At 33.7% G+C, this 144,179-nt stretch overlaps 5 protein-coding genes and 1 long non-coding RNA gene across 10 annotated transcripts in view; 3 read left to right on the forward strand and 3 right to left on the reverse strand.

Annotated features, from left to right (window-relative positions):
* Window positions 1–824: 824 nt before the first annotated feature.
* On the forward strand, window positions 825–8,311 carry Cenp-C (Centromeric protein-C). Its single transcript, XM_075288695.1, has 9 exons — window positions 825–1,002; window positions 1,152–1,623; window positions 1,695–3,710; window positions 3,768–3,818; window positions 6,264–6,870; window positions 6,923–7,621; window positions 7,683–7,825; window positions 7,885–7,975; window positions 8,041–8,311. The coding sequence occupies exons 1-9, from the start codon at window positions 992–994 to the stop codon at window positions 8,103–8,105; spliced, it is 4,155 nt and encodes a 1,384-aa protein (XP_075144810.1). The 5' UTR covers window positions 825–991; the 3' UTR covers window positions 8,106–8,311.
* Window positions 8,312–9,541: 1,230 nt separating this feature from the next.
* On the forward strand, window positions 9,542–100,255 carry 5-HT2B (5-hydroxytryptamine receptor 2B). The gene is made up of 8 exons (XM_075288696.1): window positions 9,542–10,102; window positions 36,865–37,731; window positions 85,573–85,805; window positions 86,695–86,917; window positions 88,070–88,214; window positions 88,282–88,716; window positions 94,981–96,411; window positions 98,310–100,255. The coding sequence occupies exons 2-7, from the start codon at window positions 37,239–37,241 to the stop codon at window positions 96,245–96,247; spliced, it is 2,796 nt and encodes a 931-aa protein (XP_075144811.1). The 5' UTR covers window positions 9,542–10,102; window positions 36,865–37,238; the 3' UTR covers window positions 96,248–96,411; window positions 98,310–100,255.
* Window positions 100,256–108,019: 7,764 nt separating this feature from the next.
* Window positions 108,020–113,519, reverse strand: Or85e (Odorant receptor 85e). 3 transcript variants are annotated; one of them, XM_075288699.1, is made up of 6 exons: window positions 111,473–111,512; window positions 110,919–111,407; window positions 110,658–110,857; window positions 108,726–109,008; window positions 108,387–108,647; window positions 108,020–108,298 (listed from the first exon to the last, which is right to left on the reverse strand). In XM_075288699.1, the coding sequence occupies exons 1-6, from the start codon at window positions 111,476–111,478 to the stop codon at window positions 108,236–108,238; spliced, it is 1,302 nt and encodes a 433-aa protein (XP_075144814.1). In that variant the 5' UTR covers window positions 111,479–111,512; the 3' UTR covers window positions 108,020–108,235. The 3 variants fall into 3 exon arrangements, with proteins under 3 accessions (XP_075144814.1, XP_075144813.1, XP_075144812.1); XM_075288698.1 differs by lacking the exons at window positions 110,658–110,857; window positions 110,919–111,407; window positions 111,473–111,512 and adding exons at window positions 112,663–112,862; window positions 112,926–113,519; XM_075288697.1 differs by having other exon boundaries at window positions 110,919–111,573.
* A 16,659-nt stretch (window positions 113,520–130,178) lies between these two features.
* Window positions 130,179–137,692, forward strand: Cyp313b1 (Cytochrome P450 313b1). Its single transcript, XM_075288701.1, has 7 exons — window positions 130,179–130,387; window positions 130,452–130,649; window positions 130,713–130,895; window positions 131,141–131,210; window positions 136,372–136,498; window positions 136,557–136,775; window positions 136,840–137,692. Exons 1-7 carry the CDS (start codon window positions 130,234–130,236, stop codon window positions 137,446–137,448), a joined length of 1,560 nt encoding a protein of 519 aa, XP_075144816.1. The 5' UTR covers window positions 130,179–130,233; the 3' UTR covers window positions 137,449–137,692.
* Window positions 137,693–139,657: 1,965 nt separating this feature from the next.
* On the reverse strand, window positions 139,658–142,766 carry Mkk4 (dual specificity mitogen-activated protein kinase kinase 4). Of its 3 annotated transcripts, none has more exons than XM_075288704.1 (6): window positions 142,434–142,766; window positions 142,262–142,380; window positions 141,466–142,205; window positions 141,262–141,402; window positions 141,125–141,201; window positions 139,658–140,260 (listed from the first exon to the last, which is right to left on the reverse strand). In XM_075288704.1, the coding sequence occupies exons 2-6, from the start codon at window positions 142,290–142,292 to the stop codon at window positions 140,086–140,088; spliced, it is 1,164 nt and encodes a 387-aa protein (XP_075144819.1). In that variant the 5' UTR covers window positions 142,293–142,380; window positions 142,434–142,766; the 3' UTR covers window positions 139,658–140,085. The 3 variants fall into 3 exon arrangements, with proteins under 3 accessions (XP_075144819.1, XP_075144818.1, XP_075144817.1); XM_075288703.1 differs by having other exon boundaries at window positions 142,262–142,554; window positions 142,606–142,765; XM_075288702.1 differs by having other exon boundaries at window positions 142,262–142,766.
* Window positions 142,767–143,475: 709 nt separating this feature from the next.
* The window catches only part of LOC142236980 (uncharacterized), a 791-nt gene continuing 87 nt past the window's right edge, over window positions 143,476–144,179 (reverse strand). Inside the window, exons 1-3 of the long non-coding RNA XR_012722290.1 lie at window positions 144,001–144,179; window positions 143,868–143,940; window positions 143,476–143,802 (exon numbers count right to left, since the gene is read on the reverse strand). The exon at window positions 144,001–144,179 is cut by the window's right edge and continues 87 nt beyond it. This is a non-coding gene — a long non-coding RNA (uncharacterized LOC142236980). The remainder of the gene's footprint in view (window positions 143,803–143,867; window positions 143,941–144,000) is intronic.

Raw genomic sequence — 144,179 nt, forward strand, 5'->3', positions numbered from 1 at the left:
TTTTGATTTGTCTCACATGTGAAAAATTATTGAGTAGCGATGCATTTCAATTTGAGGATTGCAATTGAGAAATTATTGTTGATGTGTTGAATTTTACTGTTGAGGGTAATGCCCGTTTTTTTTTTTTTTTGGAGAATGGGAAATCCTAAAGGCCTGTTTGCACATCTCGCGAAATTTTCGTTAGCAAACATTTATTTAAGTCTACAACAAAAAACGGGTTGTGTAGAGAAGCATAATGCACACAAATTTTAAACCAGCTAATCGCTTTTAAAAATTATTAATATTTGTTCCAAATATTCCTCAAATAAATTGTTGATTATTTACAGACCTCTTAAAACTTTTACACACACACAATGATTGTAATAAATTAAATGTTTGCTGCCATGAGTTATCAACATCTCTCCAAAATATGCCTTTGACAACCCGGTTATGAACAAAAATTTTCATTTGAGGTGCGTACCAGCTTACGAAATTGAACGTTACCGAAAATTTCGTTAGCATAAATAGCAATGCATTTCTTATGGGAACGAAATTTTTCGCTAGAGGTGCATACCGGCCTTAAATAGCAATTCATTTCTTATGGGAACGAAATTTTTCGCAAGAGGTGCATACCGGCCTTAATCCTTTGAAAAAAGGTTTGAAAATATTATTGAATTTTTGTATTTTTCAAACGTTTGTGTTTATTGGGTTGTATTGAAGATATTGAGTAGCGAGTACTCAAAAAATTAGTCAGTAACGAGTACTTGTAATCAAATACTCGTTGATGAAGGCGTTTATGTGACAAGGCTCTGACATACTATTTGAATTTCATCAGAAAAACTATGCTTCTTTACTTCTTCTTCTTCTTATTCAATTAGGTGAAATCGTAGTAGTGGAAAAATAAAAGCTTAAATTTTGCCGGAGCAGCAACCATAGAACGACTTAAATTAAATATTTGTATACATTAGAATTAGTAAATAACTCGGAAACTATTAAAAAAAACACACATTTTATGGCTGTCAAGTAAGTTTCATGTTTTCCACCAAAATAAGGGAATGTTTACATTGAGACCGTAGAAGTCGGTAGCGTGTTTTTGTTGGCGTCTCTTCAAACTGAGTTTTGTGTATACATCAGAGATTCAGTAAATTCTAAATTTGCATGAATTCTTTCAGATCTAAAGACAGCGATAGCTTGGAGCTGTCCAATTTTTTCGACAATGAAGATAGTGATGGCTATCGATTGGGCCAATTTTTACGGAAAAGGCATGGCTGCGGACAACGTCAAAATTTCTTATTCATGAACAGTGACCCAATTCGTCTAAGTTTGGACGTACAGTTGGAAAAAGTTGCAGAAAAACAAAATAAAAATGTTATAGAAAAACGAGTTGAGGAGCAAGTCGTTTCAAATGTTTCCGTGTCTCCTCCTAAGCCAAGTTCAAATTCTGGAAAAGGAGACGGAAATAAGTCGTTGGGAGAAAATCGAAATGTTAGTCCTAGGAAATCAAGCATTATGCGAAAACGTAGTGGTGTCTCTCCTGGGGATAATTTACGTCGCCTTAGTTTGAAACGTTTAACAAGACTCAGTGTTAATCATCGCAGATCTCTGATAAATGATTTTGAAAATACAATTTCGGACTGTGCATTTGTAAGTAGAATTCATTCGTACGTTCCGTACGTAGGTTTCCTTTTCTGCTACTAAGTACGTTTTTTTTGCAGACCCCAAATGTGTGTAGTACGCCATTGTCCCAGGAAAATAAAGGTAACAAAGATCCAAATCCAAACGAAAGTCAGCCAGTTTTGACCATTACATCTAGGCCCAACGAACAAACACCATGTACGGAGCATGTCGACTCCTTTAATAAAAACGTACAAAATAGGGACAACAGTCTGCAGGGTATGCTGGGACAGATATTGGAGACCACATTAAAAATGTCTCAAAATAAAGCAGCAGGTGACTCGGTGTCTTTACCGAGTTCTCCCATAAGAAGAACATATACTTTGGAGAGGGGACAGAAGCCTGGGCAAGTGCTTTTAACACCAGAACCAACATCAAAAACAATAGAAAACAGCACTCGTCGAGATCAACACATAATATCGAATAAAACCATTAATAGATCAGCTTCAATGTCACAACGATCTAGGATACCTCGAAGATCAGTAAATGATAGAGCTGTTTTATCGCAATTGGGGAATGTATCCATGGAAATAAGCGAAAGCATGCAGTCGCCTCTTAATTCCCCAAATATTTGTATACTCCAAAAAGAAAACGGTAGTGCCATGAACTTAACCCTTACATGCAATAGCGAGATTGGTGATGACAATAGAATTGCTATGCCACAATCAAATATAAGAGAAATGGAAATATCGATGGCCCCTAATGCCACCTTACATAATACCACCGTACCACAGTGTAGTAACCAATCACAATTTACAATCAGGCTTGGAAGTCCGAGTGTTTCTCAATCGCCACTGATTGATAATTTCCAAAAAAACAAATCTTACTGCACACCGACAAATGAAAATTCTCGTAATGTCTCTTATGATAATTGTGTGACTGTACGGACCTCAGAACTGCAAAATACCTGTGTTGTACATTCTCCTCAAAGAAGTCAATTTCAATCTCCCGGAAGAAGTCAACTTCATGTTACAAATATCAAATGTAGACCAATACAAGAATTAACACTAAATTCTTCCCACTGTCACAATCAAACTTTGTGGACATCAAGAGGTACAGACCGAAAAAGGTTATTGAGTAGTGATGATGAGATCCCAAACACACAGGAAGGTAATATTTCAAAAGGAACCGTACATAATAATGAAAATGTGCTTGTCCCCGAAACTCAGGAGATCAATGCTCGTGTCGATAACTCCATCATTATTGATTCCGGTACAAATGTTTTAGTTATACCAGTGAATCAAACTATCTGCAACCCAATACCGACAGTATCCAATAAAACTTCAACTTCGGATACAAATAGTCGTGGATTGGGGGTTTCGGTCGGAATCCCAGCAACGATAAGTGTCGAAAACAACCAAAATCAAAGCGCTCCAACAAATAGTGCTTATTTGGAAGAAGCAGATAACCTAAAGCTTACTGATATAATAACAGACGACGAAGAACCACCGGTAACAGCAACTTCCATGCAATCTGAGGGGAATAACAGCCAGGCACCACTAAATCTTGCAGCCAGTGCAAAGACGGTGCGGAACAAAAGACTGCGAAAGAGATCCATACCCAGACGCAGGCTACAAATGGAACACTCACAAATCATGAGCACAGAGACTGAAGCGGAAACGTTACCCATTAATTACCAAACTAGTCGTAAGCGTAGTTTAAGAAGAAATCATTTGCCTATGAACAAGGCTCCTGGCACTCCACTGAATGGAGAAAAATTTGCAATTGAATTGGCCCGAATGAGCAATTACGAAATCTTAGATTTGCGGAAGCGTAACTCGATGGGCCGTATATTTCCTGTTAATGGTCGTAAGTCATCACGTGCAAAGGAAGAAGCTTTAAAAAAACAGATACTATTGGGTGACGAAATAGCTCAAGAATTGATAAGAAGAAATATGGAGCCAACAGAAAGAGTTGATTTGGCGCCTCCCCAATCCACTGGTGATATAGAAATTTTCCCTCCAGTGCCAGAGGCATTTTCTGATACTACACCAGCGTCAAGCGAAAATGTACGAGAAATATTTGAGAATGAAAATTCTTTCGATCGAGTATCTTTTGTAAGTATATTGGTCAGTTAACGGCCGGAATACGATTAATGATATTTCGTATTACAGAGAAAATCAAATACCGCTACGAATAACAAAGGTGCACGCAAGAACAAAGTGGTAAGTTTTCAGTTGACTTTTCGAAGTAATATTGTAATATCTTATTAAAAAAAATATATATATACACACATGTTTCATATATTTATAAGCTCTTTAAAAAATGACAAAATAACGAACCCTATGGTGAGAAACACACATAACAATCCGAAGCTGTTCCCAATTTCTTTGTCCAATCGAACCCATTACCAATAAGAATAAACAATAAAACGAAGTTGCACTTTTAGAAGTGGACAATGTAAAAATTTTAGCAAATAAAATATTGACTGATATAACATATGGGTGGCAGATAATATCCCTATTGATTAGTGATCGGCACTGCATCTAATATTGGGACAACTGTGCCCAATTAGTGATAATTTAATGCCATTACCAAAAATATCGATAATACTAGTTTCCAAATTTTGTTTTTTATGTACAACTTATGTATTTTGATCTGCTGAATTTGAAAAAAAAAATAAAATTGTTTTTATGGAACAGTTTTTGAGATATCCCGTTATCACTAAACAAATTATATCTCGGGTTAGAAATGTCCGATTGTATCGTTGGTACTTAAATGAAAGGTATTAAGATGACGAATAATCGTTTATAATTGGATCTGTGATAAGTAAAGTGGTTCAAAAAATATCGATGCAAAAAGCCAAATTTTCAATAAAACTGTATTTTGCAATGGACCTTTTCCGCCAGAAAAGTATAAACCATTAAAATTTTTTTCTATACATGGTCGTATAGATGATACTCTAACGTAAGTAATAAGAAATTTTGCTTTTTCGCATCGATATTTTTTGAACCACTTAAATTATCACAGATCCAATTATACACGATTATTCATCTTAATACCTTCATATACGCATATGGTCAAAATAATAAGTACACGTTGGCATTTTTTCTTCTTTGTCCTAACTCTAACATATTTTTTAATTTGTTGTTGTAAATACGCCATGTAACTAAAGTTCAATATTGGCAGCACTGATTCAATAAAAAAACGCAAAAATGTCATTATTTTTGTTTTTGTACTCTTTGTGATAAAGCGCTTTATTTGGTTGGTAAAAAAAAATAAGTACATTGTGCGTTTTTATATGAAAATGTTTAAATTTTGCAAAAACATTGTTATTGTATTCTTAGTGGCGATGAATTGAATGCAAATAATAAGAAATTAATAACAATTAGTTGCTATATGAACCGAAAAAGTCATTGTAGTAGAAAAGAAAAAGACTAGTTTTAACTATAAGAATTGAGGGAAAATCTCTTTGAACGACCGTCAAATCTTTTAAGAGATCATTACTTTGTGTTCAAAAAGTCCTAAAGAAAATAAGTTATGCGCAAATACGCGGAAAACCAAGCAAGACACTTCGAAAAACAGATAATCTTTTTGTCACTCTCAAAAAAAGACCCTTTCAAATCATCCAGACAAATTTCTGCTTAAATAGGCAATTAGATATCTGGCGGCGATTAGGGCAGACCAAATTACCCGGCCGAACAGTCAGAAAAGTTCCTATGGTACGGAAAAAATTTTGTAAGATGAGACTATGCTTCGCCAGAAAACATTACAGGTGGTCAGGAACGGTAGGTGAGAGAAAATGGCGCAATATCCTGTGTAGCGATGAAACTAAAAAAAATATTACGAAATGGCCTAGGTCGAATTTATCGCATTACTTAAAAAGTGACCCTGTTCGAATATAGAAATATATTGGAGAACACAGTACTGCCGTACGCAGAAGAAAACATACCTACAAGGTGGTGTTTCAACAAGACAACGATCCTAAACACACTTCTCGCTCTTTAAAAATTGGTTCCAAGACAATGACATAACCCTTCTATATTGGCCTACTTAGTCACCAGACTCTAAACCCATTGAAAACCTTTGGGGAGAGTTAAAACACAGAATTGGGAATGAAACATCTAAAAGTAAACAACAATTTTGGAATTTTGTGCAGATTACATGGTATGAAAACTCAGATGAAACCGGTCGGAAGCTTGTAAGCAGCGAGTATAAAATGCTATCAAAATAAATTTGGATACACTGGTTATTGATAATGTAACAAAATTATGTTCAACTTAAACCAAAAAAAAAATTCAAGTAGACCTGTATGTTTTGTCCATTCATTTTTGACTCTTACTTTGCCTTATTTGGATTAGCTTTTGATATAACTTGTCTTTTCCAGAAAATTATTTACTTTTAAGTTAAATGTATGTCATTAATATGAATTATAGAGTATTTTTCTTTTCAATAAATATAAAAATAGCATGATATCTCAAAAACTGTTCCATAAAAACATTTTTTTCGAATTCAGCAGATCAAAATACATAAGAAAAGTCATCTCTCATCAAGTGTATATTTTCAGTGTAAACTAGTGTAATTAATACTAATTATTAAAAATTATTTGACTCGGCCTTCTTTCTTCCAATGCTAAATAGTTTGTCATTTACATTAATTATATATTTCAGCCGGATGTGTTGCAACATTACTTGGAGATTCCTGAAAAAATCAGAAGGAAGCAAAGAAAGAGCTTGTCGTTTCGTTCTTCCAATCCACGTCCTCTTTACACTAGTCGTATGTACGATTCTGATGACAACCAATTGAACAAAACTCCTAAAAGAGATTCTGTGGATAAAACAAATAAGCAAAGGAAGCGGGATTCTACAAACAAACAAAATTTACCATGTGTGCCCTCTCCTCCCAGATCAGATTTTATTAGTATTCCCTCCCCAAAAGCAGTTCCACCTCCATCGCCAATGTATTCGAATATGGAACCCAGACAATCTGCATCGAGTGAGACTCTGCAGACTCCAAGCCCAACCAATTCTGATTCTGGCGTTGATTCCAATGTTGCGTCTGTCGTGGGGAATGTATTAGTAGCCGATACAGTGCCAACTGTGTCCATCTCAAATACCGAGGATGTGTTTAAGAAGCCTTTCACGCCACCTTCTAAACAAAGGGGACGAAAGAAGAAACATCGGGATATTTCTGAAGCTGGTACATCAGATCAAAGCAATACAGCGTCACATGTTACTCACAATTCAATGGAGACTACAGATACATCAAATAGCAGTGGTAAGTAATAACAGTAAAAATGTTGTCTCCATACTTAATGTTTCATTTATAGATACACTTCGTAGATCGAAGCGTGTGCCAAAACAAAGTGCACCACCCTTATTCCAGGTGTTATTTCAAAAAGTTTTAACACAAAATTTAAAGAAAAAAGAAATAAAGTCCAAAAATAGATCTTATGTTGGCAAGAAACCCGAGGTGAAACAAAACAAAAAAGAGTTGGCGGAAAACATTCCAGATAATAATACAATTAATTACAGCAATGCAAAAACAAGCAAAACAATGTCTAAAACAATGGGTAAAACTATAAGTTTGCAAAGCAATGTAAAGCCATCCGAGAACGATTTGGAATGCAGTCATATAAAAATTCCACATCCACCGGATGTTGATCATTTCAACAATATTTTCGATCAATTGCGAAACACCAGTGGTGAGATGGCATCCAAAGGTGAAAACGTTCAGCCCAACAAACAATCAAACAAAGTAAAGAAATTAAGGGTTCGTGTCGCGAAAACAAAACACTCGAGTTTGGAAAAAACGAATACGATTGGAGGCTCGACTCCGTCAGTATCACAAAGAACTGATGTATCTCAAGTCGACATAAATAGATGCGAAACTCCCTCTGAATCTGGTTCAGTTTCGTCAAGCACCGACACAAATTCTTCTAATTTCGAACTAATATCTTGGCTTAAAAATATAACAGAAACGGAAAGTGTTGAACGGAGAGATGAAATTTTCAAAGAAATGAGAATTTGTGAGTACATTACAACAACATTATGCAGAATGCGCCTAATCTTAGTTCCTTAAAATTTCAGCCAGTGCATCCAGTCTTTGTTTTACCGAACTACAAGGTATTGAGTATGCTTTCTACGATACAGATGACAAGGCCAGTTTGGGTTATTTGAGGTTCAAACCAAGGCAAAAGAAGCCCAGAAAAAGAGCAAAGCAATTTCATTTGGTAAATACGCCCTTTGGTTTACAATTTGAGCAATAATCTTCAAATTCGTATTTTTCTAGCATTTCATAACGTTGGTGGGTAACTTTCGTATAACGGCCAATGACAAGGAGAGGCAAGTTGGTACCGGGGACATGGTGGCCATAGAAAAGTGTAAGTTTATGCAAAAATGTCTCAATATTTTGTCGCTAACACTTGTTTCTCTGTTTCCTTTACAGCTGTGTATTATGATATTGAAAATTTGTCCGATGATATCGGCATTCTTATGGTTGTTAAAAAATAGTACGTTTACAAAATAAATTTTTGGTATTTGATACATATACGGATTTAGTTGTTGTAAAATATGATGTTAAATAACGCATATTTTATATACTTTAGTTATGCTATGACTACAATTATATATTAATATGTTAATTGTTTCCATCAATTTTTTTCTTATATATATGTACGATAAGAATTTAAATAAAAATTATAACGTGGTACGTAGAATATGTATATTATTTATAATTTATATGTTTCCTTTTGGCATTGTCATGTGGTCTTTAATGTTAGATGCAGCAAGATAGTATGAGAGAAAAGAAAACAAAAAACGAAGTTTTGTCTCTGGTTTCAATCCTTCAAGGCTTGGGAAAAAAAAGCTTATTGTAGTTTCATTCTAGACGAACGATTCATTTGGGGCGATTTTGGGATTCATTAACAGGTAGTTACTATTAACTTATTTGTATGTCATTGGAATTTGACTAATATTTAGTTCATAAAATTTTTGAGTCCTACTTGGAATAAAGAAAACTTCGTTGGACTGGGGAAAACTTTTTACAAAATTTTAAAAACAAATTACAGTGCACTCGCGGTAACGTGAACACCGCTTTACGTGAACATGATTTTTCATACACTAACTACTCTGTAATGCTTCAAACATGAAATTTGACGTTACAGGTAGATTCACAATGCCAAGTACAATTTCAAATACACATACGGAATTTATTAGTGATCTAGTTTGACTTTTTTCATGAATTTTAATTATTTAAATTGCTTTATAACTCCATACCCACTGATATTTTTCCGATCTCTTTTTTTTATTTTTTCATGAAAATAAATTAAGTTTTTAATATTACTAATAACAAAAATAAAAGACTATAACGCTAGAACGTGTAAGCCTCCCGAATATGGCTATGTTTTGTTCGACGAAGTTCGCTAACGCCAACACTTGGTTTTAATTAGTTCACGTTACCGCGAGTGCACTGTAAATTTAATTTTAGCATCAGTTTTACAACTGGCTTTTTCTGTGCATACACCACAATTTTTGTCAATAAGAATTATTAGATAAATAAAAAAAGTAAAATTTAAGCGAATACAAACTATGTTAAATTTTTTATTAAGGTGGATAATTTTGTTACCATTTTCCCTATTCTTTGCGGTTTTGTTTGCGTTTGAATGTTTTGATGATGCACTTGTATATTTGTTTTGGTCTAACGAAAGCAACAGTTCTTTGATGCTGGAAGCTTTCCAAATAATGTGTCTCTCTTTGCGGGTCATGCGCAGTCTTCCTGGTGTAGCCACTCAATGAAATTACGATGAATATTCAACCCAGGAAAATGAGAGCACAATTTTGAAATCTGGTCACCCCTTGACACTTCATTGAGAACAATCACCCAGTTGGTCAAGGAAAACATATGTTTACGAGGCAGAGAGCATGTTTGTTTGTTTCTGCCAGCTCTTATCAGCCGTGTTGGCGCCGAATTGTTGCCATCACCACCTCAACGACCAGATGGATAAATGCAGTACCTCTGTACTTGACTGGAAGTTCCAGTTGTATTTATGACCAACGAATGTAAAGAACCTTCTTCCGGATTTCAGTTTCTCTTCGGCATTGAAAGCAAACGGTTCAAGTTCGCGTTTCTTTTTATTGTACATTCACAGTAAAGAGTGGTCGTTTAAAAGACATATGCAAGAAAACACGGCAAAAATTGCGTAAAGTCAAAGTATAAATGAAACGAAACGCAGTGCTACGCCATATTGTCCGCGGCAAGTGTTAGAATTCAGTGCCAGAAACGGAAATATAAAAATTGATGTGATCCACATTTAAAGGCTATCCATTCCACATTCAATCATATTGCTACGTGTAGTTCTGGATTAAATCGACATACAAATTTTCGATGGTGTTGTTGATTTATGAGAAATATTGCTAGATCGTTTGTGTCATCAGGTGGTGTTGTCGTTTTTATAAGACGTTCCATCCACTCCAGGATTGTAGGCCGGATTTATTTGAGAATATCTTGGGTAAGCATATTCATATTCTTATTTTGTAGACGAAAATAAGAAAATTTTAACTGAAATATTTTACTACACACAAAAAAATATTTTTTGTCTTTTATTAAGAAATTTATTGATCCAATTAATTTTTAATTGAAATGTCTTGAATCATAGAAATGAGTGTATCAATCACCAAAGCCAATTAAAAATTAATTGATACAACTATTTTTGTTCTTGATTTTTGTTTCAATCAAGACATTATTTTTAAAACTCAATTAAAATTTTAACAGGATAAATGTTCGTGATATTTTTTTCTGTGTAATTGCAACATGATACAAATAAGTTAATAATTTTTGTGAAATTGAGGAAAATTTGTTATTATTTTTCGGTTGTTTTGAAGGAAATCATTGGAGGTTAAAAATTTTAAATTGTCTTAAGCTCTGTATGGAGACAGTCACAATTAAAGAAAAATTGACTTATGAATGTAAATTGAGTAAACTTCACCCATTTTAGTAAATTGTGAACTATTTTCCAATTTACTAAAATTGCGTACTTCATTTGTATAAATGTTTTTCTTCTTCTTTTTTTTTAGTTCAAGTAATTTAAGTAAGCAAAAATAATTAAAATATAAAAAAAATGTAGAGGATGCTGATGAGGAATGTGGTAATTCCGAAACGTGCGTCCATCCAACCATCTTGCAGTCTATAGGGCTTTGCCCAAATAAATTTGACAAACATTATTTTCCTCTGTTGGTTAAGCTACACTTGTAGTTTAGTCAATGTATGGTTTTAAGCTGAAATCAAAAAAAAAAAAAAAAAACAACAACAATGATTAAACAAAAATCTCACTTTTTGCAAAATATAACTAAAATCAACTAATTTTCATAAACTAAAATAAAGTTAAAAATTTCCTTGACTTGTTCTGGGTGTAACTTAGCTAAGAAAATACCCTACATTTTTAAAGTTCAAATGATTTAGTAATGGACTTTCGAAATTGCAACGTTTTTGCAGAAAAGTATAATGCTTGCCCAACACAATGTCACAGTTTTTTTTATGAATAAAAAGGTACTTACAGCAAAAATAAAATTGTTGTTACAATAGTTTTTTATTAAAGTTTAAATCTTTAGAATAAATGCGCTAAAATTTTATAAAAAACAAGGATCTTTTCTGAGGAAGTTTTAGTTTTCTTTTGATGATAATTTTTTTTTTAAAGACAAATAAAAAAGAGTGGAAACAATCGTTGCATAGGTTTTCATATATTCGGATTTATTTGCTCTTAAAGAAAATAATTTTTAACAAAGGGAAATTTTGTTTGTCTAAAATTTCGTTCTGGAGGAAGGTATTTTTTCTTTGGGTGTTGTTGGCAGGCATATACGTTCCCCATTTGAAAAATTTTAAGGAAATGTGTTTAATTTTGATCCGTTAAAACCGAATAACAATTACAAAGAATTTAAACGGCCTATACTATACTCTCGTTCGCGTAATAGATGAGATAAGTTTACCAGTTAAGTTTGGCAATATTCAGGGTGTTTCAGCATTTCGAGTAGAGGAGAACACACAAACACCTATCGGATTTCTTTTATGCTCTAGTCATTTTTGGCAATTTTCTTGCCATGGAATTACTCAACTCATTGGAGGTCTGAGCTTTAAATAAGGATTATATTTGATTGTTATTTTTTGTGTCATTTCTTTAGTTAATGATTACATAAGGGTTTTGGTTATAGTTTGTCATGCGCCTAATTATATCTTTGCCAGCATCCTAAAAATGCCGTGTAGGACAAACTAAGCTCAAATTTTCCTTTTACATTCGATGACTTGTATTATTTGTCTTTTAGAGATATGTCAGAGAGATGAAATCCCTTGTGACAACTGGTTGAAAATTTAAGTCATCTGTCCCTTAAGATACGCACTCGCACGATTGATCAATAAAGACGTCTATACAAGTTATAGGAATTTTTTTTTATTAGCTACGGTTTGGTCAAATTAATTTTATAGCTTAATTCAAAAATCATATTGTCAAAAACTTTAATTTTTAAACTAAAATAGTAGTGTTTAAAAACTTTTAAAGATGAAAAGTTTACATTTCTGAATAAAACCCTGATTCTGAATAAAACCCAAGGCGGCATTATGTTATGTAGGCTTTCCATCAAAATACACTCAAAGGGTGTTCGTCTACAGAAGCCAGAAACATGCCTATATTCACGAACATAAACAAAAGAATTTTCGAGTTGAATTAATTTTTGCTACAAAGCTTGAATTCTTATTAATTTCATTCAGGCTTCAATGCAGCCGAGCAGTGTTGGCAGTATTAGAGATATTTCTCCAAATTGGGATATTTTCTTCATGGTTGGGAACATGGGTACTTGGTGGGGAATTTCCATAAATTTGGGGGCTTTTGTGGTGAGTTTCTCGAAATCCGTTGAGTATAATAAATCAGGTTTACATAAATATTTTTTTTTATTTTTGCATTAAGGTGGGTATTAAGTTCGAGTTTAGCCGCTAAGATCGAAATCAAATCTATAAAAGCAGAACGAAACTATAACTTTTTTGGCAAATGTTATTACAACTTAATGGGGAATGGTCTAAATCAACGATTGAAAACAGTCTATTCTCTTTCAAACGAATTATTAAAAATTGCCATTTTAGCACGATAATGTGAACCTAATACTCACATTTTTTTAGAAAAGAATGACAGTGAATTGTAAAATTTTCAATAAAAATTCGATTTTGATGAAATTTACTAAAAGTGGTTTATAAAAATAAAATTTCTACGAAACTTTCTATAAAAGATAATTTTTAAAAAATTGTTTATAAAGATACATTTTCTATAAAAATCAATTTTTTTGTAAAAAATACAATTTTGAACTTAAGGATTCTGTAAGGGTTTGTGACACTGACGTTTTGAGGGTTTCATCCTAATTTGGGAACTAGAGCCAGAAAAATACTAGCAACATTGCAGCTGAGTGTAAATATTTTGAACATTTCAACTGTGGTCGGGAATTACACTTGACCAAAGGCCACGTTAAATTTTAGTTTACACACTCATAGAAAAAGTCTGCTAAAAACAGCAGTCGATGTCTGCTGTTATATTTTTGTACTTCAGGACCTAATGAACAACAATTTATAAAATGCATAGGTTATATTTTTTCCCCCAAAGCATAATAAAGAACCAATTGTAGTTTTTGGTATATTTTTGCATTGTAATATACTTACAAGCTCCTAAATACGATCAGCAAACATTTTGTTTGCTGTTATGCCTCAATTCGATAAATATTCAGATTTTTGGTCAAATACTATAGATATTCATAAAATATTGTTTTAATTATGTTAGGATAGCTTCTAAGTTGACATTTTTATTTGTTTTAGCCAAAATAAAACATGTTTTAGTGTAATCGAGCTACAAAAATAGCAAGAAATGCTTGCTATTTCAGCAAACAGTGACTGCTGTCCGTTTTTCAGCAGACTTTCTGCTGTTTTAACAGACATTTCTGCTAACAAATTTCTTTGGGTGCATTTGTTTCTTGTTTGATGGAACGAAGCCGTTTTTCAAACACAAAATCCAAGGGCCTATAAGTACTATTTCCAATGTAAGATAGTTTTATTACTCTAAAAGTTCTATAATTCTTTGGAATAATTACTTTAAAATATGATCTACCCGCTTTTGTGTGCAATAAAACATACGAAAATGTATATTACTACACTCATAGAAAAAAGTCTGCTAAAAACAGCAGTCGATGTCTGCTGTTATATTTCTGTACTTCAGGGCCTAATGAACAACAATTTATAAAATTTTTAGGTTATAATTTTTTCCCCAAAGCATATTTAAGAACCAAAAGTAGTTTTTGGTGTATTTTTGCACTGTAATATACTTACAAGCTCCTAAATACGATCAGCAAACATTTTGTTTGCTGTTATGCCTCAATTTTATAAATATTCAGATTTTTGGTCAAATACTATAGATATTCATAAAATATTGTTTTAATTATGTTAGGATAGCTCCTAAGTTGACATTTTTATTTGTTTCAGCCAAAATAAAACATGTTTTAGAGTACTCGAGCTTCAAAAATAGCAGGAAATGTTTGCTATTTCAGCAAACAGTGACTGCTGTCCCTTTTTCAGCAGACTTTCTGCTGTTTTAGCAGACTTTTCTGCTGTCCCTACTAACAAATTTCTTTGGGTGTATAGATAGATATATCTACGTATACATTGAAGAAGGGTAGAGTACGTTTTAGTAGAATCAATTAAAGCTAAGACGTGACCCATCAAAATAAAAGAAAAAGTAAGGAGCTAAGGCTGGATAATATACTTTGTAAATCGACAATAAATGTTTTATGAGGAAATATATTTGGAGCATGAAAACCAACTCATTTATTCATGCGAACAATGTAGATTTTAAAAATATTTTCAATGGCATTTATAAATATTTATGGTTACAAAATATTGTTTAATCTCTCTTAATTGGAAAATTCTTTGGTGGATTTGTCTGTATTGGTGAATTGGATTCAGAATAATTACCATATGCATACATTTAATATGGTATATAAGTGAAAAGGACGATTCGAAGCTATAGTTAAAGAAAACTATTTTAAAACAGTCGTCTATTATTTATTTAAGGATCATTTAGACAATCATTTTTGCAGTCCGATTTTATATTTTGCTCAATGACAATGGTCCAAACGGTGTGTTAAATTACGTGCCGAACTGGAAGATGTAATGCATTATTGGAATAGCCAGTTATTTGACTCTAAAGTTCTAAAATGTCGTGAGTTTCGATGAATTAGGTTAAAAATTACTATGATTTCAGATATTTGTACTTTAAGCGCAAATTTTAAATTCACAATAAACGCGAAAAGGGAACTTTCATGCAAAATGAGTGAAACAGGCGCTTTTAAGGATATTATGAAAAAATTAGAATAATTAACATACTTAAGTAAACTCCAAAGTTTTAAAACATCGGTAGCTGCGGTATTAATTGGAAAATAGACTTTTAATATTCTAGACTTTAGTATGCAGATATTTTTCCTAAAATTTTAAACGAATAACGGAAGTTAGAAATCCTATATCGTATAGTTTTATGAAAAAAACTTTCCCTCCTGCTAAAATTTTCCTGTGATTTGAGGAGAAAAAATTAAAATTTGGAAAATTATTCCTTAACTTTATGTCCATAAGACATTCTTCTTTCCTCAAAATTTTGTTATTATTATCAAAGTAATATTTTTATGAATTCTCTCCAAAAACATATCTGCTCAGCACTATCAACAGTTTGTAGTCAGAAAGATGTTCAGGTGATCATGGTAGGGCGGGCGGCTGGAGGTCTGAGGGGATCTCTCACTAAATGGAATGTGTTGGTAATGATGTTTCTTTTTTTTTTGTACAAGCTATTTTATTGATGCGTCCCTAGGGCTAGGGCATTTGGGATGGGACCACTCCTGGGAGGCGACGGGGTTAGCCGGTGAGCCCTGAGCAGAATATCCTTAGCCACACAATAGGGCTAATATGTTAGAACATATTAACATATATGTCCCAAACATGTTATGTTAGTTTATGAACATTATATGCTTGCACTTAAAAATATTGTGTTAAAAATTTTGAGTTCCAAACATATAATTTTTACACCCAAAAACAGTCTTTTTCGTCCGTGTAGAGTTGACCGTTTGTTTTTGTTATTTGTTGTCAGATATTGATGTGTACATACAGTGTGAAACTGTATTGAAAATATGAAGTAAATATATATTTGTTAGACCTTACATTAAACTTGAGATCCGAGCTTTAATTTAAGTTATAATAAATTTATATGTACTTCATATTTTTCATATCCTTCCACATTTTATTTCAACTTGGTGTACAACTTTTTTTTTGCTCACTGTATATCTGTCCACAAATATGTTTGTAGATGTACATTAAGTTACACATTCATATATCGATATTGTGTCGATTGTTATCGCTTAAAAAAATACTGTAGTGTCATTTGAGTAAATTAACTCTGTTAATGTTTTTCTGATTGGTCCACTTTGCTCTTGTGCTCAAACCCTGTATTCCGAATGCGTTTGCAGATGTATGTCGTATGTGTGTGTGTGTTTACGTATTTTTGCCTTATGTCCTTAACATTCACAATCAACCACAGAGACCAAAGATTTTCTTCACTTTTGCTAACAGTGTGGAAGGTTCCCGTCTTAAACTGGTAAATCATTAATTACCAACTAAAAGGCTGTTCTTGGCCACATGACAATTGGAAACGCAAAATAAAAGTAATTTAACGTCAGTAAATAATATGGCCGCGATGATTTGTCTGCCATTGAATGATTTGGAATGCATGGTCTCACTCTCATCATATTTTGGGACAATATGAAGGACATATTTCTTTAAAATAAAGAAATTTTAATAAAAAGTAAGTTTATAATCATTTTTTTCCATTGAATTTAGGACATTTGTATACCTGCATTATAGTGGTATGAATTTGAGGCAAGGCAAATTTTTCTTAACATAAAGAAAATTATTTTCTGAAAACTTAAGTGACGTGTTGAATGTCTGAATTAAAGATAAATAAAATTCAAATGTATTTTAAGGATATCGTATCTTTGGTGTTTTTGTTTAATTAAGAAAACATTTGTTATTTATAATTCGGTTTTTTAAAATGACATTTTATTCTAAGAGAATAGTTATTCTTAATATATCGCAACAACGAATGACAATTCGATGAATCAGCTCGGTATCCTAATTTTTATTATACCCTCCACCATAGAATGGTGACGGGGGTATAATAAGTTTGTAATTCCGTTTGTAACACATCGAATTATCGATTTCCGACTATATAAAGTATATATATTCTTGATCAGGGAGAAATTCTAAGACTATATATGTCCGTCTGCATGTCTGTCTGTCTGTTGTAATTACGCTACAGCCTTCAATAATGACGCTATCGTCGTGAAATTTGTCACAGATTCGTGTTTCGTTTGCAGGCAGGTCAAGTTCGAATATGGGCTATATCGGTTCAAGTTTTGATATAGTCCCCATATAAACCGACCTCCCGATTTGGGGTCTTGTGCTTTTAAACCCCGTATTTGTTATCCGATTTGCCTGAAATTGGAAAACTAGAGGTGTTTTAGGACCATCAAAGAATGTGCCGAAAATTGTGCCTATCGGTCCATGTTTTGGTATAGCCCCCATATAGATTGATTTCCGGATTTTGCTTCATGGGCGTCCAGAAACTGTATTTTTTATCCAATTTGCCCGAAATCGAAAATCTAGAGGTATTTTAGGACCAGAAATAGGTGTGACGAAAATGGGATGTATCGGTCCATGTTTTGGTATAGTCCCATATAGACCGATCTCCCGATATTATTTCTTGGGCGTCTAGAAACTGTATTTACAAACCGATTTGCCTGAAATTGGAAATCTAGAGGTGTTTTGGGACCATAAAGAGGTGTGTCGAAAATGGTTCGTATCGGTCCATGTTTTCGTAAGCCCCCTTATAGACTGATCGCCCGATTTTAGATTTCGCAGTTTTTACCCAATTTGTCTGAAATTGGAATTCTAGAGGTATTTGAGGAACATTAAGCGGTGTGTCGAAAATTTTGAGTATTGAAAATGTAAATATACTGGTATTTTAGGCCCTCAAAAATGTGTATCGCATTTATTTCTACCGGTCCATTATGTAAGACATTGATTGATCGGCTGATATCACTTCTTGAGAGTATAGCAGGAGCACTGATCATATAAATTGCTGGAAACTAAAAGTAAAATTTCCAGATTTTACTCCTCGTTATCATTTAAATAGTGGCGGATTTAAGATTTCAAATCAATGCTTTTTTCATCATTTACACGATATGTTTATGATTTCTCTAAAATTCAAACAAAATCGATTCTCATAAATCCAGAATCTGATCTAGTCTTCATAGGTAGAATCTTTAAATTTATCTTCGGGAAGTGTACTGGTTGAATTGATCTGCTTGGGAGAATATCTGTCATCAAACCCCCATAAATCCTACATATATTATCAAGATAGCCGACGAAGAGTTTTCAAAGGAAACTATTATATTTGATTTATAGTGGTGGGTATTTAAGATTCGGCCCGGCCGAACTTACTACTGTATATAAAGGGTGATTCTTTTGAGGTTAGGATTTTCATGCATTAGTATTTGACAGATCACGTGGGATTTCAGACATGGTGTCAAAGAGAAAGATGCTCAGTATGCTTTGACATTTCATCATGAATAGACTTACTAACGAGCAACGCTTGCAAATCATTGAATTTTATTACCAAAATCAGTGGCAGAAAATCCGCTTTTTTATCGACAAATTTTGTTCAGCGATGAGGCTCATTTCTGGTTGAATGGCTACGTAAATAAGCAAAATTGCCGCATTTGGAGTGAAGAGCAACCAGAAGCCGTTCAAGAACTGCCCATGCATCCCGAAAAATGCACTGTTTGGTGTGGTTTGTACGCTGGTGGAATCATTGGACCGTATTTTTTCAAAGATGCTGTTGGACGCAACGTTACGGTGAATGGCGATCGCTATCGTTCGATGCTAACAAACTTTTTGTTGCCAAAAATGGAAGAACTGAACTTGGTTAACATGTGGTTTCAACAAAATGGCGCTACATGCCACATAGCTCGCGATTCTATGGCCATTTTGAGGGAAAACTTCGGAGAACAATTCATCTCAAGAAATGGACCGGTAAGTTGGCCACCAAGATTATGCGATTTGACGCCTTTAGACTATTTTTTGTGGGGCTACGTCAAGTCTAAAGTCTACAGAAATAAGCCAGCAACTATTCCAGCTTTGGAAGACAACATTTCCGAAGAAATTCGGGCTATTCCGGCCGAAATGCTCGAAAAAGTTGCCCAAAATTGGACTTTCCGAATGGACCACCTAAGACGCAGCCGCGGTCAACATTTAAATGAAATTATCTTCAAAAAGTAAATGTCATGGACCAATCTAACGTTTCAAATAAAGAACCGATGAGATTTTGCAAATTTTATGCGTTTTTTTTTTTAAAAAAAGTTATCAAGCTCTTAACAAATCACCCTTTACTTGTTTTATTTTATAGAGACTATATTTAAAGCTAAACAAATTCTTTATTTAAAAGAAGTCTCGGATCTTTGGCTCGGATTCAATACTAAAACACTTAAGGGAAAGTCAACATTTTTGGAACCAAATAGCCTTTTGTTTGAATATAATATGAAAAACGTTTATAAGAAAATGTATTAGTACAATTGAATTTTTAAATTATTTTTATATATTTCAATGTGATATAGATGAATTTAATTTACATAAATACCCAGCAAAAAAATTTGGAAGTTCTTCCCAATGCACAACTTTAAAAGAACTTCCAAAAATGTTCTTCCAAAGATGTTATTTATTTTAACTACACAGGAAGTTCATTTGAGCCACTTTCTTTATAACTCGCTTTTTTCATATTTTTAATGGGAAATTTATTTGTTTTTTTTTTCAAATAGGTTAAAAACAGATTATGAATTAATAAAATGGTACAAATTATATAAATTTAGTCGAAAAAAATGCTAAATCCTTTGTAGAAAAATTTCGAATTTTTGAAAATATTTGATCACAAAAGTTCCAGACAAGCGTTATAATGCATTAAAAATAATAAAAATTTTTAAAAATTATTTATTTGTCAAAATATCACAAAATTTCTTAACTCACATCCAAAACACTGAATTCGCCTCACACCTTAAGAAGTGATGCAAATTCAGTGCAGCGTCTGTTGAAATGGTGGACATCCGTCCTGTGACAAGCCCATGTTAAATTCATCGCTTCTGCGTCAATTTGGCACCACTTCCGGATCCAAAAAGAACATTTTCACTACTTTTTTGGCGACGCGTTTTTTGCTGGGAAACACAGGTATTATTCATCTAATATAATTACTGCAATCAAAAAATGAGGCTCTAATGCTAACTTAACTTTTTTTAGTTAAATTTTGCCCAATGTGAGTAAATGCTCCTTATTTGAATAATTGTTTGCTTAGTTTAATGACGTGAACTAAAAATGAGAAAAATTTGTATACAAATATAGTATACAATTTGATTACACAGTTCATATTTTCCTAAAATGGGAAAATTTTTCTTAAATTTTCGAAGTTTTTCCCTCAACACATGAACAACAGAAAAAATATTTATTAACTTAGTTAAGTTAAAATTTTCTAAAATAAACCTACATTTTCTTTCATGGTGGATTCACTTTTTTTGGGTGTGAAAGAAATGTTGTCTAGTCCTTAAAATGCGTGTTTTGGTTAACATAGAAGATGTATTTCGCTAATACAAAGAGTTTCTCCTTGATCAAAAGTCGACAATTTTTTCTATGTAGGCGTTTTTCTCTTGGAGTAAGGAAATTTGTTTTTGAAATGTTAGGTTAAGTATAGTGGCAGCTCGATAATTCAGGCTCGCTTAGACTATTCAGTCCATCACCTCTAATTTGTGCTAAGATACTAATTTTAAAAAGTTTTCATTCATATCCGAAAAATTAAACTCTATGTAGTAGATGAACTAAAGTGCTGTTAAAAATTTGTGTTAATTATGATTTAGTGTTTATTTATTTTATGTTTATGTTTATTTTATTTTATTTTATTTTATTTCAAACAAACTTTTCTTTTTGATGTTTCCTTTCTTACATTTTGAAATTTGTCTCCATTCTCGAAGAAAGTTTTGTACATACATCTTTCACTTTTTACAGGAAAATTTTGAAGGAATATAGTTAATAGCATCCAACAAAAAGAAAACTACTTTTTGGATATCGCCATTATACTTATTTTCTACTACGCTTAATAACCGATGTAATGGTTATGAAATGTAATATCCTAACGAGTGCTTAAATACTGTGTACATTGTCGCTTTCTCGTGTGAACATTTCAACAAGAAAAACATGATATCCTTTGTGCAAATGGATTATACTTTGGTGGCCGATGCATTTGGCATATGAACTATGAATGAAATGCATTTGTAAAGACATGCCTAGGAATAGGCGACGAGAGCATTGCGTGTAGACACGCTGCCATTGGGGGGTGGGCGTTTCTAAGGCCCCCGCTCTAGCTACTTAAGTCGGAATTCACATTGCAATGAACAATGTCGTTTCGTTTGGGACAAGGACAATTTCTCCAAGTCTGTATCTAATTTCAGCACTCTTTGTCTGACATTGTTCAGGGCATAAAGTTTTACCTTTTCATAGTGCACCATTATCCATGTAGGTAGGTCCTTATGTGTACATACTTTATAGTCTTGTTGTGGGGAAAAATAAGCCATTTTTATTATGCATACACGTACAATAGGGTGGGTACAAATTAGATTCCATTATATAAAGGATTCAAATTTGTTTTGTTTTCCTGAGCTGTTTTCAAATGTAGACTATTTTGAAGAAAGTACATTGTGGTGTGCCTATAATTGAATGAAGGATACATTTATATGGAACAGCAACATGGAATAGCGCAGAGGGTCATGGTTAGATTGTCATGAAAAGTGCTGTAATTGATACATACAGTAAAACGATGAAAACGCCCAAAGCATTACCAGTAAATGTTCAAACTTACAATAACAAAGTTATAATAACCTATTGGAGAATCAAAGGCTATGACATTGGGAAAAGGTGAATGTTGTGATGCCAAAAGAGCGTTCGTCACCAAACTTCAACTATTCCAATAATTTCCAAAGTTACCAATATGAAATTAAAAAAAAAATTAAAACTCTCAATGTGTATAATTTTCCATTCATTTGTACTGAAAGCAAGATAATTTTTCAAGTTTACTTCCATTAATTTTTAAATAAAACTTCTCACAAAATCAAAATTTCTTTTCCCGGAATCGAGATTTCAGACATGTGAAGTTTTCTTTTGTTGCGAAAGTTTTTTCTTTGAGGCCAAACAAAGTTCGTTGCAACTGGTACCATAAATAAAGAAAATTAAATTTCAATTCTAAAGAAAGCAGTAGGTGGCAGCCATGGGGAAAGATTCTCTAATGTCATGCAGGTTTTGTCTGCGTTCGTCTCAAAGGATTTAGAAACTACTTTGTAATAACAAATGAAGAAAAAAACGTTTGTAAAACGTGTACCGAAAACGTTTTTCTTTTGTTAGAGTTTTTTTTTTTTGAATTACTTCGAAATTTTTAGACTTTTATCACCAAAAAAATCGTTTGTTAAAATTTTTTGTTCTTTTTGTTCTTTTCTGACTTTAAGTATTTAATAAGACACATTTTATAGTTCATAGTAAAAATTTAATATAGTAGTAGGTAATGTTGAACATCTTTTCGGAATCTTCCGAACATATCTGGAATATATGTAAAAAAGCAGGTCGAAGCAGGGATCGAACCCACGACCCTTGGCATGCAAGGTGGACGTAGCTACCACTGCTCTACGGTGCCCAACTATATGTATGTTTCTGTTAAATAAAGTTTGTTTGTTTTATAGCAAGCTATGCTATATAAATATAACTTATATGGATAATTGTCTATTGATGACAATAACAGCAACATAGCTCAGTGGATAGTGTGTTGGCTTACAAATTGCATGGTCCGCGGTTCGATTCTCCGTCCAGGCGAAAGGTAAAATTTAAAAAATTTATAATATCGAATAATTTCTTCTACATTGTTTGTATTAAAGAAAAAGATGCTAAGAACTAAAAACCTCGTGGAAGTGAGAAAGATGTGAGGGAAAATGCAATTAGTCAGAGAGGATTTTTTTGAGTTAGTCTTTATGAAATTGTTTTTACATCCTGGAAAAGAATAAACGTTTATCACAAAAAGAATATACTTTTCAAATGAGAAAGAAACTTTGTTTGTCTAAATTTCGTTTGGGAGGACAGAATTATTTTTTTTTTGCGTGTTTATAACCAATTTATCAAAACAGCGATTCGAACGCATCTCCGGTAATACCAAAACGTTGCAGGCGTTGTGCGACATCTATACGGTTGACATTTGTTTTCTTTGCAGAAGAGTCCTTTTCGTCCTCATTTATTTCCTACTTTCTGGTTGTGCTGATACCATGGTTTTCAATCTCAGGATAAATGGGTTAACAAAATCACATTCATACATCTAACTATTGAATAGTAGCGGAAATATTTGGTGCGCTTTTAATCCGATTTTAAATTTCATGCAAGTGATGCCCATACGGAAAGTCGTTAAGGCGGAAGATTCGTCGTTATATATGGTCTATATCAAAGTATTGAAGGCGTTTCGACATCTATTTCAAGGGAACAGTGTGTATACAGTGAAACCTCCTAGAGGTGGACACCCATAATGGCCTTAATTTTGTTCACATTTGGAAGGTATCCAGCTATGATAGGTTTATAGTAACGTGGGTGGACAGTATGGGAGATACTTTTCATCCAAACAAACTTTTTTATTGCATCATCATAGAATAGAAACCCTTTCGGTACACATTTTTAGATTTTTCAAAAGTGAGCCGTCTATCACCCTAAGGAGGGCGGAGTTAATTATGCTCTTTGACTATTGTTACAACACATCGAAGATTTTTTGTCACAAAATTCGGATGTCACTCATTTAGGGATAGTGTAGGGTATCATTTAATCAGCTTTGTTGGATTTTAGCTCTTTCTTACTACTTAATAAATAGCAAATAGTATGTCTATTAATACCCTACGAAATACCAAGTTAATCTCTTCGTATAGCTTTCGATTATCTGATGGCAATTGGCCAAATTATTGTCATTAGTTCGGGTCATAACACTCACATGGCGCACTTCTTTCCAATAAGAACACATTAGGATTTGATTGTAATATTAACTAATCGTGTCAGTCCCCATTGAAAGCAGTTGTGATTGATGGCGACCTTCTTAAGGGACGACGACAATAAAATTGTTCAATTTTTGTCTAAGTGCCATTGGTAACTACACAGAAGAAAAAATCGAATATTATTTATGTGGGCAGAATGCTACACCCAGAAAAAATAATTTGAAGAAGGTTGAACTTCGTATAGCGCCAAAGACATGTTTATTTGTTTGAACGAAGTGAAATTAGGAAGAATTCATTCTATATTTTAGTTAATATTTTCCTATATTTATGTACCACTATACTACGGAATAAAAAATTTTAGGTTAATTGAATTCTTATATGGAAAGATAAGAATGATGAAATATCCAAAAATTTATAAAATTTAACTAGAAACATATAAAATTTTTGCAATAAAAATAAGTTAAATTTATCGCTAGTTTAACTGCGGTTTTTTTTATTTTTCAGTGTACAATTGATATCTTCTTAAGAGCTTTAAAGTATTTTTTTTTCTTAAATAATAATTCTAATTTTTTCCTTGTGTCCAAATATAGACGTGACGTTGTATTTGTGTTATTTATTTTATGGTTTGGAATACAATAAGTTTTTATAGATTACGATTATGATAATCATAAGTAAGGGAGCATATTGAGAATATTTCCCTACTTGTATGTAAAGAATGATGAAATATCCAAAAATTTATAAAATTTAACTAGAAACATATAAAATTTTTGCAATAAAAATAAGTTAAATTTATCGCTAGTTTAACTACGGTCTTTTTTTCAGTGTACAATTGATATATTCTTAAGAGCTTTAAAGTATTTTTTTTTTTTAAATAATAATTCTAATTTTTTCCTTGTGTCCAAATATCGATGTGACGCTGTATTTGTGTTATTTATTTTATGGTTTGGAATACAATAAGTTTTTATAGATTACGATTATGATAATCATAAGTAAGGGAGCATATTGAGAATATTTCCCTACTTGTATGTAAATGGAAGGTCGGTTATTTTTTGCTATAATATGAAATAAATCAATAAGGTTTTCTTTGGGAAAAACTCATTCAAGCATACACACCAATGCACACACACACATACATGCACATGGATTTACTGTTGTGTGGGTTTTTTGATACGGCATCATTGTAATATCCTTGTTCTCCTGGGATTACATTATCAAATTAAGAATGTCTACATGCCAGTGTTCGGGCACCTCATTCACACATCAACATCATGAGCAGGGTTGTGATTTAGGTCTCTGTCCGTCTATCATTCCAATAACGATTAAGGCATGCTTATTAGGATTTGCTTTTATTTATTGCACTCGCATTAGTTCGATGTGACTACACTGTGACAAACGTTTGTTCTTTGTTCTGATTATGACATATTGCTGACATAGCATAACATGACATAGGGTGTGATCATACGTAGTATATGACCAAATATTTGACCAAAATGAGTGTCAAACTTTTTTCCAGGAGCATTTTTGAAATATCGGGATAAAGTTTTTTGAAAATACTTCTGTCGTGATGATAAATATTCAATATGAGCCAAATATGTTGACTTTTGTGAATTCTGTCAAATATTTGCCCAGTGTGACCGTACCGAGCAGGATTAATTTCTAAGAACATTTAGCGATGTCTTTCATGAAGTTGGAATATAAAATGTTTTATTAGCTTAACTTCTTTTTTATTTTATTTGTTGGGCCCCTAAAAAGCGTATATTTTGATAAATGTAAATTTGTATTTAATTGAATAGTTGAATACACAGAGAGATTTTAAGGTGTAGGACTCGATGTTTCAAATCCAAATGTATTTGAATCTATTTGCGTGGATGCGTGAGTAAAATGTTTGGTTATCCACACTCAGGAAACATTCGTGCATAAATTATAGTCCTGACAAATTGAAATCCTTGCTTACGAAGAAATTCACAATAAAATATTCACACTCAGGAAACATTCGTGCGTAAACTTTGGTCCTGAAAAATGGAAATCCTTGCTTACGAAGAAATTCACAATATGCTAATTTCATTTTTAAATATTTTTTTTTTTGATTTTCTCCCCAAAATATTTTGGGGAGACTTTGAAGTATGGTCAAAATCCAGGGATCCAAGTTAACTTTGATATATGTTTATTTTTTGTGTGGAATTGCCACACAAAGATACACTCGAAAAAGTGGAGCCAACCGGAAAGAAAATGGTTTATTTTAGAATAAACGTAATGAAATATTATTCGACACATTCAAGAAAATTTAATATACATAATTAATTTTTTGCATTAATTAAGAATAATTAATTTTTTCGTTAATGAAGACAAATTGGAGTCCGAATTTGTAACAATATCTTTAGAACTATATGAGGTTCATGTGGACACATCCTTCAAAAAATTTGCAAATTTTAGGAAGTTCTGAAGTACTTTTGTGCGTAATTCTAATTTAGAAAAAAATTACGCATAAGTTGTATATATTTTGTTCTCTGTTTAGCTCAGTAATAAATAATTAAAGTGGAAGCAAGCCATAAATAATTAAAGTGAAGGAAACATTTTCATATTGAGGTAGGTTTTACTAAAACAAATTGAATTAAAATAAAGTTAAAGTGGTCCCCTGTTTTAAGCAAATAAAAATCAAATATTAAAATAATATAGTCATTAGCTGAAAATCCTCATAACTTCTCTTATACTGTTATTCGTTTCGGTTTATATATGCATAATAAATCCGGAATATCGTTATCTAAAACATTTAGGTTTTCGATCAATAATCATGGCCGTTCATGCTTAACATAATAAAAATCTGTAAAAACAAACTCCTCTTCACATTTGGATTCCGATTTTTTTCAATGTATATTTGAGATACGTACCTTTTTTTATAATGCCTATTGTAAATCTCAATTGTTAAGCGGTTATTTTTATGTTGAGTACCGTATCTTTATGAGCTCTTCATTGCTTTGTTTCAGTTTTGCTTTCATTCGTACGCGTGTCCTATGAGTGGGGGTATACTGTGATTTGGCCACGTTATATTACAAAATGAATTTCACAAATTTGGTTGGTGGTAGTTGAGTATGCGTTAGTGTCGTACAATTGTGCGGAAGTGTGACAATGCAGTGTTTCCGGTCACGGATTAGTAAAATCCAGAGAATGCTTTAGAGCCACCATATTTGCATCATTGTCGGGTTTCCAGCCATTCCAAAAGAGAGTCATAAAATAATCAAAATCAACAAGAATGGTTAACCATGAACATTTGACATAGTGTTGAGTGAACGTTTATATCCAAGTTTTTGAGTTTTCATTTCAAATTGATGTGTAACAATCACATGAGAGCAACTTATTTTCAAAAAATTAATAAAATACCAGAAGACTTCAATGTTCTGAGCCGTAATATTTTTAGTCAAACTTGAAATAGTGGGATATATCTGATCCATCCTATTTGTATCGTACATTGGTTAATTAAAAAAAAAATAGATTGCTTTTAGAAATTTTAAAAAACCATTAAATATTTTTCGACAAATTCAAGAAAATTTGTTAAGGTGAGTACTAAGTTCGAGTTTAGACAAAGTACAGCGTATGGCGTGCTTGTGTATCTCAGGCGCACTCAGCAAGACAGGAACAAATTCCCTTAATGCCATGCTGCATCTATTGCCTTTAGACATTTTGGCCAAACAGTCAGCTGCAACAACGGCTGTGCGGTTGCGCGAGTTACGGTCACAGTTCGGTCCTCAAAATAATGCCAGATGTGCCTAACGTAGTGGATTATACTTTGGCAACACCACTTTTCGACAAAAAGTTTGAAACTCTAATTCCCAACAGTGAGGCGTGGTGCACACAGGACCCGGGGAATAAACGATATATAGATTTCTGCACTGATGGCTCCAAATTGGATGGACAAGTGGGTTGGCACTAATATTTCAGCCTGAAAAACACTACAGTGATTAGGTAATCTATTCGCTATTCGAAGTTCCAGATCTTTACACCCAGAAAAAAGTGCCTTCGAAACTAAAGGAAAAATTTTTCATCAACATAGTTTATCCATTTTATTTCCATTAAGGTAAATTTTTGTGAGAAATAATAAAATTTACTCGTTTCAGTAAAAAAATCCTAAACTGTAAGCAGTTAGGAATAGTTCATTAACTAGAATAAGGCATGGAATTTTACTCATACTGTTTTCTTCGCTGGGTATAAGAATTTCCTACTGAACAAGAAAATTTTATTCACCGATAACAAAGCATTCGTAAAAATAAACAAAAAACGAACTAAAACCAAGTTTCCTCAAAATTAGTAAAATTTCTTATAAAATGATAATTGCGACTTCCTTTATAATAGAAACTTTTCATATATACGAACAACACTTGGCTTAGAAAAATATTTTAGTTCATTCGTATTAAGAAGTTTGCAATCCTTTCAAAACGTAAGGAAAAAAACTTGTTAGAATATAGGAAATTTTCCTATATTTCTATTGTCTACCTGTAATCGATACCTGTAATCGATGTGTTTGCGCTTGGGTGTAATCGATATGTTTGCGCGTGGTTTGTTTTTTAGTTGGAATCGCGTTGTTGTGGTATACGGAGAGATTGTTAAAAAATAATATGGTAAAATAATATAATAAATAGCAATTAAAATATATACAATATTTGTTATTTTAAATTAGTGAAAAAAATTTTCGTTTTTTGAAAATAAATCTATCAATGTCGTGATGGTGTATAAAGGTAAGTACTATGTTCGCTTTTCGAGTTTGTAACAAACATGTTTTATCATTTTTTATATTTGTAGGTATTGAAATTGTAAAAGGAGGACAAAATCGTTAGGAAGCAACTTATTAAAAGTGAAAAGTGCAAGAAGAAGATGAAAAAGTGCGTTTTACAGTTGATAATATCACATGGAAATTGGAAATAGTGGAATAATAAACTAATATTTCAAGGACAGTCGATGCTGTTGATTCTTAATAAATATATTCAATATATTAATAAAACATGTCTTTTATTGAAGATAAAATTGCTTTTATAAATAAATAAAATTGTATTTAAAAACGAAGGCAAGCAGTTCTAATTATGAAGTAAAAGTTTTACCACAAATATGTAAGATTTGTCCAAATGAATGAAAAAATTTCAATAAAAACATTCCATATATGAATTCAAATCAGTTAAATTTTTTCATTCTGTAGTATAGTGGTACATAAATATAGGAAAATGTTAACTAATATATGGAATGCATTATACCTAATTTCTACGAAAATCACATCGTTCAAACAAATAAAAATGTCTTTGGCGCTATACGAAGTTCAACTTTCTTTACAATGAGTTCATTTTAACTTAAAGAAGTGGTCACTTTTTTTTGGGTGTAGAATATACTCCTAGTGATTAGGTAATCTATTCGCTATTCGAAGTTCCAGATCTTTAGAATATACTCCTAGTATATTCTAAAGATCTGGAACTTCGAATAGCGAATAGATTACCTAATCACTGTAGTGTTTTTCAGGCTGAAATATTAGCAATAAGAGAGGTGGCGAATTGGCTGAGAAGAATGTCTGTTAGTACCATACGAAATTCAAGACGGACTCATTTAGGGTAACATTCACAATTTTAAAGATATAATGAACTATTTTGTGAGAAGTACGAATTTATTAAATCTTTATGCTTTATTTGTGTATAATTTTTTTTTTTGACGTAAATTTAACTAACGTACGTAAAAAATTATTAGAGTAAAGGAAACTTTCTCTAAACATAATAATTTCATGAACTAAAATAAAGTTAAATTGGCTTTAGTGAAATAGAGGGTTCACTTTTTTTGAGTGTACTGTCGTTCAAAATTCTTAGAAGCAATAATAATTCATAAAGAATGCATGAAATTTATATGACTGTCATCTCATTGCAAAAATAAGTGACAAAGTATATCCTTCAAATGAAAGTCCTATTTATCCACGAGACTTATGACCTGAATATATAATGTTCGGTTGTTTTTGATAATTCACCCTTTTCATCTTTCCAAATTAGTAAAAAGGAAATTTTTTCCCTTGACTCTCTTTTATTTAGATACACGTGATTCCCATAAACAGTATCCTAAATCGGAAATGGATTTTCACATCACTTGCACATTAAGAGATAATACTTTCCACGACCTTTGATGGCAGAGATTCACTTTTCCCCAGTGTAATTAGTTTAGTGGCTAACGAGTTTTATTCCAATTTCCATTATGATTTCCACAATTCCACTTTTTATTAAAGTTTTAAAATGGACACATTTATGCAGTCGAACTGAGCCAGGAGCTAACAACTGAAGCCACCAACCAACCATTTCTGGCCAACTCTCTCTGGTCCTGGCCCCTTTTTGTCAAGTGTGCATGGATTGAGTGCTAAAGCAATGTTGGATGTCAACAGTGTCACCATCATAGACCTCTGTGTTTCATGTCATTTTTAATTAAATTAAAAATGTAAAAATGCCTTGATCCGCATCTCAATTAATGGTGTCGCCGTGGGCAGAGTAGCCTTTGGGTAACAACTAAAATCAAGTGTTTGCTTAGACTACCATGTAGCAAATCTATATTTATGTGAATTAAATGCAATATTTGCATGTTTGATAGCAGTGCACTCCTCCATGCGGATTGTAGGGCACACCAACTGTTGATGAATTTTTGTATATCAAGTACTGGCCTCAACAATGCTGTTACTTATCACTTGTTACATAAGACAGCATGTTTTGATGATAGGTAAAATAGAATTTTGTAGAAACAAAAGGTTTCAGAGCAGAGAAAGAGGATGAAGTAGATGTTTGACAATATTAATCAATGTTCCGACTCACTTCAACATAAATACACTCAAATATATTTGTAGTAGATATGAGATCGCGAGCAACTTTTATGCGAAACCTTCACCCAGAAAAAAAGTGACCCCTTCTTTAAGTTAAAATGAACTCATTGTGAAGAAAGTTGAACTTCGTATAGCGCCAAAGACATTTTTATTTGTTTGAACGATATGATTTTCGTTGAAATTAGGTAGAATGCATTCCATATATTAGTTAACATTTTCTTATATTTATGTACCACTTTACTACAGAATGAAAAAATTAAACTGAATTGAATTCATATATGGAATGATTTTATTGAACTTTTTTCATTCATTTGGACAAATCTTACATATTTGTGGTAAACCTTTTACTTCAAAATTAGAACTGCTTACCTTCGTTTTTAAATACAATTTTATGTATTTATATAAGCAATTTTTTCTTCAATAAAAGACATGTTTTATTAATATATTAAATATATTTATTTAGAATCAACAGCATCGACTGGCCTTGAAATATTAAAACACATTTTTTTCTTCTTCTAGTACCTTTCAATTTTTGTCCACCTTTTACAATTTCAATACTTACAAATATAAACAAAAAACCCTAAACCAATTTTTCACAAAAGGTTAGCGTCACTGAATATTACCTGATAATTGAAGATTCCAAAATGAAGTCGAATGAAGGAGTTGTTATTCTGCTGGTGTTTTCTTTTTTATAAACCAATTTTCAAAAAAAAAAAAAAAAAAGAAAATTGTTCTCACTAATTTAAAGTGACAAATATTTTATATATTTTATTTGTTTTTTATTATATTATTTTACTATATTATTTTTTAACAATCTCTCCGTATACCATAACAACGCGATTCCAACTAAAAAAACAACCCACGCGCAAACATATCGATGACAGGTATCGATTAAAGGTAGATAAAAGAAATGTAGGAAATTTTCCTATATTCTAACAAGTGTGTTTCCTTAAGTTCTGAAAGGATTGAATACTTCTTAGTACGAATGAACTAAAATATTTTTCTATGCCAAGTGTTATTCGTATGTATGATAAGCTTTCTATAATAAAGGAAGTCAGAATTATCATTTTATAAGAAATTTTACTAAATTTCAGGAAACTTGGTTTTAGTTCGGTTTTTGTTTATTTTTACGAATGCTTTGTTATCAGTGAATAAAATGTTCTTGTTCAGTAGTAAATTCTTATACCCAGCGAAGAAAACAGTATTAGTAAAATGCCATGCCTTATTCTAGTTAATGAACTATTCCTAACTGCTTTCAGTTAGGATTTTTTTACTGAAACAAGTAAATTTTATTATTTCACACAAAAATTTAACTGAATGGAAATAAAATGGCTAAACTAAATTGATGAACATTTTTTCCTTTAGTTTCGAAGACACTTTTTTCTGGGTGTTGGTTGTATCAATATTCTCGAATGCCAGTTCATAGAAATCGCCAAAATTTGTGAAAATCAATAAAAAATTCGGATTAAATTTAAATAAATACGTTATTGAAGATACTTAATAAATATGTAATGATATGATCACTCCAGATGAGTAGTGTTATAATTTTAGTCTTGAAGCAATATTCAGGGTTCCTATAATCATTTCGACAGAGGTATACCAAACTTTGCACTTGTGGGTATGCTCCCTGCGATATTTAAAGAATTGCGTTAGATGGAAATAGAGTTAAGAATGTTGATACGGTCCTATTTCAAAAGTTATGTTTTTTTTACATAAATCTTTACTTTTTCTTTATTATTGCTGTTTTATTCTTCAATCATTATTGTTGTCTTGATTTCAGCTTAAAACCATGTATTGACTAAACTACAAGAGTAGCTTAACTAACAGTAATACCAACCCTAAACCGAAAAAATATGCATCTAGGTGGTCCAATCACAAATGCGAAATCTTTCAAATATCTTAACAAATATAGGAAAACTAACGCTCTTAATGATAAAATGATGTACATTGAAGCAGTAAAAGAGTATAAGTGCATATGTCGTGAGAGAAAACTTGAATACTCAAAAGAGCTGCAGCTCTTTATCACTCGTACCACTAATACGAAAGTATGGTGGCGATTGGCAAACCAAATAAGAGGACAAGACAGTCAGATAGGCAACATATCTGCCTCTGAATTCAAAAATTATTTTGATCAGTTATTATATCAACCACAAATGGCGAATAGTATACATTACGCTCCCATGTATATAAAACATGAAGAACTGGATAAATATATAGATTTACAAGATATTCAAATCATAGCTAGAACTAAGCCTAATAAAGCACCGGGAATGGATAGAATAACCTATGAATTTCTCAAAAATGCTACCAATGAATTTCTTACCGAGTTAGCAGCTATTTACAAAACCATTTTTAGCACCGGGGAAATAGACAGCACACTAGAAGAAACTGTCATATTTCATATACATAAAAAGGGCAATGTCTATATTCCCTAGAACTATAGAGGAATATCGTTCATGAACTCGATGGCAAAAGTTCTAATGGGAATAATTAACTCTAGGTTGACCAAGTGGGTGAATGAAAAAAAGATTCTTAATGAATGTCAAGCTGGTTTCAGAGCAGGATATTCTACTGTGGATAATATCTACAACCTCTCAGCAATTGTCAATATCAAATTAAATGACAAGAAAAAAAAGTATATGCATTTTTCGCCGGCTTTTGATATGATATTACGAAATCTACTTATGTACAAATTACATACCCTGGGAGTGTATACAAAGGTATTGAATCTAATCAGATCTTTATATGAAAAGACCAAATCAGTGGTCTGCACAGGAGAAGAAATGTCCGAACATTTCAATACTACTACTATTTACTCTCTACATCAATGGCATATGCGATTGTTTGGATGGAGGAATAATGGTGGACGAATTAAATATACGTGTGTTATTGTACGCTGACGATATCGTCCTATTGGCAGAAGACAAACGGTGTTACAAGAAATGATTTACAATCTAGAAAAGTACTGTAATCAATGGAATATGGTGGTAAACTTAGAAAAATCAAAGATAATGGTTTTCAGAAACGGAGAACGCATATCCAAAGAGGAAAACTGGGCATTTTTGAACCGAAATATTGGGGTGGTTAATGAGTTTTGTTACTTGGGAGTAACACTAACACCAAAATTGTCTTTTACCAAACATGTTGAAAAACGCAATTCAGCATCAAAGGTATGCATAAATGCCACTTGGCAAGGTCTAATAAACAAACCACATATATCTCTTTTGTCCAAATGGAAAAAGTGTGTGTAGATCAACACAGTCATATGCAGCATAAGTATGGGGGTTCTCTTGGTTTGACGAAGTTGATAAACTCCAGAGACACTATCTGAAGAAAGTTCTAAAACAACCAAACTTTATACCTAACTATATCTTGTCACTAGAAACGGATACCATAGACAACCATTTTTATACCTTAAAACTCCATACAAATTATATATTTGATACAATATTCAAATATGAAACCACGAGATTATATTGTCGAATAAATTCTGGACAAAAAGAACTTTTGGGCCTCAGCCATGAACTCATTTGCACAGGAGGTTAACGTTTATGTAAATGAAAATATAATTCATAACGCAGACGTTTGGAAAACAACAGTGAGCTCGATAGATCAATTACTCAAATGCGCCAGTTATGCTGAAAAACGAGCAAAGGGCCTGTCATCAGATGGAAGATATTATCGACTCCTGAATCCTGAAGTTGGAGTGGATTATATGAAAGACATAGGAAATCTAGATAAAATATCTGTTATTAAGAGAACTAGGGCCGATGTATTCCCATTAAATGGAAACAAATATCCGAAAATAGAGAATGCACACTTTGTAATACAAGAGAAGTAGAAAATCTGAAGCACTTTATAGGCTCGTGTCCAATACTAAGAGAAATAAGGATATTGTACTTTGGTAATTCTTACTTAGAAGAAAATGAAACGATTAGAATATTAAACGGAGAATTTGAAAATGGATGGGAAAGATTGTACATGCATGTAAGCAGTGCATTAAGGTATAGATCGCACATAATAAATTATAACTTAAAAAAAAGTATGTAATATAATGCTATTAATCTATTATTGAATTAATTATATTAATTAGTAAAACAATTCGAAGTGACAGACGACATAATGTTATTGTCATATAAATTGAAAATTTCTGTCCTAACTTTAGTAATTGTATACAATACATTGTTAAATTGAGATACATAAAAAGAGAACGAAATGAAACTAACGGCCATTTTCATGTAGCTCCGTTAGGCTTTAACTGGCAGTTAACAGAAATTAAATTGCAAATATCTTATCTCCGGTCAACTTTAACTGAAAAATTTTCAGCAGACAGATATGTTCATAATGCGGTTCAAAAGTTCGTTAGCTAACGTAGCACTAACGGAGCTTCATGAAAATGGTGGTAAAACTAACTTAACTAACAGAGGAAAAGTATGCTTGTCAAATATATTTGGGAAAAACCCTGTAGACTGCAAGATGGTTGGTTGGACAGCCGTTTCGGAATTATAACACATTCCTCATCAGCGTCCCCTACTTTTTCAGAAGAGTTTTTGCTGTGTTTATTTGTACTGATTTTGATATATATAGTTCCCATCGGATTATGAGAAAATGACAGCAATGCGCTTATTTTTATTTGTCTATAAGCTAATCTAAGTGAATGCTGTATCGAAAAAGAGTTCTTGAATAGGGGCCTTAATGAGCGAACACCAACTTCAATTCACCACTAGATCTGGTCCCCAAGTGCCACTAGATTGCATTGCTCAAACATGTCGACACATTTTACTTGCATCAACACGCATTCCTCAAGATAAATCTGCCAATCAACTTCAGATGGGGTCTGTTCGTCTAGGCGAGACTTTATTCATTTCCAGTCGCCAACAAGACAAGCGAACATGGCTTTCTTTGTGCACGAAAAGACCGGTAAAGAATAAAATAATGGAGCATTCGATGTTGTTGGAGATGTAGTTTTTTTTTGTAGTATATTAACGAAAAATTGAAATCAAATTTCAAATTTTAGTCTAAGACGAGGAAGTACGGTCAATATTATTGCCCACACTGTCAAAAAACTACAACACTTTGATGTGAGAGAACTTTGCCTTTGGTGGACCTACAATGGACTTGTAGTCAATAGGAGTTAACAGATGACCCCCCTTACCTAATATGTATAATGCCCTAATTCTGATCTACTTACATTTTCACATGCCAAAAAGAGTGTCATTTTGAAAGGGATCAAACGAACTATACAGGTTTTGCTCATTTAAATCCCAGTTCAGTGTTAGTTTAAGGCTGAACATGGATGGCATCAAAGGCACAGCATGATATATATATGAAAGATGCCCAGGAATGGATTTGGTATTGGTAGCAACAATGCTCTCGGCTTCAAGAACGACGAAAAGGAACGTCCAAATGGAAAAGGTAATGATGAAAACAAATCTAAATGTAGTATTCTGCACAAAAGCCATTAGTCATATTAATCCCAGCAGAGTCATTAAGTCGTAAAATAACAAATATGAATAAAGGTAAAGGCAAGGACAAGGCCGAGGGAAGGGCAAAGGTAACAAAGTTAAATCAACCTTTGCCATGTCTATGAATTGAGATTTCACCATTGGCCAAATAAGGTCTATGCTTGGGCTACCGACCTTAAGGAAGAGACCCTCAGACATGTATATACTCAAAGGATGATTCAACAATATCGAAGATCAAGATACGAATGGGCAAAGGAAATAACCCACCAATCTCTCCACCTGCTCTGAAGAGCAAATAGTCGTGCGCTAATGAAAAATTAAAATCAAAGTACACATTTACGAGTGGATAATCGCCAATGAATGAATTGTTATTTCTTTCCTTCATCATCAAAATGTTTATTTACAGATAAAAGTCATCTTTGCTAGCGCCATCAACGGCATGGGGCCACCAAGAGCAGTGCAAAGTGTGCTGGTATGCTTATGAGCTGGCATCCATCAACGAACGAACGAACCATTATATGTAAAAAATAAACTTTACGGAATGTGGGTAGTAACTCTTTTTTCGGTGCCCTTCTGCCAAGAGTGGTTGCTTTAATTTTTCTTTGAACATTTTTTTTTGGTGGGAGGTAGGTAGAAAGGTCAAAAGAACTCCAAACACTGGCGCATATTTATGGGGGGTTTTTGTGTATACACCAATGAGTGATTACATTTTCCAGTTGAGTTTGTGTGGATGTGGGAGCCGATGTTTGTGTTCCTAGTATTTAATTCCATTTTACTTGGGTTTTTTGTTTTGCTTCTTTCATTTCAGGTTGACTGTGGCCAAACTGGAGGTTAAATGAGATGAGAGCTGTGCTTAGATTGAAGTTTGGAGAGCTGCTTGCACAACCACACAACCCCGCGCATTGCACAGGACCCAGAAATGTTGAAAAGGAATTATAAGGGCTCTGTTGGAAAACTATTGCTGACGCAGTGTTCATGCCATTGCAGGAAATCAAAAAGGTTAATTACGGGAAAATTACCGGAGCGATTATAAGTCAACAGCCGTAACATGAGCTCACTACTTTAAGCAGCTCCCTGCTGAGCAGTGTGGTAACGATGGTGGAATTGATGAAGGTAATGGCTGCACAAGCACGCAGCTCGTGAGACTTTACCAAAGGAACAAACAAAACACCCAAATATACCATGGAAGACCATTTCAAATACCAAACCAGCCAAGAAGTCTATTTCATCTACAACAACACCAATAACCTATGGCATTCAAATTCACTCACGAATTTCAATGAGGAATCTCCAAATGGCAGACAATTTAATACCAATGCTACTGAAACCTTTTTCGATTTAGACTACGACTCTTATTACAAAGAAACAGATTCGATAGGGACATTGGTAACATCGAATTCGCCGCCACCTGCCACGGGTTTCATAGCGGATGCTCTCGATAGTGATAGCACAAGAAATGGTTTGGCCTCCAGTGGGCATTTGAATAATTATTGGGCCTTATTGGCTTTGATTCTTGTAATTGGAACTGCTGCTGGTAATATTTTAGTGTGTCTAGCCATAGCCTGGGAACGTCGTCTGCAAAATGTCACCAATTACTTCCTTATGTCGCTGGCCATAACGGATCTAATGGTAGCTGTCTTGGTTATGCCTCTCGGCATATTGACCTTGGTCAAAGGTGAGTTATGTAAACAATTATGCTAAAACGTGAAATTAAAATAATAATTTTAAATAAACTAATTCCTCTAGCTGACCTTCTTAAAGTTAGTCGGCCATAAACGTTCCAACGTATAAATATAATTTTATGTAAGAAAAATATATTTTATAAGAAAATGATGAACACTACTTCGTTTGTTGTAACAATAACAAGGAATATTGTTTAATGTCGCCTTAAGTATTTATTTATCAGTAGTATCACGGTTCGCATATGTAACGTATTAGTGCATAAGGTACAGAAATTTACCAGTAAAAATGCTATTTAGACCTAATGTGGAGAGAAATTCAGCTATAATTCCGGAGTATGAGTTAACAGCCTTTTCAAGACCAAATGATTATGGCCCGGGTTATGATTTCGATTTAGTGACACGTTTAGAATAATAAAAGGAAAGTTGGGTTGTCTGGGATGACTATATTGCATATGTGATGTCCAGAATTACCCTTGCTGTTGGAATTTTGCGCAATTTTAGGAAAATACTTGACTAACGAACTAAACATTTGTATTATCAAGCCATTTCTGTAGTTTATGCGTACAGAGGAGTGTGGATTTAAAAATTCTGCAAACAATGCAGAATAGAGCGTTGAAAGCAATGAGAAATTTGCACATAGGACTCTCTATGCTTACGATCAGCGTTGCCAGAATTGTTTCACCAAAAACCGCTAGATTTGCTAAAAAAAAAAATAGCTAAAAAATGCTAAAAAAGCTAGAACAAAAGCTAAATTTTTTTGTATCAAAAGTCACATTTTTGATTGAAATTTAACAAACTTAAAGGCTTTATTTCACTTACAATGCATATTATTTTCATTTTAATTCCACTTCTGTGAGACTGTAACAATATCTAAGGCATATTAGCTCTGTTTGCGTATTCGATACATTTTGATTACTATCACAAATTTTTTACTGGAAGTCCTTCGTTTTGTGGGAGCTACCTTCCCAACACCTCTATTTTATTTACTTGTTATTTTAAAATATTAAATGATCTAAGCATGCTTTGGATTTGGTAAAAAAATGATTTCTCATTTTTTTAAATAAAATTTTAGTTTGGATTTAAAATTGTGAAAAATTCGAAATACATTACTTTTATTTAAATTGTAGAAAATACCTATAGTTTACATTTCCCAGTAAAAACATTTTCCTTTCATGAGCTTCAAAGTGCTTTAAAAACGTGCTAACGCCAACTTAAATTTCCAAATTCAGACTCGACTTCAAGTAGAAATTATTGTATATATACGTTTTTAAAATAAAGTGTTGAAAAACATCTTCTATTTTTGAACGCTATTTTGGTTTGTGGTTAAGATGCAAAAACTCCTCACATTTAAAGACTATTTCATTAATTCTTCCTTCTTTCATGAAAGCATACCCATTTTTAAGTTGAATCACTTAATTATAAGGACAAAACGACTTTATCGTCTTTTGGACAAGGAAAACAGTTTATATAAAATATGTTATTATAACCAAAATTCGCGTTCGTATTTTAAGGAGACGACAATATTTTTTCAGTGCACAAAGCTATTCACATCTACTATTTTAATTTAGTAATATCGTAATAACTTTAGAATATTATAATAACATAAAAAGGATAAACAAGTCAAATGATAATATTCCCAATAATTTACTGACAGTTTATCTAACAAATTTGTATGGTAATAGTAGATTTAAAGTTTACGATAACTTTTATGTATATAATGAAAAAACTTTACAACAAGGTGTATTTGCTACAAAAATGCCCGCATAATGGCTGGACTCATTATTAATGTTTCAACTGAGCTTTGAAATATGTGGAAACCCTTATACTTGCAGCAAGGCTTAGATAAAAACGCCGATTTATCCATATTTCAATAGAAACATGTCGAAAATAAAAAAAGCCAAAAATAGCTAAAAGGGTCATGAAAAAAAGCCAGAAAAAAAGCTAAAAGCTAAATGCATTTTTTTCCCGCTAAACGTCTTCAAAAAAGCCAAATCTAGCGGGAAAAAAACTAAATTGGCAACGCTGCTTACGATACATAAGGATGTTTTATAAATTATTTTACAAATTCATGGAACTTATATACAAATGTTTGCATCAAATAGGATACCATATAATTTCTTTCTTTTGCAATCCTCATAATAATAATCAATTATTCCGCAGCGAAATTGTAAATAGTGTGTCAACGTAATTGTAAGTAATTTAAACGGCTAATACGACGTAAAAACGTCATTTTTCTATTTGATATTAGCTCCGTTCGAGAACCCTACTATTTTTGACAATTATCACAAATTTTTAGTGGAAGTCGTTCGTTTACATCAAAAAACCAGCAAAAGAAAGCCGGAGAGACTACATTTGACAGCTATCAGATAGAGAAATTGCAAGTTTTTGCTAGAGATTTTTCCCCAGTAAAATCTTGCAAACCATACCATCATAGACTAAGGAAGGTATAGACAACGAAAGTGAATTCACAGCGATGTAGTTTGTCTGCACACCGTATATGGCTCTTTTTCGTCTGCAATTGAGTGATTTTTTAATTTGGTTTTAATTTGTTTTCTTTCCTTTGTTTTCTTGATGAAACACCAAATATTGTAAAAGCATATAAAATTCTATACATCCACACCTTTTTTTGACTGATTTGTACGGTAATTCTCGTTTTCCAAAAAGAAATTAAGTCACTTGACTGCGCAATTGAGTGGAATGACTGCGCACTCCAAATAAACAAAACCATAAGAAACAAACCACCACTACAATGTACATGTTCCGCAACTACAATTGGAAAATTCAAAAAAGAAAAAAAAACAGGATTCGTTTTTAATGTTTTAGAAGCTGACATTTTGAATGCGCAAATAGTTACTGGATGCCGTTTGCGTACTTTTCAGTAATTTTAAACAATGACAGTAAAATACTCTCTTACTCTCTTTCTAGTTTTTATTGGAAAAGTACGCGAACAGACTTATTGTTATATTGGCCTTACACAAAACATATGTTCGTGAGTGAAAATACATAGTAAACATAACATACTTGTATACAACGGTTTTTCTCAGTCTTGTCCCATACTATCTTATTACTTTTAATAGCTCCTATTAATTTTTTCTTCATCATTATGTTTAAGTGTTACATGACCAGCTGACTGTCATTTTTCGGATGCATTTTTTTCCCACCAGGCTATTTTTTCGCACGAATTTTGACAATGTTGATCACGTTTTTCTTGTTGAACTCAGTACTATTTGAGCCAAACTAAACCGCAATAATTTCGCAAATATATTTTATTAATACAATTTCGTGTGGAAACGTGATCGTAGTACTGGGCTGTATACAGAAGCGAACTAAGCAGTTTGAAATATAATCACTTGCCCGGTCAACTAAAGTCTATTTCAAGTATTTATTATACCCTCCACCATAGGATGGGGGGTATATTAACTTTGTCATTCCGTTTGTAACACATCGAAATATTGCTCTAAGACCCCATAAAGTCGGATGGTATTGCAAATGGGCCATATCGGTCCACTTTTACGTATAGCCCCCATATAAACGGACCCCCAAATTTGGCTTGCGAGGCCTCTAAGAGAAGCAAATTTCATCCGATCCGGCTGAAATTTGGTACATGGTGTTAGTATATGTCTCTAACAACCATGCAAAAATTGGTCCACATCGGTCCATAATTATATATAGCCCCCATATAAACCGATCCCCCGATTTGGCTTGCGAGGCCTCTAAGAGAAGCAAATTTCATCCGATCCGGCTGAAATTTGGTACATGGTGTAAGTATATGGTCTCTAACAACCATGCAAAAATTGGTCCATATGGGTCCATAATTATATATAGCACCCATATAAACCGATCCCCCGATTTGGCTTGCGAGGCCTCTAAGAGAAGCAAATTTCATCCGATCCGGCTGAAATTTAGTACATGGTGTTAGTATATGTTCTCTAACAACCATGCAAAAATTGGTCCACATCGGTCCATAATTATATATAGCCCCCATATAAACCGATCACCAGATTTGACCTCCGGAGCCTGTTGGAAGACCAAAATTCATCTGATTAAGTTGAAATTTGGTACGTGGTGTTAATATATGGCCTCAAACTCCCATGCAAAAATTGGTCGAAATCGGTCCATAATTATATATAGCCCCCATATAAACCGATCCCCAGATTTGACCTCCAGAGCCCTTTGGAAGAGCAAAATTCATCCGATTCGTTTGAAATTTGGTACGTGATGTTAGTATATGGTATCCAACAACCATGCAGGAATTGGTTCATATCAGTCCATAATTATATATAGCACCCATATAAACCGATCCCCAGATTTGACCTCCGGTGCCTTTTGGAGAAGCAAAATTCATCCGATCTGGTTGAATTTTTTTTTTTCATTTTCATTTCATTTATTTATTTTCGTATAATCTGTAAGCCTATTGTGGCCAAATCGATCATAAGCATCAACATGAGAGACCATAAGTACAATATTAAGATATTAATACTTAATAGACAAATAGATAACTTAATAATAAAGCTACAAATAAAAATTACAAGTTTATAATTATGAAATTTTGTACGTGGTGGTAGTATATGATATTTAACAACCATGCCAAAAGTGGTCTATATCAGTCCATAATCATATATAGGCCCCATATAAACCGAACCCGATATTTGGTTTTGGAGCCACTTGGAGGAGGAAATTTCATCCGAGTCAGTTGAAATTTAGTACATTGTGCTAGTATATGGCCGTTAACAACCCTGCCTAACTAGGTCCATATCGGTGTATAGTTATATATAGCCCTCAGATATGGACAAAAATTGGTCCATATCAAGTTCATAATTGTATATAGCCCACATATAAGCGACCCCCATATTTCAATTCTGGCTCCCTACGTACCGTGCAAAAGTCCATATCGATTCGTAATTATTTGTAGACTTACCTACACATACTTTTTTTGTCTAATGTATACCACGTACCATGGACTAACTCACAATTTAGAAAACGATTTAAAATACCACAACCCAAGTAATTCGATTGTGGATGACAGTCTTTCGTAGAAGTTTCTACGCAATCCATGGTGGAGGGTACATAAGATTCGGCCTGGCCGAACTTACGGCCGTTTATACTTGTTTTTTATATATATCATAATGTATTACTTTATGTTAATTAATATGTGACCAACGAGCCTTAAGGGAACTGAGACTATAAACTATAATGAAAAAAAATATTTTAAAGAAAAACTGAGAGAATAAAAAGACAAGAGAACGAAACTGTGAAGCGAAACTGCGTCAGTAGGTGGCAGTCATGAGGTATATTTCTCTAATATCATGCAATTTTTGTCGGCGCTTCTCTTAAGTTTGCGTCGGCGTCATCCAGTTCAGTTCTCTGCCGGCTTTACGAAACGTAAGGAAAATAGGATTTAGAACCTACTTTGTAATAACAAATGTACTTTTATATAAATCTTTTCATTCTATTAACATTTTTGAAATTATAACTGCCGATGCCTTTATAAACAATTTATCAAAACAGCGCTGCGACCGCAACGTCGGTAATACCAACGCTGCAGGCATTGTGCGATATCTATACGGTTGTCATTTGTTGTTTTTGTAGAAAAGACATTTTCGTCCTCTTGGTTCTTATTCTCTCTGAGGAAAAAATCAGCATTGTTACCAACTAACTTTTTTGGTACATGGTGTTAGTATATGGTCTCCAACAACCATGCAAAAATTGGTCCACATCGGTTCATAATGATATATAGCCCCCATATAAACCGATCCCCCGATTTGGCTTGCGGAGCCTCTAAGAGAAGCAAATTTCATCCGATCCGGCTGAAATTTGGTACATCTGATTCAGTTAAAATTTGGTACGTGGTGTTAGTATATGGCCTCAAACACTCATGCACAAATTGGTCGATATCGGTGCATAATTATATAGGGCCCCCATATAAACCGATCCCCAGATTTAACCTCCGAAGCCCCCTTGTAAGAGCAAAATTAATCGGATTCGGTTGAAATTTGGTACGTGATGTTAATATATGGTATCCAACAACTATGCAGGAATTGGTTCATATCAGTCCATAATTATATATAGCCCCCATATAAACTGATCCCCTGATTTGAACTCCGGTGCCTTTTGGAGAAGCAAAATTCTTCCGATCTGGTTGAGATTTGGTACGTGGTGGTAGTATATGATATTTAACAACCATGCCAAAAGTGGTCTATATCAGTCCATAATCATATATAGGCCCCATATAAACCGAACCCGATATTTGGTTTTGGAGCCACTTGGAGGAGGAAATTTCATCCGAGTCAGTTGAAATTTAGTACATTGTGCTAGTATATGGCCGTTAACAACCCTGCCTAACTAGGTCCATATCGGTGTATAGTTATATATAGTGAAAAAATGATAAATCGATCCCCAATCAAAAAAAAAAATTGGTCCATATCAAGTTCATAATTGCATATAGCCCCCATATAAGCGACCCCCATATTTCAATTCTGGCTCTCTACGTACCGTGCAAAAGTCCATATCGATTCGTAATTATTTGTAGACTTACCTATACATACCTTTTTTGTATAATATATACCACGTATGGACTAACTCAAAATTTAGAAAACGATGTTAAGAAGTTTTAAGATACCACAACCCAAGTAATTCGATTGTGGATGACAGTCTTTCGTAGAAGTTTCTACGCAATCCATGGTGGAGGGTACATAAGATTCGGCCTGACCGAACTTACGGCCGTATATATTTGTTTCAAATAAATATTGCCACCTCAAAGGAAAAACATTTTTAAAGTTATTTTCACATCCCTATGTTTTTCAAAGCCTTTGTTTATTCTTTTTTTCTATGAAATTTATTTGAATAATTTGACATATATTTTGAAAAGAGTATATTTAGTCAGAGCCTATTCCAAATTATGGTGGCTCTAAAATTGACTTGTTTTTGAAAAAGCTTGTGTGTTGAACTTGATTTGTTGAATGGGGGAAAACGACTCGTTTTGAAATGTTTATAAGGGTAAACAATTCAAACCCCAAAACATGGTTGGGGTTCAAACCCCAAATCACCGTATAAACGTCATTAAGGTTTATTCGTTTCAAAATGACGGTTGGGCTTAATGGCAATGGTTAAAAAATATTCTTCAAATGTTATATGTTCCATCTAAATGTACTAAATTATGAAATCTTCCGGTTTAACAGGAATTTAAAATTATTGAAGTTTAGAGAATAGAGCATTACCTTTCTTATATAGTTGGACACTACCTCTCTTATTATTTTTATAGGTTTATCCGAAAATTCACTTTTTATTTATTTATAATATATAACCATAATAAATTATTAAAATAAATAAAAATCAAGGAAAAATAGTGTAAGACACTAATATTTTATAGTTTTATTGTATAAAATGAACATTTCCTTGTAATTAAATGAACACTCAAAACAAACACTCAAAGTTAAATTAACTAACGCTGAGTACTATGTTCAGTTTTAAAGCTGAAACCAACTTTTTTCACGGTTACTTTTTTTTTAATTAATTAATTAAGAAATATAAAATTTTTAGCAATCAATTCCTTGGATCATTTCCATCCATTATTTGGCAAGACTTGATCAAAATATAATCGTCTTCATACATATATTTGTACTTTAATTTAGTGTTTTGGTGAAAAGAACCGAACATAGTACACACCTTAACACAGGAAAAATTATATACAAATGAAGGTTAGTTAGGTTAAAGTGGCAGCCCAATTTAGTTTCAGGCTCACTTAGACTATCGGCGTGACATCTGCGTTTCTTATACAGTTAAGTTAAAATTTTCTAAAATTAATATATTTTTTCTAAAATTAAATAAAATTTTCTTTCTTGTTGGGTTCACTGTTTTTTCAGTGTATACTAAGAAGTAATTCATGGTGTAGTTTCGGTTTAGTATTTTACACAAAACCAGGCTGAAGTGTTCACTTTGTAAAATATTTCTTTCAAAATTAATATTGAACTTACCACTTACAAATACAAGAAAAGTGAAACCCATTGAATTAAATACACCGTGAAGAACCCAATATAAATTTCATTGATATGTAGAAATTGTTTTGTCTATTGGAAAACAGATCATCCGAAGTGAAGAAACCGGTTATTGCGGTTAACAGAAAATTACATTTTTTCACTATTAGATTTCGGATTTTGTTACTGAAACCGGTTAAACGATGTCGGTTTGGGTCACCCTCATTGTTACTCCTACACGCAAAGAAAAAAAAAACGTTTGGAAAACGTGTACCGAAAACGTTTTTCTTTTGTTAGAGTTTGTTGAATTGCTTCGAAAATTTTAAACTTTTATCACCAAAAAAATTCGTTTGTTACAAAATTTTTATTTTTTCAATAAAAAAAGTTATTTTTGAAACAACAACACAGTCCATTTCGTTTATATCAAACACTGTTCTTTTCTGACTTTAGGTCTTTAATAAGACACATTTTACAGTTCAAAATTTAATATAGTACAATGTAATGTTGAAAATTTTTTCGGAATCTTCCGAGCATATCTGGAATATATGTAAAAAAACAAAAAAAAACTTTGGTCGAAGCAGGGATCGAACCCACGATTCTTGGCATGCAAGTCGGACGTAGCAACCACTGCTCCACGGTGCCAAACTAAATGTTTGTTTCTGTTAAATAAACTTTGTTTATTCGGTTCGTGGGCGCCGCAAGCTATACTATATAAATATAACTTATATGGATAATTATCTATTGATGACCATAACAGGTACATAGCTCAGTGGTTAGTGTGTTAGCTTACAAAGTGTATGGTCCGCGGTTCGATTCTCCGTCCAGGCGAAAGGTAAAAAAATTTTAAAAATTTATAAAATCGTATAATCGTAACATTGTTGGTATTACAGGAAAAGGTGTTAAGAACTAAAAAACTTTGTGGATGTGAGAAAGATGTGAGGGAAAATGCAATTAGCAAGAAAACAATGTTTTGTTTTGAGATAGTCTTTTTGAAATTGTTTTTACATCCTGGAAAAGAATAAACGTTTATCACAAAAAGTATATACTTTTCTTCCAAATACACTTCCTTACAACGAAAAGCAAATGAGAAACGAAATTTGTTTGTCTAAAATTTCGTTTGGGAGGAAAGAATTATTTTTTGCGTGTATTTATATCGTAAATGGTGAAGAAACCGTACCACAATGCTATGTGAAATATAAACGTATACGACAACTTCAACCATGATCAGAAGAGAGTTTGTTCGGAGAAATATTCATAAGTTGAAGTTCTTCTTCAGAAGGGAAATGCACTTTTCATTATTGCTTGAGATTTTAATACATGTAATTTTGTATTTTCCATAAGTAGGGCCACGTACCATTGGTAATTGTTATAAGAAGGAGGCCTCTCATAGCTGACCTATAACTAAAATCCGTTACTGTACTATGAAATGAACAAAAAAAAAAATTGTTGGACATATAATAAATGGCATATAATTTACCTAAGGCGTATTTCGCCTTTTCTTGCATTTTAGTAAATCGGCTTACCCAAACAAGTCCTTTTATAGGTTCTTCATTTCATATGCTTTCAATGGTCTCCGATAACTCATTAAGATAGTTCCGTCCATTTTTAATGTGTTTTCCTTTGATTGGACTTTTTCTCTTTAAATTGGGTTTTCTTTATGCCCCAGGAAAGTGCTTGGAATAGCTTTCTAGGAAACAATAGTTTCCTAAGTATGAGAACGTAAAATGTAAGTAATCATGTTGCCCTTACATTCGATTCATCTTCATTTCACTTTCTATCGTTCTTCCTTTTATCTTCTGTTAAAAATGGACAATGCATGAACAAAAAGAGTCACTTTTATTTTTGGGAGAATAGATTTTGCCCCCATTTTCAAGGGTGCAAACCCATTTTTAATATCCGAAGAGATCAGCCATTGGACGACAAAGGGTCATCATTGCTCTTTCTAATCTTGGTTGGTTTTTTCTCAGACTTTTTGTAATTTGTTTGCTTTGCAGTAATTACAACTGAAAGAAAGTGGACAAATAATAACGACTTATACGGATGGGCCACTTCAAGTTAAGACGAGCAAGTCAATATTTTGACATGGCTCAATTTGTTATAACAACTGTTTGTACGTCACCCCTTGCGTCAAGGAATGCGGCGGGGTATAATGGCCATTTGACGAAGGATTTGTTGACCAAATGAAAGGATTACCAAAGTGAATGGGCAAGCAAGTACGTGTTTTTACCGATATATAAACATGCACACATACACGCACGCACATAACCCTTAGATTTGAAGTTCGGTTTGACGTGAATGCTGGCATTGGTCTTTTGCTTTTCAGAATACCAGAGCAAGACACGGAAAAGAGCATAAATTCTGTTGATATGTGGTTGTGGATTCCAAACAAAAGCCAACCATATATCAAATATTAACAAAAGAACATAAGCATCTTACATGAAGCTGAACATGAGAACGCAATGCTGGGAAACGTGTCGCTTGCGAGAAGCATAAAAAATACAAATATCACTCATACGTCACTTTAATTTCCAAAAACAGTCCCTCAAAATCCTTCAATTGTTGGCATGCTTTTCTCCTATTTTCTATTATGAATGGAGGCCTAAAAGTGAGCAAGTAAGCGAGGTTCCTTTTTATGTCGTGTCTTCTATTCAGACTTCCATAAATCATTGAGACGATTGTTTTGCGTGTGTGTATTGTGCGTGGCAGAGACATTCATTCTTTGGATTCTTCTGTTTTCTTCATTTCTGGTTGAAAGCGAAGCCAACACGGGAAACCCTTTTGTTAAAATTTGAGATTTGCGCAGTTGTCCCATTTCACTCCCTCACAAGATGTACGATTGACAGCAAAGTGGAAAAACATCGAAGCGTTGTGCTTGCTTTAATGTCTTCTTGGGCGAAACGCTACAATGCATTCGTCTTGGCAAAGTCATCAATTATGTTGGTAAAGTCGATTCTTCCATAGTGTTTTGGCATCAAGCTCAACCCCCTCTTACTCCCTTACCTTTTGCGGGCAGGGTAGTCGTTTCCAAAAAAATCCTCCCGTTAGATAAATCTGGTTGCTAAGCTTTTCGTTGGAGTTGTCGTTTGTATCGAAGTAAATAAAAACGTCAATTTGAATTGGCCATAGTCAATCATTTCTGTGTGTAGCCATAGATGAAGACGAATGGATAGATAAAATGGTGCTGGCAGAATTCTATCACATTTTTATGTCTCTGCACATCGTTTTATTCTCTGAGAAAAGATTTCCCATTCCCCCATGCAATGTGAAAGAAGGCATTTAAAGATCTAAGTATGGAAAAAAGTATTTAATTAGATTTAAACGAGTTAAAGTTATACAATATCGGTTATTGTTGGTAAAATACAGTTTGTTATTGAACTCGACAGATACTAAAGTAAATCGTTTTAAATGTGAAAGTTATAAAAAACTCATCCGTAATATCAGCGATTCACAATCACATTTTGGGCGAAATTATTGGACAAAAGAAATATTTCGTTTCCCAAAAAACAAATCAAAATTTTTCGTGTAGTAGAAATTCAAAAAAATTGATAAGCGATGGCAACACTATTACATTTTCTGCCATGGAATTATAATAGATTTTATACCCCATTCACACTAGGCTCGAAATCTACTAAAAGTAGATTTGAAGTCCCTTTTTTATAAGACAAAAACAGTTGAAATCTACTTAAAGTGGATTTTGGAAGTGTAATGTGTAATGCATCCATGGCGTCTTAGAGATTGTCAAAGTACAAGTGATGTTTCTTATTATTATTAGTTTATTTAAAATTTTAATAAATTATGAAAATAAATACAACAAGTACACGGTTGAAAAAGACTGTTTTTCATATGTATGGCTATAAACATTATATGTTTGGAACACAAATTTTTAAACACAATATTTTTGAGTGCAAGCATATAGTGTTCATAAACTAGCATAACATGTTTTGGACATATATGTTAATATGTTAGAACATATTATGTTTGGGACATAAAATGTTTGTAAATATAATATGCTTGGATGCAAACATATATTTATTTAGAAATAGCCTATAAACATATATGTGTTTAGTAGCTTGGAACGCTATTTAACAGGGAGCGATATTGAATTAAGTTGGTGGTTGTTGCTTGTTATTACAAAATTAACATTTTATTTTTCCTTGGGCAATTGATCAGCTACTTCTTTGATCCTTACAAACTGTGTGGTCCGCTGTTCGAATCCCCGTTCGGCAAAAGGTAAAATTAAATGAATCCCCGTCCGGCAAAAGGTAAAATTAAAATAAAAAAATCATAAAATTGAATAATTTCTTCTACAATGTTTGTATTACAGAAAAAGGTGCTAAGAACTAAAAAATCTCGTGGAAGTGAGAAAGATGTCGGGGAATATACAATTGGGCAGAAACAAAATTTTGAGCATTCAGGTCGAAAACCTATGTTGTTAGCACCTATATTACCTGTTTAATTTCATAATTCATTATGATTGTAAATATATAAATAAATAAATAAAATTTTGAGCACAATATTGTTTGGGAGAATTTTTTTAAGCATATAATATTTTTGGGTGCAAAATGCTTCCAAACATATTATATGTTCACATAATTACATATTGTTTTTTGGAAGACAACATTATTGAATTTGGATGCAAAAATACAAAATGTTTGGAAATTGACTACCCAAACATATATTGTTTAGACCAATATGCTTTCAAACATATTATATATTGGAAGAGATCAAACATATAAATGTTTGGGCAATAGCCAAAAATGTATATGCTTGAAGCAAAATATGTTTGGGAGTATATGTTACAGAAGCGATTTTTTGTGAGCGTGTATATACAGCAGTAAGTTCGGCCGGGCCGAATCTTAAATACCCACCACCATGAACCAAATATTAGGATTTCCTTTGAAATTTCAGGAGGGCTTGAGGACTTGAGGACACTTCCCGAAGATACATTTAAAGATTTCACCTATGAGGACTATATCAGATTCTGGATTTATAAGAACCATGTTTGTTTGAGTTTTAGAGGAATCATTAACATCTCTTGTAAGTGTGCAAGAAAATTATAAAATAACGTCTTGATTTGAAATTTTAAATCTGTAGATTTTCACCCGAAAAATAAAATCTGGAAATTTTACATTGAGTTTCAAGCAATTTTCAGGATCAGTGCGCCTTCTATACTCACAAGAAGTGAAATTGGTCTATATGGAGGCATTACCAAATGGACCGATAAAAACTTAATCCGATACACGTTTTTGTGAGCCTTAAATACGAGAATATTTACAATTTCAGGCAAATCGGATAAAAACTACGGTTTCTAGAAACCTAAGGAGTTAAATCGGGAAATCGTTCTTATGTGGGCTATACTAAAATACCGACCGATACTAACCGTTTTCGGCACACCTCTTTATGGCCCAAAAATACCTCTAGATTTCCAAATTCAGGCAAATTGGATAAAAACTACGGTTTCTATAAGCCCAAGAAGTAAAATCGGGAGATCGGTTTATATGGGGGCTATACCAAAACATGGACCGACACTCACCATTTTTGGCACACCTCTTCAAGGTCCCAAAATATCTCTAGATTTTCAATTTCGCGCAAATTGGATGAAAACTACGGTTTCTATAAGCGAAAGACCCCAAATCGGGAGGTCGGTTTATATGGGGGCTATACCAAACCATGGACCGACACTCACCATTTTTGGCACACCTCTTCAAGGTCCCAAAATACCTCTAGATTTTCAATTTCGCGCAAATTGGATGAAAACTACGGTTTCTATAAGCGAAAGACCCCAAATCGGGAGGTCGGTTTATATGGGGGCTATACCAAAACATGGCCCGATATAGCCCATCTTCGAACTTGACCTGCGCGCAGACAAAAGACGATTCTGTGCCAAATTTCAGGACGATAGCTCCATTATTGAATGCTGTAGCGTGATTACAACAGACAGCCAGACAGACAGACAGACAGACAGACAGACGGACAGACGGACGGACGGACATGCTTATATCGTCTTAGAATTTCTCCCTGATCAAGAATATATATACTTTATATAGTTGGAAATCGATATTTCGATGCGTTACAAACGGAATGACAAACTTATTATACCCCGTCACCATTCTATGGTGGTGGGTATAAAAAAGGCACTAACAACTAAGGTTTTCGTCATAGTGCTTCTTATATTTTTCATGTGCTTTAAAATGTTTTAATTAAAAAAAATAGTTTTTGTGAAAAAAGAAAAATTATTTTTCAGTGTATGCTTGCATAGAAATACTTTTGAAGATGAGAACTAATTCTTCCAAACAACCATTGATTACCATTTGCTTTTCTTAGTATGGTAATTTGTTTGGAACGAAGTGCAAACTTTTTGTAACAAAAGATGCAGAATTTACAGGATGTAGAAGCTATTTAATAAAAACTAAATAAAATGTTTTTAAGTAATTCATTTTTTCATTTAATTTTATTGAGTACCTAGACAACAAGATTAAAATCTTATAATTACTGCGGAGGATTACAAATGCCATATTAAATAAGTCGGTATATAATAAATTATACTACCAACTTGTATTGTATATCACTTACTTTCACATGATTTTCTTAACTCTCACCACTTTTTCTGTGATACAAACAAATAAGAGAGAATATTCGATATAATTTTTTTTTTTAATTTTCCCTTTCATCCTGATGGAGAACCGCGGAGTCACTATCCATTGGGCCAAGTAGCTTTTATTGAAATCAACACACAATTACCTCCATCAATGCACAAGCAACACATACAATGAAGCAGTTCTATTTATAGACCAAATGTTTGCATACGCAAATCGATTTGAAGAAACTTTATTCAAAGAAAACATACCACTTTAGCGATTCCATTCTTACGAACCACACTAAAAAAAATATTGACCGAATATGGAAGATTATGCAACTTAAATTTTAGTACTCGCGATTTACGGAGTGTTAAGGACAAAATTCTTTAAAATAATGACATCTTAATTAAAAGAGAGTTTATAATCTTTGCTTTAAAATTTTTTTTTTTCATTAAAATGAGGACACAAATTTTGCTTCCCTCTGTAAAAGTTGTAGATCTTTAAAGTAAGGCAAATTTTCTTTAAAGTAAATAAAATCATTTTTAAATCGTTTTTAACTTAACTAACATATTGAATTTGAAGATAAAAACGCTTAAAATATAGGCTAAGACTTATTTTAAGGATTTGCTTCTTTGGTTCAAAGTATTCTTAGAATTAAGAAAACTGTTTTTACTTTGATCTGGGCTAATTTGGATTTAGAAACTGGAATTTGTTTGTACATGAATACCTTTATTAATATATCGCAAAAAGAGAATAAAAAATTCGATGAATGAGATCTGTATCCAATTTTAATTTTATTGATCCTAGATTTAAAGCCAGGGAGGCGGAATCAATACCAAAATCCTTAAGGGAAGGTCAAAATCTTTGGATCCAAGTAACCTTTTTGTTGAGTGCGTGTACCAAATATCTCATTTTTCATTTATTCTAATTTTTCGCTAGTAGTACTATAATTACTGCTAGTACCAGTACTATAAAACGAGTGCTTAATATAAACCAAATAAAAAGTTTGTCATAACAAATTTTTTGGCGATAAAATACATTTTTCAAAAGTTGTTTCTTTGCCTGTGGTTACAGGATTTTGGATGGAAAGATAACCTTCTTCAGAGCTTATTTAAAATGCCATCAATGAAATAAAGTTTAATATGTATTCCTTTTTTAAAATCGATATTCGAATTCTTGGACATTGATGTTCGACTGATAACCAGCAAAAAATAACCAATATAAACGCGCGCGGCAAAAACAAAAATATAATACGACACTACAACATGGTACCACGGCATAAAAACTCAATAGTCAATATCCTTCACACATACACGCAGAACGCAATGGATTCGAGGATGGGTTTTTCATTCTTGCATAAAATATTCAATATTCCTCGGTTGGCGTATATGAAAATAAAAATTAATCGAAATTGACTTTATCTGCGTAAACATGTGATTAATGATTATCTGCATACAACAATTATCGGAGGAGGAGTGCTATTCGAATCTCTCTTTACATTCACGGGGAAGGCAAAGCAAAAGTCTATTGTGAATGATGAAGAATTTTCAGAGCTCCGCACTCACACCCTCATTTGCCACCAAACCAGTAGGACAAGTTCACCCCACCCCCAACGTTTATTATTTTATTACCATTATTCAGAATGTTTACGTTCAACTTACACAAATAACCTAGTATTTGTGTTTGTGTGTTCACATTTACAATATAATCGCATATAAGTGCACACAAATACTCCCGTGGACACATGTGTTTGTGGGGCGTGTGGGGTTGAGGGGTCTCTGAACAATTGTTACCATTCATTCATTGCTTCGATATACAAAAATGGTGATTGTGGTGGAATGGTAGGTCGATGAGATGCCAGTCGATATGTTCCAGTATTGTAAGGTGTAATTTAACAACGTTTGTTGGTTGTTATTCCAAGGTGAAGGCGACTTCACAGTGTTTGATTATTTGGTGCTAAAGCCATTTGCCTTCATGTATTGTGCTATGAGTTAGGGGTTCCAAGACCCACACACATGCATGGGTTGTGAGTAGAGCATAGGGAGCAGTTACTTGCGGTGAGAATGTATACGAACTTGGTTATCGTACACTTTAAGAAGAAGGACATGCATGCAAGTGCATTCAAAATCAAGGTCATTGCAATTATATGAATATCGATTGTACTCAGTGTGACCGGTAGGCCCTTCCGCTGAGGAGCTTAGTTAGCGGACATTAACAAGGGTAGCCCCCGTTAATCCGTCATGAACTTGATAATGGGTTTTTGTTTGTTTGCTCAAGTGTGAATGACGTTACGAGATTGGGCGAGATAAAACATGCATTTATTCTATTGACACGCTGGCAACCATGACTATTTATGTAATTCCTCTTTGGAGTGTGTTGTTTCCGCTATACTGACAGCCAGGATGATAAATGGGGTTGATCAATATGACACCCTCAAATCTTTGTTTTATTTTAAGTTACGAGATGGCGTATATTAGAGTGTTTATTCGGTTGACTTGTATTGGATTTAATGTGGCCAATACTAAAATCTAACTGATCCTCTTCAAATTTGGTACAATGAATTAAAGTTCACAACGATCTTTTAAAGCTTGCCAGCAGTTATTCTTTAAAGATATAGCTCCCATTCATGAATATTGCACGATATTTTCATCTTTATTCTTATTAGAGTCATCAAAATACCAGGTTTTCTCTGTTTTAAAAATCCGGACCGATCTACCGAAGGTGGGATCTTCACAACAAACCGGTCTACTGATTATTATCCACAATAATTCTCACATATTAATCGATATTCCTAACACTGCATTACATTACAATATCGCTGCAGTATACTCTGGAAATCAGATACATCGTCTCAGATTTATATGTTGCAGAGAGTATAAAAAAACAAGAGAACGAAACTGTCAAGCGAAACTGCGTCGGTAGGTGACAGTCATGAGGAAAATTTCTTTAATATCATGCAGTTTTTGTCGACACTTCTCTCAAATATCATACATAAATATAAATACTTTCATTCTATAAAATTTTTTGGCAGACAATTTAAAATTATAACTGCCGATGCCTATATAAACAATTTATCAAAAGAGCGCTTCGACCGCAACGTCGGTAATACCAAAGCTGCAGGCATTGTGCGACATCTATACGGTTGACATTTGTTGTTTTTGTAGAAGAGAAATTTTCGTCCTCTTGTATTTTTATACTCTCTGGATGTTGATCCTATATTTGGCCAGATTTTCACAAAAATTGCTATGTTTTTCACATTTGATATTTCACTAATTTAGCACATAACAAATATAAATGTACACCCAGAGAAGGAATATGATCACCTCAAACATGTTTTAAGAGCAAAATGTTATTTTTGGGTGGTGACCATGTAACATGGTTTTCGCAACCATGTTATTTTCTCGGAAATCATGTATCTGATTTCGGCAAGCAGGTTATATTTGACGAGAAAATAACATTTTAGTGACAAACATGTTACATGGTCACCATACAAAAATAACATTTTGCTCTTGAAACATGTTTGAGGTGATCATATTCCTTCTCTGCGTGTATATTTACACCACATGGACAGCACAACCTTTTTCATATCGATGACTCTCCTTTAATAGGCTAGTATGAATGTCGACATAATATCTGTTGCGCCCGATGCAATATAAAACCGGCCTATACAATATTTGGCATATCATATTTCCTAAAAACCCATATGGAACATTTCATAAGAATCTGTTCCGATTTAGACACAGTTTCAATAAACCCAGAATATGCAGCTGATGGGAATGAAAATTACAGATATATGTATCTATATTGAATTTCATATTTAAGATTTTCATTACTACTCTTAGAATAAATCTTTTCCAATTATTCGTTCCAGATGACACCAAGTACAACATTTTCTCTAAGTACAGTCGAAGCTCTGTTTAACAAATACCCCATTTAGCGAAAATCCAATTTAACGAACGTCCAAATTCTTAACATTGAGTATTCTAAATAACGAACGGTTGAACAAAATTTACGTTCGATTTAACGAAAATTCTTCTAATCTTAAGAAAATAAACAAGAAAAAATCAGCAATATTTGACGATTATGAGAATGGTTTAAGTCCTTCGGAAACGTCCACAAAGTGCGGCATTCCCATGATATTTAGATCGAATCAAGTGTTTGGAAACACATATTCAATGGCCGTATACCTAGGTAGGTAGGTAGGATAGATAGAGTGGCATCTCCGCTACGGGAAATCGATCTACCCCAGAACCGGTACAGGACTACTGTGTTGATGGACCAGAACCAGAAGGGAACGAACACCGTAACACAGGCTTGCCGAGGTAAATTGAACTCATTTCAAAGGACATGACCTGGGAGAACAGGTTCTCATGAACCTGTCTGGGACAAACTCTTAGGGTCCATTTTTTTTAGCCCAATTCCAATCGCATCAGAAAGGAATCACTTTTGGATTCTGTTGATCTAATAAGATTTTAAAATCAAGAAAGTATAGAAATCGATAAATTAGCACTTGAGCACTATTAATAGTCCTGTGATAGGTTCGTTAGTGGCAGTATGCACCAAGTTTCCGTTGGATCTCTATTTGGACAAAATAGTCTAAGGAGTCTAAGACTATTGTGATACCAAAAGGCCGGCACTCTGTTCGGTTTTCGCGTTGAAACTCCATACAAAACCAAAAAATGCGAAAAATTTGCGAAATTTTTTCCATCTGTGATACTTTGTTTTTTCGTGTTGAAAAACTGACGTTTATAGCACGGCGCCATTTGCAATGTGAATTAAGAAATAATTTATTTATTAAAAACTATTTGTGCGGGTTTATAAATCAAACACGGACCATATTTTTGTTCCGAAACTATACAAAGGATCAAAGGAATAGCAGATCAATTGCCCAAGGAAAAATAAAATGTTATTTTTTAAAAACAAGCAACAACCACCAACTTAATCCAATATCGCTCCCTGTAAAATAGCGCTCCAAGCTACCTAAAAAAACGCCGCTTTCTATGTGCGAAATAATGGTTTCCATAAAATTTTTTCGCAAGAATGAACATAGTACCGGCCTAAATGTGGTGAACTTCTCTCGTATTAATGAGAGCTACGCGATTCTATATTTAGCACAATGAACAGGAACCTTCTTCCTACAACAGAGGAGAAACTATGAAATGCACATGAATGTCAGCATCATTACTGAGAGGGATAAACTACCGTTGAAAAAAAAAACTACCGGGAATTTAATCTATGCGGCACAGGAATCTGTGAACAATGGTGTAACATATAGGACATGTTAGGATGTTACTATGAACTCTAACTTTGCTTGGCCCAGCTTGAAACCGGGCATATATCAAGGCGAATATTGACATGGGTGTATATAGGCCCTTACCTATTCTAGATATATCAAATTCAACAGTTTATTTTTTAAGTGCCTCTGTAAAACTTATGAAATTGAAATTGCAAATGCTTATGAAATTTTTATCATATTGTAAAAAAAAACTACGATTTACAATAAAAGTTAACATTTTAAATTCCCGTTCGATTTAACGAATTTTTCTAAATAACGAAAGGGCCTGACAATATATCGTTCGTAAAACCGAGCTTCGACTGTACTCATACGCATCTTTATTCTCCTATTTTCGAAAGAATCATCAAAGAACACAACGAGGGAAAAATAGATAGCCTTACTTGACCACATTCTCATTCCAATTAGAGTTAAATGCAATGGAAAATGATTATGTTGGGATTGGTGACCCACGGTGGTCCGTGGCATTCACTCAATATTAGCAATCTCTATTAATACCTAATGTCGATTTAATGAGAACAGATGCCGAATGATAACTCAATGGAATTATTTCAAATGTCTTCACAAGCTGTCAGTTCCATATTCCACTCACATAGTATGAACATTCCAAGGATAGAATGACACTTAATAATCAGTGGATTTGTAACGTAAATACCCCAACAAGCTCTATCTCTGTTATTGACAGAGGCTTATCTTACGACACTTTCGAAAACAAAGGTCCCCATTGTAGAATGGCCCATCGAATTTGATATTGGTGCTTCTGGTTCGGGTGTAAGGTATTTGTCCTGAATGGATGTCACACGAGATGTATGTAATTTTGTCTCCATTAAACGAGCTAAAGACCCACCTGTTAGATCATTGCTTATTCGTGGCGCACCGTTTCCAGCATCAAAATCACTATACGCCTCACTGTGTGATGTGGTACGATTTGTGCCATGGGAATAAGGAAAGTGGTCGTGGTTACGGGGGGAAGTAATAAAATAATTTTTTAATTGTTCGTTGGTATTACTCTAGTTGACGAAGAAGGAATCAAAACGGAGCTGGAGCAATTTAATATGATACCCGTCGCTCGACAGTTCGTTCCTTTGTTTCCATAAAGGCATATTACCTTCCGTACATGAGGATAGAGTGTAGATGAGTGAATTAAACAGTGACGCAGTATCCCAATTGGTAACTTCTACGGGGGAAGATATGAAATTAAAGTGAATGTTGATAAAATAGGAGCTTTGCACAAAACTGAGCTTCTTCTCAAATGGAATTTGAATAATGTCTGGTATTCATTTCGGGCCGACTAAACCAAGAAGGGGGTCTTCTTTTTTGATGAGATAGCAAATGGGTAGGAAAACGATGTACACATGCTTGGCTGAAAATAGCAAAAGCTATGAGCTAAACACCCCACTGAGCTTGCCATCATGGCCATTACCTTCTCCCTTGTCGCCATCGTCACCACTATAGTCGTGATGGCACGGTCCACAGCAAACGGCAATGACAGCATATGGCTGTTTCGGAGCTATACTCGATGTACTACTTAGGGGCTTCCTTTTGAGTTGTAAAGAGAATTTCACCCTTAAAAAATGCTTAAGTGACAGGATATTAAATGATAACGACGAAGATGAAATAACGCAGGACATCATCACCCATTCCATTCGTCAATCCATCCCCCTATTTGCGTAGTCCCTTTTAAGCCTGCTAAAGAGATTCCCTTTGGCAGGAGACAGTCCCCAAAGAGTCTAAGATGAGTTATTGTTACTGTTACAGATGCCAACCCCTCCCTTGAACAAGAAAGTTGGCCATGCATTGGGGTAAATTTCCATAAAGTTCGAAATAAAAAAATGTCTTTTTTCTATCAAAGGAGCAAAATCAGACAGGTGCCACCATTTGCGATCCAATGGCAATTGACGAACATTTTCGTTGAGTTAATTCGATATAAGGAGGACATGCATGGCATGGCAAAACTTGCACCTGTCTTCAAAGTCACTGAAACTAAAATGCCTGAGACTGAGTTTTGGGCCTTTTTCATTGGGGACGTGGGGCTGTGCAAATGTATTCACTCTTAGCCATGGTATTCGCCACAATTATTCATTGGGTAGCATTGTGAGTGACATTGCTTTAAAAATAGACAAATGAATGTCATGTCTGGCATTTGTGGAACATTGCATGTCACTTGAGATGTTTCTTGTAAAGATTCCCCTTTCGCCACTTGATTTATGTTTGTTTGTGTTATTGCGAAAGATGATATTCATGACATGTATTGAACCACTTTGCCTTTTGGCCGTGTTTGGAATTCGTAAGGATTCTAAATGGGACCAATATTACAGAGCCAAGGAAATATTTTGTTTGATTAGTTTATAATAGGATTTCAGCTTTCTTTGTATCTAGACTGATATGTGATGTTCATTTGCGTATGTATTGAGAAGAGAAGAGTTTTATCGAAGAGGGAGTTTTAGTTGGTGACCGATCTTGGATCTTAAAATAATTTGAAATTCTACATCTAAATTTGATGCAGCATTCGATGTGTTTGTAGAGAGAAAGAAAATAGGCTTGTGAAAAGTGGTTTGTCGAATGAATGCGTCGTACATTTATCCATTTATTTCTAATATTTCACAGGTTTAAACTCCACAGGTTTCTTACTGTCAAGGTACAGCTTTCTTTAAAACAATTGATGATGGATTTTATAAGGGGAATTTAGTCAAATCAGTATAAAGATCATCACAACTTTCTTTGCACTCGTTTTCCTGGAACATCTCAAGAATATACCATCTTGCTCCTACGACCGCATCCAGACATTTTTATCTCAATAACAGGGAAGATTTTCTTATGGTCGATTCTGAGAGGTTTGCCACCCAATATTTGGCACCATTTAGAGAAATTTTATAAGGCTAAAATACTGAGTACAATATTGAGCTCCAATGTGTTTAACACTAACTGGAAACATGCGAATTTCCATTGCAATTTTTCGTTCCCATCGATAGTTTTGGGGGAAATCATGCTCAGAAAAATGTCTGAATTTTTCTGAGCATTTATCATCTGTGATGCACATGCGAGACAATTTTTTGTAAGAAGTACACATATTGTACTGTAGTAGGATGTTGAACCAGTATATGTTGGCACCATGAATTGTAATATGAAAGAGATTTAGGATACGGAAAGATGATCTTTCCCACGTGTGTTAAATCCTGGGCATTAGTATATATCAGTACCATAAGTTGGTCAAATTATATAAATGTAGTCGTTGAGCAAAATTATTATACGCTTGGAGCTTAACATGCTCTAAAGATAATATGATATGCAGAACAAAATAACCCGTTCTTCATGGATAAATTCGTATATGCACGAACTAAATTTGTTTGTATCAGAAAGTACTGATTCTGGTTTACATTCAAAAGGAAGTCCAAGAAGTAATGAATGGGGAATAATATTAACTAATAGTTTAAGGACATATGATTTTATTAAGAATCGAACGAGCGAGTTCTACGATGATAAAATATGCAATTTTTTCCGACTGAACTGAGAATGGTTGGCAATGTGAAGTATGGTAATTCGCACGAATTGTAATAGTAATATTTTTTATTTTAATTCCACCTTTTCGAAGTTATAATTTGTTATTTATATAATATTGTTATAATAATTTTGATTATTTTCCATGTGACAGTGAAAACTATCGTAAACTTTTTCCATATGTCTCTAAAATTATTAATTTTCCTGAATTATTTCAAATTTAATAAATAACATTTACGTGGAGGTCTTTTATTTATTGCTCGCAATACGTAGACGTCATGTCGCATGATAGTAACTGGTTCTTTGAAGGAATCTTCTTTAGTTTGGTTTTTTTCCCATGGAAGTAGACTATGCTTGTATGAGTTTTAGGTTTATTTTTAGTCATGACTTGAATAGACAGTGCTTCCATCCATTGAGGAACTCACATTGCTCAAACAAGTAAACGAAACAGGACATAGCTTCCCATACTACGTTTTGATTAATTAGCTACATGTCGAGTTCACGCGAAATAATCTTCATATAACAAAAAATACACATACAATATACATTCATAACCGAACATTAGGGTGTTCTTCACTTGATGCAATACGTTTGGATTGAATATAATGACATAACACATTCGACTGTGTTTGAATTTCGTCAATTAAATTATATATGGTATTGTCTTTATATCTCCTTTTGATGGGCGATTGAAAAAAGAGACAAATTCGTCGTCACCGAGAATCTGTATATTGAGCATGTTTTGAGAATAGACCCCTTCATGAAATTCCTTTTGTGTTGAAAATGTCGATGTGAAATTACTTGGCTTCAGCTTCATCTCATTAAATGTGTTAGATAATATTCTCTATAATCCGATAAAATCAATACACCCTAATATTTTTTGTAACTTAAGCGAAGTTTGACCAACTTAGAAAGCTTATAACTGCACGAAATTATCACAACTATAGAAAAGAAATTGTTTGATATGGAGATTATACAATTGGAAAAATTAGACCATTTTGCTTTGAATAAACGTTGTCATGGATAAATAATTAATAATTCAAATTTCTCACTTTTGTTAATTATGTCTTGCATGCAGGGTTGGATAATAGTCCCTTGGATTCCTGAAATTCCATTTTGTTCGCTTGGCTTTTGTATGTATGAATTGATTATAGGATACGAATAACAGCACACTGTGATGGCCAGCCGAATATTACAAAAGTCGGTCTACCGTATACTTATTGCGTTGACAAATTTGTATGCATGTCACATACAGATAGATTCACTCACACACTTCCACAAACATTCGGTATAATACTCATACGCACTGACGCATAACATCATATTACGTATGATTAATATTTGGAAAGGAATTAATCATACGTCACGTGTGTAGGGGGCGACACGCAACGACAAAATAACTGGTACCTATAACTCAGTCAACCGTACACCACTAACCTAACCTAACCTAACCACACATACACACACAATAAATCGCATGTTTTACATGTGTACATACTTATCTGCATTCGGTGACACATCAAAATTTAAACGCTTGGATATTTTTATTCATTGCGCCATAGACTCTTCGTTTCTATTTTTACCATTCGAATGTTACGACGAGCGTTTCCATAGCCCCCCCCCTTGTTTACGGAAACATTAGTCCAATGTACTGGAAAAATTCAATTTTATAAGAACTCATTATAAAAGTAAATAAATTCGTATTTAAATGTTCATATGAGTTTATGCAGGCATAAATGCTCTACCAACACATGTGTATGCGTGTGTGACAACGAAATGTTAACATCTACACACACACACATGCATTTTCTCATTTACTCATGTTTGTGTGTGCGCAATTAAAATAAAAAAGTTTTCAACTCAAATAAACGAAACCGTGATTAGCCTCCAGTATTATTTCCATGTTGTTTTGCTTTAGAGACAATTTGCATACTAAAGAAAGAGAGGGAGGGAGAGAGGAACTGTTAAAACATCCAAAGCAGCAAAGCAGCAGCAATGATAGTATTTCAACGCAAGTGCCTATTCATCCATCTGACAGCTGTGAACGTGAGTTATGACGTCGTTTTATAATATCACTTTAAATTAATACCGGACCACATGCACTCAACATATTTATTGTGGCCACTCATGGACTTTGGCTCGTATTAGATTTGTACGAGTGGGTAGGTGGACAATTCACACGAATTACTTTAGCCATAACTGCCATGGCTACATGGATCTGTTGACTATTGCTGTCACAGCAAAGGATTTCGTTAGATATTCATTTGCTCCCATTAAATTACCGGCAGCATACCGAGGCAACATATTTCCATTTTCGCTGACGTGGTTGGGGATATAATGGATTCCCAGTAAATATTCAGCATGCTAAAGAGCAACCGCATCTGATGGTGGAGACATCCAGATGACAATGAGTGTGTAAAACTGTGCAAAAGGCGACAGCTAGTCTTTCACTTGGCTACCGAGAAGTCTCTGCTCTCCGATAGAAAAATGAAATACCGCACAACGAATGTCGTAGGCTGTGCTGTATGGTGAGTGTTTGTAAGTGACCCTGTTGACTGGACAGCCATCCAGCCAGCCCATTACAGTGTGACAGTAAGCCAGCTGTTGGCCACCTTTGTTGATACTCGGTGTTGCAAGAGATCCTGGGATGAAATGTAGTCCTCCCACCGACACCTTTAAATTCCAGATGGATGTCACGCAATTCTTTTCATTTTATTTTTGAATTTCGACAAATTAAAATAAAAGCCCTGAATTACGAGCGTAGAACATTCTTGATAGAGATATGAGTTTGTCATAAAAAATTCTTAATGGAGGCTATGACGTGACTCCATGTCAAGTACGCGTTTGAATGTAATGTCAATTGTTAAGCAGTTAGCATATTGGACATTACCGTCATGACTGGCAACGTGAAAAAGTGAAATTCCAATGCAACGTCAATGTTGGAAATCTGTTTCATCGTCTATTGATTATTGATGTACTATAAATTTCACACTCTTCAAATTTAGTATCTTTGACAATCGATTGGATTGGAGGAGGCCTTTAAAAAGCTTCAAATGAGATGATAATCTAGTCAAACAATAAATGATTATTTAAACTTTTGTTTTATTTGGGTGGGTATTTTTGTGTATACGGCAATTAAAAATAATACAAATAAAAATTCTCAGTACACTAAAAAACTATGTTTATTTAATTATATAACTATAAGTAATTTTGTCAATCCATTTTTAAGGCATCGAAATATTGATCGCAGACCTCAACTTTAGTTGAGTCGTTGAAATCGCGCGAATGGATCAGTTATTGCTTTGAAACTTGTTAGAAGTAGTTGTTATTGTCACTTATGAGGCGAAATGTCGTTTAATTCACATGAAGACTTTGGCTAATAGGCGTTGTATAATATTCATTTATAAACTTATGTCTGGTGACATTGATTGTCCGAGATTACTTGAAAATATGCACATGGGGGTTGTATTTCCATAGACTTAAATAAATAATTTGTATTCCGAATTTAAATTCTACTTATACCCTCAGACGAAAGTTTTTGCATAGCTCATAAATAAAATAAATCTAAATATATCGATAAGTACCTTGTGGCTTATGTCTCAGTCTCACTATTCGGTCTAGCTGAACTTTTGGTCGGGTTTTCAAACGAGTTCAACTTTTATGGAGCTTTAAATTAAACGCTTCTTAGTGCCATGAACTATAACACAGTTAACATTTATTGTAAATGAAATATTATTTGTTTTTCGCTAATTATTTATTTTTCAGTATGGCATATGTCACTCCTTGACTGAATTACTTGTTGCTTCTTTGATATTTCTTTGTTAGCTCGAAATCAATATTACAATGTTTAAACGGAAGTAAGTATCTTTAGGGAGATGCCAACCAACAACAACATGTTTGCTCAAAAGAATTCTTTGTATATTTTTATTTATGTTAAATGAGATGAATTTCGAAACAAAATTTTTGGAATGCTTTATTTTAAAACAATTCCGAGAATTCAATTGAATTAAATTACTTGAATAAGTATTTGACGTTATCTCCCAAACTATTTGTTTTATTTCAAATTTATTTTATTTAATGTGTCATAAACCGCGTGACTTAACTCTGTCCAATAGCTCCCGGAAGCAATCCCATCCCGTTATGTCTCTGTGACGATGGGAAAGGGAAGGAGTTTATTTTCCTTTTAACCAAATCTCATCATTCACCCATACAAAAGGGCTGTAAGTACTTCCATAGAAAATTTATCTCACTCGAGGCCATTTGGTAATGTGTTTCTGCATTGTTAACTGGGCCAAGTTGTTGTCTGTCAAAGTTTGATTTGATTCCGCGAAAGTTCATCATGCCTCCAAGAAATTGATGATTTTGCTTCGTTTAAACAAGGGCGAAGATTAAGTATGATTTGGTTAAGGAATGATGCAAACATAGCAAGGAAATTGAAATCATCTTTAAATCAAATAATGTTAGGCGTTCCCTACTAAAAAGTACCTAGCCATACAAAAATCAGATTTGGATTGAGTGAAAAAATACTGTACGTTGTGATTCTGCAAAAGCTATAATACTTTGTCTATGAATGATGGGAAGCATGATTGACATTGTTATATTTGTTTTTTAGGTTGAAAGGAAAATTTTCATAGAAAAATGTAGAATTGTACAAAGATTTCATACGGAAATAAAGTTATTAATGAAAAATTGATCAATACGGGGGAGTCTAAGAATAACATGACGATTTTAAATTTATGTGAAGTAGGAAGAAAGCTGCAACTACTCACTATGTGTTATATTTGAGAAATGACTTTCAGGCTCTCAAGAAGTAATTTAAAGAAATCGAAATATATGGAGACTATTGCAGCAGAAATTAAAAGTTGTTTATACCAAATGAAACATTGAGTATAGATTATATTCAAAATATTACTTAACATAAACAGTCACCGTCAGCAATTAATAATTATATATTAAGGGGTTGTCTATTAAACATACATTTACCAAATTTAAGTAAACTTTTTATATTTTTTATATTTTGAGAATTATATCCTTGTAGCCCCTTGCTAAGCTATTTCAAAGAAATAACATAATGCAATCAGAAAGTGAAAAGAACCCCAAACACGGAAAATGAAATAAATCGCCCAGAAATGAAATGACACTTTAATGTTTTATGAAATAAATACACCGAAGAGAATTTTCTTCGTGAATTGCACGAATTTGTTTTTTCATAAAACAACTAACAATTTCGTTAAAAGAACGTAAAATTTCGTATTTTTATTGAAAAGTTCCTTGGGTTGCACAACAAAGCCACATTTCGTTCTCAATTCTTTCGGTGAATTGAGAAAAATTATTGCTGTAAAATTATAATAAATAAATGAAGTTAGTTCCGTATTAGAAAATACGCTATATGGAAATTTATCTTAAGAAGTATTTATGAGCCATTTAGTATTTAGCCAATAATATTTCTGTCTAATCTACCACTTATCAACAGTTATGGGTAGCTGTCAACCTTTGCCCGAATTAAGATGTTCTTCTATGAACAGCATCAGTAGTGGATCAAGGAGATTACATTTCTAGTCTTTTTAATATTTTTTGAAAAATGTAAAGTGTTTTTTTTTTTTTATTTATTAGTTTAATTTGAGGGCCATGACACATAAATGAAATAAACCCCCAAATATTTGAGAAATGTTTTTGTTATCTCCATTCTTTGTGAAGGAAATATCATTTCTCTTATTCCTGCAACCACAACGTGAGAGAATTTTGCTTAATAAGCTGATTACGGTGAGTGTGAATTTGATGTCATTAGAAATATCCTAGATTGTTATCACAATGGACTGAATAGTATAAGTGAGCCTGCAACTTAATCGGGCTGTCACTTTAACCTAACCTTAACCTAACCTAGTTTTTTTCTAACATAAGTGCAAAGTTCTTAAACCCCCTTACATCAGCTAATGTACGTAAATGATCGATTTACCATGGAACGTTCAATCATTATTTTTCATTAGCAATAAACAATAATGCATACAATATACATATGTATGTAAATCGAATGCTACTTATCCTTTTATATCCTGTAGGAAATTGAGGTGACTTTAAGTTAATAAATTGTTAGTCATAACAGAGTCACAGGTGACCCAAAACCTAACTCATTTCCCATGTAAAATCCTATTCAGTTTTAACACGTGTTGTCATTGGAACGAGTCAGTCCTCACTCAACCCTGCATAAGCTTCAGCTAACCAAAAGTTAGCTCAAAGTGAGTTAGCTTTATGCTGATAATATATGAGCATACTATGAGTTAGCTTCTAAGTGATTAATTTATGGTGAGTTCTTTGTGGATAATAAAATATTTTGTTTTTGTTTTATTATTTTTGATTCATTATTTTTTTTTTATTTTGAATTAATTAAAAAATAATAACAATTCAGTTTTTTAAAATTATTTTACAATAAGCAAAATATAACGTAAGTAAAAATTCGAGTAATATTAGTTGAGTTCATCTTGTCTTGAGTTTGAGTGTTGTCTTAATTTTCTCGTTTAACTCAGAGGGAGTTGTGCATACTTTTCAGGGAAGTCCAAAAGGCTTAAGTGTATTTCCCAATGTCTTTCTCCTCAAACAGACATTTAATACTTTTATTCGAAGTTTTCATTTATTCTGTCACTGATAATGATGGGTTCTAGTGGAAAAAATAAAGTTTAATTATTAAATTGCGTTTGAATTATGCATTTATATGTTACTTACCGCTATACGTGACAAAAAATTACAAAAGTTCTCTGAAATTACAAGCTAAATTGAAACAAATATAAAAAGCCACATCCAAATTGACAGTTATAGAAGACAATACATATTTTTTGTTTGTTTATTTGAATTGTTTCCATGACTTTACTTCACTTAAATATGCATCAGCTTAGAGTGAGCGAAAAGGTAACTCTTTGCCGATCGAGAAAAAATGAGTTTGGGAAAAATTCAACTGACTCAAGACTGCGTAAATATTCAGTTAGCTAAAGGTCGCCTCAAATTAGTAAAAAGTTAGTTTGATTTTGAGTGAGTTCGAGAAATTCCTACAGGGTATTTATAATCACAAACACACACACACATATACCCTTATATCCCAACATAGTCAATGGACTGATGACCAGTACTTAAATGTGTCACATGGACGGATCTGTCGCTTATCAATTTCATTATTTTCATTAACACATTGTGTGCTTTAGTATGAGAAAGGTAAGCGATTATCGTGTAAACGGTAAGGACATTGTTATGGCGTCAATTACAATTACACACTAATACAAATGCAAAACACAATCCCATTGAAAAAGGCACACATCCCCATGTATTGTCACACAAATAGGCGGTGATGTTTACAGTACGTCTGTAGATGGAATTACCCAGGACATGCATGGAAAAATGTCAGAAGGGTATTAAACGTCTTCGTTGAACTATAGGACACACATTCATTCATGGGTGGGAAAGCTGTAACCTTTCTCAATATGTATGTTCGTTTATCCAAACCAACAATCACATAAAATTTCATGTAGGTCTTTCGAAATGTTTAAAATCTGCCTACAGGACGAAAACATATGTAAATATGTTGTGTGCGTTTTGATGAAAGACTGTGTCGGTCTGCTTGTATACTACACACTTACACCCTAAAATTCCATTCGTGGGGAAGACTAGTGCATTCATTGTGTATGTGGGAACTGAGTTTTAAACTCTTTGAATGTGATGTGTTGAGATGGATGAAGGATGGATTGAAGATACATGTATGTATTGGGATGCGTAATATGTCTGTGTATCATAAACAAGAAATTCTTTTCTACCATACGAAATCTTGCACTACTATCTTAATGTAAAAGGTTAACTAAAGAACTTTAAGTCAAGTCAATATAAAGACCTTATATACACCGAAAGAATTTCCTTCGTAAAAAGAACGAAAAGTTTCGTTAAAAGTACGAAATTTGTCATTGTTTTACAACCAAAGAAAATTTTCATTAAAAGTACGAAATAACTTCGTACTTTTTATGAAAAAGCTTCATACTTTTTATGAAACTATTTCATTCTTTTTATGAAAGTATTTCGTACTTCTTATGAAATTGTTACGTACTTTTAATGAAACAATTTCGTACTTTTTATGAAAAACTTTCGTACTTTTTGTGAAATATGTTCGAACTTTTAGAAACAATTTTTAAAGTCCAAAGTGCATTTGGTTGTAGTAAGAATTTTGAAAAATTTCATCACTCTTTACATCTAAAGTTTTTGAATTATTTTCAGTTTGGTTGCCTCATTCTTATTCATAACATCCTATCACCAAAATGAGAAGTAGCATAGACATGTATCAGGACATAATCAAAGACAATTTTATGTCGCAAACGGAAATTTTTACAACTTCAATGAAACTTCTTCTTTATTTCAAAGAAAATGTTTCGTCCTTTTTATGAAGAAATTTTAATGCAGAATGTTTCGTAAAATATTCATAAATTCGTAAAAACTTCTTCACAAAAGTCACGAACTTTTTACGGAGAAAAGTTAATGTAGAATATTTCGTAGGTGTTTCATATATTCGTAAAATGTTCTTAGTAAAATTTACGAAAATGAATGAAAATTTCGTTGTTTTAATGAAGAATGTACGAAGAATAGTTAATGAAGAATTCTTCTTATAATTAACCAAGAGAATTCTTTCGGTGTACGTATAAAATGTTTGTTATTAAATTCTATTACACAATTTTATAAAGGACGCCCCACAATCTTTAGGAATTTATTTGGGGCGATTCGACATAAGTATTGTAACATACGACTAAAATAGAAATACTTATATTTAATATTAATTTATATAATTATTCTTCATTAAATAAAATTGCCAAGCATATTCTTATACCATTAGCAAAATTATTTTCAAATGCTTCTACTTGTTAAGGAACTACCATGGTACAATGGTTGCATGTCCGTCTTGCATACAGTTTCGACCGAACACCAAAAATATTTTCAACGGTGGTTTCGCCCCACACAGTAATGCTGGTGACACTTTTGAGTTTTTCAAAACTTCTCTAAGTGGCTTCACCGTAATGTGAAATGACGACATCGTTTTACATCTCTCACGTTAAAAGCATAGCGGGTATTAACAGTAATTAGGCTTTCTCAATGGATAACCAATTTCATCTGATATGATCCATGGTATGGGAAAGGTTATTTTATACACATCCTCATGTAGAGATGTCGTGAAAAACATTCTATAAAGGTTAGGTGGCAGCCCGATGTATCAGGCTCACTTAGGCTCCTCAGTCCATTGTGATACCACATTGGTGGAATTCTCTCTTATCACTAAGTGCTGCCCGATTCCATGTTGAGCTCAATGACCATGGACCTACTTTTTATAGCCGAGTCCGAACGGCATTCCACATTGCAGTGAAGCTGCTTAGAGAAGCTTTGAAACACTCAGAAATGTCACCAGCATTACTGAGGTGGGATAATCCACCGCTGAAAAACTTTTTGGTGTTCGGTCGAAGCAGGAATCGAACCCACGACCACGGTAGCTCCCATCCTATAAAGATTTTCTCACATTTGGAGAAGTTCGCCTCATTCTTTGAAGAGAGGTGGCGGCACTATTCTAAGTATTATACTTAATCTAACGTAGATAGTAAAAGTTTTTAATACTTCCAATTTATTAAAAAAAGTGCAATTTGTTGCTCAATCTGTATGGCTTTTTCATAATTTTTTGATTTGGGATTCCTCATAATATTATGAATTAGCAATAACTTTAAAATTTCACAATGATTTGGACGGAAGGACAAGGAGGAAAAATTGTGTAACACTATTAAAACCTTTTTACAGAAACGAAATCGTCATTAGTCTTTTTTGTATCAATCCTCAGTATCTTAAGAAATTAATTTTTTATTTGGGATCTTAATATGAAGAGAGCAAAGGTTCATAGTAGCAAACAAATTATTCTATACATTTATGAAATGTCCATATATCCTTCTGTGTATCGTGGACAAATCTGTGCTTCTTGTGTTATGGATGTAGGTTCGATTCCATCCGCTTGCTATAATCTTGTGTTTGCTTTTAATTTATTATATGATCTATTGAAATAAAGTATTATATAGTCAAGTCTTAGTCTTAATTAATTACACACAAAACTTTGTAAACTTGACGACCCATTATGACTTGTGCTCAGAGAAATAAAAGTATCTTAATGAGGTTATGCAACGACCACAATGATGTTATTTTAACAATGACGAAAACGAGAATTCATTCAAATATCAAGAGATGCTATGCTTGCTTTACAAGCAGAATTTCGTATTCATCCACTATAAGATGGGTTAGGGTCTTTGATGCAGTTTTTGCCAGTGCTGAACATCAAAGAACAATGGAAGAAATATGGCGGGCATTTGATATTCACATTCATAGTAACCACATTCTCTGGTTGAGGCACTCTACTGTTCTTGTAGAACCATCCACACACACAGTATGTGGGTGGCTTCCCACAAATTGTTCCAGATTGCCAGTTGGATGAAAATCTTTTGATTTCGTTCGTTTTGGTTTCATGAACCACATGAAGACACTCAGAGTTTCCAACCATTTTATTTGAAAGAATTCTGTTTCCACCGAAAACAAATAAAATAAGCGTCCCCTAAACCCCCGTAAAGGAACTTTACGTTCTAATGATAATAGCATCTGGACAATGTATTGGAATTGTGCAATGTATCGATAATCGGATATTTCAAATTAAAGCTCAAAATTTACGAATTGTATTTGGGAATGGTTAAATGGAGTAGACCAAATGCCTCTTTTGCCTCACCATACCATCACTCAACAGCCACATGCTGTGCTTACCATCATGTGTAAATCCTGTCAAAACGAAAAGCAAACATTCAATTTCTGCCAGCAGGATATGTGGGAGCAGCATCAGCATCAGCACGTGCAATATTTCACACACACAGCCACCTTAGACGGAAAAGTGAATGCGTACCCGTATTGTATCGTACAGACGTCGATGGACGAGTCAGTCTGATGAGCTTGGTAACAGTATGTTCGATGTCCCTTGTTGTATGGGCTCCTGCGGTCCTATTTGCTAAGAGTAATACATAATTCATATGTTTGGTGGCATCCATTCAACGTGTTGCCGCATCACACATTCATCGGTCGTCGTAGTGAGTGAATTGATGAATGGAGCATCATGCAAACAAGTAGAGTTGAGACTCTTTTTAATCTACTGGGACGCATTGTTCACATTCTCCTGCAATGTTATCATTCATTCAGCTCTGAGAGTAGTGACACGCCTAAGGACATGAGCTTGCCTAGAGAGTATGTCCTCCGTATGCATAAACTAGCGCATTGCTACACATATTCTTCTCGGTCGCCACAAAGCCTACGTGTCAATAAATTCCTCCATGGAATTACCACTACAAATTATAATCATCGAAATTTCCCTCCTGTAACTGCCCCAGCTATTTTCTATAGCTATGTAATTTTGTAATACGTACGTGTGAATGCGTATATATGTGTGTGTTTCTCAAAAGAGGAGAACTAAAACAACCAAATATTGCTTCAAATGATTAAAAGGAGCCAATTAAAATTAAATGACAAAAGCTTAAGGCAAGTTCTTTGTTCGTCCTTTCGAAAGCTACTCGTCCTAGTGCTCAAACAAAACAGAAATATTCATTGCGATTTTATGACTAACAGTTTTGATACAATGTAAACGGTTTTACTCGAAAGCCCATTTTTGTCCTTTTTTGAGAAAGTTTCTGGGGTTTAAATACAGATAGGCAGTTGTGGCAGCAATCAAATGGGATCAAAAAGTTTTGTCAAAAGCGATATTTTTTTCTCGTAGAACAGTTAAAGATGGGTGAAATATTTGAAATATCTCCAGACATTATTAAGAGCAAAAATTGTTGTCGAGACAAACAAAATGTAAAATTGATATAAAGTACAACTTAAACTTTCTAATTTACGTGCAATCTACGTTATTTTAATATTTTGGTTTTGTAACTTTTGCAAAAAGATGTATTTGAATGCATTTGAAAAATGTATTATCAAGATGCAATTTTTAATCAACTATAACATATATACACACTTTGTTTCCCTTGTGTAATTACAAACATCTCTCATATTAAGGTTTCATCCATATCCACTTTTGAGATCCTTTCTTATGGCAGACACCAAATAGTTACGCCACAACATCTTTGATCTGCATGCAAAAATGGTTATTGCTTACACCCTCAAAAAAAATCGCTTCTTTAACATATGTTCCAAACATATTTTGCAGGAAGCACATATATTATTGCATACTGCCGAAACATTAATATGTTTGTTTTATGTGAACATATTATATGTTTGGAAGCATTTTGAGCCAAAAATATTATATGCTTGGAAGAATTTTTCCCAAACACGATTGTGCTCATTCCCTAACATACTCGTAATTTTCACTTCCACGAAATTTTTTAGTTATTGGAACCTTTCTCTGTAATACAAATAATGTTGAAGAAATTATTCACTTTTATAAATTTTTTAAATTTTACCTTTCGCCTGCACGGAGAATCGAACCGAGGACCATACAGTTTGTAAGCCAACACACTATCCACTGGGCTACGTAGCTGTTATAGTCACCAGTAGATAAGTATTGTTTTAAGTTACATTTATATAGCATAGTTTGCAGCGCCCACGAGCCCATGCAAACATAACATTATTTAACAGAAACAGACATTTGTTTGCCACGTGGAGCAGTGGTTAGCATGTCTGCCTTGCATGCAAAGGGTCGTGGGTTCAATCCCTGCTCCGACCGAACATTTTTTTTGTTTTATTTATTATTATTTTTTTTTTTAATTTACACATTTATATTTATACTATATTAATTTATTTTAAATGAAACTTCGAAATGTGCGTTATTAAAGATTTATAGTCAGTAACAGTGCTTGATATAAACGAAATTGACTGATTTTTGGATAAAATATTATTTTTTATTGCAAAAATAACAATCTTGTAATAAAAAACTGTTTTTGTACAAAACTTTAAAATTTGGAAGGAATTCAAAAACTAACAAAAGAAGAACGTGGAACGAGTATAAACATACATACATAATTTTATAATATAAACATAAATTTATTTAGGAGTGAACAGTTTTTTACTAGCATTTAACACCATCGCTCTAAAATTCCTTTTATTTTTCTTTAATAATTCATTTTAAAGAAAATAAACTTTTTAAATTGTTTTAGCTGTAAAACTCGAACTTAATGCCCGCTTTTATATTTGATGGTGTCCGTCAACTCCTCGTGGACTACTTTTTAATAAAGAGGAACTAAAGTTTGTTTTTTTACATTTTACTGTGTAATTTTTCACTATTTCCTCCTTATTTCATTTTACTGTCCCAACTCTAAAAAGAGTATAGTGCCCTTTCGTTATTTTTATGAAGACCCCTGATTTCTTTTAACGAACCAAGAATAAAATTGTGCCCATAATGCCAAAATGATAAACAAAACACATGTCCACACATAAAATGCTGCTCTCAAGGCGAAAACATAAGCTGTTTGTTTTTCAAATGTCTATTCTCTTGGTTCCGAATGTCCATTCTCTTTATTCAAATTAAATAATATTTAGACTTAAACATATCAAATTTTTGGCCTTATCATAAAACAGTTTTCCGAAACAACATACAAGCGGTTTCACAGAAATTGTTCTCTTTTGACTCTTTTGCTGTGTTATATTGATATCTTTCGTCAACTCTCCCGGTTTCCATCTCTATTTCTCTCTATACTCTCTCTGTCGCTTTGAATAAAATATCACAACATATGTATGTTTAGTCGAAATTTGTAAATTTATATATGTTTGTATTCACACATATGGTTTTTATGAAACATTGATGCCCCAAACATAATATATTCTAACATATTAACATAGATGTCCCAAACATTTAGTGTTAGTTTAGGAACATTACATGTTCGCACTTAAATATATTGTGGTTTAAAATCGTGCCCGAAACACATTTTGTTTATATCGGAACATATGAGAAACATATTTTTCTAACAGTGTATATACCCAGTGAAAGTTCTTTTCAAGTCATTCCTTTTTAAATACATCTAAAAATACGCTGTTGTGATACGCTTAATTTTCGCTTCACAAGATATTCTTTTGAATTGAATCTAAAAACCATTTGTTTAACGCTATTTAAGTAATAAATTTAAAATTTCTGAAATTCCGATTGGCGATGATTTCGGAACTTCTACACTCCTAATCAGCAACAAACTCAATTAAAATGAAACTCCAAACGTCCCTTTCCACCACTTAAAAAAGAAATATCTTTGCCAAAGTATAATCATTGACTTTCTTATTTTTTTTCCAAATAAATCCCAAATATTAAGGTTAAAGTGGCCGCCCGATTAGGTTTCAGGCTCACTTAGACTATTCAGTTCATATACCCCAAATATTGGCATAGCTTCACATCTGATGCTACCTCACAATGAATGTTGCAATAGTGTACTGGTTACTAAGCGATATGATTAAAAATGTTCTTAAATAAAACATCAACAATTTGAAAATTTTGTTTTCCCGTTTGCTACGACAAATTCTTTGTTGGCAAATAAAGAACAAATTTCCATACGGAGAATACTTATTGATGTAATGCATTGGTATACTCTCTCTCTCTCTTCGGACCTCTTCGATAAGGACATAAACATTAGCCAACAACTTAAACACTACTCGGAGAAAATTGCAACAAATCAATGATGTTGTGAAATATTTTTTTCAGTGTATATGATAACATTTTTTTTATATTGTAATTATTGGTTGTATTTATCAAATCATTGTATATAATCATTTTCCAATTCTTATCAGATGTTCCCTCGACAGATTGTAGGAACAAGAATTGGGTGTGGGTAAGCGATTTGCGAATTGTTGGTTCATAATTCCCATTCTTATATGGTATCAACATAAACAGCATTTAGACAACATCACTGAGAGGTGCCAGACTTAGACAAACAAAAACATGCATTTTCGGTGATTATGCCCAAAGACAATAAACTTGAGGAAGATAGGAAATTGCCTTGCGTCATACCAAATGTTGCATTTACCATGTTAGTTCCATACATGTTTGTAATTTTTTTATTTTTTTATTTGTTTTTCGTTTTTAGTTTTTAAATGAAAATCTTAATTTTCTTATTGAAACAATGTTAAATTTCAGGCAACAACAAAAAAATTACATTTTCCCTTTTAAGGAAATTTATTTCGTGCACTTAATTTCTTTTTATTTGCATTTTAATGTTATGTAAATACTTGTCGTATACGCGTTTGGTTCGAGTATGAAACTAACACGGTAAATGGTTTGATCTCCTCAGTAGCTAATTTCCTATCTTCCTAGAGTTTATTGTCTTTGATTATGCCGTTATGGAATTTGTGGTGTTGTGACGATGTTTGCATTGGCGCGCATTTGTAATTGTGGTTAATTCCAATCCCCAGCGTTGCCATGAGTGAGTTTATAAATGTTTAGGTGCCAACATTCGTGTTGGCAATACAATTACAACAACATTACACATGTACTTACAAAAGTCGACGGGGGTGTGGTGTGGGTGTGTGCGTGTTCGTGTATGCTTGTGGATGCGACTAATTTAGAGCGCAATTACATAGGCATGTGTGTAAATGTTACAAATGCTCCCAGTGGGCCACAAAATCATCATTAAAGCAGCCACATGTTGCGAGCAATTCAAATCACTTTTCAAAAAATAAAAGCGAAAGTTTGCCGCACAGTGGCTCTCTTAAATGTAAAACGGATTTAAGGTAGTCTCGAGGTTTTACTATAGAACATTTGGCTTCATAAAAGCTTTCTCGCAGAAACGAGATTTGAAGATTGGTTATGCGAATAAGTGTAATAGAAAATGTACCCAATAAAGAGAACTGGTGAGAATACACAGAAAAAAATGTCACCAAAATATATCCAATTAAAAAGTTAATTGAAGTTGAAAATTTTTTCAATTAATAAATTAATTTATAAAATTAACTTTTTAATCATGATAGAAACATTAAGCTAATTAAGTCAATGATAGAAAATTTTAAAATTTTTAATTAAAAAATTAATTGATACAATTAACGTTTTAAACAAATTCGGAAGACTAATTCAGTTAAAAAAACGTGATGAGACTTTTTTTAAATTTTTAATTAAAAATGTTTTTCAAACAATCAATTGTTAATCTAAATAAGAACTCTAATTCTATTCAGAAAGTAATTGAAAATAGTTACCTTTTTCAATTAATAAATTAATTGAGTTTTGCAATCAACATCAATTAAATTTTTAATTGAATCAATTAAAAATTTAGTTGAAATTTGCTAATGAAATCAATTAATTTTTTAATCAAGAATTTTTTTATGCCCAATTAAAACTGTGGTTGATACTATCATTTTCGTGATTGAAGACATTTCAATTAAAAAATTAATTGGATCAATTAATTTCGTGATTGAATCAAAAAAAAAAAAAATTTTTTGTGTGTACGAACATATTTCAATAACATCACAAAACGGCAGTACTGATAGGCTAATAGATAAAACGGTATGTTTTTCTTCGACATTTTGTAATAAAGATCTTTGAGTGCACCATTTAAAAACGAAACCAAGGGTATGGTCACACTGGGCAATTATTTGGCCAAAATGAGTATCAAACTTTTTTCCAGAAGCGTTTTCGAAATATCTGGATACCGATTTTGGAAAATACTTCTAATGTGATGTTATATATCCAATATGAGCTAAAAATATTTGCTGATTACACTGTTTTCATTAAAAAGTAGCTTTTTTGTGGGAGGTAAATACATTTAATCGTTAGTATAATGAAGCAATAAATTTCATACAACATAAATTTCATGGAAGAATGCCTGACGCGAATACATTAGCGTAAATAAAGTATTTATGTTGTTTTTTCCAACAGTTGTAAACTTCAAATTAAACTAATCGGTCTTTCATGTTTTGGATAACCGGCATAAATGAAAATAAATCTTGGCCGAAATAATCTAATTGCCTATTAATGATAGCCAAAATAAACAGATGGCAAAAGTGTTGTTCTTCTTGCAAACGATGCATGAAAAATAAGATTTAAAAAAATTATGTCCCCCATTTTTAAAGAATTTTTTACATTTCCTTGGAATTGAAATATAATTTTTTGTTGAACTTAAATTGATACCGATCTATATCGTGATCAGAATTAAATATGTAAACACACACACAAACTGCCATGCCTTTAAAGGGAGTTTAGAGGGGTGGTTATTTTATTTAGGAATGCATATGGACAACTAGTAACCACTGTGCTTCGTGGATTACGCTTTTATCGCCAAAATAACACTTAGATACACGGCAAACAGTCATAAAAAGTGTGTTTGTCGGTTAATCGATGGCGATGGTGGAATGGGGTTGATTGTACTGCGAAGCAATGAAAGGATGTGATTTTATTGAGAATACCCGGAGGCACGTTTCCAATGGATTTTAATATTATGAGCATTGGGGGATTTGAAGGATTTGATTTACTCAAATGGCGAAATTGATTCAAGCCGTTTTCAAAAAAGCATCTCAATACTTTGAGATTATGATATTTTAGGGACTTTATTTGCGCAGGCATTGGAGATTTTTCGTTAAAGAATTGTTCGTATTGTATGTGCGCTTCTTAATATGATTGAAACATATCGTTGTGATTTTGACAACACAATTGGGAAATATGTATTTTAAAGAGGAAAATATCTGGAATATAGTAACACATTTTTATAAATACTCAACCATATAATAATCAAATTGAAGATTTTTTGTTTGGAGAAAACAACATGACATTTAAATGGAGAACTTTTGTATTTTTGGTGTCACTCTCAAAAAAAAATCGCTCTAACATATGTTCCAAACGTATTTTGCAGGAAGCGTATATATTATTGGATACTGCCGAAACATTAATATGTTTGTTTTATGTGAACATATTATATGTTTGGAAGCATTTTGAGCCAAAAAATTTTATATGCTTGGAAGAGTTTTCTCCAAAGAAGATTGTGCTCATTCCCTCACAAAATTTTCACTTCCACGAATTTTTTTTGTTCTTGACACCTTTTTCTGTAATACAAATAATGTTGAAGAAAATCTACAATTTTATAAATTTTTTAAATTTTACCTTTCGCCTGGTCGGGGAATCGAACCGAGGACCATACAGTTTGTAAGCTAACACACTATCCACTGGGCTACGTAGCTGCTATAGTCACCAGTAGACAATTATCGTTATAAGTTACATTTATATAGCATTTTATAATATACACATAAATTTATTTAGGCGTGAACAGTTTTATACTATCATTTAACACCATTTTAAATGCATTTAAAACTTATCGTGTTTTGTACTTAATTTCATTTACCTTTGACTTGTACTTAATTTCATTTACCTTTGACTTACTCCTCGTACGTTCCGATTTTTTTTTAACGAACCAAGAAAAAAATTGTGCCCATAATGCTAAAATGATAAACACCACACATATATAAAATGCTGCTCTCAAGGCGAAAATACATGCTGTGTTTTTTCAAATATCTATTCTCTTGGTCCCGAATGTCTATTCTCTTTACTCCGAATACTCATTCTAATATTCAAATTAAAAAATATTTAGACTTAAGCATATCAATTTTTTGGCCTTATCATAAAACAGTTTTCCGAAACAACATACAAGCGGTTTCACAGAAATTGCTCTCTTTTGATTCTGTCGCTGTGTTATGTTGATATCTTTCGTCAACCCTCCCGGTTTCCTTCTCTATTTCTTTCTCTATACTCTCTCTGTCGCTCTCTGAATAAAATATCACAACATATATATGTTTACTCGAGATTTGTAAATTTATATATGTTTACATACACACATATTATTTTTATGAAACATTCATGCCCCAAACATAATATATTCTATACACATATTAACATATGTGTCCCAAACATTTAGTGTTAGTTTAGGAACATTACATGTTTGCACTTAAATATATTGTGTTTAAAAATTGTGCCCGAAACACATTTTGTTTATATCGGAACATATGAAAAACATATTTTTCTAACAGTTTAGGTTGAAAGAAATACGGTCTCTTTAGACTAGAAAGAAAACATCAGAAAACCAAGTCCGAAATAGGAATAGTAATCAAAGCTAAACCTTTGGGAATATAATAGAGAAAAGCCTTACAAAAACGATGATTAAAGTATAAAAACGAATCTCAAAAATTCGTTGAAATAAATTTGGATATAAAATTCAATGGTCGTACAGATAAGTTCAAAGTAAACTAAGGCAGAACAAAATGTTCTTAGGTTTCTCAAAAATAGTACCAATGAAATACAGCATTGTTAAAATAGTCATGATTAGGCGCCACCGATTTTGTTCTCCCTTAATTTTTTATTGTAGAAGATGGTGTAATAAGGTAAATGGTAGTTAAAACCCGTACCAGGTTTAAAACCCGTATAGGTTTATCTGGCCATGACCATGTCGTATATTGTAAACTTTTTTGGTGCTATCTTTAAACTAAGAAAGAATTACTACAGCATTGTCTTACAAATCATATCTCTGATGGAGGGTTTATGAACTTCGACCCGAGCAAACTCAATGTCGACATTACTTCTTTACGTCTATTTTCTTTTTCACTAAAATTCACATATTTAAAAGGGCAAGGTTTTTGGGTATGTCCAGAGAGTGGAATAACAAGATTTTGTAAATGCGTTTATTTATCTGTGGTCACAAGCCACAACAGCGCAAATACTTATGTAAAGGATTTCCACATGCGGATTTACTGTTTGTGGCTTATGGATCCCAGATACACTTTTTCTTTGCTGGTTAAAGGACAAAACAAAAAAATACACTCACAAAATGAGAATATGATGTTCAACCACAACCACAAAAAATCCCATTAGGAAGTTGCAGTTGTATGCATAAATGATTTTCATTTCCCTTCAACCGAGTGATCCATCAAGCAATCGATGCATTTCAATGATTGCAACATTTTTTATTTAATTTTGTCCGATAGTGTGAAAAACTCATGGCCAAAGATATTCACGGTAACTTCATTCGACATTTGGCCAGAAGACCGAGCATTGGGTAAGTGTGCGGCTCCATGTCTCGCACGGTGTTTAAAGGGATTTGCGGGGTATTGTGACCGTAGGACAGGATATCGAATACTCATAAAAGTAATACAAAAGTTTAATGGAGAAAAGAAGCGAAAGGAAAAAGTTTGCGATTGTAATACCATCGTCCACTATTGTTTTGATGCATGAAGGTCCTTTTGTAGCAGCAGGTGCTGCATATATTCATATCACTTTTTGTTCTCTCCTCCAAACCCAGTTGCCATGGTCGATTCGCGTGGTTAGCATCAGGTAGCCAGCTGGTGAAAACCACCCAAGCATCTGACCACCAATCATATTAGTTTTGCATTTACTCTGTTTGTTTTGGAACAATAGAATTTTAGGAGCTAGTCGAACAAGTTTTTTGTTTTGTTGTGAGGGCTCTTACTTTTGTTTGGCCAGAGTTCTGGCCAATTTCGATTTTGCCCAGTATAAGAAAAATGTTGAATTACCTGCAGGACACGCAGCAAATAACTTTTGTCATAGGACAATGATAGTGGCAATGTTCTTTCTTTTGTGACTGTTCACTCTACTTTGCGCTCCTTCTCTTGGGGACGCTTTTAGAAATCAATGTTTGCGGGCAAGTACTTTTGGAAAAGTTGAAGTAATGTAATTATATTTGTAGTTTACGTAAATTCCAACAGAATTTAGGAATTTTATTGTTTTTTTTTTTTATTACAGACATGCTTTTAGCTTTTTTAGTACTATTGTTGTTAGTTCAAATTGTATGATCTCTTCTGTGACCAATAAATAAAAAAGTTTATTGAATAATGTTCGGTACCTCCATTTGCTGAATTTTATATCAGAAGGAGGGCCGTTGATTTTTATGAATGTGGGCAATAACTTATAATTGATGAAGGGTTTATGTACCATTAACCATGTTTCATTAAAGCTGCGATGTAGAACTCCCTCGCACACACCTTACAATTTGCATTAAAATCAGTGGTCAACTATATTTCTAATAGATAGGTGGGGTAGTGCTAATTGATCTATTAACTTTTTAATTGGTTGAATTAATAATTGATTAGTTCAAGTCATTTCTAACTTGAAGAAACAAATACTTTTTTCTGCACTGAAAAAAAGCATGCCCGGTTCCAAAGATTTTGTCTTTACTTTAAAAATTTTGGTATTGATTTCGAGCCAAAGAAGCGGAGAATACAAGTAAGGATACTTTTAAGACACAATTCTCTTTTAAATTTGGGTTTTGTGTACTTGCTTCAAGGAAGCAAATTTTAATTTTTCGCTTTTTTTTCTTCATATGCTATCAAAGTCCTTTAAAAACGAGTTAACGACAACTTTATTTTTCACATTAAGACTCGACTTCCAGTATTAATTATGATATGTTTCAAGTAAAAAACGTCTTTAAAATAAATTGTTGAAAAACATGTCCTATATTTGAACGAATTTTTGCTTTGGAGTCAAGATGCAAAAAGACAACAAATTTAAAGACAATTTCATTAAATTTAAAGAAATTTTCTGAATTATTAAATTCAAGTGGACCGTAGCCCAAATATTTTTTTTTCATGTTATAATACCCATTTTTAAGTGAAATCACTTAATTATAAGGACAACCATTAGCGTAGCTAGACAATTTTCCTAGGGGGGCTATAGCCCCTCCGCTAAAAATTTATAGACTGAACTTATAGGTTCAATTACTGTTTTATTTCATAATAAAATATAATAAAGTAACTAAAAGTAGTTCCACACTTTTCCCAGCAAAAAATTGGGATTTGTTTTAAAGGCACAACTTTGAAAGCACGTCCAAAAATGTCCTCACAAAGAAGTTAATTATATTAACTACACAGGAAGTTTTTTACTTCAGTTTTTTTTCATATTTTAATGCGTAATTTTTGTTTTCTTTTTTCAAATAGTTTAAAAAAAGAGTAAGAATAAATAAAATGGTAAAAATTATACAAATTTTGCCACAAAAATGCTAAATCCATTATAGAAAAATCGATAATTTTTGAAAATGTTCAAACAAGCGTTAGAATGCATTAAAAATCATAAAAAATATAAAAATTATTATAAATTAATGTTTCTTGAAGCTCGAGGTCTTTATAAATATTTATATAATTCTAACAAAAGGTCAACCAAAAAACAAATAAAAAAACGAATAAATAAAAATTATTTATTTGGGAAAATATCACACAATTTTTTAATTCACATTCAAAACTCTGAATTCGGATCACACCGTAAGAAGTGATGCAAATTTATTGCAACGGCTGTTGAAACGGTGGACATTCGTTCTATGACGAGTTCCTATTGCATTCATCGCTTCTCCGCAAATTTTCCACCGCTTCCGGACCCAAAAAGAACATTTTCACTTCTTTTTTGGCGATGCTTTTTTTGCAACATTATTAAGATATTAATTTATGAAAGAATAGTTTTAATACCAATTACTATTTTTTACTTAAGATGACTAAACCAGACCAAACAATATAATAAAGGAGCTTTACAGCCTGTTTCTGTATATCGAATGAGCTCTGTCGATCGACTAAAATGGAAACAAACAGCTGAATTTATAACCAAAAAACAGCTGTTTCTATGCATTTCAGTCGATCGATTGAACTCGTTCGACATACAGAAACAGGCTGTTAGTTATTCAAATAAACCATAAGTTCAATCACAGCTCTATTTCATAAATATCAGACTTCAAACATTGCCATCGGCAACTGCTACCACAACCCAAGTAATTCGATTGTGCATGAAAGTCTTTAGCGGAACTTTGTGCGGTTGTATATACTTGTTTAATTTTTATAAAAATGTAAAATCAAATTCTGGGGGGGGGGGGCTAAATTTTTTCTGGGGGTCTAAGCCCCCTCCCCAGAGGCCTTCCTACGCTTATGAGGACAACACGACTTCATTGAAAAATTTATCGACTTTTGGACAAGGAAAAAAACTTTATATTAGAGAAATGCGTCTTCTATGCTAAGAAAATTTTCCATTCGTATTTTAAAGACATGAAATCTTTGATCTCACGACAATATTTTTTTCAGTGTGTGTACGTCATACAGTTTGATCTTTGCCACCATCATCACTGAGAGGTCATTGAGTTTTACTTATTCATGTCAAATGCCCATTGCTGAATGTCCCACAAAATACCCATGAAGATAACCCTAAAATGTGTGCAGAAACATTTCGTTTGGATTCAATTACTAAATTGCTTGATCCAATCAATTTTCTAACAGAAATTGTCTCGATCATGAAATTGCTAGTATGAATAACCAATTTCAATGCAATTGGAATTTTTTTTGGACTAATTAATTCAACCATTTTAGTTTTTAATTAAAAGTGTCATAAATCCATTTACATTTAATTGAATCAATTAATTTGTTAATTGCCTACGTCGCAAAATTGTCTATCATTTGTCTAATTGGAATACATTTCCAAAGTCATTAAATGTTTTTTTTTTTCAGTGTATCAATTAAATTTGGAATTGAATTCGTTTTCGGCTTTAACTAAATGTTTGCTGCAGAATTCTGTGTAAGCTATCAGCAGGTGTATTGCTAAATTTTCCGCAAAAAAGGTAGTGAACTCCCTTACTCCTGTTAAAGCCGATAAGCGCGTTTATGAATATTTTTCATTTCTCATTTCCGTTGTGCATTTCATGTCCGCGCTAGTGACAACTACTACTGGAGTTTACCTCATTTATGTCACTAACGGAAATAACTTTTTCACGTTCGATGTTGGCTTAGTTCATAGTGTTTTAGTATCATAGTTTTAGGTAGGAAATACATTTTCATCATGAGAGGAAATTATCTGAAGCTTAATTAATTACAAAAAACAATAATAACTTTTTCAAATAAATCAAGAGTGTTAGTGCGTGTTTAGTCCCATGTTAAGGGAAAATATACATTTTCCGGGTAGTGCATAAACGTATGCATCGTACAAATTGTACCCCATTTTAAGAGGAAAGAAAGTATAAGGTCCTTAACGACAAAAAACCTCAGCTTGACCATGTATTTGTGGTTCGCAGACCACTATTTTTAACAGATCACTATTATTAACCGATTTTGATGAAAGTTGGTACAGTGTTGATAGAAGAATGTGGGAATATAGGTACAAATAAAAAATAGTAGTCCCTTCATTGTTTAGACTGCTTGATGCTGTTATTAAAAACAAAGAAATGCCCAAAACGTACTAAATGTAACAAAAAACTAATTTAAAACTACCTCTGCCAATAATTTTCTTCCTCAAAACATGTGTTTTTTTTACTTTTTATAATTTAAATACTTAAAGAACAATTTTTTTTAAATAACAAATGATCTAGATGCTTAATGTAGGTACAATTCAAATTAAAATATTTTTAATTTAAAATAGATTTATATCACATCTAACATGTGGTTTTTAAACAAAATTGTTTGGTGTGTCAATACGTATGTGTGTCACTGTATTTAATAATACAACTATCTTATATCTTTTCGTTTCAGGTTATTTCCCTCTCGGTTCGGAGCATTGCCTAACTTGGATTTGTTTGGATGTCCTGTTTTGTACGGCGAGTATTATGCACTTATGTACAATATCGGTGGATCGATATTTGTCCTTGCGTTATCCGATGCGTTTTGGTCGCAATAAAACACGCCGTCGCGTCACTCTCAAGATAGTATTTGTGTGGTTGCTTTCCATTGCGATGAGTCTGCCATTGAGTTTGATGTATTCCAAGGTAAGTTTGCCAGTAAAGAAGTGGAAATTATTTTAAGTACGATTGAAAACGTACGTTTTCCCAACTGAGAAATAATATTGGCCTAATATGAATGATTACGTCACATAAATTATAGAACAGTGAAAGAAATTTTACTTAGAAGAAAGTTCATAATCTTGGCTCTAAAAATATTTCATCCAACTTAGAGCCATTAGTGTAGGGGCTATAGCCCCCCTACGCTAAACTGCTAAATTCGTTCTAGAAAATTTTAATATTTTAATAATTTTTGAAAATATTCGAAGTCAAATATTTCAGACAATCGTTATAATGAATTAAAAATCATAAAACCTTCTAAAAAATGTATTATGGAAAATATCACAACATTTTTTAATTCACCTTATAATAAAGAAACGAACTTACAAGTTAGAAGACAATGTTAGGAAATAAAATTATATATTGCCCTCGGCAACTGCTACCACAAAGCAAAGTCGTAAATAGGTTTTAAAATTCTGGGAGGGGCTAATATTTTTCTGGGTGGGTCTAAGCCCCCGCCCCAGAGGCCTTCCTACGCTTAGAGCACGAATATTGTCGTGATTTTTTTCTTAACATGAAGACAGTTTGTCATTTTCAATAAATAATTTTTTTTCAAGAACAAAATTTATCCCTAGCAAAGTACAAATATCTTATCTGAAAATCAAAGTTACATAATCTTTGTTATTATGCCAATATTTTTTCAGTGAACATTTTTATAATTTTTTCTCTTGAAACACCAAAAATTATTTTTCGTTTTGTTACTCAAAATTCAGAAGTGTATGAATAGCAAAAAATCACCTCATCGATGTCATCATCTACATCCATACAAGCCTGTATGTATTACCTAACTAATGCGTGTCCCTTCTTTGTTCTTTAGAATCATGCCTCGGTGCTGGTTAATGGCACATGTCAGATACCGGATCCCGTATACAAATTAGTCGGATCGATAGTCTGTTTTTACATACCGTTGGGCGTCATGCTGTTGACTTATTGCCTCACTGTCAGGCTATTGGCTCAACAACGACAGAATCTCGGTGGTCACAATCATGCTGCAGCGCCAGGCTGGGCCAGTGGATGGTTGGGTCAAACGCCAGCTCTAGGTAAGTCTACACGCATTGTCTTGTCTCTCCTCTATTCTCTTGTCAAGTATGGGATGTGGCAAGGGATGTAAACATTTGCATTAGTCCTATCCCTTGTCAAAAGATGATATTGCCGGTGTACACATGCATGTACATCTAGAGTTTATATGGAGCCCTGGATGGGCGTCTTTATCTGTTTGTGTTTGATAGCCCACAGCGTGTTGTGGGTGCTAAAATAAACTGTGACTTGACACTTCCGTCGGATATTCCAACAGGTATAACAATCTTTTAATATTTGTTTTATTTGTACGGATGAATTGATGAAGTGATGGCTTTTGTTAGGTCCGGAGTGACCAAAGGTTATTTCACACCCATCTCTGGGTGTCACGAAGGGTTTGCAAGAAATAACATGACATAGATGTGGTACACAGCCATGTGAGTTATGATTTGTTTTTTATCACTGCTCCTTTGGACATTCTGGTTCTAGCAAAAACCAATGACTTTGCGATTTTTTCAGCAAGGAAGCAAGATATGGAAATAAATAGGAAACTGTGGGAGGACAAAAGGAAATAAGCCATGAATTTAAATACTTTCCAAGGGAAAAATATTATATTTCCATATTCATACACAATATTCCCTACCATATGTTAAATTTTCCATTTTATTGGAGACAATTAGATTTAGGTCTTTAGTCCAGAATAAAAAGTAACTATCCAGCTGGGTCGAAGTTTATGCACAACACGCCAGAATATGATGATGAGTTGATGTAATTCTTGAGATTTGACTTTTTTGGTCCATCTTGAATATGGACACAAAAAGTTGGTTTATATTCTCGAACAATTTCAAAACTTGATTTCTTGAGCATCCTAGTTACGAAACTTGGTACGTGAACTTTGTGGACCATGTATGTCCATAGTTCAATATCATCGACCCCTATAGTACATTAGAATATTTGCAGGTTTTGCAGGTCTACTGTGTTAAGTTCATTTTCAATATTCGGAATTTGATTTTCAATATTGATTTGTGCCCAGGAATCTTCAAACCAATACTGTCATTATCATGCATATTTTATGGTGGCAGATTTGACCTTTTGTTCTTGCCGGAGGCCACTATTATTATCATGGTCGATCTTTAATATTCATCCGGGAACTTTGTCCATTTTTATTTATGCAGAACGTCGGTGCACTTGGCGTCGCTTATTGAAGACTGGTCATAATTCCAATGCAACATCAACCACCCTACATGCACACTCTGCCAATTCCACAGATACAGAATTATCGACTTTGGACAATCATGAGCTATGGCTACCAGAATCTAGGTAAGTTTTACAAACCAGGCCAACAAAGCTACACGTAACTACAATGAGAAACTCTCTTTATACCAAGTGTACCAGAACCCACACCAACCACAATGACAGCCCTGCATCAGTTCGGTGCCGAAATGTTAAAACTCTCTAGAGGCTTGGAGTCGGTGGTGTCTTCATCATCGACAGCTTCGCCCACCAAATCCGAACAGTCATCAGGCTTTCTGCATAGCCCATTGCATAAACAGCATTCGCTGCAATCCTCCGGAAATCATCATCATCTCCACCACCACCAACTGCAAAACTTTCCAATGCACCACCAGCTTCCGATGCAAGCGAGTTTGAATTTCCAACAACCATATGGTGGCCATCATCTAAAGTCAATGCTCCTTCAGCAGGCCCATACACAGCATTCCCATCACTCGTATGCGAGAACATACTCGCCATCATTAGCAAGTGTCCAACACTTTTTGCCCAACATGAATTTCACACAGGATTTGAGGGCACAACGGAAACGGTAAGTGCACAATATCACGGAAAACATATTAAAAAGGGACTTTTAAGCGAATTCGAAAGCAGAGTGGGAGGGAGGAACAAAACTAAACGAAATACCAAAGCCACAACCCAAACCAATACCCCTCAATTCCAAAGCCAAATGTGAAGACTAACAAAACGGGTTGTGGGATGTTGCTGTTCGTCCAAAAGTAAATCCCACCACAAGGCAATTTCGTTAGATACTTTTTTCGCTTCTATTTCCAGAAATAACATGCATACGGCACTCAACCTTCTATCCCACGTAGAAGAGTAGGTGGTCGATAAAGGACCCTAGCTAGAGGAGCCTGTTATGTAATGCGTTAAATTATTTAAATGATTTCCCCCTGAATCACCTCGACCGCCGAGCCGGAGGCAGGTTAAAATTTAATTTTGTCTCTGTTTGGCTACGTCGGTTGTTTTGTCAAACAGAATTGCTGCTCTGTTGGCTAAAAAGGGCTGTCCACTGCTAAATTGAGAGTCTTCTACACAAATGAAATTCCATCCAACCAGTCTAGAGATTTGATGGCGATATTGACCTAACCCTCCTTTGGATGGAGTAGGCTGGCTAAATGAGTTTCGGCTTCCAGAATGTTTATTCAATTGTTCTTCATGAACTCATTTGAGGCGTCATCCACTGCGCTTTAATGATTTTTCGCTCCATAACGATTTTTGTTATGTCATGACTTAATGGGTAAATATGCCTACGCCACCACCCATGCCCGTAAATGACAATGGCAAGTGAGTATAAAGGAGTCCATTTCTGTTACCACTTAAGTTATTATTGCTCTCAATACTTCAATGACTCTGGCCATTCATATCTTCGAATTTGTGTGCGAGTTCATAAAATATGGACAAATAATTACAATGGAAGAAATTCAGAGGTCATGTAGACTGTGAATGTTCCTTGTAAGGGTCAGAGTTATTAACGACGTATCCATGAAGACAGCCGTGTCCAATGCCCTAACTGGGAGTCGTTAACTTAACGGAAATGTGACTTGAAGACATGTTCATATTTTCTACCCGAATAGCGCTAACATGCAAGCGATATCATTTGGCGAAGCCAAAGGAAAATATTAAGGTATTGGATTATTTTTTACTTATCACGCCATTAATTTGTAGTGGTTTGCGATGTAAATAGGACGTGTATTTATAACCACCGAAATTGGGGTACAACATAAAAGGAAGGATAAGCCTACTCCAAAGGTATATGCTTTATGAGTTTCAAAACTTGTTTTGTTCTTTATATCTGAGAGTTTTAGGTGAAATTTCGCCTACAAGAAAAAACACATTTAAAAACAAGTAAGGAAAGTCTAAAGTCGGGCGGGGCCGACTATATTATACCCTGCACCACTTTGCAGATCTAAATTTTCGATATCATATCACATCCGTCAAATGTGTTGGGGGCTATATACAAAGGTTTGTCCCAAATATATACATTTAAATATCACTCGATCTGGACAGAATTTGATAGACTTCTACAAAATCTATAGACTCAAAATTTAAGTCGGCTAATGCACTAAGGGTGGAACACAATGTTAGTAAAAAATATGGGAAACATTTAAATCTGAAGCAATTTTAAGAAAACTTCGCAAAAGTTTATTTATGATTTATCGCTCGATATATATGTATTATACATTTAGGAAAATTAGAGTAATTTTTACAACTTTTCGACTAAGCAGTGGCGATTTTACAAGGAAAATGTTGGTCGAAATCAGAAAAACATATATATGGGAGCTATATCTAAATCTGAACCGATTTCAACCAAATTTGGCACGTATAGCTACAATGCTAATTCTACTCCCTGTGCAAAATTTCAACTAAATCGGAGTAAAAGATTGGCCACTGTGGTCATATGAGTGTAAATTGGGCGAACGATATATATGGGAGCTTTATCTAAAACTGAACCGATTTCAATAAAATTTGGCACACTTGACTACACTACTAATAGTACTCCTAGTGCGAAATTTCAACCAAATTGGAGTAAAACTCTGGCTTCTGGGGCAATATAAGTCCATATAGGGCCAAAGATATATATGGGAGCTATATCTAAATCTGAACCGATTTCAATAAAATTTGGCTTGACTTGACTATAGTACTAATTGTTCTTCTTGTGCAAAATTTTAAGCAAATTGGGGTAAAACTCCATATCGGGCGAAATATATATATGGGAGCTATATCTAAATCTGAACCGATTTCTTCCGAAATCAATAGGGTTCTATTCTGAGCCAAAACACATACTTGTGCCAAATTTGAAGTCGATTGGACTAAAACTGCGACCTAGACTTTGATTACAAAAATGTGTTCACGGACAGACGGACATGGCTATATCGACTCAGGAGCCCACCCTGAGAATTTTTGCCAAAGACACGATGTGTCTATCTCATCTCCTTCTGGGTGTTGCAAACATATGCACTAACTTATAATACCCTTTTCGACAGTGTGGCGCATGGTATAAAAATGAACCTCAATATGGAATTAAATTTCTGTTTGATTGTTTGTACCCCATTCATCATAGATGTTAAGGTGTCGTGTTTATGGGAAACACAAAAACTGGACATTTTGATAAATTACCCAGCAAAACTTTTGTGGCCAAATAAATTAACTAATTAACTTTTGTAGATCTGCAAATGAAAAGTAAGAAAAAGGCAAAAACTAACGGGGACCAGTACTTGATATCCTAAATAAAGGGTATAGTCACAGTAGGTAAATATTTGACGAAAATGAGTGTCAAACATTTTTCCAGTATAATTTTCGAAATACCTGAATACCGTTTTTTGAAAATACTCCTAACGTTATGTTACATATCCAATATGGGCGAAAAAGCCGGTTTACTTGCACCCAGAAAAAATGGGCTCTAATGCCAACTGAACTTTATTTTAGTTCATGAAGGTTAGTTGATTTTAGTTAAATTTTGCACAATATGTGCAAATGTTCCTTATTTGAATAATTTTTCGCTAACTTCAATGACGTGAACTAAAAATAAGAAAAAAAAGTTGTATACAAATTTTTCCAATTTAAATTTCAATTGAGTTTTAAAAAATATTCAATTAAAAATTTAATTGATTCAACAAATTTTTTAATTGAAACAAAAATCAATCACAAAAAATAATAGTATCAATTAACTTTTTAATTGGATCAATTAATTTTTTAATCGGCTTTCAATTCTTCTCATTTATTACTCCGAATGTTTAGATACCTATTAACCGGCGTAGTATCAGGTCGTCAAAAACTGGATCGTCAGATTAAACTAGTTTTGTCTTGGAAATATGACCTCTGTCATGTTTGTGTTTGTCCAAAATTAACAATTCATGGCTTAGTTTCTTAATCCATTGAATTGTGTGTTGAATTAGAATTTTTATTTTTTGTTTTGCCGTTGAGCATCACATCTTTTGAGTGGCATCGTATCGTGACATTCAATTCCACCGAGAGCACAGATTTGTTTACAACAACACTGGCGCAAACATTCATCCTTCATCATGTAACAGTGGCATCCGTTTCCATAGAGTGGGGGAATTTGTGCCATTCAATTTGTTTCAACTCTCAAATTCATAGCAAACACAGTTGTATACATTGTGGCCAGGACCATGGAGAAGGACACCAAACGCCTTTGGCCAACTGGCTTACAGTACCAACGATGTCAATGTTTGCATGAACAGTAAGATAAACTTTGTGAAAAATGTCTTGCAATTTCTTTAGCATAGATTTAAAGAAAATGTAAGCAACACCATTTCGAATATCATTATTGATTTTTTTTTGATATGAAAATATTTCATAAGTATTTAGGGATAACTATTTTGAACGGTATGAACCCGTAAAACAAAACAGCTTTCACCACTCAATTTTATATATATATATATATTTTTTTTTGGTCAAATAGCTGTAATTTTGCGCGATTACTCTGTATCTGGGCATTTGTAAGTACCGTTCATTTAAGATTTTTGAGTTAATCATTGATCAAAATGGAAAATACTAGAATCTATGCTAAAATCTAATGTATTTCCGTAATATGCCGTTGCCAGATCCAATAAATAAAACATCCCTGAGCGAAACGTTTGTTTTATTCGGCTTTTAAAATGACCTTGAAAGTCCATTAAAAACTTACGAAAAACGTAAACTTTTACACACAAACTTTGCACAACAGTGCTGCCGCTACTACTTCAATCGAAGTATTTTGCTTCATTTTCACAAAATTTACTTCGTCACTCTTTCTTCCAAAAATCTGCTTCACTTTTTGTTCTGCTTCAAATTTTTAAATTTTTACCCATATTACCTAATTGTTTTTCCTATTCCTTTAATTACGATGAACATAGCGGTTTTAATCACTGAATTATTAACCGATGTGGACCAATTTTTGCATTGCATTTGGTACATGGTGTTAGTATATGGTCTCTAACAACTAGTTAGAGACCATATACTAACACCATGTACCAAATTTCAGCCGGATCGGATGAAATTTGGTTCTCTTAGAGGCTCCGCAAACCAAATCGGGGGATCAGTTTATATGGGGTCTATATATAATTATGGACCGATGTAGACCAATTTTTGCATGGTTGTTAGAGATCACATGCTGAAACCATGAACCACATTTCAGCTGGATCGGATGAAATTTGCTTCTCTTAGAGTCCCCGCAAGCCAAATTTGGGGGTCCGTTTATATGGGGGCTATAAGTAAAAGTGGACCGATATGGCCCATTTGCAATACCATCCGACCTACATCAATAACAACTACTTGTGCCAAGTTTCAAGTCGATAGCTTCTTTCGATCGGAAGTTAGCGTGATTTCAACAGACGGACCGACATGCTCAGATCGACTCAGAATTTAACCACGACCCAGAATGTATATACTTTATGGGGTCTTAGAGCAATATTTCGATGTGTTACAAACGGAATGACAAAGTTAATATACCCCCATCCTATGGTGGAGGGTATAATAAAATAAATCCTATTGTTTTGTTTTCAAAAATGTATGCTACTTCAATTTTATTCAATCTACTCCACTTTTTCCCAAAATCTACTTCACTCAATTTTTCACTAGCGGCAGCACTGGTGCACAATAAAGTCACACTATGGTAACATTGACCGCGATATCGAACCTTAGCTGGTCTACTTGACCTATAGTACGTTATAGGCTCGATATTAACCAATTCAAACTCGTATCTTTAGAAGAAATTGTCATTTGTGAGTTGCTTTCATAAGGGATTCTTCGTGTATGTGTTGGCCTCATCAAATTCATTATCGCATCTACTTTTTTCAACTCTTTCCTTTTTTACTATTATTATTAAGTTTTTAAAAATCGAATATTCAAATTAAATTATATCTGTATACAAACCTATTAACTTTCAAAACAAGTCAAGCCAAGAAAGGGTCTCTCGTAATCGAAGGCATGTTATAACACAATCCTGTTCGAATGTGCTAGCATCTTTAACAATAACAAGTCCCTTTAGTAATATAACCTTAATATACAATCCCACACACACATACATTCATTCCAATATGAAGTACATAACTGCATATGTATGCAAATGCTTAAGGATATGTTTGTGCGATCCTATAAGCTTGTAGCCCGGATACCGGAACGCAGGCAAATTTGCATTGCTGCTGCAAATAGAATAAATTCATAATGGGATTTTTTACTAGCATTGTTTGTTATTTATGTACCATGACAATGAGGGGATATCCGAATAATGTACGGGGGACAGACAAGAGTAAGCAAAGAAGAATATTTCACAGAATCGAATACATCTGGTTGAGAATAACTACAATTCCGTAGTAGTGTCCTAAAGTGTTCTCATTACGAAAAGAGAAAGTGAACAGAAAGAGAAGGTTTTTGCTGGTATACTATTTAATCCGTTTAGGCAAAGGAGTAATGCAAACACTCAACTCTCGTAAGTCCATTATGGATGTGAACCATTGTCTATTCACTGTTGTCGTAGCATGCAAAATAGAAATTGGTATCTCCTTGAAATGGTGTTTACCCACTCCAGCATAGACGAGTTGTTTCACATGATACCGAGTATTACTTCCTAATTGCCGGATGGCTATTTATTCCACTTCAAAAGATTTCCAAGAACTTGCCCTGCTTCATTTGATGCCTTTGAGGTAGTATTTGTTGGCTGTTAGATGGTTGTTGTGGCTTTGGTTGCTTTTTTATTCGGTTCAACTAGCAACAGGGAACAACAATGTTGCCTGGTCATTTTGGAGTCCAATAGCCATACCACTTATACTGTCGTTGCTCTAATCCATTTTAGATCTTTGTCGGATGTACAGGAAAACCGAGGCCTATTGTATGCTTATACCAAAAAGCGAAGAGCAACGATGGCTGCTTGTATTCAGCCACCAAATACGCCAACGACTCCTTCAGACTGGCGAAGAGGGCGGTTCTACAGTTTACCGCAGGATACACTGCTAGGGAGGCAATCATCACTATCGTCGATGTCGCTTCACAGGAACTGTTCAGAGGATAAAATTTCAGCCCGGACTAATGCATCGCCGTCCAAGAAATGCCATTCAGACACCGAAATGGAAGAAAATCGAGAGAAGCATAAAAATTGCTCGGCCAATGAAAATGATTCCGAATATTTGCAATTACCGCCTGTTTGCACATGTCCATACTTCGGAAATCGTCCCCTGGCAAATTGCATTAAACCAACAGAGGTGAAGATCATACCGACTACATTCAAACTCACAACTAGCACACCGTGTGATGTCGTCAGTACGCTAGATGAGAACAATCTAACTTTGACAGCTACAAATACAACTTCCAGCCTTAGTCCGCACACGGTGTCCATTTTGAATGGTAATAATTCCTGCAGCACTTTGACGGTTGAGTCCAGTAACGATGGCTGCTATTTGGCAGCACCTCAAACGCCCAAGAGGAAGTTGAGCATTTCAAAAACTGCCTCGATTGTCACATGGGATTCGGGCAGACATCGACGAAGAGGTTCAAGCTTTGGGGGAGCTCGTACCTCTTTACTGTTAACGCCCACCAAGACTGGCGGTCTAACCACCTCAACGTCGGCCACTCCCTTGAGACGGTCGGCAACCTTAAGGAGTCACAACAACATGAACTATACAGGAGGCGATATGGCCACCGCCACCGGCATGAAGATCAAGTCAAAATCGCCACACTCTTCACCCTGCCTACTACAGCGTAATCAGACAGTGCGATCCCATCATTCTCGTAACTCAAGTGTGATTTCGAGAAACTCATCGCGTCATGGCCGTATCATTAGGCTCGAACAGAAGGCCACAAAGGTACTGGGTGTGGTTTTCTTTACATTCGTCATACTCTGGTCACCATTTTTCGTATTGAATCTCCTGCCCACTGTGTGCGGTGACTGTGAGGAGAACATAGATCATTGGGTCTTCGACGTGGTAACATGGCTGGGTTATGCTAGCTCTATGGTTAATCCAATTTTTTACACCATATTCAATAAAGTATTTCGGCAGGCCTTTAAGAAGGTTCTACTATGTAGATATTCCAGTTCATCAAGTAGTTGGCGACCACACAGGTAGCACACCCCACCGCAGTCTTTAATAACCAAGAAAAACTTGGCGGTAGATGCTAGTCTTACATCAGTAAATGGCAAATCGCACCAGACGGATCTTCTGACGAAAGGTATTCGTTGGCATGCATTTACGAAAAGCTTTAACAGTCGCAGTAGATGAGGAAGAATAAGGTAAGCCAAGTAAAAAGATTAAATACAATTATTAAATAGTATTTTAAATCTTCCAATTAAAGACAAACAAATATATAGGGACAGAGTTCCACTCTCGTGAGTGAAGTAACTTGTTGACATGCTGAAGCGATTTGTTTAGTGATTTCCTGCCTAAATGGTGAAGGCAACATTTTGGTCTTACTGTAATCTGGCTTTTCGATCAGAATCAAAACCAAAGTGAAGGGAGCCACCGTGGTACAATGGTTAGCATGCCCGCCTTGCATACACAAGGTCGTGGGTTCGATTCCTGCTTCGACCGAACACCAAAAAGTTTTTCAGCGGTGGATTATCCCACCTCAGTAATGCTGGTGACATTTCTGAGGGTTTCAAAACTTCTCTAAGTGGTTTCACTGCAATGTGGAACGCCGTTCGGACTCGGCTATAAAAAGGAGGTCCCTTATCATTGAGCTTAACATGGAATCGGGCAGCACTCAGTGATAAGAGCTTCTCTCAAATGTGGTATGGCCTGAATAGTCTAAGTGAGCCTGATACATCAGGCTGCCATCTAACCTAACATAACGTTAAGGCCAAAAATTTTTAATCGATTTTTTCTCAATAATTATCAAAAGGTTCTTAGTGTTGTATATACAAGTTTTTGTGGATAAAATCGTGGATGATTCATTCCATTTCTTTGCGATATTTCGTTCCTTTGGGATGCCCAAGTGTAAACCCAAAAGATATGGGCTACCTTTGCTCATTTACGTATGTATCACCTGTTATGGTTCCCATTCTTTCTAATGCTTAAGCCTACAAACAACTCTAATGGTTTGCATCATCAAATCCAAATGGGAATATAAAGACTTCCATTATTACCAAGCAAATTTAAATAACACAAGCAATGGCCATTGTCGAAAGTTTCTTAAAGTTTTGCTACTCCTAAATGCTAATACACTGCCTGGCCATGCCAGATTTCGTAGACTTATTGCCACACATCCTGAAACTTTTTAATGCTAATACCAGTTGTTGGTCATGGCATTGTTGCTGTTGTTCACATTTTGGGGTCAACGGCAAACAGTTCACTTCACGGTACATGATGCAGGACGAATCCAAGGATACATAGCATATCGGCCTTGATTGATATCTGACGCTCTCATTGAGTCATTGAGTTTTGCTATCCACTTCAATCGAAATGAGACAGGCGATTATCTGAAGGGATGGACTACGATTTGACATGTTCGAGTATACGCTAGAGTACCATTTAAGAATTGGCTGAGGGTGGCATAAAGTCGATAGCTGAAGTCCGCACAATGAAACTTTTCCTCCAATGGCAAGACCATCGAGGAAAATCCTATTCCCAAATCCTCTCAATACCATTTGCCTCTCGCCACCCAATTCCCCCCCTGCTGCACACAAACATCAAGAAAGTGTGTAATAGGAAAAGTGTGTTTTAAGTTTCTCGGCTAGGGAAGGGAAATTCGAAAGCGAGAATAATTTATGGCCCCATAAATCTTTGAACAATAAATCAATATTTTCATTAAAGACCACCAAAGGTATGTTCGTTGTGCATCAGTTAAGGCTTTGACCCATAATTCTCTGAGTTTGGATTTTATAATTATGGATTTTGTAATTATTATCCTTGTATTGATTACAGAATTACCATGCTTTGTATTTCAACGATTGTCATAGTGTCATGGCAAATATGTCCAAGTATGAGACGTTTGGAAAGAATGCTCAGCACAGACGTAAATGTGTAAAAAATTGGGTTACAATTAAAAGCTATACTGCAAATTTTTATTTATATATCTTATGATTTTTTTATTAATTATAAATATTTGGTAAACTCGATCTTTACATAGGTTATTCAGTATAAAGTCAAGATAAATGTCATGTCTAATAATTTGTTTACTTTTTTATTTCAGCAATCTGTTGCTGAATCATGTTTATCAAGAACCGATATCAGTCAATTGCAAATGGCAGGAAGATGGCTAATACGGCGGATACCGGTGACAGGCATATCCGGAAATGCGATAGTCAATGTCAATAACGATTCTTCGATTGCTATAGATAAAGTTAGCATTTGTGGAATTTTTGTAAATACTAAGCTAAGAGTTGTAGAGAGCATAGAATATGTGTACATGTAAATAGCAATATGGTATTATTGTTTTTAAGTTACTCTTTTATACATCCCAAAATATGATAGTCAGATTATTTTGTAGAGAATTAGACATTGAACCTGATACAGTTATAGGATCCATTACTTTGTTTGCATTGCTAGTGCACAACTTCCTTATATAATGAACGCTTAAGCAAACCTCTAATTTCAGTCATATCCAATCACAAATCAGTGCCGACCATAATCTCCCACATCTTTAGTACGTGGAACACCTTTAAACCCTGAAAAAAAAAAAAAACAAAGTCAATGTGATGCTCTATTCAGCATAGCTATCATAAAATCATAAACTATGGAAGCCAAAGGCTTTTGGGAATATTAACGTACATTCCATGTTTTCCATAACCGATAAGAAATTTGAATAATCATTTTCGAAAGGAAATCATCATTGCATTTGTATGGAAGATTCTCACTCTCACCATAAGTAAAAAATCTCCAAGGTTTTGTATAGGAAATTATATATGATTCAATGGTTATTAAGGACTTTGAAATTTCGATCAAAGATAACATTCGATTTCATTAGGGAACGGATGCGATGATTATATGCTAGACATTCATGTGTGGAATTCGTGGAAAGGGTAATTGGAAATCCGTTTCCCATTTGAATTTTTATACCTAATACCAAGTGTTATAGTCGAAACATTACATAAATAAATAAATACCTTAACACTAGTGGACAAAAGTATAGCATTTATACAAACTTAAACTCCGCTTTGGATTATAGGTAGTTGCGCAGAAAAAAAAATTGTTCGCGAAATTAAGTGATTTCATTATTTTTTTAATTGAAATAGCTTCAACCACAAAAATGATAATATCAATCACTGAATTAATTAGAAATAAAAAATAGACTTGAATTAACTGATTGGTTACAAACCACAACTAATTTGTTATTGTTATTGCATAATTATTTGACCTTGGGAGTAAATATTTTTCTTGTAATTTTATAACCGTTGATACATTCTTATGAAATTTCCGATTATATCTATTTCGATATTTATTTGGACTTGCCTCAAAATGTAATGAGACAATGATTAGTATGTTTATAGAAACTATAATTATTTGCGAACAAAATTTGTAATTTTGTAGACTTTTAAAATTTTTATTAATCCCAACTAAAATAGTTGCCCCACATGGGTTGTCCATTTAAACTTTGTCAATTTGACAGCTAAAATACAAAAAAAAAATCTATTTTTTTATAAAGTTTAGTTGGTTTCTGGTCCTTAAAGTCAAAATGTTATTGAATCCAAAATAGAAACATTTTCATCTTTACTATTCAGTTTCGATTTTAAAAATAACCGCTGTGCGTATACTTTTAACCGTTAATGTGAATATTTGTTCGTGATTCCTGTTGTTAGCAATTTGCCGTTGAACATTTAGGATTTAAAAAAATGTTCGTTTTTGTTCTATTTTTTTGTTTTCTTTGAAGTTACCTGTTTATGAAATAGATTTACATACAAACACCCATACAAACGCATACGCGTGCACACATATGTACACTTGAGCGTCTGTAAGTTTGTGCGATAAGTTATTGTATTTATGTAAGTAGCAGCTTTTCTTTTTTTGTTACTGTATTTACTATCTGAAATGAAAAAAGCAACAATAACAACAAACCATCTCTTTTTGTACAATACGAGGATAAATGTTTGTATGTATTTATGTATAGCAATGAAATATAGAATCAACTTGAAATAGCAACCCACTTTGTCGTTTTCTCACTTCCTGATTCTGCCTCAGGACACAGGTAAGTAAGTCAGCTCACAAGGAAGTATAATAAATGAAAAACTAAACGTTTTCTTTCAAGACGGTGGTTATCATGAAGTTATTATCCGATTGTTGAAACAAATGGCCAGAAATGTTTTCAAATAAGACCTACAGATTAAAAAAAAAACAAAACAAAAGCCTAGAGATAAGACCCACATGACACATTGAATGGAAAGACAATGGGGAAATTTTAGAATAGTTAAAATGTAAATTAATTAAAATAATCTAGTTTTGATTTTGTATTAAATTTATTTAAATTAACTTAATGCAGTGCAGTTTATTTCATCTTATATTTCTTTAGTTAAGTCTTATTTTATTTCATAATTAAATTATATTGAGAACAATTAAATCAAATATATTTTTGAATTAACGACAATATATAGTCGAAATTGTTATAATATAATTTGCTTTAATAGCTTTTAGTTTAATAATTTAAATTGAAAATGCAATAAAATCTCCCCAAGAACGAAAATCTACGAGTCCTCATAAAATACTAATAAAATAATAACAATATTGATATGACAAAACTATTTGACCACATTTGTGTCAACCGGAAAAATACTTCCAAAGGGGATCTCTACAACATCAACGTGAATAGAACAGATTAGATGTAATAGAGAAATACACATCAGTCATGATAGTAATATCACAACAAAGACATCATTCATAAAAGTCTGCACTCAAAAAAAAGTTTACTTGGATCCAAAGATTTTGACCTTCCCTTAAGGATTTTGGTATTGATTCCGAGCCAAAGATGCGCCTTCTTTAAAATAAAGACATCTTTGACGGACCTCCCTGGCTTTAAATCTAGGATAAATAAAATTAAAATTAAATACAGATCTCATTCATCGAATTTTTATCCTCTTTTTGCGATATATTAATAAAGGTATTTATGTACAAACAAATTCCAATTTAAAATCCAAATTATGACAGGTACTTCAAAGTAAAAACAGTTTTCATAATGTTAAAAAAAAAACTTTAAACCAAAGATGCATATCCTTAAAATAAGTCTTACCCTCTATTTGAAGCGATTTTATCTTAAATTTAAAGATGCAATATGTCAGTTGAGTTAAAGACGATTTCTTTAAATTAAAAATGTTTTCTTTATTTTAAGGAAAATTTGCCTTACTTCAAAGATTTACAACTTCAGCAGAGAGACGGAAAATTTCAAGATTTGTATCCTAAATTTAATGAAAAAATTTTTGAAGCAAGGATTATAAACTTTCATTTAATTAAAATGTCATTATTTTAAAGAATTTTGTCCTTAACTTTGGGTAAATTTCGATTCCTAAAATTTTAGGAATCATATTAGGTCAATATTTTTTTCTATGTACCTATAACCAGTATTGTTATTCTCAGTGGAAGTACGGATTATATTATAATTAAATTTCATTTATTTTTATTGATTCACATTAATTTGTTGAACATTAATGAGTTAATTGATTTAATTTTTACTCAATTTAATTGTTTTCATTTTAGCCTAATAGTGAAACAAGAGACAAAGCATATTAAGAAACTTCATTAATTGAGTAAATGAAGAGAAAATGCCAAGACACAAATTAATACAACTAAACATGTTTAAGTCCGTATCTGGCTGGGAGAGATGAGTCAATTTGGTTCTTATATGCTAACTTCTAATGGAGAAAACATATAAGAATTATCGATTTGAGAATCGAACCATATCTAACTCCACTGTGCGATTTAGTTTAATATAAATTAATTTATTTAGTTTAATTTAATTTAGCAACTTATTGCTTATTTTAACCTAACCTTCTTTAGAACCGCGTTTAAGTATAAATTCATTAAATTGATGTGTTTGATAAGTTATTAAATTAATAAACTCTCAAAAAATGTGTAATTTTTCAAGGATAATCTCACGCATATATGTTTTATTTCATTACCCGTTACATCACTTGCCATCATCACTTACACTACTTGATAGGCCATCGGAATGTGCAAAACTCATGTTATTCAATGTCGGAAATGTTTAACAACTTCGCGGTGCCCAACTACGCATTTGCATATCCGAATGGGTGTGGATTTATTACTGAAACGGCTGTTGGCAGACAAAGATCAAAATTATTTAAACAGCCTAGCGGAATGCTTGGGCAATGGCGTGCTCGCGGTTTCTAGTTTTCCCCTTCCCTTCCCATAGGACCACCATACAACAGTTGCCAGAATAGCTGCTTGCCTATCAAGGAGAAACCTAGGCAATTAAAATTACTCCAGTGCGGAATGTTATGGTCGGATACACTATAGACGCACGCACATCCATCACAGGAAAGCTGATGGCGTAAATCAAATTCCTCAAATGTTCCAAATGAAAAACACTTTATTGATTGTTTCAAATTAAAATTTTCACCGCCTCTGTGGTTTGTCCCAAACATACGGCTCCAATATTCAAGAGACCTCTAAACGACTTGCAAGCGTTAATATAACATGAACTGTGTTTAGCCAATTCCAAGTCGTGGCCACCAAAAAGGATGGGAGGAGAATGGAAGACATCAAAAAATAAAAAAATAAAAATAAATAAGGTACTTCCGTATTCCGTATTTGTTTAATTTCATTAAAGACATAAACATTCGCATATACTTGATTACGTTTCTCTTCCATGAAAATCAGATTTGTTTGTGTACACGAGCCGAGATTTTGTATAAGACGATTTGGTTAAAGACTCTTTGCCAGCATCAGAAAATCTCTTCAACTGCCATGAGAAATCAATATTCCGTATAGTTTCAATGTCACAAGAAATTTCTGGCGGTATTGACCAAATAAGGTGAGCTAGATCTCATAGTCAGGTATAATATTTAATGGTGTGAGAAGTTATCAACTCGTAATGGGGAAAATAATGACCAAACTTTGTTTGTTACATAAATTCCGCTCTCCAAAAAGAAAATCAAAAAATATTTTCATAAAGTTATATTATATAATCAGAGATTAAAATATATATCTGGCAAGTGGTGCCACAAAACAAAGCAAGCAAGCAAGAATATCGTCTTATTTGACCTGGCCAAGTAGTAGGTTTGTGCCACAATTCAACAATAGTTACAATTATGTCTAAAACAATATGAGAATTCTAATTTCAGTCACTGTAAATTATTAAGATGCTGAATTTGAAGATCGATTTAAATTGACGGTTATAACGATATTGCATGGTCCGCGATTTTCAGTTCGTTATATGCAAACATAGTAAAGAACAAATTATATATTTACTCATTTGGAACTTAAGTGAATTTGGTGCGTTCATAAATTTGACTTTTGCCCTTACTTCCATATTCCCCTCGACTAATGTGTACTTTGGTTTAAACAATAAGCAATTTAATTTATTTGTTTTTGGTCGTTATAATCTTGGTAATTTTTAATGAAAATGTCTTAGAGGGACCACAAATACTATTTCATAGATTCGGAATAACCGTGTTCGTTACAAACGTAGTGATTTATATGGAGAATTTGAGAAAAATCAAATGGGAAAAACTTCATAGTAGGGATGCTAAAATGAACTAAATGATGATAAACAGTTAGACTTTACCGTGTGCGTATCACGTTTATAATTTAGTGCCAATTTTTTATTCTTTTATTCTTATTTATATGTTTACAGTTTTAACCATTAGATTGGATTCCATACCATTTTCTGACGAACGATGAGTTATCTTTTCACACCAATCCTGGTTATTTGTCTGAATGTTTCAAAGTGTTTCTAAGTGATTCACACATAGTGTCTATAAACGGGAAGTTCTTTATTATTCAGCTTAATATAGAATTAGGCAGCACAAATTGATATGGACAGTTTACCATCTGTGGCATTACAATGGATCTACTAGTATGAGTGAATCTCAACTAACAGAAATTAAGCTTCCTAGAGCTGAAACCCTTATGTAATTTCAAAATTTCCTCCATATTACTCCAGCTAACCATTGTATTAGATCCACAGTTTTAGTTTGCTTAAATTTTTCAAAAATATTTTGTATTTAGACATCGGCGGTATTTCCTTGCATATGATTTGTGTGAGTTATTGTCTATTATTCTTATGTGGACAATATTAATTATTAACTTGTAATGGAATAATTTATGAGAAAAGATTTTTTTTTTTCGAAAATTAAAAAAAAAAAATAAAACAAAACAAAACAAAAACCATCTAAATCGAGTATATTCTATGTGAGTTTTTCGGATTTCTCTTGTATAGCTTGCTGTCTCTGCTAAAACAGGAATTTGTTAGAGCCTTTGGGATTAATTGATGGATTTCCGTTTGACAATGTCACAATATCATTTAGTGTCAGTACAAAATCGATTGGCTTAATCCTCAAACAATTATGTTATAACAAAGTCTATTGATGAATATGGAAATTTCTGGGTTTATCTTCTTCCGCAGACATTTCAATTTAATTGATTGGTCAAAGTCAATGTAGCAAATGACAATAAAGTACATTTTTCAAATGTTTATATCTTTTACTTGATACTAGGATTACAAGAAGTTGTATGGATGTGTCCATTATCCATTATTAGTGTAGAGTGAAGCTTTTCAAAATACATCTAAAAATGTAACAAATTGAATAGTCCCACAAATGAGTTCCCATTTAGCAACCCCCTTTAAAAAATAAAACCAAATGAAATCGAAAACAAACTCCCTAAGTATTCTGCAAAACAATCAAATATAAATATATCCTCCATGTAAGAGCATATGGATGACCTCATTGTGTGTGAAACAGGTGAAGAAATCATAGTCACAATTTGCTGATTCATACCTGCGTATGAGCAATCAAATATCTCCAGTGTTAATCATACGTCACCATGTATCATACGAACCATATGAGCCTAGTTTTATACCAGCCTTGTGCATGTGTTTTTCTCAGAGATTAAGAGAAATTGGGCAAGAGGTGGTTATAATGTTAATTTATGGCATTATTTATCCTCGGAGATATGACATTCTATTCTATGGCAAATGCCAAATAGCATTGTTAAGGAAATTGGATATTTTTGGCTCCTTACGGTCTGTTGGGAATTTATGGGTTTTGTAAAGGCAAAACAACATTGGGGATAGCTATTTACACTCACATTTGCATTCAACAGATGGTAATTGTGTTGTTCCCATACATCCAATTCGGACAAATAGCATATGGATCATTAACATTTCTCCAGTAGATTAATCCATTTCCTTCAATTGGCAATTCGATCGCCTTGGAAACAAGACCAAGTAGTCTAATAGAGAGATATACAATCCTACATTTTTCATCTACATGGTAAACTATCGGCCAGATAGGGTGAATAAATCAGACAGCCCTTATTACAAGATTACCGCACACTCATGTTTGAATTGGTTGATGGCAATGAAGTATAAATCTCCAGTATATCTGGACCATGTTGACATTATTCTACAGACATCCTCGGCCAAACACACATATGTGTACACCCAAGCTCACCCTTATCAGAATAACTTCATTGCCCGGAAGAAGACCATTAGTAAGAGTATCAGAAATAGTACTAATTTGCTAATGAACTCTTTGAACTGTTTCAGGAGTATAAGCAAACGTCCGACAGGAATCACTTATCTACCACATTCGCCTATACACAAAGGCTTTGGGCAGGCAGAGACCATTTAAAAGTTAAGAAAATGGCATGAAGTCGTTTGCTTTTTAGAAATAATTTTCTAATTTTCTGTTTGTGTACCATGTGTTTGAGTGTATGGATGCCATTATCTGATTTTCCACAAGTATGACATCATAGGCAAGGTAAAAACTCTGTGGGTCCCACTCTAGACATATTAGTCGTATGGCAGACTGCATCAACGAACCAACCAAGCGAGTGGCCTCAAGACTTAATGAGTTGGAAAACTTTACTCTTTTTTCTTTACAATATGAACTTGTGTGTGTGTGTGTGGCGGAAGCAAACAAAACAACAAAAAACGTTTTCATTATTATGTACGTGACTGGAAAAACCGTGAGTTTAATGACACCCACACAAATACACTATGAAGGTAAACTGCAGGGCCTAAGTTTTTAGTTTCTTGGCCTTTGCCTTGTACGACACACGAAGGGGAAACCTGACTGAGTAAGTACATAGACATGTTTTATGAGCATCAAATGCTTAATGAGTTTATTTAATTTTTAACTTCAACACAAAAATTCGAACATTTCGTTGTTAATTGGATTTTTCCCGAATGCTGGGGTCTCCCCATGTACCACTCGACTTCAGAATGTGCCTACGAGAAATGTTGAAATTAAGGATATTAAAAGAATCCAGATATCGGTATTCATGTGACGTATACCAAAACAGAGTGTTGTAACCCAGAAGATGAGATTCAAGTTTTCAGGAAATTGGAAAATACTTTTATCCACATAAACATTTTCCTCTTTTTTACCACATCTATTTGTCGTCATAGGAAAATATCAAAATTTAAATATCAGCTAAATTGCAGCTTCTGTAGTATCAACAAAGAGAACATTTTCAGGATAATCGGATTAAAATCGTGGTAGCTGAATGGCCATGAAATATGAGGACAATAAAGACACTACTGGGTAAATTTTGTAAATAACAATCGGGAAATCCGTATCTCTGGAGGATTTATCAAAATAGAGACCGATATAGCTCATCTTCAAATCTGGGTCAATGGAATCATTATTGAAGAATGTATTAAGATTACAATAGACAGACAGATAAATTATTTTTCGCATTCCATTCTGATTTACTTTTCTGCAGCGAATCGAGGAAAACACGTTCTTCTTTACTTAAGACACCATTTTTAGGAAAATTGTTCAAGGTTTAAACATTAAAACAATGTGCCCACAATAATAATGGTTTTATACATGGCTGGTATCCTTATCCCATCCCATCACAGTAATTGGGTATACGAAATATCTAACATTTCAATTGCATTTCTACTTTCCATTTTCACTTTTAATTTCCAGGACAGAAAGCAGACATTTTTCCAATTAATGTTACATATAACCTTAATCGTAAAAATGTCTGCATTAAGAGCCTTTATTGCTCTCGCCCACATAATCCGTCCCTAAGGCTATTCCAATGTTTATCTATGTAAGAGCCCAAGCATGTTTATTTATCTTTTTTGCCCATTTTGATATATGATTCCTAATGTTTCCATTCAATTAATAACTTGGTCGATTATACCTACTAGAAAACAAAAGGACTCGAATGGCACCTTCCATTTATATTGCTCCATGGAGAATTAAAAGTTTAACTAAATATTTGTATTGCTGGAGGAAACAAGAGGTGGAGACCCACGCTTAACAAATTCAAAGTTATCGAATTCCTTAAATCCAAAAAAATTGCTTTACTCGAAGAGAATAGGTATCGCAAGCTACATGTATCGCAAGTGTTTCATATGAATGGGGGTTTTAATGCATTAGTGGTTCATATCGCCACTACTATATTATTTGGGGTTTGCATAAATTTTCATAGTAGTGTAAATATTGTGACACTTTTCTACTTCCTTCACAAATGATCAAGAAAATAAAATAGAATCTCTTAAAGTATGCCATCAAACATACAAACAAACTCTATATCTCAATACTTATAAAACCATGACTGCTAAATTTGTATATAGCAATACAAAATGCCATTCGTATTTCGACTACGATTATGTTAGAAATGCTAATCGCACATCGAACAGAGTTAGTCTTGGGGCTCAACCGTCATGCAGTTTCGCATAGCTGACTTTCTCCCATCCTCAATAATTTATTGATATTTGCATCTGTTAAATTTGGTTGTAATTAAATTGAAGCGAAAAAGCAATTTTATGTTAATAATAAACATTAAATATTAAAGACATCATACGGTGACAGTAGCTAGAGCGTGATTTACATAAAATCATCTGAGGTGAGTATATGAGTGACAGCTGAAACCAAAATCGTCTGATATTGACGATATGCTTCCATGGGTAAGCTCCCCAAAAGTAAGTGACTACTTATTTTTCTCCGCCAGTTTCTGTAGCAAAGTGAGAAAGGAGAATGCCTGGGTTACTACCTGCAAAATCCATAGAAAAGAAAAATACATTTTCTCTATTAGCAGACATACAATGCTCGCGATGCGTCACATAGGAATCAAACTTTACCGAACGTAATCGTTGAACATCCATAAGATAAAATTTGCCAGCTGTTAGTTTCATCATTCGTTTGGAATTGGTGAGGAATATTAAAATGTCACTTTTGTACAGGTGGCCATGGATCCACCATTGAGAACGCCAAAATGCTTCACCAGCACGAATACTGTGACTACTCAGCATTTCGCCACAATATGTGAACATCAGCAATTCCGACAGAGTCAAAGCAAGATATTGAATCAGATTAATTGTTCTCATGGTTGAACGTTCACCCTGTGTGTGTGTGTGTGTGATTGAAAGATTAGAGTGATAGTAATTGTTTTAATATTAAATGGTTACTCCCTTACTTACCGCCACACCCACGAATGCCAATAGACATAACTGAAGGGTTATCTGAAGTGACTTAATCAGGCAATATGGATTGAAAAGCTTTTCCAGTGTGTCACAGCTCTGCAGGATAAACTGATGTATGTGTACGCATTCGATAAGTGAGTCATGAAGAGCCTGTTTCATACTGCTGTATTTTGTCATTTTCGATAGTGACAGTTCTCTCAAATTTATGGGATGTTCTTCTAGAAGGGCATACTGATTTAGTTCGTCATCTTTTGCACTGGGCAAATCCAATTGAATTTTTCTTTTCCAAACCATATTGATGAGAAGAAAATTTAAATAAAATCAAAATTATAAATATTTAATTTATTTCTAAAATCTAATAATATTCATTTAATCGAAATAAATGTGGGTATTGTTCACTTGATTTTGAAGCCAAACATACAGTATGGATAGACAACAAAGCAACGAATGGATTAAGAGGTGTCTACTCTCTTTATTGCTAACATTGACAATAGACACGAAGAACTGCAACTGGGTTGTAATCAAATAAATATAAGAAAGCCATATTATAAAAAAAACATAGTAGTGATGCCTCTATAAACTATAATATATTAATGATGCCAACAGTATTCAAAACATAACGAAGGTATTTTAAAGCTCTAAACACTATGTTATATCTCTACGCCACACACCCAGAGAAGGAATATGATCACCTCAAACATGTTTTAAGAGCAAAATGTTATTTTTGGGTGGTGACCATGTAACATGGTTTTCGCAAACATGTTATTTTCTCGGAAATCATGTATCTGATCTCGGCAAGCAGGTTATATTTGACGAGAAAATAACATTTTAGTGACAAACATGTTACATGGTCACCATACAAAAATAACATTTTGCTCTTGAAACATATTTGAGGTGATCATATTCCTTCCCTGCGTGCAGGCTGCGACAGCTGCTTCACATACTTGAAAACTGAAATGGCAACTCTTGAGTGATGTTGCACATTTTCTATTTTTTAAATTCTTATGTAAATTAAACGTTTTTATTGTTTGTTTGTGTTGTGTTGTATATTTATTGCATATATTTGAAATTCAATTTTCTTTATATGCTAATTCTAAAATCGCGAAGACGACAGCCCCTGTTTAGAACAAATACGTTTAGCTAATCATATTTAATTTTTTATTGATTTTTATTTAAAATTTAAATGCCTTAGTTTGGTACCACTGTATTAGTTAGTTATATTGGTTTTGCTTAGATCTTTCATAAAACATACCTCCAAGGTTTGTGAAAAGGCATAAACGATATTATCACATAGTTACGTACAGCTTTTCGGTTGTGATTTTCTTTTCTGCGATTCAACAACAGTCTAGCAACAGATTAATCCTGTCCCAAGAGCTTATCACTATTTTAATGTATTTGGATTACTCCCGAAAACTGATGTTAATATTTTATTTATTTGGTAAAAGTGTATAAAGTTCTTCGTATATTTGATGACCCCAACTTAGGATATATATGCCCATGTTTTAAGTAGAAAGCTTATTCAAAATAAATACTAAATTGACATCTTCTCGAAATTAATATTGAATACATTTTTTCTAATTTATTAGAGACTGCAGGATTTTCGTTTTAATATCAACATTCATATTTTGTATATCTTTAAAATTTAAAAAGAGATTTCTTGGACAATTAAGATTGGGGAATTTCATTGATTTTGTTGATGAAATGAAATTTCCACATACAAATGTATACAGGGTTAGCTATACATGTTTCAACACTGGCGATAGTACATTTCCATGTACCGTTTTAATTAGCATCAATGTTCAAACGAAGTTCTGCTGATTTCGCACGAAATCTTTGTGTTCACAATCATATTCGTATTAGTGTAAGGGCATTAAAAGCTCAATAGCATGAGTCAGCATATTTGTATCACAAACACTATTGGGGACTTACCGCAATTCGTTCATATCATCTCTGGCCAAGAGTTGGGCGTGATAGGTGACATTCTTCAGACTGCAGTATAGAACATCAAGCTGTCCCAACATGATGAAAACCACCGATACAAAAAGAGCAGATCCATTACCAAAAATACAACCCATTAAAAATTGACACCATAGTTGAATGGCATAGATGATTTCGTAGAGCCCCGGCTTCTGTAATGTAGAAAGTGTTCCACCAAACCCAGTGCCCAGACAATGTGAATATTATACAAACCAATGGATCGAATGGATACCAGCAATTTAAAGGTAAAGTGTGAGATCCCATAAGCAGTGGGGCTAATCCCCAACTAACAACTCCTACAATGCAGGCTATCAACCAATATAGACTCGTTTTATGAGCCAAAAAGATGGAGCGTTTAGCACTCACAAATGTCAATCCAGCCAATGAATGATGTTGATATCTTCGATTGACCTGAGTAATGAACTCAACTAGAACTGTGGATCTATACAGCCAGTAACACGTAGCAAAAGTCGCAAACGAATATATTATGGCCAAGGTAAGAGCATCCGTGATATCTTCCAACACTCCATCCTGCAGCATATCGAATGTGGTCTTTATAAATAGTACGGCAATATGAAAATTCGAAAACACACAAAAACTACAATAGCTCAAAGCCAAGAGTCGACACCATGGTTTCCACGATGAGGAAAAGTATATCTCCATTTTTATGGGCACTTGGCCCATGAACTTCATAAAAAACATCTGCAGAGTAAAAACATCGTCCAGCCTTTTATCATCATGCTGTGAGTAACAAACATCACTGTCACCTCCATGAAAGTCCCCCGGTGACATTTTATGTCTGGCTCTGAAAACGGCAAACTGATGATATATGCCACCTCTGAGGGCCATTTAAATACAGCAGTAGGGACCAGATGGTGTCCATCCACAATCAGTGGTGTGAAAAATTAATTAGTAAACTCTCGCATTCAGATTGGACTCACTTTAATGGAAAAATCACCTCTTCTAGAGGGGCAGACATAGGTTCATTAGGCTTTGCACGACTTGGTTGCAGAAAAAGCTTGTAATTGGTTAATTGTCACATACTTGTGTACACACTCGCTTCACTGGTTGCAGTTCAGCCATAAATCTCTGCTCGCCAATGGAATAGGATGGCATCGCAAAGTTTTAAACTTTTTGTTAACCACACCGTGCATTTTGCAGAGCCACTAATCCAACTGGCAATGTAATTTTGGACATGTTCTAATTTCGAGGAAGCCAATTAACAACTTTTAAAGTTTAAAACTTTGTAGAGCATGCCATCCCATCCAGGTAAGGAACTATTGAGTGAAAGTGGCCATTTATACTTTGAGCTGAGGGTGAAAGGGAGATAATTTGCAATAGATTCACGAAACATAGCTGGCAAATGCCATTAAATATCACTTTAGGCATTTTTAATCCAAGGAGACGCGAATGATGTTAACTTGGTTAGCAAAGTCATGACGGAAAGTAACTATCCAAGTTCTAATGTCGTGGTGATGAATACATATAGTCAAGCCACATCGAAACCATATTTCTAGCCACCAGAAGTAAAACTGCCTGCTAAGGACATTAGTTAAGGATCTAGAAACATTCAGACGATAACAATTCGGCTGCTAGGAAACTAAGGGCTACAGACTTCACGCAGTCTAATGACAGTAAATTGGAAAAGAACATTTTTATCATTTTGGTACAAATTACCTTAATTTGTATAATTCTTTGTTTTTTTTTTCGATTACACTATTTTTTATATAGCACATTTCCTTTGGTAAACGGTTTTATTTTCTTTAAAGGTAAATAGGAGGAGTAAATTTCATTTCTGAAAAATATTTTTTGTCTGTATGTTATGTACACCTTTTTGACACAAGGCTTAATAGAGAAGTTTTGCAAGCCTTATACCTTTTCTTCGGAAATATGACTCGTTTTGACTTAAAAAGTGCCCCCTGACTAAACGGGTGTATACTTGTAACTCAATACTTACCGTAGAGCATTTATATCCTCCCCGAACAGTAGTTGGGCATGATAGTTGAGATTCTTAAGACTACAGTACAGCACATCAAGTTGCCCCAGCATTATCAAGACCACCGAAACGAACAGAGCAGAACCATTGCCAAATATACAACCCATCAAAAATTGACACCAAAGTTGTGTAGCATACATGGGTTTGTATAACTGCGGCTTCTGAAATAAACATCATGTTCCATAATACAGAGAATTGAGGGAAAATTTCGGGGATGAACAAACCAGAGGATCGAATGGATACCAACAGTTCAATGGCAATGTATGAGAGCCCAACAACAATGGAGCCAATCCCCAACTAACAACTCCCGCGATGCAGGCTGTTTGCCAGTATTTACAAATTTTATGGGCCAATACTATAGAACGTTTAGAGCTTACAAATGTCAATCCAGCCATTGAATGATGTCGATATTTTCGATTGACTCCATTGATAAACTTGATCAGAGTTACAGATCGGTACAGCCAGTAACAGGTGGCAAATGTCGCAAATGAATAGATTATAGCCATGGTCAGAGAATCGGTGATCTCCTCTAACTCACCACTTTGCAAAGTATCAAATGTTGTCTTTATAAAGAGAATGGCCATATGCAAACTCGAAAGCACACAAAAAATACTATAACACCAGGCCAAGCAACGGCATAATGGCTTCCAAAACGGTGGAAAGTATACATCCAGTTTTATAGGTACTTGGCCCACCAATTTCATAAAAAACAGTTGCAAATTGACAATATCATCCACTCGTTTGCTATCATACTCCGAATATATCACATCACAATCACCGCCATGAAAGTCCTTTCGAGACATTTTACTCCTAGCACTAAATTATCCAAACTAATCATATGGGCTAGCTTTGAGGGCCATTTAAATAGAGCCACACACATTCTCACCTAAATGGTGTCAGTGGGTGTTCCTGGTATAATCTCAATGGGTCAACTTCCCAGCGGGAAATGGAAGCGACGTGGAATCGATGATGGAAGTGCTGTCCGGGTAGCTATAAGGCCTGGGCGCTGCATTACGTGTTCATTTCAAAATAACATTGGATTGGATTGGAGACCAAGGCCTTGCCTCTCGCTTCTATTCGTATGCCTTCTAGAGGTGGTGTCGTCGATGCCATGTTATCAGGCCTTCATACTAAGTACAAAAATCATGCCTTCCAAAGAAGGTCCTCAAAAAGGCCTGGACAGGAAGGCATAAAAGAAAGCGTGTAAAAATAAATATTTTGAAGGCAAGGTTGTCTATGAACTGAATATTTGCCCTCATGCCTTTTACGTTAGAACTTAATTTGACTTACTTTTCCTATACAGTTTATTTTATTTTTGAGATTTTAATATTTACCTCAAGTGTATTTTTATTTTTCTGCTCCGTCGGGATTTGAACCGGGGTCCTCGTTATTGGTAGTCCTACACTCATCCACTGGCCTACGACACATTTATGTGATGTGGGAGCCAAAAGGTAAACTTAAGCTACACGTTAAGTCATTCCGCGTTCCCTTCTGTTGGAAGTGAACGTAGAATGGGTATCGGATCTTTTATATGTTACAGAGAATGTCTTCTAGAAGGCCAAAGTTAGGAGTAACTAGACATAAGCAAATTAATAGCTTGGCAGGCAACAAAGAATGAGTATGGGATCATTGGTGGGTTTGAACAGATTCTACCATAGGCAAAGTTATAGATTTTTGTTATTATTAATTTAATTATTAATTATTTAGAAAGATTTATGTTTATTTATTTAACCGCACTATAAAAATAAATAAATACGACCGTAATGTCAGGCAGGGCGAGTCTTATGGACTAGCCACCATGTATTACGAAGAAAATTCTACTAAAGACAAGGTATCTTAAAACCTCTTAACATTGCCTTAATGTACATGGAGGTAGATTAAATACCTATATAAGCTAAATCAGTTCTTGGTCAGTTAACATAAAATTTCCTATTTCGATTGGATCGTACCAATCGAAATACCATCCGACCTACATAAATAGTAGCTACTTGTACAAAGTATCCCGTCGAACAGTGACCCCCAAACTGGTATTAATTCAAGGGAATAACCGATTTACATGAAATTTGGCAAAACGTTTGCTCTTGTTAATAGTAGTATCTCTGTCAATTTTCAAAGAGATCATGTCAGGTATATATATATAGCGCCCGTATATATAATCGTCCGATTTGAGTTTATATCCCATATTACTCAGCCAATTTTTGAAATTTTGAACAAACTTTTGTTTTTTTTTTGAGTGGCAAGCACTTTTACTATGTTTAGTTCAAACCTGATCGGAGTTATATATACCTCCCCATATGTACAGGATGGCTGATATGTAATACAACAAGTGCTATACTTTTTTTTTATGCCAACCACCATAGAATGGTGACGGGCGTATAATAAGCTTGTCATTCCGTTTGTAACACATCGCAATATCGATTTCCGACTATATAAAGTATATATATTCTTGATCAGGGAGAAATTCTAAGACGATATAATCATGTCCGTCTGTCTGGCTGTCTGTCTGTTGTAATCACGCTACAGTCTTCAATAATGAAGCAATCATGCTTAAATTTTGCACAAGCTCGTCTTTTGTCTGCAGGCAGGTCAAGTTCGAAGATGGGCAATATCGGTCCAGGTTTTGATATAGTCCCCATATAAACCGACCTCCCGATTTGGGGTATTGGGCTTATAGAAATCGTAGTTTTTATCCAATTTGCCTGAAATTTGAAATCTAGAGGTATTTTATGATCATAAAGAGGTGTGCCGCAAGTGGTGAGTATTGGTCCATGTTTTGGTATAGCCCCCATATAGACCGATTTCCCGATTTTACTTCTTGGGCTTCTAGAATCCGAAGTTTTTATCCAATTTGCCTGAAATTGGAAATCTGGAGGTATTTTTGGACCACAGGTATGCCAAAAATGGTGAGCATCGGTCAATGTTTTGGTATGGTCCCCATATAAACCGACCTCCCGATTTGGGGTCTTGGGCTTATAGAAACCGTAGTATTTATCCAATTTGCCTGAAATTGGAAATCTAGAGGTATTTTAAGACCATAAATAGGCGTGCCGAAAATGGTGAGTATCGGTCCATGTTTTGGTATATCCCCCATATAGACCAATCTCCCGATTTTACTTCTTGGACTTATAGAAACTGTAGTTTTTTCCAATTTGCCTGAAATTGGAAATCTAGAAGTATTTTATGACAATAAAGAGGTGTGCCGAAAAGGGCGTGTATTGGTTCATGTTTTGGTATATCCCCAATAATGACCGATCTCCGGATTTTATTTCTTGGGATTATAAAAACCGTAGTTATTATCCAATTTGTATGAAATCCGAAATCTAGAATTATTTTTGGATCATAAAGAGATACGCCGAAAATGGTGAGTATCGGTCAGTGTTGTAGTATAGCCCCCATAAGAATGATTCCCCGATTTAACTCCTTGGGTTTCTAAAAACCGTAGTTTTTATCCGATTTGCCTGAAATTTCACTTCCTGAGGGTATAAAAGGCGCACCGCTCATGAAAATTGCTTGAAACTCAATGTAAAGTTTCCAGATGTTACTTCTCGGGTGAAAATCAACAGATTTAAGATTTCAAACAAAGACGTTATTTTACCATTATCTTGCACACTTACAAGAGATGTTAATGGTTCCTCTTAAACAAAAATGGTTCTTACAAATCCAGAATCTGATATAGTCTTCATAGGTAAAATCTTTAAATTTATCTCCGAGAAGTGTATTGGTTGAACTGCTCTGCTTGATTTGTCCTCAAACCCCCCTGAAATTTCAAAGGAAATCCTAATATTTGATTCATGGTGGTGGGTATTTAAGATTCGGCCTGGCCGAACTTACGGCCGTATATAAAGGGTGATTTGTTAAGAGCTTGATAACTTTTAAAAAAAAAAAAAACGCATAAAATTTGCAAAATCTCATCGGTTCTTTATTTGAAACGTTAGATTGGTCCATGACATTTACTTTTTGAAGATAATTTCATTTAAATGTTGACCGCGGCTGCGTCTTAGGTGGTCCATTCGGAAAGTCCAATTTTGGGCAACTTTTTCGAGCATTTCGGCCGGAATAGCCCGAATTTCTTCGGAAATGTTGTCTTCCAAAGCTGGAATAGTTGCTGGCTTATTTCTGTAGACTTTAGACTTGACGTAGCCCCACAAAAAATAGTCTAAAGGCGTCAAATCGCATGATCTTGGTGGCCAACTTACCGGTCCATTTCTTGAGATGAATTGTTCTCCGAAGTTTTCCCTCAAAATGGCCATAGAATCGCGAGCTGTGTGGCATGTAGCGCCATCTTGTTGAAACCACATGTCAACCAAGTTCAGTTCTTCCATTTTTGGCAACAAAAAGTTTGTTAGCATCGAACGATAGCGATCGCCATTCACCGTAACGTTGCGTCCAACAGCATCTTTGAAAAAATACGGTCCAATGATTCCACCAGCGTACAAACCACACCAAACAGTGCATTTTTCGGGATGCATGGGCAGTTCTTGAACGGCTTCTGGTTGCTCTTCACTCCAAATGCGGCAATTTTGCTTATTTACGTAGCCATTCAACCAGAAATGAGCCTCATCGCTGAACAAAATTTGTCGATAAAAAAGCGGATTTTCTGCCAACTTTTCTAGGGCCCATTCACTGAAAATTCGACGTTGTGGCAGATCGTTCGGCTATTCATGATGAAATGTCAAAGCATACTGAGCATCTTTCTCTTTGACACCATGTCTGAAATCCCACGTGATCTGTCAAATACTAATGCATGAAAATCCTAACCTCAAAAGAATCACCCTTTATTTGTTTTTAATTTTATTTTTCAAAAGCAAGGGAGAACAAACTATAGTAACCATGTAGAGATAAAACTGCACATATACAAAACAAAAAAACATAATTGTAAAAAGTTTATAATCTTAAATTAAAATCTATTTTATTTAAATTTAGTACGCGAATCTTTGAAATGTTCGTGCCTCTATCAAAGTTATAGGACCATAAAGTGAGGCCAATTTCACTTAATATAAAGAAGAAAAAAAATGTATTAAAGATAAAAAAAACTTCAAAATAGGCTAATACTTATTTGGAGGATTTTGCATTTTTGGTTAAAAATTTATTTGAAAATAAGAAAACATTTGTTGCATTAAAAGGTATTTTACAATTTGGATTTTTATTCGAAATTTATTTATAGTTGTATACCTGTGTTGATATATCGCAAATCATGAACGAAAAAAATATATATATGAGACCTGTATCCTAGCTTTAAATTCACAGAGCCTAGATCTAGAGCTAGTTAGCTTCCAAAAAAGTGACTTTAGATTAAAAAAAAAACAATATCTCAGATTCAATAACGAAATCCTTAAGGAAAGGTCAAAAGATTTGAAGTCAAATAAATTTTTCTGTGTATATGCTCTCACAACAACATTACAAAACTGTATTATAACAACAACAACTAATATAGAAGACAAATAGAAATATCACGATCAAAACAAACGTATAAAGTAAAACCAATGGAAAATATGTGGGTAAATTGATCTACAACTAACTATATGTCCAACTTAATCCAAAAAAAAAAAACGAAAATTGTAAGACATCGCCAGAAATACTGTTTCGAATACAAAACGTGGAGGGTATAAAGATATATTCTATTTTAAATACACTGAAAGGCGGGGAGGGATACTAATTTCCAAATTTCTGGCAAATGGATGAGAATAGCGCATTACATGCTCTAGAACTAAAATCAAGAACTATATCTAAATATAAATCATCTTGCGAAATAACAGCAAATTCTAGTTTTGAGGCAAATCTGTTAAAAATATTGATACAAATGTTTGTTTGATGATTATATTAAAAAAAATTGAATTTTCGTTCTTATAACAACAATGTAGGTCCTTCTTTTTCCAATTCCCAAAGAAGGCACAGAATAATGTTTGCGGGCATTATTTAGAAAGGAAGTGCAAGGCATTTTAGCATGCATGATAGGAGAAGGCATATGGGAAGGTGTTAAGGATCCCAAAATCATGGGTTAAGAAGGCATGATTTTTGCGGTACTTCGCAATTTTCCCGCTGGGTTATTTGCCTTAAAAAAGGGCTAATTTTTAATTGAAATATCACCTCTAAGAGAGACACGGACGCACTTTCATTTCACTATGTGGTAGTTGCTTGGCTGGAAAAATGTGTAATTGCTTAATTATCAGATACACTCACTTCTCTAGTGTCCTTATATTCGTAAATCTCTACCATACATGGAATGAGATGTTATCGAAAAGTTTAATTGTTGTGTGGAAACTTTGTGTTTACGCCCATTGCATTTCCATCTAATTAATCAAACTATCAATATAATTATCAACCTCTTGTAAATTAAATGTCGAATCTAATTAAAGACTTTATTCAGAAATTAGACAAACATTCATGAAATCCAGGTGAATAAGAGTCGTAAGTTTTAATGCAGCTGTAGAGACCTGTAAACATCCGATTGTAATGTATGAAGCGTTATAGTACATTTCACTTGCAAACTGGTTTCTTCCACAAGATGAGAACATACGGATGCCATTGGAGATATGTATCATCATCCCATCATTTTATATTTCGCAATTAATGTTTGAACTGGCATTTCTGAGGGTATCGCCGTTTGGACTCTACTATAAAAAGGAGATCCCTTGTCATTGAGTTCAACATAGAATCGGGTAGCACTCATTGATAAGACAGAAGTTCACCACGTGTGGTATCACAAATACCGATCTGCCACTATTCCTAACCTAGCCTACACTGACAAAAATATTTACGGGATATTAAAGATTACGCAACTTAAATTTTAGGATGCGAAATTTACAAAATGTTAAGGACAAATTTCTTCAAAATAATGAAATTTTAATTAAAATAAAGTTTTTAATCTTTGCTTCAAATTTTTTTTTTCATTAAATTTAGGTCACAAATTTTGTAAATTCGCATCCCTTCGGCTAAGTCCCATGTCTTTGAACTAAGGCTAATTTTCCTTAAAGTAAAGAAACACATTTTTGATTTAAAGAAATTGTCCTTAAATTAACTGAAATATTGAAACTTTAGATTTAAGATATAAACGCTTCAAATATGGGATTTAGCGTCTTTGTTTTTTTTTTGGAATTAAGAAAACATTTTTTGTCTTTGAAGTATCCGTTATAATTTGGTTTTTTAAACCGCGAAAAGAGAATGAAAATTTGATAAATGAGATCTGTATCCCAATTCTAATTTTATTGGTCCTGTATTTAAAGCCAGATAGGACGCTAAAACATTTCTTTATTTTAAAGAAGCCGCATCTTTGGCTCGGAATCAATGCCAAAATCCTTAAGGGAATGTCAAAATCTTTGGATCCAAGTAAACTTTTTTTTTAGTGTACACCGTATTATAGTATTGTTATTGTCTATGTATCAACTATACAGAGTGTTTACATTCCATACACAAATGTCAATCGCCGTTTGTGTTTAATAAATGTCGGCAAACTTTTTATTAACATTTAAATCCTCAGGGTTCCTGAAAACATGTATGTTCCATTCTGAGGTAATCACAATTGTCCATTTTATATCATTTCGTTGAAGAAATGAAAAAGAAAGAGAGAGGCAGAGTGTAAAGTGACATCTGATAATTATCCATTGTTGTCTTTGGGCGAAAAACTGAGGGGACTAGATGGTCTTGATTGCGCCACTTGTTTAGTTTCAGCACTTGTTTGCTTCTAATTCAGTTAATATGTCGAAAGTGACCAATTGTTATCGCACCAAATTGCCAAACGCAAAAAATGAACCTCCCAAAAAAGAAATTCTCAAGTATTTTATGACCACTAACGAACATGGCCTAAAGCATCACAATGAAGCTCTCCGAATGGAATCTATTTGATGATAGGTTTTTAGGGAGAATTAGTAGTAAGGAAATGGCACAGTGATCTAGAATGGAATTCCGCAAAGTGAACTGTTTTATTGCAAGAATGAACTACTTCGTGTGAAAATTGAACTAAATTATACTCCACAGTTTGAGCGTTGGTAGAACCAAGAAAATTTAATGACCTGGTGTACTTTTTAACTGCACTTCACAAAATTCACCCTCTCATCGAAGAAAAAATGAACTAAAAGTAATGAAAGAAATCATTTATTCTTATTATTTTTGGGAATCGTACGAAAATTTCCTTTTGCTTTAGTTCATTTTGAACTTATGTGTACGTCATTGTACTCTATTCCCACGTTTAGTTCATAAAATGTTTGAGACATATTAAAAAAAACACAATTTCATTGGGCTGTAGAAAATTTCGAAAAGAAATAAAACTTAACTACAAACAAATATTTTTTCCAAAAAATAAGTTAAATTTAGCGGTATTTTAACTACGGTTTTTTGGTGAATGTATTTAGAGTTTGGCCATGCCGAATCTTATGTCCCCTCCACCATGAATTGCGTATACAGTTATACTAAAGATTGACATCCACAATCAAATTACTGGGGTTGCGGTAGGTATCTTAAAACTGGCCTTCTAAATTATAAGTTAGCCCATATGGAGTTAAAGTTAGATAAAAAATTCAGATTAAATATGATATGATAGGAACCAATTTTTGAATGACTATTAGAAACCATGTCCTAACATCACGTTAACATCACAAATTTCAACCGGATCAGATGAAATTTGCTTTTCTAAGAAGTTCCGGAAGTTAAATCTGCGGGATAAACCAACAATTAAGGTCTCACTTCATACACTTACAAAGGGTTTTATAAGTGTGTGTTATTCTCTATATTTTGAATAAGTTTATACGTTTATACAACCAGAGAAGAAATATGATCGCCCCAAACGTGTTTCAAAACCATAACGTTACATTTTCATGGAAAATATGAAACATTAAAAACATTCAATTAGAAGTTTGTTGATATTTAAAACCATTTATGATTAGAAGAAAACCAAACATTATTTTCTACGAATATCATAGATTTCGCTTGTTTTCCAATTTGGAACACTGTACACCATAGCAACGAAAGCAGACTATTCCGAGATTTGGGACTTTTATGCAATTTCAGTTCGCACACATACACACATAGACGTGAAATTTGCTCCATTTGGTCGCATGCAATTTAATATTTACAAAAAGTTTTGTGAGTTCCCATCGACCGCCATACATTCTCGTACATGGTTCAATGCGACCCTTAGTGAAGGCATGAAAATGTCAACCAAAGCAAGGCGATTCATTGATAGTGGCAAATTTGTAACTTCTTTTTGTGCCATAGATTCTGGCATGTCAAAACTTTTCAATTTAGCCCAAAATTAAGTTAACTTATTTAAGTACAACACATGGCCATTGTTGTCAACTAAGATACTTAAGTGGCTTTGCGACACATATTTCTACATTGTGTTCTTTTTTTTTCACGTAATACCCCTGCTCTTCCACGTTTATGTGACGATAAAATAACTTTCTTCAAGCAATTAAGCATGAGTGGATATGTGTGTGCGTCTTTTTGGGTGACAGAAAATGCGGGGCACTTTTATGGGACATTTCTATTTCAATTAGAAGATAAACTTAGTGGTGCTAATTTTTACTATTTCAACTATGTTATTATGAGAAAGTTTAGCTGTTAAATAGGTTTCACCAAAATAGAAAGGGATATAAAGACATCATAAAGGTTTGTATTTTTAAAAAGGCACTGTATCCACGTTGTCAACGAAAAAAATTATATTACTGTTACAAATTTGTGGCTTTGTGGCTAATATATTTTAATTTAAAACATTTGAACTGTAATGTAACAACATTTTAATTTCTATTATTTACAATCTACCTTAACAAAATCAACAAACATTTCTAAAACCGCACTGAAACAACAGTGAACCCACCAGGAAGAAAAATTTTGGTTAATTTTAGAAAATTTAGTTTATTTTTAGAACATTTTAACTAAACAGTATTACAAACGCTGATATCACGCCTATATCACAAGAATGAGTAAATATTTTTCGACAAATTCAAGAAAAATTATTAGTCATAATTAATTTTTTCACTTGTTAAAGAAAATTTTGTAGTTTGAAGGAAAAAATGGAGTTCAAAATTGCAAGAATATATTTAGTGTCATACGAAGTTCAAGATGGGCGCATTTGTAGTAAAATTTACAAATTTAAAGTATTGCTCTGATTTCAGCTTAAACCATAGACAATAGAATATCGATAGATGAGCCATTTCGCTCCGCGAAAAAAATGTGCCAGTTCCAAAAATTAATTTTCTGACATTTCGTTTGGTTTTTTTCGTAAAGCGCCAGTCCCAAACATTAATTTTCCGGCATTTTCTTTTGTGTTATTCGTAAAGAGAAATGCTGCTTAAAATTAAATTTCGTATTTTCGCGATTTTGGTCACAATTTTTTGTTCAAATATGAACTTTTAATATACTATTTTATTTATAAATCCACTGGTGCATCATAAAGCTTCTAATTTTGGGTAAAATTGGCAAACTACAAAAAGGAAAACGATAGAGAATGTAAGCGTGCTCTTATTTTCTTCGTTTATTTTTAATCTTCGGAACTGTCAAACATCGTTTGACACGGATGAACCATTTATATAAACAACCGATTGATTGTCAAAATTGTTTTTTTCTGGAGGTTCGAGTATAATTTACAGTGGGTTTAGTGAATTGATGAATTTATTGTGATAATTGGTTGATAGTTTCGAACTGAACTTCCTTGCAGAATTAATCTCATTATGACATCGTTTATACTATCAGGACCAAGAACTCAATTATTTTGGAGAATTTATCTCTGTGATGTGGATATATCAACTAAATGATCAATCATCATAATAGGTCATTGCACTTAATAATTATTCATTTGTATTAAAAAAACTTGATGCTATTCATAGAGTAAAATAATCTAAACAAGGTCTTGTGACGTAAATTCTCTTACAAATTTAAGTCTCACATATAATACGGTTTAACTATAAAATAGTTTGTTACATTATATGATTAATTTACACTACAATTGTGGCTAAGTACTCACGACCCAAAGCAATTCATATTGATGAATATGTAAGTGAATAATTAAACTTAGCCAGGGTACGACAAAATACAATCAATCAACCTAAACCTTCATGGTACATACACATCGCTCTATGTACAATAGGGTGGAATTAAAATAGATATTTTAAAATGTTATATAACTTATAATAGAACAATTGGTAAACTTTGCAATTAATAAAACAAAAAAAACGATTTAGTACTGTACTAGACTATTACAGTACAGTAAACGAAAAAATGAGAAGATTTGTAGTTATATGGAAGAAGGATGCATAGTGCGACCAAATATAAGAATGTAAATTATAGCAAAAATGTTAATTTGCAAGATATTTATCTTGGTTTAAGTATATTGATTTCGAACCAAAGGTAAAGATTTTTTTCAAGATATTTATGATTATTTCTAGGTTATATAAAATTTATGTGAAATACCTCATTTATCAATATTTCAATGTTGTGTTTGCGAAATATCGATATCAATGTAGTAATTAAATTATAATAAATGTTAGCCTATAGTTTTTATTTCTACACTGTTAGAAAAATATGTTTTTCATATGTTCCGATATAAACAAAATGTTTTTCGGGCACAGTTTTTACACACAATATATTTAAGTGCGAACATGTAATGTTCCTAAATTAACACTAAATGTTTGGGACGCATTAGAGGTGTGCATGTGACACGAAATTGTCGTGACTCACAGCGTGAGTGTGCGTGATTAACAAACCAAAATGTCGTGCGTGAGCGTGAGTCACGAAAATAATATCTGTGTGCGTGCGTGAGTAACGAACTACACTCACGAAAATATTCCTGCTCACTAACATAAAACGCTTAAGAGTTAAGTAAACTATTACTCACGTGCACACCTCTAGAACACATATGTTAATATGTTGGAAAATATTATGTTTGGGGCATGAATGTTTCATAAAAATAATATGTGTGAATGTAAACATATATAAATTTACAAATTTCGAGTAAACATATATATGTTGTGATATTTTATTCAGAGAGCGACAGAGAGAATGTATAAAGAAAGAAATAGAGATGGAAACCGGGAGGGTTGACGAAAGATATCAACATAACACAGCGAGAGAATGAAAACAGAGCAATTTCTACACTGAAAAAAAACATACTCGGTTCCAAAGATTTTGTCTTTACTTTAAAAAATTTGGTATTGATTCCGAGCCAAAGAAGCTGAGAATACAAGTAAGGATACTTTTAAGACACAATTTTCTTTTAAATTTAGGTTTTGTGTACTTGCTTCTAGGAAGCAAATTTTAATTTTTCGCTTTCTCAGCTTTTTTTCTTCATATGCTATCAAAGTCCTTTAAAAACGAGTTAACGGCAACTTTATTTTCCAAATTAGGACTCGACTTCCAGTAGAAATTATGCTATGTTTGAAGTAAAATACTTCTTTAAAATTATGTTTTGAAAAACATGTCCTATATTTGAACGATTTTTTGCTTTGTAGTCAAGATGTAAAAAGACAACAAATTTAAAGACAATTTCATTAAATTTAAAGAATTTTTCTGAATTATTAAAGTCAAGTTGACCTTAGCCTATAAATTTTTTCTTTCATGTTAAGAAAACCATTTTTAAGTCAAATCACTTAATTATAAGGACAGTACGACTTCATTAAAAAGTTTATCGACTTTTGGACAAGGAAAATAACTTTATTTTAGAGAAATGCGTCTTCTATGCTAAGCAAAATTTGTATTCGTATTTTAAAGACATGAAATCTTTGACCTCACGACAATATTTTTTTCAGTGTATGAAACCGCTTGTATGTTGTTTCGGAAAACTGTTCTATGATAAAGCCGAACATTTGATATGCTTAAGTCTAACATAAATATTATTTAATTTCCATATTAGAATGAGTATTCGGAGTAAACAGACATTCGGAATCAAGAGAATAGACATTTGAAAAAAACGGCATGTGTTTTCACATTGAGAGCAGCATTTTACGTATGTGTGGACATGTGTTTTGTTTATCATTTTAGCATTATGGGCAAAATTTTTTCTTGTTTCGTTAAAAGAAATCGGAACGTACGAGGAGTAAGTCAAAATATTCAGGCATAGGAAATTAAAAAAAAAAAAACGGTGGAAAATTACAAAGGGATCTTTATAAAAATAACGAAAGGGCACTATACTCTTTTTAGAGATGGGACAATAAAATGAAAAAAAGAGGAAATAGTGAAAAATTAAACAGTAAAAAGTATAAAAACAAAGTTTAGTTCCTCTTTATTAATAAGTAGTCCAAGAGGAGTTGACGAACACCTTCAAATACAAAAGCGGGCATTAAGTTCGAGTTTTGCAGCTAAAACAATTGAAAAAGTTTATTTTCTATAAAATGAATTATTAAAGAAAAGTAAAAGCGTCATTTTAGAGCAAAAATGCCAACGTAATACCGGCCTTAAAGGTAAAAATGACATTAAGTACAAAGCACGATAAGTTTTAATGGTGTTAAATGCTACTAAAAAACTGTTCACGCCTAAATAAATTTATGTGTATATTAAGAAATTATTTATATATGTTAATACTCGACTCCACATTCTTCTTTTGTTAGAGTTTTTGAATTTAAAACTTTTATATTTTTAACTTTGAAAATTTTAAACTTTTATACCAAAAACAGTTTTTTGTTACAAAATTTTTATTTTCCAATAAAAAAAAATAATATTTTATCCAAAAGCTCAGTCCATTTCGTTTATATCAAGCACTGTTTCTGACTGTAAATCTTTAATAACCCACATTTCGAAGCTTCATTATAAAAATGTAATATAGTATAAATATACATGTGTAAATTTAAAAAAATGGTGTTCGATCGGAGCAGGGATTGCACACACGACCCTTTACATGCAAGGCAGACATGCTAACCACTGCTCCACGTGGCCAACAAATGTATGATTCTGTTAAATTATGTTATGTTTGCATGGGCTCGTGGGCGCTGCAAACTATGCTATATAAATGTAACTTATAACGATAATTGTCTACTGGTGACTATAACAGCTACGTGAATAGTGAATAGTGTGTTGGCTTACAAACTGTGTGGTCCTCGGTTCGATTCTCCGTCCAGGCGAAAGGTAAAATTTAGGTTAGGTTAGGTTAGGTGGCAGTCCGATGTATCAGTCTCACGTAGACTATTCAGTCCATTGTGAAACCACATTGGTGAACTTCTCTCTTATCACTGAGTGCTGCCCGATTCCATGTTAAGCTCAATGATAAGGGACCTCCTTTTTATAGCCGAGTCCGAACGGCGTTCCACATTGCAGTGAAACCACTTAGAGAAGCTTTGAAACCCTCAGAAATGTCACCAGCATTACTGATGTGGGATAATCCACCGCGGAAAAACTTTTTGGTGTTCGGTCGAAGCAGGAATCGAACCCACGACCTTGTGTATGCAAGGCGGGCATGCTAACCATTGCACCACGGTGGCTCCCAATGTAAAATTTAAAAAATTTACAAAATTGAATAATTTCTTCAACATTATTTGTATTACAGAAAAATGTGCCAAGAACTAAAAAATTTCGTGGAAGTGAAAATTATGTGAGGGAATGAGCACAATCTTTTTGGGCTCAAAATGCTTCCAAACATATAATATGTTCACATAAAACAAACATATTAATGTTTCGCCAGTATCCAATAATATATGTGCTTCCTGCAAAATATGTTTGGAACATATGTTAGAGAAGCGATTTTTTTTGAGGGTGTACTCTAAAGATTCAATGTCTCAGTTAATTTAAATATCATTTTTTTAAATATGAAAAAAGTTTTCTTTACATTAGGGAACATTTTCCTTACATCGAAATTAACAGAGGTACACCAAATTTTCCAAATGTATTCTAAATTTAATGAAAAAAATGCTTTTACTAAAATATTTTTTTAAAGTATGTAGTTTACAAAATTATTTAAATTTTGTCTCCTAAAATTTAAGTTGCATAATTTAGCACATTAGGCCATAATCTTTACATACAAAATTGAATATATGTATGAAATTGTAGTATTATTTATTTATTTATTGTTTATTTTAATCATACAGTAAATGTATGATAAAAAAGAAAAGGGAAAAGTAGCATTGGCTGCTAAGGCCATCAGCTATAATTGTAGTAAAAAAGAGAAAGTGAGTGAAAGTGAGTGAGAATTAAATAAATCATGTGGAAATCAGGAAGATATGGCCGATGCCGTTAAGCAGAAAATAAAAAAAATAATCTTTTAGATTGAGTCTCCATTAAATTATTCTCAGTGTTCAACGATTTAATAAAACTATATATTTTTCTTCCAAACTAATTTGCTTTTTACTGAGGAAAGCTAATTGGACGCAATGTGTTAAACTTCACAAAAGTCGGTTTACCCTATTGTCTTTCTTTGTCCATCAATATTTCGTTGTGGTCACATGCAAGAGATTGTTATGAAAGAACTGAATATAGTCGATAATAGAGAGTACAATATTATTGACAAACATGTTATACATCAAACCATTTGGGTATTATTGTAGAGTGTAGATGATTTATGCCTTGAATCCAGACCATTGCAGACTCATAAGTAGAACCCTATACGCAATCCATTGTGTAGGGTACTAAGATTCGGCCTGGCCGAATTTTCAGCCATAGACGGCCTCCATAAAAATCGCTTCTGTAACATACATTCACATTCTGCTTCAAACATATATATTCAATATTTGTCCAAACAAAAATTGTTTGTATTGTTCAAACATATTATGTTTCTCCTTATTTATAAACAAAAAGTCAACAAGCCAGCACCAACATTTACGTTTTACATACTCCTTCATGTTGGACTTTTAGCCCCACGTTGTCGTGTTGTTCATTCGCCACATTTAGTTATTTTATACCCACCACCATAGAATGGTGACGGGGGTATAATAAGTTTGTCATTCCGTTTGTAACACATCGAAATATCGATTTCCGACTATATAAAGTATATATATTCTTGATCAGGGAGAAATTCTAAGACGATATAACGATGTCCGTCTGTCTGTCTGTCTGTTGTAATCACGCAAACTCGTCTTTTGTCTGCAGGCAGGTCAAGTTCGAAGATGGGCTATATCGGTCCAGGTTTTGATATAGTCCCCATATAAACCGACCTCCCGATTTGGGGTCTTGGGCTTATAGAAACCGTAGTTTTTATCCAATTTGTCTGAATTTGGAAATCTAGAGGTATTTTAGGACCATAAAGAGGTGTGCCGAAAATGGTGAGTATCGGTCCATATTTTGGTATAGCCCCCATATAGACCGATTTCCCGATATTACTTCTTGGGCTTCTAGAATCCTGAAATTATAAATATTCTGGTATTTTAGGCTCACAAAAACGTGTATCGGACTCAGTTTTTATCGGTCCATTTGGTAATGCCTCCATATAGACCGACTACACTTCTTGAGGGTGTAGAAGGCGCACTGATCATGAAAATTGCTTGAAACTCAATGTAAAATTTCCAGATTTTACTTCTACAGATTTAAGATTTCAAATCAAGACGTTATTTTATAATTTTCTTGCACACTTACAAGAGATGTTAATGATTCCTCTAAAACTCAAACAAAAATGGTTCTTATAAATCCAGAATATGATATAGTCCTCATAGGTGAAATCTTTAAATTTATCTTCGGGAAGTGTCCTCAAGTCTTCAAGCCCTCCTGAAATTTCAAAGGAAAACCTAATATTTGGTTCATGGTGGTGGGTATTTAAGATTCGGCCTGGCCGAACTGGCCGTCCATGTATACGTTTTTTATATCGTTTAATGTCTTTTGTTTTTGGGATTGTTATAACGTTTTTTATATCGTTTAATGTCTTTTGTTTTTGGGATTGTTATTATATGTAGTTTTGCACAAAATTTTGTTTCACATTTTTTTAATGTCTATAGTTTTGCTGTTTTGGGTTTTCATAAAATTACACACGATTTTGTTATTTCTGTTTCTTCAAAATTTTCCATTTGTAATGTCTATAGTTCTTAAAACTATTCAAATTCGATAATTGTATCGGGATGACATTTTTAATACTCCGAGTATCCTTCCAACTGCGGCAATTAAATTTTGATTTGATCTGCGCCCGTTCGGGTTTCTCCCAGTGAAAAACGTTGATTGATGTTGGGGTTTCATTTTGAATCTGATTATTTATTTTCAAAAATACCTTTTACGAAGGAATCTGCAATCAATACTTAACTTGGCATTATTACTTACCTGACATTATTCAATTTTTTTTTTTTTTGTAACTAAGCATTTTCTCAACACTAGGCTCAGACACTAAAATTGCCTAGTGCCGGATTATTGAACCATTTGTAAAGTGAATGTGCTGCATTTTCTTAATTAGCATTATTTATTTTAGTATATTAATAATTGTGTCATGTTATTTAATTATTTGGAAACGTAATAGTGAGAATATAGAGTATTCAAAAGTGTGTGTGTTGTGTGTGAGCCGAAGGGCTAATATTTTTTATTTCAAACTGAGCTGACATGACGGCGAATCTCAATACTTAAGCGTTGGGATTTGTGTGCCGTTTTTCAGTCATTGACAATATTTTGAGGGAATAGCTTAGTGTTAACGTCTTCATCGATATGCTTTTCATTTCGAGTTTCTTGGTTTCAGTGCTAGTTTTAATAGTTGCCTACTATCTGTGGACACAACGTAAATTCTTCAAACTATGCGCAGATCTACCTGGACCTGGGCTGCCCTTAATTGGAATGGCTTTAGAAATGCTTCAGCCGGAAAGTTTGTTTTTTTTGTCTCAAAATACGCACCACAACTGAGGACTAATGTTAAATGATAAAATTAGATTTTCTGCAGAATCTCGATGATGTTAGAAAACAATATCAAACACCTTGCGCAACATGGATGGGACACTTGTGCATGCTTTATGTCAATGAACCGGAAACAATGGAAATCATTTTCAATTCACCCCACTGTACTAACAAGGGCGAATTTTACCGATTTTTATCGGACGCCATAGGAGATGGCCTTTTCACATCAAGCAGTATGTGAACACAATTCGCAATTCTCCAAGTTTGTAATTTTTTTAATTTCTTCACCCATCCAGGCCCACGATGGAATAAACACCGACGGCTTTTGAATCCTGTATTTGCTCGCAAGGTTGTTCAATCCTTTCTGCCAATATTCAACAGTGAAGCTAATGCCTTTGTCAATAGGGTTGCACTGAGTCAAGGTCAACCAATGGAGATTTATGAACTTCTAAAAAAGACTGTATTGGAGATATCGTGTCGTAAGTAAAAGTAAACTGTTTTATATGAAAGCAAGCAATTTAAGAGTATTGCCAGCAATCGCTATTGATTGATTTGTCACTGGCCTTTACTGGCTGTATTCAATTGACTTGAGAAGCCATGTATAACTGAATCTTGAATTATTTCATTATTTTCTTCATTTTGGAATTGTCGCCATCGTCGTCCTTCTTTTATTGCAAACACCATTTATCATCATCGACCTGTGGTGTCCTTTTCATCGATATAGAAACAACAATGGGCAAAAAGATGAATTTCCAAAACGATAGCTCCACAGTTATCTTTGAAGCGTACAATGGGTAAATTGAAACATGAATTACATTAACATAGGCAATAATAAATCTCCTTGCAACTCCAAAATACATTTAAAGTTAGTTAGAAGACCTCTATGTACACCCAAAGAAATTGTACTTAGCAAGAAAAATTTGTGTAAAACACCAATATTAGTTTTGTTTGCATTGCCTCTTCGGCGATGCCTTAGATGCAGAGGATAATGGATTCAATTCGACTCCAATCTTTTTTCAACAGTGACAATCCTTTTGAAAAAGCTTCAAACATTCCTGATATACATTCAGCCATGTAAAAAGTTTCTATAAGACGAGTGCTGTGTTCGGACTTTGTTATCAAAAGAAGATCCTCTATCATTGATATGAGAGAAGAGTCGTTTTGCCACTCAATAAATGCTTGTAGGAAAACGAATTTAATCAAAAGTTTAAAGCTACTATCGTCAAAGTGCGTGAATGGTATACCAAAGAATAAAATCGAATCGTGAATGTGCGTGCATAAAATTTCTGCAAAATCACGCTCACTATTTAATACTTGCTTAAGAACTTTACATTAATTTGGCTGGCAAACCATATACCATTCTTGTTATTTTTTCCCATTCCTGATTTGAATCTGTTGTGAGTCTCGCGAATTGTGGTAAATCGAGCGTGATCGTGAGTCTTTAAAGATTTTTCGGCTTTTCATTTCGGGAATGTGCGTGAGTGTGAGATCTTACCACACATATCGTGAGTATGTAAACATCAGAGACGGTCTGTATCAAACTTTTTTAGGTTTGCGACTGCCGCAAAGTTGTAAACGTCGTAAACGTCACATTCGCGTAGTAATTGTAGAAAAAGTAACAAACGTCGAAAATTGAAAATACTTCAGTCTCGTTTTTTCCTGGCATATTAGCTTTCCAAAAATTTCTGCAGAGTGCATTTTATAAATTCTCTTTTTGACTTATTAGAGCCAATTTCCATACTAAATAAAAATTGTCAAAACTCTCGCTAGACAAACCCATTTACTTGGTTTGTCTAAAATTTCATTCCAGAGCATTTTTTCTTTGGGTCTAGTTTTATTTCTGAAAATGTATTACAAGTGGCGACATGAAACAAATTAAAATTGTTATTCAAAATAGAGACAACTTATTAAATATAATGATTTTCTGTTGTTTAAGCGATTTTTGCATATGATATTGTTAGTTAAAATATTTTGTAGGAAGTTCAAGACGGACACAATTTGAGTAAACTATTTAACATCTTATAAAACTATGAACTTTTTTTGTGCGAAATTCCAAATTAGTGCTGCTTCTTTTATGTAAAAAAATAATTAAAATCGGAAAAAAAATCCTCGAAATGGGAAATTTGGTTAATTGCATTTTTTCACTTGTGTGTAATTTATTTAGTTCTCACCTTCTAAAGGGTGATTTGTTAAGAGCTTGATAACTTTTTTTTAAAAAAAAACGCATAAAATTTGCAAAATCTCATCGGTTCTTTATTTGAAACGTTAGATTGGTCCATGACATTTACTTTTTGAAGATAATTTCATTTAAATGTTGACCGCGGCTGCGTCTTAGGTGGTCCATTCGGAAAGTCCAATTTTGGGCAACTTTTTCGAGCATTTCGGCCGGAATAGCCCGAATTTCTTCGGAAATGTTGTCTTCCAAAGCTGGAATAGTTGCTGGCTTATTTCTGTAGACTTTAGACTTGACGTAGCCCCACAAAAAATAGTCTAAAGGCGTCAAATCGCATGATCTTGGTGGCCAACTTACCGGTCCATTTCTTGAGATGAATTGTTCTCCGAAGTTTTCCCTCAAAATGGCCATAGAATCGCGAGCTGTGTGGCATGTAGCGCCATCTTGTTGAAACCACATGTCAACCAAGTTCAGTTCTTCCATTTTTGGCAACAAAAAGTTTGTTAGCATCGAACGATAGCGATCGCCATTCACCGTAACGTTGCGTCCAACAGCATCTTTGAAAAAATACGGTCCAATGATTCCACCAGCGTACAAACCACACCAAACAGTGCATTTTTCGGGATGCATGGGCAGTTCTTGAACGGCTTCTGGTTGCTCTTCACTCCAAATGCGGCAATTTTGCTTATTTACGTAGCCATTCAACCAGAAATGAGCCTCATCGCTGAACAAAATTTGTCGATAAAAAAAGCGGATTTTCTGCCAACTTTTCTAGGGCCCATTCACTGAAAATTCGACGTTGTGGCAGATCGTAAGTCTATTCATGATGAAATGTCAAAGCATACTGAGCATCTTTCTCTTTGACACCATGTCTGAAATCCCACGTGATCTGTCAAATACTAATGCATGAAAATCCTAACCTCAAAAGAATCACCCTTTACAAACAATGATGGACAATCGAACACCGGTATCGCTATTTAAACAAATTAAACAAATTTAATTTAAAGAAAACAGAAGTCAGATCGTTTGAAGGATCTGTACCAAATAAAACTGTTGGGTGATACAAAAATGGAAATTATATAATTTTACATTTTGCTCTTAAAACAAGTTTTAGGTGTGCACTACCCTACGTACATCCAAAAAATTTGTTATTCATAACAGCAAAAAACAAGTATATACAGCAGTAAGTTCGGCCGGGCCGAATCTTAAATACCCACCACCATGAACCAAATATTAGGGTTTCCTTTGAAATTTCAGGAGGGCTTGAGGACACTTCCGGAATATAAATTTAAAGATTTCACCTATGAGGACTATATCAGATTCTGGATTTATAAGAACCATTTTTGTTTGAGTTTTAGAGGAATTATTAACATCTCTTGTAAGTGTGCAAGAAAATTATAAAATAACGTCTTGATTTGAAATCTTAAATCTGTAGATTTGCTCCCGAGAAGTAAAATTTGGAAATTTTGCATCAAGCAATTTTCATGATGAGTTGGCCTTCTACACCCTCAAGAAGTGAAGTCGGTCTACATGGAGGCATTACCAAATGGACCGATAAAAACTTAATCCGATACACGTTTTTGTGAGCCTCAAATACCAGAATATTTAGAATTTCAGGCAAATCAGATAAAAACTACGGTTTCTAGAAACCCAAGGAGTTAAATGTGGAAATCGTTCTTATGGGGGCTATACTAAAATATGGACCGAACTCACCGTTTTCGGCACACCTCTTTATGGCCCGAAAATACTTCTAGATTTCCAATTTCAGGCAAATTGGATAAAAATTTTGGATTCTAGAAGCCCAAGAAGTAAAATCGGGAAATTGGTCTATATGGGGGCTATACCAAAATATGGACCGGTACTCATCATTTTCGGCACACCTATTTATGGTCCTAAAATACATCTAGATTTCCAATTTCAGGCAAATTGGATATAAACTACGGTTTCTATAAGCCCAAGACCCCAAATCGGGAGGTCGGTTTATATGGGCACCATACCAAAACATAGACCGATCCTCACCATTTTTGGCACACCTCTTTACGGTTTTAAAGTACCTTTTGATTTCCAAATTCAGATAAATTGGATAAAAACTGCGGTTTCTATAAGCCCAAGAAGTAAAATCGGGAGATCGGTCTATATGGGGGCTATACCAAAATATGGACAGATACTCACCAGTTTTGGCACACCTCTTTATGGTCATAAAATATCTCTAGATTTCAAATTTCAGGCAAATTGGATAAAAACTACGATTTCTATAAGCCCAAGAAGTAAAATCGGGAGATCGGTCTATATGGGGGCTATACCAAAATATGGATCGATACTCACAATTTTTGGTACACGTATTTGTGGTCCTACAATACCTCTAGATTTCCAATTTCAGATAAATTGAATAAAAACTGCGGTTTCTATAAGCCCAAGAAGTAAAATCGGGAGATCGGTCTATATGGGGGCTATACGAAAATATGGACCGATACTCACCAGTTTTGGCACACCTCTTTATGGTCATAAAATACCTCTAGATTTCAAATTTCAGGCAAATTGGATAAAAACTGCGGTTTCTATAAGCCCAAGAAATAAAATCGGGAGATCGGTCTATATGGGGGCTATACCAAAACATGGACCGATACTCACCATTTTTGGCACCCCTCTTTATGGTCATAAAGTACCTCTAGATTTCAAATTTCAGGCAAATTGGATAAAAACTGCGGTTTCTATAAGCCCAACAAGTAAAATCGGGAGATCGGTTTATATGGGGGCTATACCAAAACATGGATCGATACTCACAATTTTTGGCACACGTATTTGTGGTCCTACAATACCTCTAGATTTCCAATTTCAGGCAAATTGGATAAAAACTACGATTTCTATAAGCCCAAGACCCCAAATCGGGAGGTCGGTTTATATGGGGACTATATCAAAACCTGGACCGATATAGCCCATCTTCGAACTTGACCTGCCTGCAGACAAAAGACGAGTTTGTGCAAAATTTCAGCACGATTGCTTCATTATTGAAGACTGTAGCGTGATTACAACAGACAGACAGACAGACAGACAGACAGACAGACGGACAGACGGACATCGTTATATCGTCTTAGAATTTCTCCCTGATCAAGAATATATATACTTTATATAGTCGGAAATCGATATTTCGATGTGTTACAAACGGAATGACAAACTTATTATACCCCCGTCACCATTCTATGGTGGTGGGTATAAAAAAGCATATAAAAACTGCTGTGTTAGTTTTTGTATGCTGAAAAAGGGAAATCGTTCAATGTAGTTGTTTCAACAATTATCCATTGTTTGTTATAATTTTTTGAAAAACATCTCCGCTGAAATATAGCAATAACTGACAATTTTTTCCTGGCAACAACTTTTTTGCGTGAAATAAAATCAAGACTTTGTAGACCAGCAATATATGTAACTACAAAAGACTTAGATACGCGAGATTTTATGGTCCTGGACAAATATTTCTTACGATCTCTCTGTGGGTCATATATTAAAAAGCGCAATCAAAAACTATTAATTGTTGTTTAATGTTTGACATTATTATAGGTTCAATGTGTATCATTCGACTGTGTTGGGCTTATTGCAACAGCAATTCGAATCAACAGAAAATTTCAGCAAACTTCTGATATTTCTGCTGAAAAAAGCGTTCAGTATTTGCTTTTAGCAACATTAGCTAATTTCTTACATGGAGATTTTTTCGAGCTATGTTATTGTATTTCATTTCTATGTAATAAAATAAACGTAATATTATTTACTTTTTTCTTTCCGAACAGCCTTATAGAAATAGGTATTAAGAGAATGCTATCACCGTGGTTGTATATGGATACCATCTATCGACGCTCAAATCAATATACAGAACAGAAAAGAACCTGTAAAATTCTATCAGATTTTGTGGAAAGTGTAAGAAGTCGATTTTATATAATGGAGTTTTCATTACTACGCTTCCATAATTTTACAGCTTTTGGAACTTGAGAAACCTTCGGGGATGGCCGAAAATGCGCCGATTACCGTCTCCGAAAAATTGAATGGGATAAACAAGAGAGCAGATACGAATGATATTGACGTCATTGGCAAATCCAAACAACATAGTTTTGTGGAACAAGTACGTGAATATATTCAAAAAGGTCAACTATCGGTTGAAGATGTGCTGGCGGAAGCCAATGTTACAGTGGCTGCTGTAAGTTGAATGTATTCCTTTTATGATTTGCAATAACATTCCTTTCTTTCTCATCGGTATATAGACATTCGAAACGACATCAACTGCCCTTTACTTTGCCTGTCTAGCACTTGCCATGCATCCCAATTATCAAGATAAATTATATTTGGAATTAGTCGAAATACTGCCAGAAGGTAGCTCACAGGATATTACTATGGATCATTTGGAACAGATGACGTACACTGAAATGGTACTCAATGAAGCCATGCGATTATTCTCTCCTGTACCAGTGGTATTGCGAGAGGTTTCCGAGGATTTTAAAATGTGTCACAGAATTACAGGGCAGACAATTGTGATACCAAAGGGTACCCAGGTCGCCTTGGACATTTTCAACATGCAGCGTAACGAAGAAGTATGGGGCGAAAAAGCTCGTTCTTTCGATCCAGATGAACACTTCGGACCTACAAGTCAGAGGCATCCCTTTGCATTTGTACCATTTACGAAGGGACTACGAATGTGTATTGGCTATCGATATGCGTTGATGCTTATGAAGATTATGCTGGCGAAAATATTTCGCACTTACCGCGTAGTGACGAAGGAACACATGGAAGATTTGGAAATAAAAGGGATGATATCGTTAAAGCTTGGCACCTATCCACTTTGTATTTTCGAGCGGAGAGACACGAAATTGTAGTTTTTTTGTTGATTATTTTTTATAATACCATAGATAGGTTAACTATTTTTGTTTGTTCGGCTTAATTTAATTTTTTAAGGATAATGTTGTCAAAAAAACGAATTTTAATTTAATGTATACCTGTGATTTTTTGATTGGAAGGTTTATAAAGTAGTTATACTAGAAATGATAATTTTAAATATAAAATGACAAATTTTTAAGTAATAAACCATTTACCTACATAAACAATCATTAATAACAACAATTGTTTTTATAATAACAGATTATATTGATGTAAAAGAAAAATAAGAACTGTTATGTCGCATTTCAAAACTACAATTCTTCATGTGTGATCAGATTCGTTTGTTTGGTTCATGTGAATAAATGAAAATTGAACTTTATTATCCTAATGTATCAAAACCAAGAGTGAATTTTGAACTACTATCTACAGAAAATAATAAAGGCATATGGCTAGAAGGATTCTCGTTGTCAAATATTTGTGGTCTTCTGTTGATTTGAGAAATTGTGATGTTTGGTGATTTTATTATAGAGTTGATAAATCCAATACTATTTTCAAATTCAAAAGCGGGAAAAACAATCCATACTCCGTACAATGATGTTATCATTTTGGGGTTGTCAAGGCGTTCGCTAAACCATCGGAAAAGCACATAAAATATTGGTTTCGTACCACTGTTAAATACAATCCATACACCGAAGATTCATGTTATCATTTTGGGTTTGTAAGAACACTTTTTCCCACCGTGTATGAACCGTCCACAATGCTTTTCCTATGTTTTTACTGACTCGGATGGGGCTCGGTTAGATTAAATAAATAACATGAATTACAAGAAAAACACAATGATTTTATTTATTTCCCTTTTAAAAGGTCTTTGTTCATTTTATTATTAAGTTAAAAATGTGTGTATGAATATGAGTGTATTGTTATTTATGTTTTTTTTTTGTTTTTGTATTTTTCATTTAAAAAAGTTCTATGCATAGATTTGAGTTACAGTCGTATGCCTACCAACATGCATACATACAAATTTGTATGACAAGACGGAAATAAAACGTTTCTTCCCAGGATCTATTTCATGGAGAACAAAATCACATAAGGATCATTGGGAAATGAGCTAACTAACCGTTTAAGAAATGAGTTTTGCCTTGTTGTGGGCTCACAAAACACCGGTCCAATTTCTATCACAAATCTATTTGACGAAAGATGGCATTTTCATGTATTCCTTTATTTATGCATCATTAGATTAAGACAGTTTTGTTGCATGTTGTTCAGATTGTAGTGGACGAACAGATATTACCTTACTTGCTAGTATTCGAGTTAGGTTTTGTTTATCAAAGAAAAGGGGTTTATTACATAAAAAATAATAATTTTGAAGCTAATATTGAAGACATGGCTTAATCAAATTATTACGAATTTAGGTGTTTGCCAATGGTAATGCTGTTGACAATTGAGGGTTTTATGGTAGTGGAATGGGCGTTTTAACAGATTTTCCTTTTTTGGAACATTGTAGAAAACGTAAAGTAACCTCCTTCTCGTTTTTTTTTGTAATTTCTTTATTTATTTTATTATTATAACTAATTGATTTCCTTATGGCTAATCTCTACAGTACTACAATTGCTACAGAATGTGTTCATTTCTTTTAATGAATATATTGTTAACAAATACTTTCAATTAGTTTTGTGTTTTTCTGAATATAAAAGCAGCTTTTACATCATCAATGGCAAATTGTGATTTCTTATTTATATTTTTATCAAAAATTTCAAATAAAAAATGGACGCATGTGGGTGATTGCTGTTATTTATTTGATTCTTAAACTCTGTTCAGTGTTTGTTGTTGTTTTTTCTTGTGTTTTGCTGTAAATGTTTAAAGCATTTCATTCGAATGGGAAGCTTTACTTTAGCAACATCATCGGCATCAGTGAACAATTTTAAATGGACAACCTGAGTTAAAGCCTTCTGTGTACTATTACTCTTACTTTCTCCAATGCTCTTCTATAGATTCGTATGAAATGCATTTATTATCAAGTTTTTTATTTTATATAAAAAAGCATAGCATTATGTAATTTTTTTGTTCTCCTTTGAGAGGGAACGATATAACAATCGCTTAAATATGGATTTGTAGTTTTATAGTTTTTCTATTCGGTGATAATTTTGTTTTTTATAAATTTGGTGTCTTGGCGTTACCTTCGGTTATTTGCTATCAATACTATTGCGCTTCGGAAAGATGCAACTTAAATCATTTTATTTGTATGACATTTTTACACATTTCTTTTATTATTATTTTAAAAAATACAAGGCAAATAATTTTAAACGTTAAGCATTTTTGTTGATTTGTGACCTTTTTAAAGTCTATTCTCTAATTGTAAGCCTTCCAGCAAAGTTGATCATTTTAAATATTACTTTTGTTTTTTTTTTCGTTTTCCTCAATTCATTTTGTTTTCTCAATTTAAGAACTACACTACGATATTTTCAATGTGTCCTAACAACATAAATCTTACTTTCTATCAAGTAGACAACAGTGTTGTATGTATTGTGTTATTTCATTTCCTAAGAGAGTGGGAGCTTTTCCTTAACTTGTAATGCTTACTTATGTATTATGGGGGAGGGGGACTTTTCAGGGGGTTAGGTGCCCGCTGATGTCCATTAACTTTCAGCCGGTTGATTTGTGGTGAACTGGGTAATGCCATCGTTCTCCATGGCCTCTAAGATGTCGGTGACATAGGCTGCTACATCAGTATTACTGCGTTCGCCCCGTAGTATAAAAGGCATCTGCAATAGCCGATCGTATTTAGGACGTTCGCTTTCATTTTTAATTAAGCTGCAAAACAGAAAAGTGTAATATTTACAAAAGTCTTGTTAATTGTAGGTTAATGTGCTTAGTAAAAACCTTATTTTACTTTATTAGAAATGGTGTTTAGTAATGTATCGATTGAAGATATCTTCTTGCAGTTCCAAGAAGAGATTAGATTGAAAGGATGGTTAGTTGGTTGTTCTTATTCGATTAGAAAATAGTTTCAGCTTCGAACTCCCAAATATAACGATCGCTTTTCATTTCAATTAATTTCATTAGTATATTTGTCTGCCTTTGGTCGCCCATAGAGATCATAATTTGTAAAAGTTGATTATTTACAGACAGCTAAGTGGGAGATGAATCAAAATTCTCCCTAAAATAAAGCATCTATATCAACCCAACGAACATTGTTGGAATTTGATTTGGTTTATTTGAAAATCAGTTTAAATGAAATCCTTTTACGTACACAAAAGTCGTTTGTTTGTTAAAAAAAACACCTTCAGACCGATAAACTCTAAGGGTTTACTTAACGCGTATTTGTAATTAGTAATATTTAAATTTTAAACCGACGATTTCGACGAAATGCAATTTACTTCAGTGGTGGTGCAATTTGAATTAGAAATCGATTGTCATTAATAAATGTATACCATTTCTGCTATTTCCTAGGCTACGACACAAATGCAGGAACATGTTTTTGAATAAGACCCACGTAGACAAAATATCATACTTTTAAACTTTTATAGAATGACGATTTAAAATGTTCGAAAACAAGATTAGAAAATACTGAACGGTTTTTAATTCCAACCTTGACATAGACCAATTTGGCATTGGACACTGTTTTCTAACTACAAAGGCTGTTCACAGAAAAATCCTATGTATATTCATACATACCATGTATTGACGAACTCTACAAATTCTGTTGAAAATTCTTGACCCTGATAGAGGCGTGGGGGATCTCCTTGGACAACCTATCAAAAATAAAATAAATTCAACTGGTTTGAGTGTTAAAATCAAAGTGGTGGACTTACTTGGCAAAGCTGTTCAAAAACAGAATCCCATTTGCGATAAGGGAATGTGCCAGTAGCAACTTCCATTAGGGTAATGCCCAACGACCATACATCACTTCTTACATCGTAACCCTTCGCACGTTCAGGATCAATTCGTTCAGGCTAAATTAAAAAGTGAAATTGAAGTAATATTGGATGACAAATTTGACTAAGTCCCATATTTACCGCCATATATGGCCTACAACCGGCATCTTTTGTTTTGGCTATGGAGTCTACCAATTGCCCAGAAATTCCAAAATCGCACAATTTTATATCACCTCGTTTGTGAAGCAAAATATTGCTAGGTTTTACATCACGGTGTATGATTTTCAATTTCTCTTTGAGATAATTCAAAGCGTGCACTGTGGCCACTGTTATCTTCGCCAATATGGATTCGGGAATCCTTTGGTTCTTGTGTTCGAAAATGTATTTATAAAATTTGTCGAGTGATGTGTCCATCAATTCCATGCATATCCAGCAGTCGCCCTCTTTGAAAAGTGCTCCGTAGAATTGTACGATGAAGTTACAGTCGTTCGATTTCATAACCACCTCGAGGTCCATGAGAAGTTGTTTTTGTTCCTTTTCGTCAACAGTTGAGCGAATACGCTTCACAGCCATGACCATGTCGTTCTTTTTAAATACCATTTTATTGACAGCACCGAATGCTCCACGTCCAATTTCACCCAGATCTTCTAAATCCTCTGATGTAAATTGATAGACGTCATTGGCATTAGGCCCAACTTGCAGTTTACCGCATGCTTGTTGTCGTATTCGCTCTCTTGTCCTTTCCGTTGGCACGTTCGCAGGTAATGCCATGCTGCTTGTAGATGAGGCCGATCCCGAAGACGTTGATGACAGAGAAGAAGGTGGGTGCCGTTGTACTAAAGGATTTAAACTTAATTCATTCGGAGGGGCACGTGGCCTTCCTGAAATTTAATCCGGCATTTGTATGACAAAAACACATTCAGTTAGGCTTACTCACCTGCAAACAAATTTTTTGGACGTTCCGTCATCGTGATAGATTCTCCTTAACCAGACTTTTCAGGACGATTTTATACACGGCCTTTGGTACCAGCTATGTGTCGAACGTTCCGCTCAAACCTACAAAATAAATGTCCTAAAAAATGTCCGTGTCTCGGTTATAGATGTTCCACCCGCAAAATGACTGCTTGCAAGCAGCCTCCTTTCGATTGATTTACAACACCGTCGCCACAAAATGATGTGGGAAAATTCTCTTGTGAAGGATCCCGTAGAATCCGCGAGCTCAAGGGAAATCTTTGTGAACATAAAATTAGCAAATGACAAATTTACAATGACAACGCATACTGAGTTGTGGAAGAAAGCGGGGATCCGTATTGCAGAACTTTCAGAATTAATATTTACATATTTATATTTGGATACACAATATATGAACTGTCTATAATTTTCCGATTAAATGCTCAATTTTAAGCCATACGCTACAATTTGCACTAACTACGGAGAAGCTGTCAGAAATTTGCAAAGACTTTTCTAGTTAATGTCAAATTGGCAACGGCCGCAATTTTAATCAACAGTGATGAGTGAATATCGTGCCATGAAAATTGTACGTTGTGGCATTCACATTGTAATCAATATTTTGTGTAACATTGTGTTCACACAAGCTCCAAATGGAATTACATCCCAATAAACACAAACGTTTGAAAAATGCTAAATTTCAACAATTTTTCAAACATTTTTTCAAAGGATTAGGGTAATATTCAAGTTGAGAAATTGTTGAGAAAATCGCGTTCTCAACAAAAAACAGACATTACCCTCAACAGTGAAATTCAACACATTAGCAATAATATCTCAAGTGTTATCCTCAAATTGAAATGCATCGCTACTCAATAATTTGTCAAACAATTTTCGATGCGAGTCAAATTCAAAATTAACATCGTTGCAAATACATTTCAACCTAAATTTGTATGAATGATATCCCCACTTCAAATTGAAAGTCAAAGCCAAAATTCTATGAATTTTGTATAATTTATTCATTTTCATCAAAATAAAATATATAATAATACACTACACTACATAATACACTACAATACCAATTGATAAATAATAAATAATAATCTTATTAAACATACCAACAAATAAGAACAAAAAAAAAAACAAACAACAAAAGTTTAAATATCTTCAACATTATTAGTAAACACTTTTGCATTGATAATTCGATTTCCTTCCTTTTGGTTCCTTCCTTTTATTAACATGCGGGCAATTTGAAATTAGGAACGTACTGGACCGCGTGTTAGAATTGATATCCAGCAGAAGGAATTCACAAAATATCCATTTTAAACTGATAATAGCATATGAATTAAACTGACGATGTGATACACATTTTCATCCAGAAGTTGTTGATTTCAACAATTTGTTGTTTTTAACAATTTTAATTGGTTGCACTTGTAATGTTTCTGGAAACTTTTTCTTGTTGATAAGCCACTCATTTTTATTGGTCAGCTTCTTATTGTTTGCAAGAATGTAGCATCCAAAGATTTTAGTTTTCTGCAAAGAGATTTAAATTTAGTGACTTCTTTAAAGTGTTGATTTAATTTTTCATATTGACGTACCAATTATTATAAACTATTTCATTGGTCAGCTTTTTAATGTTTTCAAGAACGTAGAATCGATAATTTTAGTTTTCTGCAAAGAGAGATTTAGTGACATCCTTAAAGTTTTATTTCATTTTTTATTTTCTCTTACCTATTTTTATAAACTATTTGGTTATTTGTCTAAAATTTTCCATTTTTTTATTTCTTGCAATTGACCACGAACTTCGTTGCACAAATAAGTATTGAAAACCACATGGTTTTTTCGTTGCAATCTAGGGTAGTGTTTTGTCAAAGTTTTCTCATATTATCTTCAACACCTTTTCAAAGATT

This window comes from Haematobia irritans, chromosome 1 (assembly GCF_050003625.1).
Source record: "Haematobia irritans isolate KBUSLIRL chromosome 1, ASM5000362v1, whole genome shotgun sequence".
NCBI lineage: Eukaryota > Metazoa > Arthropoda > Insecta > Diptera > Muscidae > Haematobia > Haematobia irritans.

Excerpts from the sequence above, each read along its gene's own strand:
- Mkk4 (XM_075288704.1), bottom strand. The coding sequence starts at position 142,292 with ATGACGGAACGTCCAAAAAATTTGTTTGCAG. Across the intron at positions 141,202-141,261 it reads TTTTTGAACAGCTTTGCCAA|GTTGTCCAAGGAGATCCCCC; the intron begins GTAAGTCCACCA and ends TATTTTTGATAG. Across the intron at positions 140,261-141,124 it reads GTAGAGTTCGTCAATACATG|CTTAATTAAAAATGAAAGCG; the intron begins GTATGTATGAAT and ends TCTGTTTTGCAG.
- 5-HT2B (XM_075288696.1), top strand. The coding sequence starts at position 37,239 with ATGGAAGACCATTTCAAATACCAAACCAGCCAAGAAGTCTATTTCATC. Across the intron at positions 37,732-85,572 it reads CATATTGACCTTGGTCAAAG|GTTATTTCCCTCTCGGTTCG; the intron begins GTGAGTTATGTA and ends TTTTCGTTTCAG. Across the intron at positions 88,717-94,980 it reads TTGAGGGCACAACGGAAACG|ATCTTTGTCGGATGTACAGG; the intron begins GTAAGTGCACAA and ends AATCCATTTTAG.
- Cyp313b1 (XM_075288701.1), top strand. The coding sequence starts at position 130,234 with ATGCTTTTCATTTCGAGTTTCTTGGTTTCAGTGCTAGTTTTAATAGTT. Across the intron at positions 130,388-130,451 it reads AGAAATGCTTCAGCCGGAAA|ATTTTCTGCAGAATCTCGAT; the intron begins GTTTGTTTTTTT and ends TGATAAAATTAG. Across the intron at positions 131,211-136,371 it reads ATCTTTGAAGCGTACAATGG|CCTTATAGAAATAGGTATTA; the intron begins GTAAATTGAAAC and ends CTTTCCGAACAG.
- Or85e (XM_075288697.1), bottom strand. The coding sequence starts at position 111,554 with ATGGCCCTCAGAGGTGGCATATATCATCAGTTTGCCGTTTTCAGAGCC. Across the intron at positions 110,858-110,918 it reads GGTATCCATTCGATCCATTG|AAGCCGGGGCTCTACGAAAT; the intron begins GTTTGTATAATA and ends TCTACATTACAG. Across the intron at positions 109,009-110,657 it reads GATGATATGAACGAATTGCG|AAAAATTCAATTGGATTTGC; the intron begins GTAAGTCCCCAA and ends GGTTTGGAAAAG.
- Cenp-C (XM_075288695.1), top strand. Across the intron at positions 3,711-3,767 it reads CTTTCGATCGAGTATCTTTT|AGAAAATCAAATACCGCTAC; the intron begins GTAAGTATATTG and ends TTCGTATTACAG. Across the intron at positions 6,871-6,922 it reads AGATACATCAAATAGCAGTG|ATACACTTCGTAGATCGAAG; the intron begins GTAAGTAATAAC and ends TTTCATTTATAG.